Below are 144,179 nucleotides of genomic sequence, written 5' to 3'. Positions count from 1 at the left end.
ATGAAAATTATATTTAAATTGGAAATTACTGTGGATAGACTGGGTAGTTTCATAAAGTAACTAATAAAAGCCCTACATTTACAGAGATTAACCTGAAAGGAAGTGGTTCTTACTGTATATTGACATAATATATCTGTGTTTTCTTTTCACTGATTAATTTTATCAACAATAATATACTGTAATTTAATTAATTTGGACGGTAAAATCTGCTTTGTCTTTTTACAGTTTATTGCATGTAATTTTGTGGTACGGTTATTTACTGTAATTTGACGGTATCCTCTGGAAACTTTGCTTCCAGACTTTACAGTATTTATTTATTTATTTTTTACAGGGTGGCACTTTCAATAAGACTGCTGCTTTATTTTCCCCTTCCATTGCTATAATTAAATTTAGCCCAAAGAACATCAGAACACAAGAAATTTCCTAGATTCCACACAGACACTGAGCGCTGAATACTCAAGGCCAAACAAGAAAAATATTGCCCCCTCAAAATACTTCAAATGCTTTTCAAATGACATTTTATAGGCAAGCAAACAGTTTTCTGCTTGTATATATTGTTACCTAGTTGCACAGCCCTCAACAGATATATGTGTTCAAAGTGAAGAGATAGTCAGCAGTCAGTGAATGTTGTGCATCATTGTTGATGATACATTTATTTACCCTTTAAAATAATAGTTTACCCACAATTTTTTTTATACAATTAGTTCTCTCATAATTTACCCTCATGCCAGCAGATGTGTATAATTTCCTTTCTTCTGCTGAAAACTATCAACTAATATCTCAGCTCTGTATGTCCATACAATAAAAGTGAATGATGGCCAGAGCTTTGAAGCTCCAAAAAGCATATAAAGGCAGCATAAAAGTAATCCAAACAACCCGATGTCTTCAGAAAAAATGTGATAGGTGTGGGTGAGAAACAGATTAATATTTAAATCCTTTTTTTCCTATAAATTCTCCTTCCTACCCAGTAGGTGTCAATATGCTAATACATAATAATATGATAACTAATACAAATAGCCAAAATCAAAGAAGAATGTGAAAGCAAAAGTAGAGATTTTTAGCATATATATATATATATATATATAAAGAAATCTATTTTTGGATTATTTAAAAAATCCCTTTAAATTACATGCAGTCCAAAAGTCTGTAGTTTTATTTTATTTAAACTGGTAAATTAACAAAGTTTATGGATAATGACAAATAAAAAAATATGTATGAATCAAATGTCCATATTAAATTCTTTGTACAAAACTTCCAATACATTTTTTCCATTGAAGCACATAAAATGTATTTTGAAATATTCTCAGATCATTCTGGAATAAAATGGTGTGTAAACTTAATTAACTGTAAAGTTAATTGTTAATGGAATACTCTGGTTAAGTTAAACTCAATCAACAGAATTGCGTATGCAGAATTTGCATAATGTTGATTACTTTCTACTATATACACTTTCTACTTCCTTTTTTTATCTATCAATTTTATAAAAACTATATAGCAAACCATGTTATTATCTAGTATATAATGTTATGGTATTATAATAAAATAATTGTTAATTAGTTGAATGCTATGGTGTCTTATTCCTGCATTCATTGTATTGTCTATAAATAGAAAAAGAGTACATTATTGCACAATGGTACATGGTACTTAAAAACATTCTCTATATATTTTCATTCTCCTGTGGGAGGGATTTTTTTCGACACATCCCTACAGCCCCATTCAAAAGCCCTCCATCACACCTGGCCATCTCATCCGGACATCACATGTCTTGCCTTTACTGAACCTCATCTGGGCTGCCATAGAGACATGGGACATCCTCACAAAAGATACACAGTGACACAAACCAGTGAGGAAAAGGGTCTGTAACAAAGAGACAGGGGGGGGTCCATTTGGCTTGACATACACTGGCAAAATGCAATGGCAAAATATAAAAAAGCTACACAGAACAAAGAAAGCTGGACTCATTAGGAGTTGTATGTATTGCACAAAATCAAACAGCTGAAATGGTTAAAGCTACAGTATGTGCATTGAGGCACATGTTTTATATATACATACATACATATATATACAGTGAGGAAAATAAGTATTTGAACACCCTGCTATTTTGCAAGTTCTCCCACTTGGAAATCATGGAGGGATCTGAAATTGTCATCATAGGTGCATGTCCACTGTGAGAGACATAATCTAAAAAAAAAATCCAGAAATCACAATGTATGATTTTTTAACTATTTATTTGCATGATACAGCTGCAAATAAGTATTTGAACACCTGTCTATCAGCTAGAATTCTGACCCTCAAAGACCTGTTAGTCTGCCTTTAAAATGTCCACCTCCACTCCATTTATTATCCTAAATTAGATGCACCTGTTTGAGGTCGTTAGCTGCATAAAGACACCTGTCCACCCCATACAATCAGTAAGAATCCAACTACTAACATGGCCAAGACCAAAGAGCTGTCCAAAGACACTAGAGACAAAATTGTACACCTCCACAAGGCTGGAAAGGGCTACGGGAAATTGCCAAGCAGCTTGGTGAAAAAAGGTCCACTGTTGGAGCAATCATTAGAAAATGGAAGAAGCTAAACATGACTGTCAATCTCCCTCGGACTGGGGCCCCATGCAAGATCTCACCTCGTGGGGTCTCAATGATCCTAAGAGAGGTGAGAAATCAGCCCAGAACTACACGGGAGGAGCTGGTCAATGACCTGAAAAGAGCTGGGACCACCGTTTCCAAGGTTACTGTTGGTAATACACTAAGACGTCATGGTTTGAAATCATGCATGGCACGGAAGGTTCCCCTGCTTAAACCAGCACATGTCAAGGCCCGTCTTAAGTTTGCCAATGACCATTTGGATGATCCAGAGGAGTCATGGGAGAAAGTTATGTGGTCAGATGAGACCAAAATAGAACTTTTTGGTCATAATTCCACTAACCGTGTTTGGAGGAAGAAGAATGATGAGTACCATCCCAAGAACACCATCCCTACTGTGAAGCATGGGGGTGGTAGCATCATGCTTTGGGGGTGTTTTTCTCCACATGGGACAGGGCTGACTGCACTGTATTAAGGAGAGGATGACCGGGGCCATGTATTGCGAGATTTTGGGGAACAACCTCCTTCCCTCAGTTAGAGCATTGAAGATGGGTCGAGGCTGGGTCTTCCAACATGACAATGACCCGAAGCACACAGCCAGGATAACCAAGGAGTGGCTCTGTAAGAAGCATATCAAGGTTCTGGCGTGGCCTAGCCAGTCTCCAGACCTAAACCCAATAGAGAATCTTTGGAGGGAGCTCAAACTCCGTGTTTCTCAGCGACAGCCCAGAAACCTGACTGATCTAGAGAAGATCTGTGTGGAGGAGTGGGCCAAAATCCCTCCTGCAGTGTGTGCAAACCTGGTGAAAAACTACAGGAAACGTATATGTGTGTGTGTGTGATTTTGTTCAAATAAATGGCAGGTTCCATTGTATATTTTATATTCCATATATATATATATATATATATATATATATATATATATATATATATATATATATATATATATATATATATATATATACACTCACCTAAAGGATTATTAGGAACACCATACTAATACTGTGTTTGACCCCTTTCAGCCTTCAGAACTGCCTTAATTCTACGTGGCATTGATTCAACAAGGTGCTGAAAGCATTCTTTAGAAATGTTGGCCCATATTGATAGGATAGCATCTTGCAGTTGATGGAGATTTGTGGGATGCACATCCAGGGCACGAAGCTCCCGTTCCACCACATCCCAAAGATGCTCTATTGGGTTGATATCTGGTGACTGTGGGGGCCATTTTAGTACAGTGAACTCATTGTCATGTTCAAGAAACCAATTTGAAATGATTCGAGTTTTGTGACATGGTGCATTATCCTGCTGGAAGTAGCCATCAGAGGCCATAAAGGGATGGACATGGTCAGAAACAATGCTAAGGTAGGCCGTGGCATTTAAACAATGTCCAATTGGGACTAAGGGGCCTAAAGTGTGCCAAGAAAACATCCCCCACACCATTACACCACCACCACCAGCCTGCACAGTGGTAACAAGGCATGATGGATCCATGTTCTCATTCTGTTTACGCCAAATTCTGACTCTACCATCTGAATGTCTCAACAGAAATCGAGACTCATCAGACCAGGCAACATTTTTCCAGTCTTCAACTGTCCAATTTTGGTGAGGTCTTGCAAATTGTAGCCTCTTTTTCCTATTTGTAGTGGAGATGAGTGGTACCCGGTGGGGTCTTCTGCTGTTGTAGCCCATCCGCCTCAAGGTTGTGCATGTTGTGGCTTCACAAATGCTTTGCTGCATACCTCGGTTGTAACGAGTGGTTATTTCAGGCAAAGTTGCTCTTCTATCAGCTTGAATCAGTCGGCCCATTCTCCTCTGACCTCTAGCATCAACAAGGCATTTTCAGCCCACAGGACTGCCGCGATACTGGATGTTTTTCCCTTTTCACACCATTCTTTGTAAACCCTAGAAATGGTTGTAGCGTGAAAATCCCAGTAACTGAGCAGATTGTGAAATACTCAGACCGGCCCGTCTGGCACCAACAACCATGCCATGCTCAAAATTGCTTAAATCCCCTTTCTTTCCCATTCTGACATTCAGTTTGGAGTTCAGGAGATTGTCTTGACCAGGACCACACCCCTAAATGCATTGAAGCAACTGCCATGTGATTGGTTGATTAGATAATTGCATTAATGAGAAATTGAACAGGTGTTCCTAATAATCCTTTAGGTGAGTGTACACACGTGTGTGTGTGTGTGTGTGTGTGTGTGTGTGTGTGTGTGTGTGTGTGTGTGATTTTGTTCAAATAAATGGCAGGTTCCATTGTGACAACTTATTCCACCATTGGGACTTGTTGTCACAAAAAGTCAGTGTATGTTCATTGAACATGAATCTTAGCCTCAGTCTCCCCTATTAATTTAATAAGATCCATCTGACACTTTTCATTCCATTTGCATCAAGTGGCCCTCAATGGCCGTCTCACCTCATGCTCTAATTAAACTGATGTTATGAATAGTCTCTTTTCACTCCACCTTGCTAATAGATATACTGTATGTGTATAGACTCCATCTGCAATAGAAACTTCATCAAATGGAGATCATACAGGGTGAAAGCTGGAGAGGAGCCAGCTGTGTTTGCAAAGCACATCGCTCCATTAGTATTTATGTTGGCAAGATAAAGAAAATCTAGAGATTACATTTGCAATTATTTTTACATTCAATGAAAGGATGAAATGGTACATAATTTAAAGAAGGTTAAGCTGTTTTGACAAACTAACTGTAAAGGCACCGGAACAGCATTGTAAAGAGAAAAAGGTAGCCATCCTGATAACCAACTGCAGCATGACTTCACAGAGGATGAATTGATGCTAAGACATGAGATTTTTCATGAGCTACTGTCTGACGCATGGACTCAGGATGGAGTTCACCAAAATTACCTGCCATGAGCTTCCAGCCGAACTGCGATGCTCCTCACTGAATGATACCTATATCAACTTGGTCAAAGGAGGAACAACACTCTCTTGAAAAATAAATAAATAAATAACTACATAGAAAATGAATTGACCATTAACAAAAGCCTTCATTGGCCAAAATCAGAGGACAATGCATCTACTTTTATTTCCTCAGTTAATTTGGAATGACGTCAAGGAATTTAACACTAAAACTTAGTTGTTACAAAATAATTTTGTTTAACCAGCATTGACCCACAACACTTAGTTTACTAATTTTAACCACTAATGGTTCTAAATATAAATAACTAATATTGGCTTTATGTTAATACATTTTCTGTTATAGCATAATTTAATGTACAGCTGCTTTGAAACAACACCTGTTGTGAAAAGCGCTATAAAAATAAATTTGACTTGACTTAAGGTATGTACCAATTCTGAAGGACACCGCTTGAATGTTTTAGAAGAATTACAGTTTGAACATTTCCATGGAAATCTGGGGGATTTTCTTTTCTCTGCTATAGAAAAATTCTGCCTCCCTTCAGCTAGAAAAGATTATGTGCTGATTATGAGTATGTGCTGAGTTTGGGATTTTGAAAAACAAAAAAATGGAAAACGCCACAAGAGCTGAACTGAGTTACGCAGACTGGCGGTGCGAGACGGGCAGACCTCTGTGTGCCTCGTAGCCAGCGCAGCAAGCCGTCGCATGACTACCCCCAACACACTGGCAGGCATGAAGCATTCCCCTGCACCTTGGGGAATGGCTAACTGCTCAGAAGTAGAAGGACTGGCTGGCCCAGCCGTGGTCTTCTCTCTATTGTTCTCCCCAAAAAAAGGAACAAAATCGTTCGGCTGGGGGCTAATATATGCTCCAACCTGGGGGGTGTCCCTCCAAAGAGGACACCGCGGAGACCACACCCGGCCCCAAGAGCGGGGTGGGGGGTATTTAAGTGGAATACAACACATGGTCTTACCGATTAGGAGCGGAAGCACATCATGTGGAGCGGCACCGCGGTAGATCCTACCTGAGGGGGGAGGAGTTACTACAGACACTGTGATCAAGGACAGAGGGCCCTCGGCCCAAGGAAAACGCGGTTTACCGGCGGAAAATACATCACACGGGGTTGCGTAGGGAGACAACCAGCACATGTGGAGCACTTATCTCCTCTCCGAAGACTCGTCGGCTGCTAGGCTAGGGAGGAGGAATTCAAGGGTTCAAACTTCTTGCGAACGCAACTGGGGAAAGAGCACACGTCTTCGCCTCAACGGAGGCGAAAGGCACTATGCGCAAGCGATACACCTGGCCAGCTGACCCGAACTTACCTGTTAACATCACCTGATAACCCACGGGACGAAACTGGATCAACCCTGAGGTTATAAAACCTTGAAAATGTGTTAGGTGTTGCCCAGCCTGCAGCTCTACAGATGTCTGCTAGAGAGGCACCGTGGGACAACGCCAAGAAGCCGCAACACCCCTGGTAGAATGGGCTCGTAGGCCAGCAGGGAGCGGCACGTGCTGGCTGTGGTATGCCATAGTGATGGCATCGACGAGTGGGTCGCTTTCCTTCCACTGTCCACCAAAGCAGACAAAGAGCTGCTCGGAGCTTCTTAAGCTCTGCGTGCGATCCCAGTAGATGCGAAGAGCTTTTATACCCGTATGTCCGGGGGAGTGGCATGCAAATTCCACACGCCAAATTCCATTGGCCTTTTCTCAAGATCAGAGATGTCTGGGCTCCCTAGGAGCGACATCGAGTGAGTGACGGATAGGGAACCAAGATTCTACAGAACAATAACATTCAAGACTTTGTCAAGGCAATAAAACAAAATGGTGTTAAAACAAACTCTTGATTAATACCTTCGTGAGGGTAAATTACAGATAGGGCTACAGTAGTTCCATGTTGGCCTTCATACTGAAGAATGTACAAGAAAACATAAATTTTTTTTACAGGATGACATTCAAAACCATCTTCCTTTTAGCCACTGGAATGGCTAAAAAATGACTTGCTTAAAGGGATAGTTGACCCAAAAATGAAAATTCTCTCACCATTTACTCACACTCATGCCATCCCAGATGTGTATGACTTTCTTCTGCCGAACACAAACAAAGATTAAGCTCTGTAATAATGGAGGCCAGAACTTTGAAGCTCCAAAAAGCACACAAAGACACCATAAAATTAATCCATCCAACTCCAGTGGTTAAAACCATGCCTTCAGAAGCGATATGACAAGTGTGGGTGAGAAACAGACCAATATTCAAGTCCTTTTTTCCTATAAAATTCTCCTCCCAGCCCAGTAGGTGGGAATAAGCATGAAGAATTCAAATTGCCAAAACCCGAATGTGAAATGTAAAAGCGGACATTTACAGAAAAAAAAGGACTTAAATATTGATCGCTTCTGAAGACATGGGCTTAACCAATGGAGTCGGATGGATTACTTTTATTCAGCCTTTATGTGATTTTTGGCATCTGGAATGGCATGAGGGTGACTAAATGATGAGAGAATTTTCCTTTTTGCCTGAAATATTTTTTTAAGAACAGTCTTTTGTTGTGGAACCAAATACAGTTACCAGATCTGAGTCATGCACAGAATTCATTGTGAAGATTTGTTTATTTATCGACTTAATTCAAACTGGAATTCATTTGTTTTGCTGCAAAGTACTCTTGAGAAACAATGTCAGGAAAACTATTTTTACAGCTGATATAATCGAGAGTACTGACAATAAGAAACTCCATTGTACTGGGTACTCTGTATTTTGCATGATTGACCAATATATAGTCTTTAAATTATTCATAAACTCAACAGCATACATTAGAACTCAATATAATAATCGAATAATGACATTATTTTGTATCTAACAAATAACTTGTTTTATTCATGTCATTATTAAGTTACTGTAATTATAAGTCACTTCATACATTTTTGCCATTTTTGTTTCTCCGCTGGATCATAATTCCTCATTTTGACACATTTCCCACAGCTATCCATAACCATGAATATTTCTGTAATTTTTGTAGAAGTGTGCACTGTTTCTCTTTGGTGCTTTGCTGTAGGAAGTCTGATCTTCTGTGCCAGGGAACCCATGAGAGACTCCTATCAGACATTTACCACCAATGAGAGAAATGCCTGCAATGCTCTCCAAATACTGTTACACCCACCTGCTGCTCACTCCAGGTTAGGACACATGCAGTTGTGGAATTCTTGAGCTTCTTGTTAGTCAAAACCTATGAACTGATAGACAGCCTGTGGCTGTATGGAGCCGTGACAGCAACTGTGAAGACCCAAATGAATATTGAGATAATTAATAGAATTATCACTTGGATGTCAGAACAATGATGTAAAAGATTTCATACAAAGAGAGGCATTTCTTTCCAAAAAGGCATTCATACAGGTCTTCATGAAGGTGTTAACATATAATCATTATGTCTGTATGTATTAATGTATGTATGTATGTATGTATATAACTTAAGATAATATTTATTTTTCCCAAGTAAAGGGAATTATAAATGTTGGTGAGATAGATTGAGTCTTCATTTCACTAAAGTCCTTCATAAGTTTTAGGTTGATTTTCTTTTATGTTCACTTAAAATAATAGTAGCTCTTTGTTTTACATTGACATTACATTTATATTTTTTCAACAGACACACTGGCCCAAAGCAACAGATGATCATAAATCAGTTCATTTAAAATTGATCATTAAAACATTTCATATCTGTGCATTCAGCTCTAAATACTGTAAAATAATGTAACTGTGAGCGGTTTAAATTTTTCATCATCACCATTGCGAGAAGAATATTGAAAGACATAATGGACTTTCACATTTCTTGCACTACACTGCCCCTTTGTGGATTGATAAAACCCACCACCAAAACTGTTAGTCATGCAAGATGTATGATGATGCATAAGGCCTTATGGAGAGTAATGCTATTAAATAGAAAACCAGAAAAAGATGGTAAGTTGGCCAAAATGAAAGTAATCCAACATGCTTAACATGCAACTTTTTGATGCCAAAGACCCCCAAATATGCCAATTACCTTGCAAATATGACATATAAAATATGACAGCAGCTATGTATTTTCATGTTTAAAGACTAATTTATACTGTGTAAGAAAAATATTAAGCATGATATTAAGACATGTTTTTGTTGTTTTTTTTGTAAAAATTATATAATACAGTATATTGTCATTGTACAAAGCTAAAATTAATTGTTCTATTATATCTAAAATATTAACTTTGTATTGAGTTAAAAGCTTTTTTATTATATGTATTTCAACCCCTATTAGAGTAAAGTTACAAATAGAAAAAAAGTCTCTAGAAGGAAGAATGAAACAATAATGATGTCAAATTTGGAAAATGGTTAGTTTTTTCTTTTCTTCTTTTTCTCCTGTTTTTTAGTTGTACATTTTTTCTTTTTGAATTAAACAACAATCATGACAAATTCGGAAAACATTTATTTAATTTCTTTTTACAAAATAATTTTTCTCTGACATTTTCCACGGACCTCCTAGCATCCTCTTGCGGCCCCCTTGAGGTCCCCGGACCCCAGTTATAAAACCCCTTTCCAAGATCGTGTAAGCATATGTATGCAGAAGTATGATTTTAAAAGGAATACAAAATATGCATTTCAACATCTGTGTCAAAAGTTTCTATTAGACGTTGGATATTGGTACTTAAAAGCCTATATTAACAAAAACCCTGTTGGCCAAATGTAATCAAAAGCCTCCTCTGCAAACTGCACACACTGATAAAGTTCCCTCATGGATGTGTTGCTACAGATTGCAACCTCCCAACCCTAAAATCTCAAGTGTTGAGGAAACACTTCCTCGAACTGCAGAGTTGATCTTACGGATAGATTTGTCAACCTTATCTGTGTGAATACAATCAGTAGAGCAGTTTGCTACTTGTTATTGATGATCTATGTGTGATTACAAAAATCACAAAGTTATTATGAATCTTACAGCTCTTAATCTGTTCTCCAAAATCAAAGCCCTTAAGTCTTTAAATGTTCGCCCGGATTTATGTTTTCAAACACCTTCAATGTAACATGGTATTTAAATAGCACTACCAAAAAACACGACTGTACCACTTTTTTGTGTGTATGCATTTTAAACCATGTGGGATATAATGTTCGCACAAAATCAGTCTGTAGATTTGTTTTACAATGAGCAAGAAAGGGGTCAGAACATCACACAAGAAACAGCTGAGAACTAAGATTTTAAATATGCTGTAAGAAGAGTGCCGATCGTAAAAGCAAACGTGGTAAATTTGATTGTCAGGATTCGGGTAAGCACACATTATTGCACTAAAGCCATCTCGGTCTCTCTCTCACTTCTCTTAAGCGGCCATTATGACCCCGGATCTGTTGATCTTTGTTCTGGCAGAGGTGCATATGGAGTCTCCCTGCCTAATGCAAAGTTCTGGTTAAACATTCTCCCAAAGTTTGCGTTCTGCCTTCTGTTGTTTTTACACTGAAGCCGTGGCAATTGTTGGAGGCATTATTGACTTTGTAATTAAACTATTTTACCATCAGGATTTTGTAATCATTACATTTCAAGCCATCTGTTCCAGTCCAAGGGCTGAAATGGATTTTCCCCTCGAGTAGATAAAGGCCAGCACAATGTGGCCGATTTTATCATTAATTGTCAGGTCTTTACACACAGTAAAGACAAATGCTGAAATCCTTATTTAACCCTTGGTGAGTTTACATACAAACATACAATATATTATGACACGTTTCAATGATATTATTTCTGCACAGAAAGGCGGCTGTTAATCTAATGTTACTGATTATGGATTTATTAGCCCCATCTGCTCAAAGACTAACAAAGCTTAATTTAAAGAACCCAGGGGTGAATAAACCTTAACAATGAACAGCTTGTGGTCTGCACACCTCTACTGGTCCTGGTTTTAGTCAACAGCTTTATCAGACTGTCTCTTAACCTCATGAACAATAGAGAAATAAACAAATCTCATGTAGATAACACCCGACTTTTAACTGCAACATCAACAATTGTGTATGTGTAATCTCCAGCAGTGCTATGAAGGACCATGTTTATCTATTAGAGAGTCATTCATTCAGTTTATCCAGCACTGAATACCAAGAAAAGACTAAGTTAACTAATGATAGAAAATTTCCCATCCTTAAAGTCAGCTCCAATTATTGTTTTCTGTCCTTCTGTCACTTTTTAATAATTGTTTTGTTTTGTTTTGTTGGTAAGACTTTATAATAAGGTTCCATTCATTAACATTAGTTAATGCATTAGGTATCATAAACAATTAACAATATATTGTTTACAGATTTTATTAACATTAACTATGATTAATAAATGCCGTAAAAGTATTGTTCATTATTAGTTCATGTTAACTAATGGTAACAAATAGAACCTTATTGTAAAGTGTTAGGCTACTGTTTTTTTATAACAACATTACAAAAATGCTTTGTGAATGAATGCATGCATATATATATATAGAGAGAGAGAGAGAGAGAGAGAGAGAGAGAGAGAGAGAGAGAGTTAATTCAATAAAAAAAACGTTGACCTCCAAAGTGCAAAGAACGGAAATTTAAATATTTATATATGTTAGAGAATAAGAACGCAAAATGACATGAACGGTAATTTACATTAAAATATAAAAACTTAAATAAAAGATCATTAATTATTGGACAGTTAGAAATCATGATCTTGGGGTCTAGCACTTAAAGCAAATGTAAAAAAAAAAAAACAATATATACACAATACCAGTTAGCAATCTACAGTGTTTCGCAACAAAATATTTCTGTTTAATTTAAAGACATACATATGAGGTCAAACACGTCTCACCTGCAGTGAGTATAGCATTCAATAGAAGTTGAATGAGAGATAAGGGGTGTTTTAGCAACAGTCAGGGTGGCCCACCAGCTGACCCCATGAACACAGTGTATATGGGTGGCAGGGAGGACACCATTTCTCGCACCTCTGTGGTCACCTGGTGAGGAACCAGTGTGTTCTGGGAGTGATATGGAGCAGCAGTTCCATACATGCAGGGTGCAGGGACAGAGCAGGAATGAGCTATGTTGGATCCTGTTACATAATAAAGAAAACAACATATCAAAACTCAGAATCTTTTCCTTTTACTGCTCAAGGAACGAACTGCAATTTTGAGAGACATATGTGTCAAATAAGAGATATGAAAACCATAAAGGCTCCATGCAAAGCTCTTAGAAACCCGATTAAAACATCCACGACATTCCAGGGCCCAGACTGCGACTAAAATAATTGATTGATCGAAAATTATTTAAAATATAGTAATTCATAATAATTATAATAATTATAATTAATTATAATAATTTCATTGGCAACAGTCGGGTTGTGTGCGTTCATATGAGGTTTCGTCACATATCATCTTGTGAGTTATTGGATACATCTTTAGAGCGAGCACCAGCGTGTCTCGCGCCTCTTTTCACTCGTTATGTTGTGATGACCATAGACATAATTTATTATGACGTCGGTGATGACGACTGACGAGTAGGGCTGTGAATCGACTTAAGAAAGAATCGATTCCGAGGCGTTAGAAATCGAGAATCGACTCGAAACTTGAGTTAATTCCTTCCAGGGAAACCGGTTGATATTTCCTCGACCACTGCAATACTACACATTTTAGAAGCCTAACAGCACTAATACAATTTACAAAATGATAATAAATAACTACATCTTAACGAGTCAAATGCGCTCAGTTTGTTCATCTGTATGATGTAATCACACAAGCCCTTCAACACTGCTTTCCAGACCTGGGTAGTCTGACGATATTTAACTTTGGATGGATTAAACAATTAATCAAGTAACATGCCAAATTTATGACAGTACATTGTTATACATTAATAAATTACCCGATGTTACAACACAAAATCTGTAATGAGGAGATGGCAGAGTTAGCGTCCCAGTTCACATTAATAAATATGTATGTTAAAGTCACAAATAATCAATGTGCTGAACTTTTAAAAGCGAGAATCTAATGCTTCTCTACTCGATCTCGACATTTCTACAGTGTTTTAAAACATTTTGTATATATTATTTTTTTTAATTAGCCTACATTTAACACAATTTTACATCAAAATTATATATATATTCATTCAAAAACAAAAATGTTAAATACACGTTACATTTTTGTTTTATAAAATATATATAAATAAATAAAAAATGAAACTTTAAATTTAACTTTAGAATGGACCTATTAATAGTAAATGTCATTCATGATATTATAAATAGTGCAAAGAACGCTTTGTAGTGAGCTATTTATTACGAGATTTAACTTTGAGTCGATTCACAAATTTCTGAAATCCAACAGCCCTAATGAGGAGCTTGCTGCAAGGCACACATCAACAAACCAAGCGCGAGACAGTCGTGAACAAACAACTGGGAGCACATAACTTTCAAAATAAGAGTCCCATGTGTATTTCGGGCTTCTTTATAATTAAAAGTCCCGTATTGTGTACCACTTTTTTTTTTTCCTTTTTATGCTAATTATTGATTGGGATTGGAGAGGCAAAATAAACTGCATCTGGGATTTCATTCAATTTAAACTCTTTTTGTCTCTGTGTCCATCTGGTAACAGTAAAAATAGACTAAGGCAATATTTTAAAACAATTTTATATATATATATATATACACACACACACACACACACACACACACACACAGCCAAAAGTTTGGAATAATGTACAGATTATGGAAAGAAATTGGTACTTTTATTCACCAAATTGTCATTCAACTGATCACAATGTATAGTCGGGACATTAATAATGAGAAACATTAAGTACATTAAGTACTTTGTATGAAATCTTCAGTTTTTTGACAATTTCAAGCATTGTATAGACTTCCTCAAAAATTCCTCAAAATAACGATTGACTGATGAGTTTCTAGAGAAAGCGGTTTCTTTTTTGCAATTTTTGAACTATTATTGACCTTAAGACATGCCAGTCTATTGCACACTGTGGCAACTCAAAAACAATCACAAAGAAAAGTTAAGCTTCATTTCACTAACTAAAATAGCTTTCAACTGTGTTTGATATAATGGCGAGTGATTTTCTAGTACCAAATTAGCAATTTAACATGATTACTCAAGGATAAGGTGTTGGAGTGATGGCTGATGGAAATGGGGTCTGTCTAGATTTGATCAAAAATGTCATTTTTCAAATAGTGATGGTGCTGTTTTTTTTACATCAATAAGGTCCTGACTATACTTTGTGATCAGTTGAATGCAACTTTGGTGAATTAAAGTTCCAATTTCCTTCCAAACTAGCAAAATCTGTACATTATTCCAAACTTTGGCTTTGGAAAATTATAATTTTATTAAATATTGTATATTAGGGGAGTAAAAGTCACTTTTAAATCAGTTGTTTTTTTATAGTCTCTGCATGGATATTGTTTTTCATAATAGTTTTTGTTTTTTAAAACCATAATCACATCTGGTAATAAGGAGCATGGTTTTACCTGTGATCACCATGTTCTTACTAATACCACAGTTAAACACTGGATAGTATGCAACAACTGTGGAAAACTTTCATAAGGGCAAGTACAAAGTAGAATTTAACAAGAGCTTCAAAGTCTGGAACCCTGTGAATTAAGGATGAAGCTATGAGTTTTTTCCTCTGTAAATATGTTCAGTTCTAATGAAATTTAATGGAAAACGTTATTTCAACAATTAAGATCCTGATGAAAAAGAAATATCAGTTAAGAAGTCCTACTGTCATAGCCTTAGATGACTGTTTTCAGATTTTATTGTTGTTAACATCAGTAAATTTACATCTGCCTCTCAGCTGAATGCTTCGCAGTCAAAATGTTCTCAAATGATTTGAGAATGTTCTAAAGAGCATCTTGTGTGTTACAATGGATGCAAGGAAATTTGACCTCTTTGTTTTACATTTTTCAAAGCTTTCCTGTTTATTTCCAGGTTTGAATGAGATTTTCAATGCCAGATTTTCTAAATGGACTCAGGCATTTTAACTTCCAATGTATAGGGATTTTCTCCTAACCTGTAGTGTGTGTGCCCAGTGATGACAGTTCAGTGTAGTAGGGTCTGGCTATCTTCCTGCTTGTGTCGTCCAGGATGTTGAGAGGGTCGTGCACGTCAGTATATGCGGAGACGGAGCGAATGCTGCTTACGCTGCTGATCACTGAAACATGCTGGTCAAGAAATGTGCCCATCCTCTGAGCATCCACATACCCACTACTGCTGTAATAGCCTGGCCAGAAGATAGAGGAACATTAAATATTTCAAAAACAATATCAGCATATTTACTCATTTTTATCTGTCTGAGCAGCATATGAACATGAGATATATATATATATTTATTTTTTTATTTATTTTATTTTTTTATTCTGCTTTTTGTTCACATTTTTGATAAGAAAAATGGAGACTTGAACTAAATTTTCCCACATAAGCAACAAAGCTTAACATACAATGTACATGTGCTACTTCCCAGGCCATGTTTTACTAGGCATATTTCTTATTTTTATTATATATTTTTTTTGGCTTTTTTGCCAATTTTTACTGCTAGGATAGATGACAGACAACAGAAAACGATATGGAGGGGAACATTTAGGCTGCAGTGTTCAATATTTTCAATGTTAAAATACTTGTATCCCAGTTTAATATGCAGAGACAACTATAAGGAAGCCATTTCTAGACTGATTTCTACAAAAAAATTTAACAGTGTTGCTTTGATGCGTTATCAGAACATTGTTCTGTTTGTTTGAACATCCCGAACAGCCTCTATTGATCAATGGCATAAATTTGGGGCGGGTCTATCAGTTTGTTTGACAAATGGAAGGTGTGGGAAGTTTTCGGGAAACTTTGAAAACAATAATCATTTTAGCAAATCCATTTGGTGACGCAAATGGCACAGAAATGAAACACTTCGGCTATAATTGACCAATAATCCTAGCTTTTCTCACCACTGTGTCCTGTACTGGTGCAAACTGGACCAGAACACCCTTCTCCATTGGTGGCACTTCCTCCAAAGCTGTACCCTGCAGAATCCTGTATCTGTACACCCTCAACGTCCATCACAGGGTCACCTGTGGCTGTATATGCAGTCGATGAAACCCTGGAACTATAGGGAGACACCGTACAGCTGCCACTGAAGCAATCTTTGGCCAGCTGGTGCCCAGAGAAGGACGTGTAGCGCCCGCTCTCCACCCGAGCTTGATAGGCTGATGTTGGAGTGTGTGTCTGTGGTCTAAACATGGGCTGGTAAAAAGAGGGGTTAGGGTAGGAGCCAGAACTGGCATTGGGCAGGCTCTGGTACATTGTATCAGGGAAAGCCTGGCAAGACACTTGGGCCTGGATGGAGCAGCTGCTCTGGGGCCTCACAGCCATCGGACCCTGGTTGATCACACTGCTATGGTTGATCATAGCAGGAGATATCGGAGGGGTCATAAGGGGCGCACTGTTCTGCGAGTAATCCATTTCTCCTGGAAAATATAAAAGCGTCATGAGCAATAATTATGACAATAAGCATTTTTTGAGCTCATACACCCGCTTGCGGGATTACAGTCGTTTCAAACATACTTTAGTTTTAAAATACACCATCCTTCAACAACAGCCTCTTAATTCACAAAACAATAAATGCTGAATTGGGCTTAAAGGTATAGTTCACCCAAAAATGAAAATTATCTCATGATTTACATGATGCCATCCCAGATGTGCATGACTATCTTTCTTCTGCAGAACACAAATTAAGATTTTTAGAAGAATATATTTAATCTCTGTAGGTCCTCACAATGCAAGTGAATGATGACCAGAACTCAGAAGGTTCAAAAAGGGCCATGAAGGCAGCATAAAAGTAAATAATATGACTCCAGTGATTAAATCCATATCATGTGAAGTGATATGACAGATGTGGGTGAGAAACGGATCAATATTAAGTCTTATTTTTTTTTTTACTGTCAGTCTACACTTTCACATTTAGCCAGACACTGGTAGAGGCTGGTCAATGGTAGAGATTTATAGTAAAAGAGGACTAAAATATGTATCCGTTTCTCACCCACACCTATCATATTGCTTCTGAAGACATGGATTTAACCACTGGAGTCATATTATTTACTTTTATGCTGCCTTCACGAGTTGTGGTCATCATTCACTTGCATTGTGAGGACCTACAGAGCTGAAATATTCTGTATATATAAAAAAATACACACACACACACACTCACACACACACACACACACACACACTCTCTCACACACTCTCTCACTCACACACACACACACACACACACACACACACACACACACTCACACACACACACGAGGGTGAGTAAATGACAAGAGAAATTTAATTTTTTGGGGTACACTATCCCTTTAACATTGTTAAAAACATCAGGATCCTTCAGAAGGATGTTCAGAGCAGAAGGTGCTACACGCAGCCAGGAATGAGCATGGTTTGATGGAATTTCTTTCATTTTACTCTTATATTAGGAAAACTTACAAATATCTGGCATTCTCCTAATTACTTCAAAATGCCTGGGCAGCCGAATTCCTGGTCAGCCAACAGGCATCACTGAAGTGTAAATGTAGACAGTAATGTTATATGGTCATGTTTTATCTGTGTGCAACTTTGTAACATGAAAGATGCAGAAGTACAAAATTAGTTGTTTTTGTGGCACAGTTTCGATAAATGCTTTTGTACCAAGGAGCAAGTTTTGAGTTCTGAAAGTTACAGTTTGTTTTCATAGTACATCAAACTCAAGATCTCAAAAGATGAAAAAAAAAAAAGATTCCTCATGAAATAACTCCTTTAAAACATGAAAATATAAAAACAATCCTGTTTGTAAGTACCAGATAAAGTGAAGCTGTCCGAATCGGTACCTTGGTACACAACAGTATTAGCCCCAAGTCCTTGCTGTGTAGCCGTGAGCGACAGGAAATCATGTTCTGGGGCGTTCTCGTCCTTGACAGTTGAATCATTCAGTGCCACACAAGATTTATTCCGATTGGCCAAAAAACAGGAACTCGGTGAGGCTGTGAATGCAGCTTTACTGGCATCTGTCAAAATTGAAACATCACAGTTAACTGGGTCAAAAATGTTCAAGTATTAAATAACATAATGATGAGATAAATTGGGAAATGATTAGGATACCTGCATTCCTCATATATTTCTCCAGGAGGTTCTGAAGGTCCTGCTCTTTGTCGTTGTTGAATTGTGTTTCAATTGCTAGTAGTATGTACTCATCCAATAGCATCCGAATGAGGTGGAACGAGCCTAAAATTAACATTAAACCAGGTTTATTCATTTCAAAAAATGTTGCAAAGACAATTTCCAAAACTTTAATGGTAGCAAAAATTATCCGACTACATCTCTGTTTTAGTTCCCCAAAAATGAAAATCCTCTCATCATTTACATACATTCATGCCATCCCAGAAGTTTATGAGTTTCTTTTTTCTGCAGAACACAAACAAAGATTTCTAGAAGAATATCTTATCTCTGTATGTCCATACAATGTAAGTGAATGGTGATGAAAACTTTGAAGCTCCAAAAAGCACATAAAAGGCAGCATAAAAATAATCTCTGGTGGTTTAATCCCTGTCTTCTGAAGAAATCCAATTGTTTTGGGTGAGAAGAAACTTTTTTTCACTGTACATCTCCCAAATGCAGTCTCTAGGCATGATCATGATTTCAAGCTAGATTACACGTCCTAGTGCACCACGCTTGCGCAGAGAGCTAGATGGCACTAGGAAGTGTAATCAAGCTTGAAATCATGGATGCAAAGGAGAAAGCTGTTGTCAAAGTTATATTTTAGTCTGTTTTCACCCAAAATGTATTGGATTGGTACAGAAGATATGGATTAAATCACTCGAGTCTTATGGATTGCTTTTATGTGTTTTTTGTAGCTTCTGGCCACCATTCACTTGCATTGAATAGACCTACAGAGCTGAGATATTCTTTTAAAAATCTTAGTTTGTGTTCTGCAGAAAGAAGAAAGACATAAACATCTGGGATGGCATGATTTTTAGGAAATTATGAGAATCACCTATCCATTTAAGATGCACACAAACGCTGTTATAAAAGAATACTAAAGGGTTTTCACACTTTTTGACCAATGAATTTCCATTAATTTAATTTAAATTTAATTTGTGATTACTGGATAAGTATCTATAAAAATGTTTGGATTTACACCGATTTGTTAAAAAAAAATTTAGACTGATTTGTTAACCAATTTGATAGTTTAGAAAGCTTTACTCACAATTCGAACATCACTTTGGCTTGTGGGCAAGTTTTACTCAACACAATATATTGCCGATGAAATATTTTAGAGCAGAGTATAACTTGAAAAATGTATATTCTCTACAGAAATTCCCATGGATTTTAAGATTTTATTCATCTCCATTTTTTTTTCAGGCCTGGAAAATACAGCTGCGATTTTTTTCTTAATCTCTATTTTAAATCATTATTTGATCTAAAGTTAAGACTATGTATTAAAAATACAATATAACTGTATTTAATTCAGTGGAGTGGTGGTGGCGAAGTGGGCTAAAGCACATACCTGTTAATCAGAAGCTTGCTGGTTCAATCCCCACTGCACTATTGTGTCCTTGAGCAAGGCACATAACTTGGTGCTTAACTTAAGGCACTTTTAGGGCACTGGGTTACTGACTAGAAGGTCGGGGGTTCAAGCCCCAACACTGCCAAGATACCACTGTTGGGCCCTTGGGCTAGGCCCTTAACCCTACCTGTGCCATATCATGGCTGACCCTGCACTCTATGTGAAAAAAATAATTTCACTGTATATATGTGTGTGACAATAGATCAATTATTATTAACTCCAGGTTGCTCCGGGGGATTGTCCCTGTAATAATCCATCCATCCATCTTCAACCGCTTATCCGAAGTCGGGTTACGGGGACAGCTGCTCCAGCAGGGGGCCCCAAACTTCCCTATCCCAAGCAAAATTAACCAGCTCTGACTGGGGGACCCCGAGGCGTTCCCAGGCCAGTGTGGAGATGAAATCTCTCCACCTAATCCTGGGTCTTCCCCGAGGCCTCCTCCCAGCTGGACGTGCCTGAAACACCTCCCTAGGGAGGCGGCCAGGGGGCATCCTTACCAGATGCCCAAACCACCTCAACTGACTCCTTTCAACGCAAAGGAGCAGCGGCTCTACTCCGAGCTCCTCACGGATGACTGAGCTCCTCACCCTATCTCTAAGGGAGAAGCCCGCCACCCTTATGAGGAAGCCCATTTCAGCCGCTTGTACTCGTGACCTAGTTCTTTCGGTCATGACCCAGCCTTCATGACCATAGGTGAGGGTAGTAACAAAAATTGACCGGTAGATCGAGAGCTTTGCCTTTCGGCTCAGCTCTCTTTTCGTGACAACGATGCGATAGAGCTCGTGCAATACCGCCCCCGTTGCCCCGATTCTCCGGCCAACCTCCCGCTCCATTGTCCCCTCACTCGTGAACAAGACCCCGAGGTATTTGAACTGCTTCACTTGGGGCAATACCTCCTCCCCTACCTGGAGTACCTGCTGAGAACCATGGCCTCAGATTTAGAGGTTATATACTCAGATTTAACACACAGGTGCTAATCCTCATCCCAGCTGCTTCACACTCGACTGCCAAGCGATCCAGTGAGAGCTGAAGGTCACGGACCGATGATGACATGACGACAACATCATCTGCAAAAAGCAGTGATGAGATCCCCAGCCCACCGAACCGCACACCTTCCCCACCCCGACTACGCCTCGATATCCTGTCCATGAATATCACAAACAGGATTGGTGACAAAGCGCAGCCTTGGCGGAGACCAACCCCCACATGGAATGAACTCGACTTTGTGCCGAGGAACCGGACACAGCTCTCGCTTTGGACGTACAGGGATTGGATCGCCCTAAGAAGGGATCCCCCCACCCCGTACTCCCGCAGCACCTCCCACAGTCTCTCCCGGGGGACCCGGTCATACGCCTTCTCCAGATCCACAAAACACATGTAGACCTGATGGGCATACTCCCAGGCCCCCTCCAGGATCCTTGCGAGAGTAAAGATCTGGTCCGTCGTTCCACGGCCAGGACGAAAACCGCATTGTTCCTCTTCAATCCGAGGTTCGACAATCGGCCGAACCCGCCTCTCCAGCACCTTGGAGTAAACTTTAATAAGTGCACTGTAATTCGCTTTGGATAAAAGCATCTGCCAAATGAATAAATGTAAATGTAATTCAAAGATGATATTTGGACGGCACTTGCATGCACTGTGGTGAGTCCGTGTGACAGCAATGAAACATTTGTAGTATATAATTCCGTCTAAAAAATTACATTTTAAAATAGTAAAATATTAGATAAATTATAGTGCAAGTACATTTTTCACTGAAACATTTTCAATAAGTAGCAAGCTATGATTAGATTCCAACCATAGCCTTAAATTCCTAAGAGTTTCACCTCAACTCTTCTAGGGTCAAATGGTTGGCCTTGTAGGTAATACTGTTTGGCTTTGGGAACATCTGTAGGGTCATCAGATGCTAGGAGCACTGGGAAAGGTCACTCTCTAATCAGGGCACACGCGACGCAAGATAAAGGTTTGTTTGAACAGTCTGGGTGAATACACTTTATAGCTCACTCTCAACAGTGACTCTCTGGTTAAACAGTGCAAAACAAATTGTACAGATTTGATTTTTGGAAAGGGAACAATCATGCTCTAATCATATCTACAGAATTCAAAAAGCAAAAAAGGTTTTTACGAATGGGTCCATGAAGTTACACCATAAATAAATTCATACAAATATGACATAAAAATATACAAATAATGCAAAAACGTGTTACTAAATCTGAATGTCTAGAGCAGTTGAAAGCGAAAGAAAGAGTGTGCCATGTAGGAAGGCAGTCTGAAGGCTCACCAAAGCTGGTAGCATTGTTTAAGGTGAGATTGTGCATCACTCGTGCTCCAAAGAAACTCCATTTAAGAAGAAAATCCTGAGCTCGCTTTTTAACCGACCGACCATTTTGCTTGCTGGGCTGAAAGAAAGATTATATGTAAATTCAACATAACACTCATGGCTAGATTGCTGATATTGTACCCAAAACCCCCAAAATCCATAGCGAGTTTGCTGGTCTTATCTGGTCTCCTGGCCTGGTCTGTTTTCTAGTTTTAGAGGGATTTGGAGCACTTTAAGCTGGTCAGAGTTGAAGACCAGCTAGCCGACCAGCTAAACCAGCTGATTACCAGCTTGGCCAGGCTAGGAGATGAGCTAGACCATCTTAAACCAACTAAGACCAGAAGACCAACATATGGTGGTTTAAGATGGCATGCTGGTGTTGCTTCTGAATCAGCAACATTTTCGCAGTCAAAAAGCTTCAACAGCTTGGTTTTGCTATTGAATAGCACCACTATTAGCACGAGAATAAACTAGACTAGACCAGCATGGAAATTGCTATTGGTCTTTTTAGCAGTGTCTTCAGATAAAGCTCTTGCAATGCAACAAACCTTAATAACTTTCTGCTCCACAACAGAGTCTAGCCATTCAATAAAAGACTCTACTGTGGCATTTTTCCTCAGGAGGTCTTTCAGCTCTTGAAAAACTGAAATGGAGTCATCTAGTAAAAGAAAAGTAAAGGAAATCTATTTTGAGGCAGATTTTATTATCAGAATGTATAAAAGTTTACCAAGCACAAAAGACTACAAAGCCACCAATAACTCACATTCAGTGTAGAAGTCTGAATCTTGGTCATTTGTGATTGAAAGGAGCGCTTGAGAACCAATACTGTTCAAATCCACTTTATCGATATCATTCACCATAGAGGTCACCACATTCTGGTCAAAAAGGGCAGGTCTTGCGATCTAAAACAACATGAAACCATTAAGAACACATCACTATAAAAAAAGAAAACAAAAGCAAGAATGATCAAAACAGTTCTACCTGTGCAAGATGTAAGAATGAAGTCTGTCTCTTTAAGGAGGACACAAATCGTCGAGCTATGGGCAATTTCTTATTTGAGAGAATGTCTGGTAGATTCTCCAACGAGGACACCATCCATTGTTCCCAGTGCTTGGCAAAATTCCGAATATCTGCCAAAAGACTGGAGATATTTTCCTAAACTCATTTAAAAACACTTGAATTTGACACTTACACAGTATTCAATGTTTTATTTTCAATCAAAGCAATAGTTCAGCCAAAAACGAGAAATATGTGGCATGCATGCTCACGCAAGAACTTGATTGTAGAGCTAAACAATGCAAATTCTCATGTGAAAACTGCAGCCATTATGAAAGAGCTTCTCTCATGCACTCATAAACGTGCAACAGAGGTCAAGATTTTCACTGAAAACTAAAGTCATGACTTTATAAAACTTGGAATACGATGCAGCACAAATCACATTAACTGCTTTTATGATACTTTTGGGTCACTATCCACTGCTATTGTATTGAAAAGATGGAACGAATGAAGGTGCGTAAACAATGATAGAATTTTAATTTCAAAGTATTTTCTAGTAATTTGTTGATAAAAATGGTTAACGAGTATAATGTAAACAGTTCAACATACAAACCTCTCTGGCATATCTTGCATTGTAGCAGGGATGAGAACGTCAGTCAGAACCTATGAAAAACAATTAAGCCTGTTTGTGATAACCTTATACAACTGAATGCTTCTACACTGATATACTGCATTTAAATATATATATATATATAGATAGATAGATAGATAGTATATTAGAGGTCGACCGATAGTGGATTTTGCAGATACTGATAACTAAGGTGGGGTAAAAGGCAGATAACTGATTAATCGTCCAATATTTTTTTTTTTAAAGATTAAATATATTAGACCTTCCATACAATGAAGGGCACAGACACTGAATAAAATGCCAAAAGCAGTTTATTGCACGACCAAAATCCCAATAATAACGAGAACGATTAATATTTGGTGCATAATGCAGAACTTTTAACATTAAACCTCAAGCCTACAATACAACTGGGTCTATTATTTTGAAATTAAAGAGACTCATCCAATTAAAGTGCAAGAAGACTTTATATTCACCAGATGAAAGGTTTTGTACAGTTTTTGTATACATGTAGCTTTGTATAAATAGTTCTAATATATATATATATATATATATATATATATATATATATATATATATATATATATCTATATATATATACTCTATATTTCACCAGATGAGGTTTATTAATTAAGGAATAAAAAAAAAAAAATAGCTTGCAGATAACCAATAATTCTAAAAAGTGACACAAATTAATCGGTAAAACCGATATATTGGTCTACCTCTAATATATATATATATATATATATATATATATATATATATATATATATATATATATATATATATATATATACACACACACACACACACACACACATACACACACACACACGGTTCATTGACGCTCACCTTGTAAAGTATAGAGTCACACACACAGAAAATGTCCACAATAACTGGATTTTCCAAAAGTGGAAGGAGATGTTCAGGCATCCCCTGCCAGAAGTGAAGCAGGAAGTTCTGGATCTGGAACACAAGAAACGTTGGTACAGTTAAAGTGTATTGTTATAGAATATAATAATATAGGACAACAAATTCATTAAAATAGTACCTCCTCAAAGTTGACATTGATGGCGTTGTCCAGAATGCATTGACAATGAGTTTTGTACATCATAATCAATGTGTCAACCTACCAAATAAAAAGTATAAAAGAGTTTGAGGTATGTACAGTCAGGGTTGGGGAGTAACGGAATGCATGTAATGGGATTAACGTATTTAAACACAAAATATAAGTAACTGTATTCCACTACAGTTACAATTTAAATCATTGGTAATTATAATACAGTTACATTCAAAAAGTATTTTGATTACTGAAGAGATTACTTTGCATTTATTTAGTCCCTTCAGATGGAAACATTTATACATATAAATGATGATCCAAAGTGCATTTGAACAGCGGTGAAACACTTTCTATTGATGTGTTACATTCATACGAGCAGACAGAGAAGTACGTTTGACGTAAGTTTGGAGCAGAAGAAATAGAAATAAATCTTGTGTAAATTGTCATCTTTACTCCAAGCTAAAATGCTATTTCTAGCCATATTACAAGCACATGTTACCAGACACGATCACATTTTTGATCAAGAAAATTCACATTGGATCATAATTTCTTTTTTTCCTAGTAAGATCTTTGATAATAGGGCAAAAATCATATTCTTGATCATTTTTGTATTGTTTTCCTGTAAAAATATCTAAAAATCAATCAATTGGATTGATCTTGTTTTAGAAACAACATTGCATGAGATATTTAGGTTTTTCAGAGAATGTATTTTTAACATGTGTATTTTGTCTTACTGTACTGGCAGAGTTTTTATAGTCAAAACAAGTGAAATAAAAAAAATCTACCAGTGCTGAAGAAGTATTCCAAAGTATTTACAATACGTTACTGACCTTGAGTAATCTAACTGAATATGATACAAATTACATTTACATGTATGCATTTGGCAGATGCTTTTATCCAAAGTGACTTACAGTGCACTTATTACAGGGACAATCCCCCCGGAGCAACCTGGAGTTAAGTGCCTTACTCAAGGACACAATGGTGGTGGCTGTGGTGTTTGAACCAGCAACCTTCTGATTAACAGTTATGTGCTTTGGCCCACTACACCACCATAATTTGACATGCTGTTAAATTAAATTTAACAGCATGTATTCTGTAATCTGTAGTAGAATACATTTCAAAAGTAACCCTCCCTACCATATGTACAGTAAATAGGAAAACATTCATACATACAGTTTTTTTGGAAATTGTCTTCATGGAAATAAACAAACCTTTTCTTTTGAAACAGACTCCTGTAGCACTAGATGTTGCGCACATGGAAATTCAGGTAAAAGCGTTCCTGTTTTAGAACTAAGGGAGTATTTCCTGGTGAATCCTCCCTGTAAACAACAAAGAGCATGCATATTACACAATTATTTGGCGATTTATAATAATAACAACATCGCAATGTTTTCTGAATGTAATAAAGAGTTGGTCTAGTTTCCTGTCTGATCTCATAAACATCAGGTGACTGCGGCAACATTTTTGCAAAACGAAATTACGTGCTTCATTGCATGTTTGGCTGCAGTTTCCCAGTGAAATGTCCAGTGGGGGGCGCCAAAAGCAAGTAATTTTATAATAATCAGATGTGGTTTTTAAGATTAATATTAGATGGAGTTCTAAATGCAAATGAGAGTTTAAGCAAATGCGAAATTAAAAGCAGGTTTTCTGAAGCAACTATGTCACTATGACACTTTTGTCTCAAGTATCAGTTTGCATACTTGGCTGGGCTCAAACCTGGTTTTCGGAGTTCAAAGTCCAACACTCTATCAAGTGAGCTATGGCGCAAGCTCATCACATTAAAATAAGTGTGTAAATATAGGTGGGTCTGTAAAACAAGCATTAAAATGTGTAATTTTTTAAATTATGTGTTTTTGTAAAATTGTTTTGTAGCCATAGCATAGCACAGTGTGAGTAAATGTGTGAAAATAAGTGTTTATAAAGTTGTAATCAGCCATTGTTCTCGCAATTTGTGTGAAAGTGAATAATACACACAGTTGTTGCAGCGCACTTAGGTGTTAATTTCACCAGGGAATGGCACTGAAATGTAGAGCGCGGCATGTAAATTTCAGTTTGCAAACATTTTGTTACAGTAATGTTCATTCTGTATAAGATTAGAGACTAGGTTGGCATTTTCCTACTTTGCAAACATACATTAGTATTTAATCACAAAAAAGTTCAAATAATAGTTTCTAACAAATGTTTCCAATATTACAATCCAAATTTATATGAAAAACCATAATTGATTTCTATAGTAAAATCGCAAACCTCATTTTTTAGCTTGCTTCCAGAGAATCTGTAGAAAACACATAAGTGAGATTTTTAATATGATGAAACATTTTTGCACTAAAAATAAAGCATCAAAATACAATGCATGTCTTAGCATCACATGCATTTTATATGGGATATACTGTACATTTTCAAAATACTCAATGACTTCTAAAGGGATGTAACACTGAAATGAGAGATCAGAGAATGGAGTGAAATCAGGAAGGTCAGCGCATACCGTGTCAAACCTTTTCCCGAGTACACAGAGTGATAATACGCACTGCTCTCCTTAATCCCAATTCCGTAATAATGATACCTGGAAGATATTCGTAAGCCAATGTTACCAAAAACTGAGAGGTTCAGATGTAGTCATACATAGCAAGTAATAGAAGGATGAAAGCAAATTCAATTTAGTAATTTGACTTTTTCTTACTTTGAATGGCCTCTGGTTCCAAGCCTTCGTGTCGTAAGCAGAGGAAATTTTTGTCGTATGGTCTGCAATAATGATAAGTTATAACACAATAGTACAACTAATCTACCAGTAAAATGAATAGCTAATTTTATGCACTAAATTGAGATATGATAACATACTTACAGTACTTGTTGAGTTTAGAAGTTGGATATTATCATACTTTTTATAATCACTTAGAATCATCATACTTGAATGCCCTTACTGTCTTACCTTTCCAAATGTGGCAGCACATGCAGGATCTAATTTCTCCTTCCGACAAAAGTCCAAATAATGAGCATAAAGGATACACCGCGGCAGGCAAACACCTTCACAAACAATGTAATTGTCCTCAAGCCTAAGAGAAAGAAAACAAAGTATAAAGTATTGTAATATAATTTGTTTCATACACTCTTGGACATCGTTTGTAATGGCAAGCGAATACCATTGTAAAGTAAGCTGGGTCTGTTTCTTTTTGTCCTTGATGATCTGACTGATGCTTTTCTTTGGCATACTTGGTGTCAGAGAGAAGCTCTTTGAATAATCCAGGTGATCCAAATCATCTTCTGAGGATATGCTTCCATTGCTCTCATCAGCTTCTGTCAAATAAATTAACATGCATAGCTTCCAAATGTCTTGTACAAAACTATTTATAATATAAAATTCATAATGTAAACTGCTAACTAAATAGAATTTAGCAGTAGTATAATCAAAAGCCAGTCTGAAAACAATTTACAACAAATGAAAAAAAAAATGTCCCCACCTGATTTAATTCCAGAATCCTCTTCCTCATCCAGTTTGGTTTTGAAAAACATGCTTTTTCTGAGATCCTCTTGGTCAACAATAATCATTGCATGGAGGTCATCTGCACTTTTGCAAGCTCTCTTTGTCTGTGATGGTTGTAGTTGATGAAACGTGTCATTCTTTGATGGACTGCCTATATTTCTTTTCATCGGCATGTTCAAGGAGAAATTAAAAAGGAAAAACTGGAATGCGAAATTAAAACCACCTACTGAAATTCAAAAATGATCCCTCAAAAAATAGAAAATAAAATGTTAAAACATTCCAAAATCGACACAGCCCATTCTAACGTTTGGCAATGTGACACATATATCCATTCCTGAAATAATAAACATCTTCGAAGCTTCCCAAAGAATCTCCAAAAGCATTTAAACAATTTGACAACTAAGTGTGCTGTTTTTCCTCTTTCTTCATTAGAAACCAATCTTCACCTGCAGCATAATTGAAACACTAAATATAACACTTTGAATATAACATGAATCCTGTAATTGTTCACATTAATCCAAGAAATGATGAAGCGAACACCTTCCAGTCTTAATTAAAGCTCTGCTGTCTCTGAAATGGTGTGTCACAGAGGTGAGTGCCTTAGGGGCATTTATCTTATTTACAGAGGACTGGCAATGGCGTTTAATGATTAACCAAGAGGGATATCATCTCCTTGAAATCTGGTGCTGGTTTTGCTGCTTGGGTATTGAGTGAATCAAGCCAACCGCCACAATGTTTTTTGCATTTCAATCACATGCATTCAAACACTACATTTGGCCGTTTCTTTGCATTTTGTTCAAAACAGTGTAGACTTTACAACTAGGCAAGGCAAGTCAAGTCAAGTCTAGGTTTATTTATACAGCACATTTCATACACAGTGGTAATTCAAATTGCTTTACTTGGCAATAATAAAGAAAATAAAAGATAAGCAAATTATGATCTGCTTTTCTGGATCGAATTGAACACTTAAGTTTACAACTCCAAGGGTCACTGTTACTTGGTTGCTGTGTCTCTTTAATGGAAATATACCCTGAAAAAAACCCATCAATCAGGTTCAAAATATTTTTGATCACGAAATATAAAACATAAAGGATCAGTAAGCTATAAAGAGGTGCGCACCCAAAACCATGGCTGCTACTCCAGGATCCAACTAATGGGAACGAGATCCGCGGGATTACAAAGATTCTATACTTTCTTATACCAAAAAGCGTCGCATTTATGGGACTGATCATGCCCAATCAGTTAACAGATTAGGATATATTAGAACTAGATAATTCACAACCATTGAAATGTTTTGCTATTTATTTTATGTATTCACGCAATTAGCATTTCAAGGGATAGTTCATCCAAAAATGAAATTGTCATCATTTATTGACACTCATTTTGTTCCAAACCCATTCATTTTTCTTCTTCCATGGAACACAAAGATGTAAGGCAGATTGTCATCCACAGTCACCATTCACTTTCTGTGCATAATTTTTTCCAATGAAAGAGAATGGTGACCGAGTCTAACATTCTGCCTAACATCTCCCTTTTTGTTTTACAGAAGAAATTCAAACCGATTTGGAACAACATGGGAGGGAGTAAATTATGAATTACATTTTTCAGTGAACAATCCCAAACTTGTTGTATTGCATATTATTATCAAGCTACTTTTTGAAATAAGTTTTATAATTAATTGATATAATTGATCATTTTACCAGTAATGACAAAGCACCATTTTTAGCTGACGTTACTCCAAAAAACACCGTTACCCAATGTACTGATAGGGACTACAATACCCACAATGCATGGGCAGTGGGGGGGTGATAGGGGACAAAAGAGTTGTTCGGATGAGAGACGGACATGTGTGACGGGTCTTCTTGAATATGATAACAGCTGAAATGATACACCCAAAGGCCGGTCCATGTGTGCACTACTGTCTTGAAAGATGAAATCACACTTAATCTTCTCTAAAGGGAAATGGGTGGTCCATACACAACAAAAAGACGTGTAGCCTACATCAGAGTCTGTATTTAGAGAAACCGACTCCTCTCAGGTCCTCAAATGGCAATTTCATTAAACGGTACACTCTAAACACTTCTAATTTGCAACAGTAGATAATGGATGCATTTTTTTTTATTTTTAGTTTGTTGTGTAAAACAATTTGATCTTAAAGTCTGCGAGAAGCGCCCAACAAGCCAATCACACCTATGGAAAATTCCTCAGAAAGCGTGGAATGAAAATCTTAAAGGGATAGTTCACCCAAAAATGAAAATGCTCTCATCATACCAGATGTGTATGACTTTCTTACTTCTGCTGAACAAAAATTAAGATTTTTAGAAGACTATCTCAGCTCTGTAGGTCCATAAAATGCAGGTGAATGGGTACCAAAATTTGGAAGTTCCAAAATCGCATGAAGGCGGCATAAAAGTAATCCAGACATCTCTTGCGGTTAAATCCATGTCTTCAGAATCTATACGATATGTGTGGGTGAGAAACAGATCAATATTTAAGATGTTTTTTTTCTACTATCAATCTCTACTTTCACTTTTACATCATCATTCTTTTGTTTTCGTCAATTCACACTCTTTGTGCATATTGTCACCTACTGGGCAGGGAGGAGAATTTATAGGAAAAAAAGGACTTCAATATAGATCTGTATCTGAAGACAGGGATTTAAACACTGGAGTCTTATGAATCACTTATATGTTGAATGCATGTCCTTTTTAGAGTTTTAAAATGTTGGTACCCATTCACTTGCATTGTGAGGACCTACAAAAAAATCTTTGTTTGTGTTCTGCAGAAAAAGAAAGCCATACACATTTGGGATGGCATGAGGGTGAGTAAATAAAGAGAGGATTTTTGGGTGAACTATCCTTTTAATTAACCAACAGCTGGAATGAATATCTGCAAAGTTGCCATAGTTGTTTGAGGAGCAGCCTACAGCATTTCGTTGATTTCTCACAATCTTGGTCAAATAATAATAATTTAAATTCCTCCCAAAAACATTTTTCAAGAAGGATTTGAAGCTTTTGAATACTAGATGAGTCTTGACATAGCTATTTCTTGCTGGTTTAGAACTTGTTGACTGATCGGTCACTTGATAATTAATTCTTCACTGTCAATAAATGTATAATATAATTGAAAATTAAATGGCAGACTGTGGCACAGTGTTGCTTCTGTGCTCAACAGGTTCATTTATATGTGAATCCTGTGCTGCGGAGTTGAGGTAGAGGCTTTTTGTGCATCAATCTAATGCACAATACAAACTCATGATGCATGACTTTCAATTTGTCACTTGGACACTCACCATATTTGTAATATGTGTCTTTTAATTTGTTTGTATTTATATATTATATACTACGGAAGAGGATTAGGGCCAAGCAATAATAAAAAAAAAATAAAGCCATCTCGAGATTAAAGTCATTATAATGCGAGATTAAACTCATTAATTATCGAGAATAAAGTCGTTGTGTTTCGAGAAAAAACTCGTTAAGTTTAATCTCGCATTATAATGACTTTATTCTCGATATTTAATGAGTTTATTCTCAAGATTGTATTTCGACTTTTTTCTCGAAATTTAACGAGTTTAATCTCGCATTATAATGACTTTATTCTCGATATTTAATGAGTTTATTCTCAAGATTGTATTTCGACTTTTTTCTCGAAATTTAACGAGTTTAATCTCGCATTATAATGACTTTATTCTCGATATTTAATGAGTTTATTCTCAAAATTGTATTTCGACTTTTTTCTCGAAATTTAACGAGTTTAATCTCGCATTATAATGACTTTAATCTCGATATTTAATGAGTTTATTCTCAAGATTGTATTTCGACTTTTTTCTCGAAATTTAACGAGTTTAATCTCGCATTATAATGACTTTATTCTCGATATTTAATGAGTTTATTCTCAAGATTGTATTTCGACTTTTTCTCGAAATTTAACGAGTTTAATCTCGCATTATAATGACTTTATTCTCGATATTTAATGAGTTTATTCTCAAGATTGTATTTCGACTTTTTCTCGAAATTTAACGAGTTTAATCTCGCATTATAATGACTTTATTCTCGATATTTAATGAGTTTATTCTCAAGATTGTATTTCGACTTTTTCTCGAAATTTAACGAGTTTAATCTCGCATTATAATGACTTTAATCTCGATATTTAATGAGTTTATTCTCAAGATTGTATTTCGACTTTTTCTCGAAATTTAACGAGTTTAATCTCGCATTATAATGACTTTAATCTCGATATTTAATGAGTTTATTCTCAAGATTGTATTTCGACTTTTTTCTCGAAATTTAACGAGTTTAATCTCGCATTATAATGACTTTATTCTCGATATTTAATGAGTTTATTCTCAAGATTGTATTTCGACTTTTTCTCGAAATTTAACGAGTTTAATCTCGCATTATAATGACTTTATTCTCGATATTTAATGAGTTTATTCTCAAGATTGTATTTCGACTTTTTCTCGAAATTTAATCGAGTTTAATCTCGCATTATAATTACTTTATTCTCGATATTTAATGAGTTTATTCTCAAGATTGTATTTCGACCTTTTTCTCGAAATTTAACGAGTTTAATCTCGCATTATAATGACTTTATTCTCGATATTTAATGACTTTATTCTCAAAATTGTATTTCGACTTTTTTCTCGAAATTTAACGAGTTTAATCTCGCATTATAATGACTTTAATCTCGATATTTAATGAGTTTTTTCTCAAGATTGTATTTCGACTTTTTCTCGAAATTTAACGAGTTTAATCTCGCATTATAATGACTTTATTCTCGATATTTAATGAGTTTATTCTCAAGATTGTATTTCGACTTTTTCTCGAAATTTAACGAGTTTAATCTCGCATTATAATGACTTTATTCTCGATATTTAATGAGTTTATTCTCAAGATTGTATTTCGACTTTTTTCTCGAAATTTAACGAGTTTAATCTCGCATTATAATGACTTTATTCTCGATATTTAATGAGTTTATTCTCAAGATTGTATTTCGACTTTTTCTCGAAATTTAACGAGTTTAATCTCGCATTATAATGACTTTAATCTCGATATTTAATGAGTTTATTCTCAAGATTGTATTTCGACTTTTTCTCGAAATTTAACGAGTTTAATCTCGCATTATAATGACTTTATTCTCGATATTTAATGAGTTTATTCTCAAGATTGTATTTCGACTTTTTCTCGAAATTTAACGAGTTTAATCTCGCATTATAATGACTTTATTCTCGATATTTAATGAGTTTATTCTCAAGATTGTATTTCGACTTTTTTCTCGAAATTTAACGAGTTTAATCTCGCATTATAATGACTTTATTCTCGATATTTAATGAGTTTATTCTCAAGATTGTATTTCGACTTTTTTCTCGAAATTTAACGAGTTTAATCTCGCATTATAATTACTTTATTCTCGATATTTAATGAGTTTATTCTCAAGATTGTATTTCGACCTTTTTCTCGAAATTTAACGAGTTTAATCTCGCATTATAATGACTTTATTCTCGATATTTAATGACTTTATTCTCAAAATTGTATTTCGACTTTTTTCTCGAAATTTAACGAGTTTAATCTCGCATTATAATGACTTTAATCTCGATATTTAATGAGTTTTTTCTCAAGATTGTATTTCGACTTTTTTCTCGAAATTTAACGAGTTTAATCTCGCATTATAATGACTTTATTCTCGATATTTAATGAGTTTATTCTCAAGATTGTATTTCGACTTTTTTCTCGAAATTTAACGAGTTTAATCTCGCATTATAATGACTTTATTCTCGATATTTAATGAGTTTATTCTCAAGATTGTATTTCGACTTTTTCTCGAAATTTAACGAGTTTAATCTCGCATTATAATGACTTTATTCTCGATATTTAATGAGTTTATTCTCAAGATTGTATTTCGACTTTTTCTCGAAATTTAACGAGTTTAATCTCGCATTATAATGACTTTATTCTCGATATTTAATGAGTTTATTCTCAAGATTGTATTTCGACTTTTTTCTCGAAATTTAACGAGTTTAATCTCGCATTATAATGACTTTAATCTCGATATTTAATGAGTTTATTCTCAAGATTGTATTTCGACTTTTTTCTCGAAATTTAACGAGTTTAATCTCGCATTATAATGACTTTATTCTCGATATTTAATGAGTTTATTCTCAAGATTGTATTTCGACTTTTTCTCGAAATTTAACGAGTTTAATCTCGCATTATAATGACTTTATTCTCGATATTTAATGAGTTTATTCTCAAGATTGTATTTCGACTTTTTCTCGAAATTTAACGAGTTTAATCTCGCATTATAATGACTTTATTCTCGATATTTAATGAGTTTATTCTCAAGATTGTATTTCGACCTTTTTCTCGAAATTTAACGAGTTTAATCTCGCATTATAATGACTTTATTCTCGATATTTAATGAGTTTATTCTCAAGATTGTTTTTCGACTTTTTTCTCGAAATTTAACGAGTTTAATCTCGCATTATAATGACTTTAATCTCGATATTTAATGAGTTTATTCTCAAGATTGTATTTCGACTTTTTTCTCGAAATTTAACGAGTTTAATCTCGCATTATAATGACTTTATTCTCGATATTTAATGACTTTATTCTCAAGATTGTATTTCGACTTTTTTCTCGAAATTTAACGAGTTTAATCTCGCATTATAATGACTTTAATCTCGATATTTAATGAGTTTATTCTCAAGATTGTATTTCGACTTTTTTCTCGAAATTTAACGAGTTTAATCTCACATATAATGACTTTATTCTCGATATTTAATGACTTTATTCTCAAGATTGTATTTCGACTTTTTTCTCGAAATTTAACGAGTTTAATCTCGCATTATAATGACTTTATTCTCGAGATGGTTTTATTTTTTTATTATTGCTTGGCCCTAATCCTCTTCCGTAATATACAAATATTGTTGTTTACAGTGCATTCCCTGTGTTAACTGTAGTTTGCTCTGACTACGGATCTAGTAAAAAAATTTTTTTTTGCTCAACAGCTAAACTAAACCTCAAAAGGAGCGCACATAAAAACGTACTGTGGCGGTGCCATTTTGCAGTGATGTAATTGGCGATTCCTTTCCATTTTTTAATATGACTTTTTCTGATTGGTTCACACACGCGCCATCCAGTTCCAGCAGCACTCACGTGCAACGCAGCACGAGGAAAACATGCGCATGTAGAGATCCCTGTCATAGGTAAATAAAAAAAACTAATTATAACTGATAAAAGACAAATTATTCCCTGTAGAAAGTGCCTAATTTCGTCGGTATTCATTTTTAAAGAATCACCATAGAATATTAATCATATTTACTTTACTTTTATGAAATTGAACATGAAGTTGTATAGAAGACAGCAGGCGCGCGGTTCAATTTAGCGCCAATTAAATGTATTTCGACAAGTGTCATTCGTAGAATATTGCAGAAACAATGCAAACATTATGGCATGCGATTCAATTCAAAGCTAATAAACCGATGGGAATTGTGCATGATGATTGTAAGCATCACCGCTGCATTTGAACGAGTGAAGTTGTTGCAACAGTCATGTCCCTCTTGTAAGATGGTGACATAGTTGTGCAACTAGATAATTAATCAGGTGGTATGTTGTATTATTTCAGGTACTTCTGCCCATGCATTAACGTGCCAATCATGCCCAATTTTAAATCATTGGAGTGACCAGTAGACGACCTGCTACATCATCGGACTGTGGCAGACATGTTCTCGGTGCATTGGTGCAGGACTGCATGATTAGGTTGGATTTATGCAGATTGAAGTAAAATGGAGAGGTAAGGCTGTACTTCTGGATCAGTTATGTTTAACGAGTTTCGTGATTTTGACTATTGTTTCTGTCATGTGCATAAGTAACTTTAATGCATATGGTAGAGCTACTAGGCCTATGTAATTTGGTGCTTTTCAAGGGTGGTGAAGTACAGACAGTTTGTCATGGTGTTGTTATTTACAAAAGCCGCTCAGACAGCTACTCAAAAGGTGAAAATATGTAAGCTCAAAACTAAATCTTGTAACGCTGTCAGTCACATACATCGCCATTTGTTGCGAAGTCCCGCCCATTTTGTTGATAAACCAATTATCACAAAGTATGAGGAGCTGTGTAGGCCAACACTTGTAAAAAATAATATATTGATATAAAAAATAGTGAAATGAATTAATATGCATGATTGAAATGAGCTTACAAATATTGGGAAATATATTGATAAACATTAGATAGTCAGAGGACAGGCCTTCCGACAAGCCATCAGATCGCTGTTAGAGGCTGTGGCTAAAACGAAAGGATCCCAACTGGGCTGCAAAATGACCAAGAGGGGTAAAGCGGAGGGGGCGCACCTGGGATGCCAGATGTCGCTGTTGAGCCTTTTGGAGGTGTGGTGGGCTTATCAAAGAAACACCAAGGAAGGAGTGGTGGTGGTGTAGTGGCTAAAGCACAGGGCTGTTAATCAGAAGGTCACTGGTTTGAACCCCATGGCCACCAACATTGTGCCCTTGAGCAAGGCACTTAACTCCATGTTGTCCGGGTGATTGTCCCTGTAATAATTGCACTGTAGGTCGCTTTGGATAAAAGCGTCTGCCAAATGCATAAATGTAAATGTAAGGAGGGTGCCCACCTGATGACCCCAATGACGTTAGTACCCCTACTACCCCCTACTCTTACTACTAGATCCGTAGTCAGAGCAAACTACAGTTAACACAGGGAATGCACTGTAAACAACAATATTTGTATATAACCTACCCCCACCCAAGATATCAAGGAAGTGTCAATTATTCTAACTGTACGTTCACACCAGAAGCGGCGAGAGCTCTGGCTGCCCTGCCTTCGACGCTCGTGGACGCTCTGACGTAGTTGAAATAAGCGGCAACGTTTGTTCAGAATGCTTTGTTTTGTGAACTATATTTAAAGGGGCCGCAATTTAAACATCCAGACATGTCGACCATTTACTTTTTGCCAACCGATCACAAGTAGCGTATATCCTCATGAACTCTTTAAAATGTGAAAATAAGAAATCGATCGATGGCAGAAAGTAGGCCTAATTAAAATTATAGTTGTTTGTTATCAAAATAAAATACATTTGTAATAATAACTGTGGTCTTGGTCATATATTACAGGAAACCCGTCACGGCAATAATTCGCTTCTACATTTTATCTTCGAACGTAATGTTTGGTGGGAACCAAAGTTTACACGGTTGTGTTCTCGACTTCGCTAGAGCGGAGCACTTCTATATTCCAAGAGGTTGCCGCTGAACCGCGTCACAGCTCATTACCATAATGTTGACTGCACTTGAACTTCCATCTGACGCTCCACGCCGCCTAAGACTTCGCCGCAGCGCCGCGCTTCTGACTGACGCTTCGTGGACGCTCTGGACGTAGTTGAAATAAGCGCAACGCTTGTTCAGAATGCTTTGTTTTGTGAACTATATTTAAAGGGGCCATAATTTAAACATCCAGACATGTCGACCATTTACTTTTTGCCAACCGATCACAAGTAGCGTATATCCTCATGAACTCTTTAAAATGTGAAAATAAGAAATCGATCGATGGCAGAAAGTAGGCCTAATTAAAATTATAGTTGTTTGTTATCAAAATAAAATACATTTGTAATAATAACTGTGGTCTTGGTCATATATTACAGGGAAACCCGTCACGGCAATAATTCGTTTCTACATTTTATCTTCGGAACGAATGTTTGGTGGGAACCAAAGTTTACACGGTTGTGTTCTCGACTTCGCTAGAGCGGAGCACTTCTATATTCCAAGAGGTTGCCGCCGAACCGCGTCACAGCTCATTACCATAATATTGACTGCACTTGAACTTCCATCTGACGCCCACGCCGCCCAAGACTCGCTGCGCCGCTTCTCGCCGCAGAGAGACGCTGGCTGTCATTGAAAATGAATGACTTGCGGTCGATTTGACGCTCTCGCCGCCTCTGGTGTGAACGTACGGTAAGGGATTGTAATATCAAGTCCTATAAACTCAACATTCATTTATATGCATTATTAAAAAGCTTCTTACAAAGATTAATTAAATGCTAGTTAACAGTGGTGATTTCTCAGGGCCAGCAAAGCCTTCTCAGCTGGTGTGACATGCCTAATAAATAAATATTATTCATCCTTTCATTCTCATTGACCTTTTGCCTAATGTATTATCATTCACTTTCCACTCCTAATTAATCTACAAATGAATAGCAAAAAACAAAAAAGTTTATCTAATCAGAATGTATTCCTCGATGCTTACAAGCAACTGTTTTACAGTTACAAGCATGCCGAAGCTGCGCATGAGTCTGTGCTCCACCTCGTCAAGCCTTCAGAATTTCCACAGAATGCCTCAACAATACAAGTTAATAAGCATCAAAAGTCAGATTGTCAGATTCATCAGCCAATCAGATTGATTTATTTGTTCTTGTGGGTGTGGTCTTTAGGATATGTTCCAATCCAGGGGCAAGTTCAGCCCTGACAAAGTGTGCGTTGAGCACCCTGTTGTGTTACACAAGCGTCGCAACCATGGCAGCTGACAAGGCCATTATTTGTGTTCTTTTATTACTGCAAATAGCTAAATTGCATCACAGGCAAATGGTTTTATATTATTATACATAGAAATGGCTGGAGAGATAAAATAACTTTCTCTTTATAGCAATAATAAATGTATTTTCTTTTCTCCAGTACCGACAGCAGAACCGATAACGTCCGAGCTTACCAAAGCCAGTCCTTCAATAGCCTATAGTGCGTTGGTATCTTTATTACTTATTTATCTGCATTGAGTGACAACCCTCTCAAATATAGGACACACAAACAGAACAAATAAAAGTCTCAGATTCACTGGCTGTAATTGCAAAATTCTTGCTTACTTATTGAGACATGATAGCAACCCTTCTGCTGTGATAATGCAACTTCAACTACGCTATCAATATCCAAAGTAGCCGAACGTCATGTCGCCTATCACGTTTGTCGCATTTTCTTGAAGTTGGCAGTAACATATCAAAGGTTTTTAATTAAATGTAAAGGAGTTATACAAATTTAATCCTTACCGTTTTCTCCAAGGAACAACCTCCTTAGGCACTGGATGAGGTCTGCTCACTCTGCTTGAAAATGACTCTAGGGGCAGCGTGCGTCGAACACGTGTTCCACAACAACACTAGGCTGCCCACAGATGCGCCTGCCTAATAATCGGCTTGATATACTTGGATATTGGCCGATGCCGATTATGTTAAAAAATGCAAAAAAATTGGCCGATTAATCGGTCGACCTCTAGGCCTAGACTTAAAATGCATGGCCCGCAGCTGCTAGTTATATAACATTTTTATTAGTTAATGTTTATATAACATTGATATAAACAACCACCCAGAACACCCTAGCAACACCCTAGTGACCACCCAGAACACAATAGCAACCACCTAGCAGACACTTATCAATGTCCTTGTGACCACCCAGTACACTATAGCAATGCCTTAGCGAACACCCTAGCAACCAATTAGCAACATCCTAGAAACCACACAGAACAGCCTAGCAACTGCCTAGCAACTACCTAACAATTTATAGGGCTCCAAAAATAATTGCTTGCGACAATAATTTAAAATCTATTTGCCATTAGTGACATTCCGATTGTGTGCATTCATATGCGGTTTTGCCAGATATCATCTTGTGAGTTATTGAATATATTTTTAGAAAGCACACATCCAGTGTGTCTAGCGTCTTCACCCATTCTGTTTCTGACAAGCTCGCTGCATCGCACGCAACAACAAACCCAGTGCGAGAGAGCCATGAACAAATTACTCTTTTGAACCGGATCTTCACCTTTAAAAGAACTGAAGGTTTGAACTCAGGAGCTCAGGTTAGCAATTTGAATCAGATTCACTTTATCAGTGAATCAGCCGTCAGTGAGCTCACAACTGGGAGCACAGGACTTTCAAAATAAGAGTCCCGTTTGTATTTCTGGCTTCTTTATAATTAAATGTCCTGTATTGTGTACCACTTTGTTTCTTCTGGTAATTATTGATTGGGATTATTGATTAGGCACAATAAACTGCATCTGGGATTTCATTCAATTTGCACTCTTGTAGTCTCTGTGTCTGGGGCCATCTGGTAACAGTAAAGAAAGGCAATATATTAAAACAATTAAAAGTTTTTGTTTTGATTTAAGTTTTATCAAAATGTTATATATCGTCCCATCCCTACTCGATAAGTTTTTTTTCTGCTTGCCCTGACATCATTCTCACTAGCCCTACCACAGATATGATAAATAGCACAAAAAATATAATTTCTTTAATTTTAATAATTTCTTATTAAAAGAAAAATAACTATTACAACTCCATGTCAGATATAAATTGATAAACACACTTTAGCTGGAAAACGATACAGCATGTTCCGTGAAAAATTTCTGATTTGTTGTACAGTACTTTCAACCTTGTCCAACTGATGATTCAAAGACTATCACAAGTCACTGTTTAATTTCAACAAATCATTATCTATGCCATCCAGCTACATAACACTACCTTGTTTAGTTGTTGGTTGTTTTATTTTAAGCCGTAAAACACATATGTATGGATGATAATGATCATTAGTAGATAATGGAGGAGCGTGGTCAACCTGGTTTGTGATGTAACGTACTTTGACCAACTGTGTGAAAACATGATAATTTGTAATTGGTCACAGTTTCAAAGGGAATGTTTCCAAAGTTGAATTAGAAAATGTAAAGTACAGTTGTGCTCATAAGATAAGGTGAGCACCTCTTGAGAAATCTGTACAATGTTTAGCATTTTTTTATGTTTTTAAATGGTTTTTTAGCACTGCTTTGCAGATATTTTAAGTGTATTTCACAATACAAAATTATAACTGATAACTGTTTAGAACATCATGAACTATCCCTTGAATATGTTGTTTCCTCCTCGAGCGTCAATGACTGCTTGCAGCATTTTGTGATATTTGTGTATGTGTCCCTCAGCTGTTCTTAGTAGCAATAGCAAAAAAGTAGATCCTAATATCATTGAGCCATTGTGTGGAAAAACTCAAACATGCAGAGCATGCAATGGAAACTAAAGAACCTACAGTAACTGGAGGCTTACTGTCAAGAACAGATTCACTGCTCAGAACAAACGATGGACTTATGCGCAAGCTTATCAAAATCCTACAAATAGTAATTGATCCTTGAGGGGGGAAAAAACAAGATATTTAGAACCAAGGGTATGCAAACATTTGAGCAGGTTCATTCAGTTATTATTTTGCCTTTTGTATTAAATGAAAATATCCGGTAGAGCTGAAATAGCTGTAGGGCAATACTAAATAAAATGCTTAAATCTTTATGATTCTTTTATTTTTTTATAGAATGATAAACATCTTGCTGATTTTGCGAATGGGTCTGTACACCTATGAGCAGGACTTTATATTATCATGACTTCAAAGTGTTGTTTAATTTTCATTTTAGGCCAAAAGATGAGTCAAAACTCCCTGCTCCATGTGCACTGTGGCCCGTGGAGCTGAAGCTGACTCACGTTGACTGCAGTCCTGAGGACACACTGGTTCACTTTCAGGGTCAATATATGACCATCTGTGAATTAGACTATGACATTCTACAAGTTGAAATTCAGAATGCTGTGAAAACTCAAGCTTCCTTTCAAGTTGGAGAACTTTGTCTGGTAAATGATGCCCAGTCTGGTCGCTGGTACAGAGGAAGAGTCCAAAACCGACAGGGAGATTCGTTTCATGTGTTTTTGCAAGACCATGGGGATATATTGACAGTTGGGTCCAGCCACTTATCCCCTATATCTGAAACTCTGCTAATGCTCCCACCAAAGGTTGTCTGCGGTTTCTTTGCCAATACTGTGCCAGTCCAGGAGCAATGGAGCAGTTCAGCAGAGAATTATTTGCTGTCCTTGATAGGCAGCCAGATCAAAGGATATATCCACGCACTTCTGCCTTACCAAGTCCTCATACTTGAGGTGCCAGAGATTAATAGGGACTTACTGAAACTAAGGCAAGGGAGACACATGGATACCAGTACATTTCTGTTTCTGGTTGAGATGCTTATAGAGGTACCCGTACAGCAAATCAAAGAGTCTGTCCCTGATTTGTTGATTGACAAGCAAGCAAGACAAGAATATTGCTTCAAATCTTCAAGCCTGATAGGATTTGAAGAGATTCTTTCACTTAATGGCCCAAAGCTGAAAGTTGGTCAGAAGATACAAGTTGCTGTAACGGCAGCTGTAAACCCTGGCTTATTTTACTGTCGCTTATCATCCATGGGAAAAGACCTTCAAGAAATGTCAGACAAATTGGCTCTTGCATGTGAGCCGGGAAGTGGTTACTTGAGCAATAAACCACTTGAAAATCTTGGATTACTCTGTGCAGTGAAAGGGAAGGATGAAAAATGGCACAGAGGTTTTGTGCAATGCCTACCTGTCAACTCTCAAGTCCGAGTTGTGTTTGTTGACAGTGGATATTGTGAGTCAGTGAAACTTGAAAACATCCTTCAGCTACCATTAGAATTCCTCTCGACGCCAATCATGGCTTTCCCATGTTCACTTTCATGCTTGGCTGAACAAGTTGATACAGTTAAAAACCAGCAACTAGAGGCTCTCAAGAGTGCATTGCTGGGAAAGTCTATTGAGGTTGGAATAAATGACATTTGCAAAGATCAGAACTTCTACTTGGTCACTTTGAGCAATGTTGAGAAGCATTCAGAGAAGCAAGTTGAAGATTTTGGTAAATCGTTTGAAAGTGATGTTTTTGAGTGCAAGCCTAATGTTCCTCATGACATACTTTCGAAGTGGTACAATACAGACTCGAAAAAGATCCAAAAGTCTGATTCTGTTCCACTGGAAGCAATCAAGGAGGGCTCAACACTTGAGGGCTATGTCTTGCATGTGCAGAATCCAAAACATTTCTGGATACGAACGAAAGAACAAAATAAAAACTTTGAAAGCATGATGAAGGAAATGACTGAATACTTCAGCACAGTGCAGCTGCATGAGGAGGTTTTTGAAGACCCAGTACCTGGTGCACTTTGCTGTGCGATGTACGAAAAAGACATGCATTTCTACAGGGCTCTCATAGTAGACACTTTGGAAAAAGGTGCTGAGGTGTTTTTCATTGACTTCGGGAACACTGAAAAGGTGCCAGCCATGTTAATCAAGAAACTTCCCAAGAAGTTTGCCATTGAACCAGAATTTGTCTTCAATTGTGCTTTGGCTCATGTTGCTCCGTTTCAGGATATTTGGCCAACTGCATCATCTGATTTTTTCAGGCAAGTCACATCAAACAAAACTCTGTTAGTTCACATCATTCACAAGAAAAATGATAAATACATTGTTGAACTATTTGAAAAAGGATCTGAAAATAATAATAGCATTGCAACAATCATGACCACAGCAAATATGGCAGAGTATTGGAGATACAACCCGGCACTAGTATCTATTGAATTGGAGAAGCAATGTAAAGACAAGGGGGGAAATGCTATGAAGATGAACAAAATGAGAAGGGGCCCTCATGTGGTGAGCATTTGTAAACGCACATCTTTAAAGCCAAATCTTACACAGAAGAAGCCAGAGTGTGTGCGAGAGAATAGCACTGAACCAAGTACTCCCAATAAGGCACCAAAACCAAAGGTCGTTGTTCCTGAGCATTTCAAAGCAATCCATTTTAAACCTGGTTCTGAAGTGAGTGTCGCTTTGCTCGCACATAAATTCTCCATCTGATTTTTGGTGCCAAAACAAGGGCTTGAATGTCTATTTGAACAAACTGATGGAAGAGATGCAGATGTTCTACCAAACGTACACCGTTATACTTGAGGCACCCGCAGTATGCTGTGCTGTGAAATCTCCCCACGATAACAGGTGGCACCGAGCATGCATATTAGGAGAAGATAATGAGGAATTTCATGTGATTCTGGTTGATTATGGAATATTGATCAAGGATAGGATGCAGAACTTTCGAACTCTTGCGCCACAGTTCTTTGAACTTCACGAACAAGCTTTCAGATGCAGTTTAAACCTGATTGAACCTGCCAAAGAAAGTTCATGGAGCACAGAAGCATGCGATTTGTTCAGGAATCTTATGTATGAGGATTCACCCAGTTTGTTATGCAAAATTAATTCCCAGATTTATGAGCAAGGAAAAGGCCTCTTCAATGTGGTTGACATTCATACACCCTCTCAGCAGGCCTCTGTATTCCTTGTTGAGAAAGGAGTTGCTGTGATACAGACTCCGAAGCAACTACATTCATCAACTTATCCTCGCTCCTTCGTTTACTCTTCATTCGGCATACATTCTGGAAGCGAAGAATTGGTGCATGTTACTAATGTTTCCAGTCCGTGGGAAATCTATTTTCAGCTAGATAAAAATACTGAGATCATTGATAAGATGATTGAGAGAGTTGCTGAAGAAAGTCAGCTCTTGATTACGACTTCTGACTTAGACAAAGGTAACGTTTGCCTTGCCAAATACTTTTGTGATAACCAATGGTACAGAGCTCAGACACAACCCGTCCAGTCTCATCAACATGTGAGTGTGTTCTTTGTAGATTATGGGAATAAACAAGTTTCAGAAAAGAATAATGTCATGCCAATTCCCAGAAGGGCTATTGATTTGCTAATGACGCCCATGCAAGCTCTGAGATGCAGTCTTTCAAATGTTCCTGAGTTTGAGCTTTTACCAGAAGTCAATGGATGGCTTGAGACAGCCATTCTCAACAAGTCATTTCAGGCCAAGTTTGTGACAAAGGACAACAGTGGACATTTCATCTGTGATCTTTATGATGGAAGTGTGCACATCAATGAGAAAGTCAGGGAGCTCATGGTAACTCATGATTTAAAAGACAGTGATCCATCAGACAGCAAGCCTTCTTTGGAATCCAACAAAGAAAAAGCAAATGGCAGCAGTGTGTCCAGAATAGTGAATTCCAAAGAGAACAACCGTAGTAAAATCAAACAGGGTAGTAAGCAAACTTCGAAACCTGTTAAACCTCCACAACGCAAAGGACCAATTAAACTGACATCATGCTCTCCTAAAGTGGTGCATTCAAAGGTAGACTTGCCAAAGCTTGGTGATCTTCCTGCTATAAAAATTAAACCTGGTTCTAGAGGCGTGGGCTTCATCTCTCATTGCAATTCTATTAGAAGTTTCTTTGTTCAAATGAAAGATGATGAACCAAGGATCCTTCAAATGGGTGAGGAAATAAATGACACTGGCTTCAAAGAGAGTATGAAAAATGTGGTGTCAGAAGTAAAAGTTGGGGACCTTGTCGCAGCAGAGTATGAAGAAGACTTGGCCTTGTACAGAGCTGTTGTCACCACTGTGTCAAGCTGTGGCCATCTAACCGTTGAGTTTGTTGACTACGGTAATACGGCAACTGTTGACAGAAAGAATGTTCACATGCTAGTCAGTATATTTTTGTCTCAGCCCAGATTAAGCATTCCCTGTACGCTTGCAACACCTCACTCTTTTGGAAATGAAGAAACCTTTATCAAAGAAGCCATTGGTAAGCCATTGATGGTTACATTTATTCACAAGCTTGAAAATTCATGGGAAGTGAACATTCGGATTCTTGAGTGCGGTGACACAAACGAGGACTCAAGAAGATATGATGTTGATCAGCAGATAGATCTTGCTGGAACATTAAAATGTCAAGACAAATGTGCAACAGGGCACCAGGATAAAAGCAAGATGTATTATTCTTCCACACACAAGACTAAAGAGTTGAACTTCCAGGAAAAGATAAGTGAACTCGAAAACAAGTCAAACATCCAGAAAAGCAAGAGTGAATCATCATCAAAATGTCAGAACAAAAAGAAAGCATCCACTTCCTTGCCGACACATGGTAAACCCAGGGGATTTTGCAAAAGGAGCTACAAGAAGAATCAAATTGGCTCAAAGTCAGAGGCCTTAGTTAACTTCAAACTACCATGTGACCCAAGCATTTCAGTGACCAAAAACTCAGGAAACTCTGAAACACAGGAATATGCTTCAACCTTCAATCCAAATGCCCTTGAAACCTCTATAAATTCACCAAGCAGTGCTAAGCTACCTCAGCAGGATGGAAAAGAAAATGAATCTGTGAAAAATCTTGATGTGTTGCTTGTTCTTGATGACCACTCTCCTGTATCAAATAGTTCTTCAGAGAGCAGTTTGGACCTCGAAACTCAGATACAGACCCTAGTCCATGCACCTGTTCAAATGAACTTTGAATATAAAGGATATGCAGCGGCAGTCACCACCCCGGCTGAGTTTTACATTATTCTTGAGGACCTGCTTTTGATCTTAGAAACTGTCTCAAGCATTCTTGAGAATCTTCCAGAAGTGCTGGTGCCATTACCAGAGGGTTGTTTAATTCCTGGTGCAAGCTGTTTGGTGAAATCAGCAGAGAAGAAAAAGTGGTGCAGAGCTGAGATAGTGCAGTGCGATTTTACATCTGTGCTCATAAACTTGGTCGACTATGGACAATATGTTGTTGTATCTCAAAAGGATATTTGTCAATTACAAAAACTTCCAGAGGAACTCTCTAGATTGCCTAAAGTCACCTACCATTGTTTGCTCAGAGGAGTTAAACCAAGCGGTCAGGATTGGTCTGATAATGCCAACGTTTTCTTCCAGTACTTAATGTGTCAGAGGAACCTTAAGATACGCTTCCGACAGTTTGTTTCTGAAACACAGTGGGAGGTTGATATCATCACAGGAAACCAAAATCTTGCCAAAGAGTTGGTAGACGCTGGTCATGCCACTTACATTGATAATATGCTTGGAATCAGATTTCAGCAAGAGCTGGGCCATAATTGGGAGTCGCAAGAAGCCATTACAAGCATTGTGAATGATTTGACAGAAGTTTTATCCATGAAAACTGACCAAGCTTCTTCTGTCCTTGGAAATTCACAAGAGGTCCTTTCAAAGATGAATGTGTCAAATGAATCCATGTTTGTTCAAAAATCATCTCAAGATTCTGAAGTGGAACAAGACGCTATAAACCCTTGGAACAGAAGTGATGATCTTGGACTTAAGCTTGGTCCAGCATCAGGTAACAAACAATGTAAGTACAACTTTTAACAATTTACACTTTTTCCTTCTTTGTTGTCTAAAGTACGTACACTAACAATCAAAAGTTTGAATACAGCTACTCATTATTATACTTTTTTTTTTACATTGTAAAGTAATAGTTAATTTGTTAACAAACAGAAATAAACAGAATTTTGAGAATTATGCAGCGACCAAAAAAACCTCATATAAATAAAATTTTCAACCTGATCTCATAGGAGGATTGTGATTAAACATGTGTTTGCAAAACCTACAGAAAATCGAACAGCTATGGTGCTACAGTTTCCATTTAAAATTTCCACTGCGTGGCACCAAAATATTTGTATTGCAATAGTTAATTAAAAATGAAAAATTCCGGAGCCTGGGTATCTCGGCGAGTAAAGACGCTGACTACCACACCTGGAGCCAAGTGTTCGAATCCAGGGTGTGCTGAGTGACTCCAGTCAGGTCTCCTAAACAACCAAATTGGCCCGATTGCTAGGGAGGGTAGAGTCACATATGGTAACCTCCTCATGGTCACTACAATGTGGTATGTTCTCTGTGGGGCGTGTGGTGAGTTGTGCGTGGATGCCGCTGAGAATAGCGTGAATCCTCCATTCACGCTATGTCTCCGCTGTAACATGCTTAACAATTGATAAGATGCACGGATTGACGGTCGCAGATGCGGAGGCAACTGAGATTCATCCTTCCCCACCCGGATTGAGGCAAGTCACTACGCCACCACAAGGACTTCGAACGCATTGGAAATTGGGCATCCAAATGAAAAAAGATAAAGTCAGAGCCACGGCCTGTCAGTGTCACAGCCTTTTGCCTTTTGTCTGATTTTCCTATTAGGTTCAAATCATCCATTACAAAAATGAAATATTCAATTAAAGTTTTAGATTTTCAATCAAATCATTTTATTTAATAGCATAAAAACTAAATGTAAAACAAGTTTTATTCATTTAATTTTGGGAAATATTACACAATTCAGTTTGATGCGAATGTACGAAATTGAAATGGGTAAACCTTAAAACAAATAGGCTAAAAAAAAATTGTTTTGTGTATGTGTATCTAAATATAAAAAGATTATCTTGTAATATTGAATAATTGTGATTTTAACCATGATTTTGAGATAAAGTACATATTAACTAATTTTAAGCTTGAACTATTTCTACAACATGGCATTCAATTTGTTTTGTTTAAGTTAATTGCTTTACTAAGCTATTGTTGTTTTTAATTTCTTAGGTGTGATGATGTGAGAACTCTCATGCTTTGTGAGTATAAAAAAAATTCAGTAGCCATTTTGATTACAGCATAATTTTACTCAAAATGTAACCATATTTAGATTAACTTATTTTGCCTTTGGTCTATTTCAGTTTCCAAGTTAAGCTTGGCACAGCTTTCCAGGAATCGTTTGTCACTTTTGGAATGGCTGGATTGACAATTGTTTTTTTTTTTACCTTGCAGTTGTGTGACTCTATTCGAAGAATTGTGTTCTGTTGAAATTTAGTTTTTGTTTGATGGAATATGTGATGTTTTTTCAAATTGGTCTCATTAGTCTACAAATGACAAAATTTTCAAACACTATTGTCACCAAATATCTTAAAATCTTGAGATTTTAAAATCTCTGTCACAAATGAGAACATAGAAGGTGTTGCATAATTTTGATGATAGGTTGATTTTGATGATAGGATCTAGTTTTATGTCCAAAGAGTGGACTTCCAGCTTTTCACACATCTGTAAACTGACAAAAGTTTACATTTATGGAAAACACTTTGACATTAGTTTGAATGTGCTGTAAAAAAAAAAGAAAATTGGTTTTGTGAGTATGTTTAGACTCAGTTCAGTTAGACCATGCAATAAAGAGCTATTACAAAGTGTTGAGAAATAAATGTTTTAAAAAAAAAAAAGAAGTTGTCAGAAGTGGGATTCGAACCCACGCCTCCAGAGGAGACTGCGACCTGAACGCAGCGCCTTAGACCGCTCGGCCATCCTGACAGTTAGTAAACATATGTTACATAAGAACTATGTCCCATACATATACAATGCAATTTTATTGTTGCATTCTCGTGTGTGGACTGTGTATTAGATCTTAACGGAATATGCTCAGCATTTTCCGTGACGATGACTCATTGGCAAATAGACTAGGACATAACTTTATTATGATACTGTAAATCAGTCTTCCTGCAGGGGGCGCATGACGGCTCAGGTAGTCAAATCCATTGAGCACCATTCAGAAGGTGTTTTTTTTGTGTCTTTCGATACACGATAAAAATTAACAATAAAAGATTATGCACTTAAAATTATAATAGTTTAAATCTATTATTTTCAAGAAGTGGTGCCTATCACATAAATAAAAGTATACCCCAGCAGTTACTAAAAAGTGATTAATACAAAGCGAGTATAGTTTGATCAGAAACACCAGTGATTGGCCCATGAGCACAAGCGATGATAAAAGTAACAGGTATCACGCAACGAAGGGCTTCAGCTCGAAAGACTTATTTAATTTCTCTTGATGTGAGTTTTTCATTATTCATTTCCGTTCTGTAAATATTTTAAGACCACCAACATTCTGGATAATTTCTACTGAATTATTCCTAATGTCTATTTGAAGTTTGATAATAGCCTATAGACATTGTTCTTAGTTTTACAGGCTGTAAATAAGAAAAGTAACATTTTACAGTTGTATTCGCTAAATCTTGCTTGGCAAAATATTGTATACATGAGTGTAAATGTAACCTTTATTTAGACCTAATTCGTTGGAGCGCCATGCTTAATTTTTACGGTAATGGAAACGAGCCGTGATGGCTCATCAAATGTTCAAAACGAATGTTTTCTGTACTTGTTGTCTCGTATATATATTTTCAATGCTCCGTCATCTGAATGATGAACACCATTTTAAACAATACTAGAGTCTATTGAATCGCAAGTATATCCCTCAAAGCCTCCTTTTCATTTTGGTCAAAAAAACTACACTGAATAAGTGACATTTTTATTTCTTCTTTGAATGGGATAGCTGTGAAAACGATCTACTAAGTTAAGTTTTCCCTCTTGCTTATAGTTTATTTTGTATCTTTATTCTGCTCTTAAAAGTATCCAAATAAAAAGCGTGATCTGAACAATACTTTACAGCTGATTAATAAAGCGGAATTAAAATAGTAATATATGCGGTTCCCTATGCCGCCCATTTCGTAACATTTACCACGTGACCTGCACCTCACGTCGTCTCGTCATGTGACTATGAGTGGTTCCTGTTAGTACACGGTCAGTAAAGTGAAAGGATTGCCGTATCATGTCGGACTGTGCGCACTAATTTATTTCTTGACATAAAATATGAGTCGTTTGCGTGTTTATAGATCAGCACTCCTTCGCCGAGTCTCTGCTAGTGTTGTATCTACTTTGATATTGCTTCAGTGTGTATCATCAGCAGTGGGGTCGGATGACAGTCCATGGTACCAGGATCTGTGCAGGTGAGAACAATAAATAAACAAATCCTTAAGACTGATCGTTGCTGCCAAACCCTGATTTATGTCTTGGAAACACTTATTTAGAAATAAATGCATGTGTTTAAATATGATGCAGGAAGCTGATTATTGCATTGTCATTTTGAGAAGTTGATTTGGCTCTTTAGCATTTAGGCTAGCTTGGCAGGTTTAACACACTATTAGATTATTTCAGTATTATTTCATTTAAAGGGTTAGTATTCGAATTCTGTCATCATTTACCAACCTTTGCGTTGTTCCAAACTTGTTTAACTTTCTTCCATGGTACACTAAATGAGATGTTAGGCAGAGTCATGGCCTCAGTCACTTCACTTTCTTTGTATGAAAAAATACATGCAAAGTGAATGGTGACTTAAGTTAGAAACATGTTTGGATAGAAAACGAGGTTAAGTAATGACATGATGTTCATTTTTGGGCGAAGTGTCTTTTGAAAGTAGTCATAAATCTAAACATCTGTAGATGGAGCTGACTGGATGACGTCACAGTCATCCCAGTGCCATGCAGCTGTAATGCATTCTGATCATGCAAATCTGGTTTTAAATGAGATTTTGTGTATCTTGTTGTGTGTGTATGCAGTTACAAATGGGAGGCCATTGACCAGGACAGCAATGTGAGATACACGCTAAAGCTCTGTGATTCATCACCAGACACAGACTGTGGGAAAGACAGTGCTGTCTGTGCACAAAACCTTAAGAGTAACCGTAATCAGTCAGTGGGTAAGTGCAATACATCAGTGTGCCAAGGAAACATAATGGATAACCAAAAGCATTTATAACAGGCCTAAAGTGTATTTTTAGTGTGCATTGCTTAAAAAATATTTTGCCTTTCCTTAGTGATATCATCTGTAAAAGTAGTCCTGATTTCACCATTTAAGATTTGTAAATACATTTGTAACTGTCTCTGCATGAGCTATTCTAACAAATCTCATATTTCATACCAAAATCCAAAGAAATATTAAAGAAATGAAAGTAAATGAAAGCTTGATTATGGCTACTAAGATTTTTTTAATTATGATAATATTTTTTATGATAATTAAAGAACATCTCCTACCCAAATACTGTAATGTGAAGAAATTATATGTTGTGAAATATCTGGCGGTTTGTTGTAATACTTTTAATTTGTGTTCATTTTAATTAAATAAACTGTATAATAGCTGTTTTTACTAGGAATAGTTCACCATTTACTCACTCTCATGCCATCCCAGAGGTGTGTGACTTTATTTCTTTTGCAGAACACACACAAAGATTTTTAGAAGAATATTACAGCTCTGAAGGTCCATACAATGCAATTGAATGGTTATATAAACTTTGAAGCTCCAAAAAGCATGTAAAATCAAGTAATTTAATTTTATTTGTTTAGCGCTTTTAACAACACATGCCTTTTCAAAGCAGCTTTACAGCAAATCATGCATTAACAAAAATAAACTTATATCTATAATGTCTTGCAGGGATCATTGTGTATTTTGATTCAATATGATTGTAAAATCTGTGTAGAATTACATAATTCAATTATAATTGTATTTAAATAAATAAATAAAAGTAAAAAAAAACTTCAGCTGTTAAATTCAAGTCTTTTGAAGCGAGATCCAACCGATATTGGGTTAGGAGAAAAGCTAATTATAACTCCTTTTTCGCTATAAATCTCAATTGTGCTCAAGCTTAAAATTATAATCGTGCTTAGAGACTGCAATGGCCAGATGTGTAGTGATAAAATTAAATAAAAAAAATTAAAAAATTGTAAACCTATCAGTTGCATTTTTATATGTTCTCCCCCGAAAACCGATTGGATTGCTTGAGAAAATTATGGATTCAATCGTATGGATTACTTTTATACAGCCTTTATTTGCTTTTTGGATCTTCAAAGTTCTGGTCACCATTCACTTGCATTGTATGGACCATCAGAGCTGAGATATTCTCATAGACAAATTCATTTGTGTTCTGCAAAAGAAAGAGAGCCATACTGGGATAGCATGAGGGTGAGTAAGTGATGAGAGAGTTGTCATATTTGGGTGAACTTTTCCGTAATACAATAAAATAATATCTAGTTACAGTATACAGTACCATACAGTGAAACACCATTAAATATTATGAGAACTCAAAAGATAAACATCTGAATATATTACAGTCATGGGAATGTGGGTGAAATGTGTGCTTAATCATGAAAATAATGTCTCAATGCAATATATCTATATGGTACTAGAATAGGTTTGCAAAATGCTATTTTTATTTGTTTTTTATTTTGGAGTAAAATGTGTACTCTGCTTGTTTTTATAAGATTCATCCTTATAACCATTTAAATGTCACGTGGTTGATGTGGTTTCTTGTTGCTTTCTATTGAATCAAGCCTGTTAGATAAACACTCAGTTGAACAGAGATAATATATTTACATGTTAAACATTAACTGTAGGGCCATATTCTTTAATTGTGCACAAATTGCACATCACCTTGAGCTACTAAGCTTGAGTTCTTTGACAGGGCAGACAGAGTGCTTGTTGGTTTTGCCTTATCCAACAAGTCAGGTGATCTCCATATGAACCTAACAATTGAATACTTATACCAATAGTAAATACTTATACCAATAGTACATTCTTTTTAAATTCTTTTATCCCCTTTTCTCCCAATTTGGAATGCCCAAATCCCGCTACTTAGTAGGTCCTCGTGGTGGTGCGGTTACTCACCTCAACCCGGGTGGCAGAGGAAAAGTCTCAGTTGCCTCCGCTTCTGAGACAATCAATCCGTGCATCTTATCGCGTGGTTCGTTGTGCATGACACCACTGAGACTCTGCATGTGGAGGTTCATACTACTCTCCGTGACCCACGCACAACTTACCACGCGCCCCATTGGGAAGGAGAACCACTAAATACGTCCATGAGGACCTAGCTCCCTAGCTACCAGGCTAATTTGGTTGCTTAGGAGACCTGGTTGGATTCACTCAGCACACCCTGGATTTGAACCTGCAACTCCAGGGGTGGTAGTCAACATCAAAACTCGCTGAGCTACCCATGCCCCACCAATATATCTGAGTGTAATTCTACTAGCCCAATTTTACAAGCTTATTTGTTGTCAGAACAAACACCAGAGGTTTTTGGGCTATGCTACTTCAGCATGTGATTCATACAAGAGCGTGTTTGTGTCCTGAGTTCAGCTGTTTTCTTGTGCTTCAGAGAATTCTATAGTTAGATTTATTTTGTGTGCATACTCACTTACTTAGTATATTTTATCTTGTATTCCTACATCCTTATCTTTGTTTGGTGGTAAGTAGGTCACAGTTATCAAGCATCAGGTGCTGTACTTGAGCATGACATTAAGAAAAATGCCTCTGTGTTATAGCTGACTTGACAGTATTTCAGTAACTGGCAGTAATCTGTGGTGTTTGCAACAATTAACTCAAGCTTTAAAAACTGTTGTATACTGAACCGAGCTGTTGTATGACAGACTTGGGCTATGTTTGTAATATTATACTACTTTACTACTTGTATTATTTCTGCAGTATGCACATTTTCTGAAAGCATGGAATACCTGTATGACCTACCTGTACTATATTTTCAATCAAGTGAGGTAAACAAGCACACTGTGCAGAATACACTATGCCAGTGCTCTTGAAATTTTTGAGGTGATCTTCATGACACATTTGATCTGATTTTCTGTCTTTGATTTGAACATTTTTACTAAAACTGTTGATTTCTCATGTATATTTAGTATGATTATTTAAAATTTCACATCAACCATCAGAATGTTTATATAATATATATATATATATATATATATATATATATATACATCACACACACACACACACACACACACACACACACACACAGTTGATGTCAGAAATTTACATACACTTAGGTTGAAGTCATTAAAACTGATTTTTTTAAGCAATCCATAGATGTCTTATTAGCAAACTATAGTTTTGGCAAGTCATTTAGGACATCTACTTTGTGCATGACAACAATTGTTTACAGACAGATTGTTTCACTTTTAATTGACTATATTACAATTCGAGTGGGTCAGAAGTTTACATATACTAAGTTAACTGTGCTTTTAAGCAGCTTGGACAATTCCAGAAAATTATGTCAAGTCTTTAGGCTATTAGACAATTAGCTCCTGATAGGCTAATTGGAGTCAATTGGAGGTGTACCTGTGGATGTATTTTAAGGCCTACCATCAAACTCGGTGTCTCTTTGCTTGACATCATGGGAAAATCAAAAGAAATCAGGCCAAAAAAATTGTGGACCTCCACAAGTCTGGTTCATCCTTGGGAGCAATTTCCAAATGCCTGAAGGTACCACATTCATCTGTACAAAGATTAGTACGCAAGTGTAAACACCATAGGACCATGCAGTCATCATACCTCTCAAGAAGAAGATGCATTCTGTCTCCTAGAGATGAACATAGTTTGGTGCAAAAAGAGCAAATTAATCCCAGAACAACAGCCAAGGACCTTCTGAAGATGCTGGAGGAAACAGGTAGACAAGTATCTATAATCCACAGTAAAACAAGACCTATAGGGACATAACCAGAAAGGCTGCTCAGCAAGGTAGAAGCCACCGGTCCAAAACTGCCATAAAAAAGCCAGAAGTGCACATAGGGACAAAGATCTTACTTTTTGGAGAAATTTGAAATGATAATGTAACAAGTTTTACTGTTTGGCCATAATGACCATCATTATGTTTGGAGGAAAAAGGGTGAGGCTTGCAAGCTGAAGAACACCATCCCAACTGTGGAGTATGGGGGTGGCAGCATCATGTTGTGGGGGTGCTTTGCCGCAGGAGTGACTTGTGCACTTGACAAAATAGATGGCATCATGAGGAAAGAAAATTTATATATTGAAGCAACATGTCAAGGCATCAGCCAGGAAGTTAAAGTTCTGTCGCAAATGGGTCTTCCAAATGGAAAATGACCCCAAGCATACCTCCAAAGTTGTGGCACGGCTTAAGGACAACAAAGTCAAGGTATTGGATTGGCCATCATAAAGCCTTGAACTGAAAAAGTGTGTGCGCGCAAGGAGGCCTACAGGCCTGACTCAGTTACACCAGTTCTGTCTAGAGGAATTGGTCAAAATTCCAGCAACTTATTGTGAGAAGCTTGTGGAAGGCTACCCAAAACTTTTGACCAAAGTTAAACTATTTAAAGCCCATACTACGAAATACTAACAAAGAGTATTTAAACTTCTGACCCCCTGGGAATGTGATGAAAGAAATGAATGCTGAAATAATTAACTCTCTCTACTATTACTCTGATATTTCACATTCTTAAAATAAAGTAGTTACCCTAACTGACCTAAGACAGGGAATGTTGTGTAAAAACTGAGTTTCAGTGTATTTAGCTAATGTGTATGTAAACTTCTGACTTCAACTGTATATAGATTGAATTACCTTAATTTGGGGGCATTTCTCACCAAATATTGTTAGCCAATGATTTGCAGTTTAATGAATCAGCATGTCATGTAAATAATTTGATTAAAATAATTTATTTGGGTGACACAATTTGATAAAAAATACTAAATAACCATTTTTATTTGTTTAATACAACATAATAAAGACACATGTAAGCACTGTAGCATACTACTGTTATCAACATTCATTGTTATACTGTGCATGATGTTTCACATATTATTTTTAAAGGAATATTTGTGTTCAGTACAAGTTAAACTCAATCAACAGCGTTTATTGCATGATGTAGATTACCACAAAAAAAATTTAATCGAGTTTACATTGAGGCACTTACAATGGAAGTGAATGAGGGCCAATTTTGGAGGGTTAAAGGCTGTTTTTACAGCCGTTTTTGGTTTTACATCGTTACGTCATCATGGCAACAAAGTTGTAAATTTGAATTCAGCTATTTTTTTTTTAAGAAAAGGAGGGGTAAGTACAAAAATAGTTTTTTTGTGTTACTCAATATTGTGCCACAAATGCTGTTGATTTGAGCCTAACTAGTATTGAACCTGGAATATTCCTTGCCACCATATATCCTGCACAGTAATCATTACCCTAGTATTTCATTCTGAACATTTGAAAGTTTCGCACGTGGCATGTTGAATGTTCTCATGGTTTTGTGTTCCAGCCATAGTTTGTCTGGCATGTTTATGGAACCATTTGGCATGCCATCCCATTTTGTAGGTCATCTTCTCATGCAGTATGTTCTCATGGGTTAAAGGCACTAGACATGAACGTTCAGCCTGTACAGATCACACACTGCAATATTTTAACCTTGTTGTGTTCCACTGAGACATACGAATAAACTTGTTGTGCTGGTGAACTTTGGTTCTGTCTGTGTTATGAAACAAGATTCTGTTATTATAGCATATTATGGCTTCTTGTTCATGTGCTGTGCTGTTCAACATAAAAAGTGTATTGACAAATGACTGTTTCTAAGTGAATGTTCAAGTGCAGAAAGTTTGGATCCGTTTACAGCTTTAAATTTCAGCAGCATTTAAGCCTAAGGTTTTCTGATATTGCATTATGTTACCAGCTTGATGCTAAACAATTCCAATATTAAAGAAGCTTCGGTGATTTTTCACTTTGCAGGCAGATTCTGTTTTGCATGTGGGCTGTTGACATGATTTGCTATTTTACTGGCCTCGTAGATAAAAGGCCAACATTTTATTTCTCAAATATTTCAATAATTTGATTGGATATTTATTATTATAATTTTTTTTTTTGCAGTTACATTTTTGGAAGTTAAATGTGGAAATTGTCCTGTAGAGTCACTCCTCGTGAACTGTGACATACAGGAACATCAAAATGAACAGTGTAGGTAGAAATCCCATTTAAATATAGGCTATTGGAGTCTATTTTCATGAATGACTGGTCATGAATTTACATATTGCCTGAAACATAAAAAAAAAAAAAAAAACTATACCTTGTGTTTTGGCTTTGCTATGCATAATTTAATTTAAGCCGACGGACCACTGTACAACATAACTTTTGAGTCATGTCAGCAGCCATATCACCCTGCAGTACCTGGATGGGAGACCTCCTGGGAAAAGTAAGGTTTCTGCTGTTATTGGTATTAGGGAGGCTAGTAGGGGGTGCTCACTCTGTGGTCTGTGTTGGTCCTAATGTTCCTGTATATCGATGATTTTTTTAAAAAGAGTACATCTCTACTTGCATCTGATATGCCATTTTGAACAGTTCAGCGATTTATAGAGAAACAGCACACTGTTAACCATGATGACCTTCTACGAGGACAATGAGCCTTACATACCTGCTCTGTGCATTATCACTTAGAGAACCAAGTGGTACATCCAAAAGCTGGAACATATTGCTTTCAGAGGCTGTATTTGGAGTTAGAATGAAAAAAGGTGCATTTCAAACTGTTCTGATACCAGTGCAGTCAGAGAACACAGTAGGTTAAGTTATTCACTAATTAGGGAGCATGGAAGCATCCTATAACTTTCCTATGCAGCCAAAAATGTGGTCAAAAGTTCAGTTTCAGGCTGCAGATGATGTTTGCACCTCTCAACAATCAGTACTTAGATTCAGAATTTATAATGTATAATTTTAGCAGTGATTGGACAATGCTGGCCATTACTTTGTTAGCATGATTATGCTAATTTCTGATTGGTAAAATCTTCAGCACTGGCTATCACTTGTTTGGTTGACAGTGCAAAGAGAGAACATTGAGATTTTGTTGCCAAAGTAGAAAAAAATAAATAAATCCTTTATGACTACTGTGAATAAGGTCCATATGTGCTTGGACCCGATGATTGCTGCTTGCGACTATATTATCATTTGTAATGTTTATGCACTTCTGTTGTTAAATTAATTTGCCACACCTCAAGACCTTTTATAATGAGCTAGTGAAAGGAGATTAAAATGGTGAAAAACTAAAAGAAACTGTGACCTGTAACCGTAAATGTTAACCTAAAATCTTGATGTTAGGTACTAAAAAAGTTCATGTCCATGTTGTGGTTTAAACAGAGTGTTTTGTTTTTCTCTGTAGGGGAACTCTCCTTGCGGAAAGTCTCACCTTCTGTGCTCGATTTCAACAGCTCGAAGAAATGCGATGGCAAGAGCACCAACATTCAGAGCAGCATCACATTTCAATGCGGCAAAACAATGGTATGCTTTCTCCTGCCAGAGATGCCTGAGAACACATTCTGACATTTGCAAGGCTGCTTGTTTCCTTCCAGCCTCGCATTGATGGAAAAATAGTATAATATTGAAACAAATAGAGTCAATTTGGCGGTTTAGCTGCCCACTTCCTTTCCAATTGAAAGGGTAGAAGTTTCGGTTTGTACTGAGATGTGTTTTTGATAGATGTATGAATTACTTTTGCTTAGCCACATGACTCACGGTAAAGGCAGGCCAGAGTATTAATGGATAGATTGGTCACACTTTAAAATATAGTGAATAGCCAAAATACAGTTTGATTGGACATATACAGCATTTGATGTTACAACAAAAGTTTTCACCTCCCATGTTGATAAGCCTTTTGCAAGTATGCAGGATTATGTGATCAGTTACATTTCATTATTTGCATTGTTGCATCGTTCTTTTTCCCTGCTATCCGCTGTGACTCAGTTTAGGTCATGGCCCAGCAGAACCTCAAAGTATTATGCAACTAAGGAACTGAAACAACAATTTCCCCTCTGCTCTATGCATTAAGATGAAATAGTTCTCTAATTGTAACACCAGCTCGTGTGTGTGTGTAAGGCACATGCAGACAGGAAGTTAAGACTGCTAGAAGTAAAGTTGTTAAAGAAAATGTAGCTTGCTTGTAAATCTACTGATTTTATGTTTGAAACCCCAAGTTACATGCTTATTATGATCAATTTAGCACACCATTAATGATCTGCTTTTTTTGTTTTGAATAAAGGGCACGCCAGAGTTCGTCACCGTCTCTGAGTGTGTGCATTACTTTGAATGGAGGACGTATGCCGCCTGCAGAAGAGATCAATTCAAACCGCATAAAGAGGTGAGTGAAGCTGACGAGACAATGACATTTCAGTCTGAACATTGAGGAGGGGGCAAGTGTGAATGTGCGACTGTGTATGTGTGGGCTTTATGAATTGGTCATAGTGTGATAAAGGCATTAGTGAGCTCCTTTTTAGCAACATGTTTTGACAGTGTGATGCTCTAAATAGACAACAGAATAATGCATAATCTGCAAAAGAAAATATGAATCTGCTTACAGCGGAAGTCTTATTTTAACTATTTATTCAGTACATATGTGCAATTAAGCAACTTTTTAATTAACTAGATATGTTCTTTAGTATTATATTTGTGAATTTATCCAATATACTAATGTAGTTTTTTATTAATGACTTTATCATTTCAAGGACCCCCAAAAGGTTGATTTCTTTGCAAGAAACCCCAATTCCCCAAAAAAATTATAAAATTGAAAGGCATCGATTATTTTCACAAACACCTATTTATAATGTGATAATACATTTTTGTTCAACTTTTTGTTAAAAAGTTCATATGACTTGTGCATTTTATTCAAAGCCACTTGACGTGTGATAGCTCTGTAAATCACAAAATGCTGTGTTTAATAAGTAAATATATAGTATGTGCAACACCAGCATGTTATTGTGCGTTCACATACAACGCAAAGAAAATTTTCACCATTTTCAGTTAAAATAAAATCTATTTGTAGTTCAGGATGAAAACAGGATGAAACCGTAATTTTGTAAAATTTGGTAAAGGATATATATATATATATATATATATATATTATTACACACATTGTTTACACATTTTATTCTTGTACACTTTGTGACCCCAGTTTAAAAACCTGTTCTATTACATTTGTATAAAAAGTATTAATTTTATTTTACATAGTTTTTTATTCTTATTTTAATACCTTTTTATATCTAAAGATGGAAATGTAATTTAAACGGATATTTCCGACTCAATTCTGATTAGATGAGCCAAGTTTGAAGCTGTTGTAAAATGACAATTAATGTTCACTTGTACATTTACATTTATGCATTTGGCAGACGCTTTTATCCAAAGTGACTTACAGTGCACTCATTACAGGGACAATCCCCCCGGAGCAACCTGGAGTTAAGTGCCTTGCTCAAGGACAAAATGGTGGTGGCTGTGGGGATCGAACCAGCAACCTTCTGATTAACAGTTCTGTGCTTTAGCCCACTACACCACCACCACTGTGTGTACAACCCACACATTCTATATTAATTTGCCAAGTTGCTACATTGTTTGCCAATTGCAAACAGCTCACACTTAGGATATTGCCACCATTTTATTAAAACAATAAGCTACTCAAGTCTTTTCATTACAGTGATTTTACCTCGAGTAAGGGGTGTTGGGCACGACTTTGAGACTTCAACTTTTGTGGCTTATTGCTTTTGAAAACGTACTTTCTTTTTTTGTGTTTTTAAAGGTCCCGTGCTATGTCTTTGACACGGATGGAAAGAAACACGACCTGAACCCACTGATTAAACTCACGGATGGTTACCTGGTTGATGACCCAGATGACGACATTGATTTCTACATTAATATATGCAGAAGTCTAAGTGAGGAGTTGTTTATCATTTATGCATAGCAGTGTAAGGACACAGAATTATACAGCTTCTGCGGCCTGCTCTTGTCAATGGTTTGCTCCTAGTCAACAAACACCTGACTTATTTGCTTAAATGCTGTTTGCTTAAAAACGACCTGCAAAGTGTCTAATCAGGTTTTTATTTAAGTTAAACAAACAAAACATCTGAAAGTGCAGTATGTGTTTTACATGTACAGATAACTGATTTTCAATTGGCCATCTTTTTTTTCTTAAAACCCATTTGTGGTAACCTTCTCTGTTTAGACCGAGCTGGAAGTCTCTGTCCAGAGGGATCTGCTGCCTGTCTCACCTCTGGCAAAGGTTCCTTTGACATGGGTCAGCCCGTCAACCAGCTCGAGCTTCTCTCCAATGACAAGTTTGTGCTCACTCTCACATCACCCACCCTCATGTCGTTCCAAACTCATGACTGACTTTCTTCCGTGGAACACAAAACAATAATTTTTAAAGAATAGCCTGACAGCTCTTTTTTTTATATAATGAAAGTGATATTTTAATTATTTGTACATAACAACTTAAATTGAGTTTGTTCCGCATACAAAGCTATAGTTTGTCTTCAGAACACTACAAATATAGTGCATGAATTGTATGGTCTATTTTTATGACACTTATGATTCAGCTTTTTTGGAGCTGCGGACAGCCCAAGTCCCCATTCAGTGTCAGTATATTAAAGGAATGTTCTTGAGCGCAATACTAGTTAACCCTTACAAAAATTGAGATTTCACTGCAAATTTGCAGTAAATTTGCCACAAAAACTGCACAGATCATTTTCACATGCAAAAGAGCTTTGCGGCAAATTGTCTGTTGTTGCCAAAGGTTTGCCGGAGGTTCACCACTACCGGTAAAGACCTGCAAACTTCTGGTAAACATTTGTGGCGAATCATAAGCTCATTTACATGTGAAAATAACGAGTGGCAAATTTTTTGCTTTTGTTTTTTTAAAGAAAGGAGGGACTAGTCAAATTAAATTGTAACTCAACATTATGCCACAAATGCTGTCAACTGAACGTAACTCGCAGGGCTCTAAAATAAGGACTGACCGATGGCCCAGGGCCATTGTGAGAGAGATTCGGGCCAGTTGCGAGAACTGTCACTTGTCCGATCGGGCCAGTGCTGCACTTATAACGTTAGAGCTTTTTTGACATCAAGTGTGAGGGCACAAAAATTACATGGAACAAACACAGTCTTGTAACTGGGCACTCGAGAGAGGAGTGAGCGCACGCAAATTTCAGAGCGGGATTGCACATCTTACTCAACATTTTAATTATCCCCGCACATTCCATGTTCAAAATGTGGAAAGAGAGATTTGTCAACATCATTTATCAGAAGATCTACTGATTTTCAGCGAAGATGGGGCTCTAAGGGCTCTTAATACCACCTCGCTCCTCACAGCGTTTCAGACCGAGCTGATGGAGGAGATGGGATGGCAAATTGACACGAGGCTGCGGATGCGGTATTGTGGAAGGTGATCGATGATTGCGGATCTCAACCTGCACACATCAAAAGGAGTCGTCCAGAGCTGTGGCCCTTTGGCTGGGTTTATCGAGTTTGTATGAGAGAGAGAAGACGGACTTCCTGAACGGCCTGGTGGAACTGAAAGCCCTTTACGAGGCTACGATTTCTACGATGTGGCAGCAGTGCGATTCAAGGAAGAAAGTCGGGAAGGCGTACAAAAGGCATAAAGCTGTAATTTACAGCTGTCTTGCAAATCGTAAATGTGATACCATTGTGGGGCAATTTGTCTTAAAAAAAACATAATCTATATAAACTATTTGTAGCTTCGGACACAATTTTTTTAAAGCCGTGCTGGTAAAAACAGCTACTTTTCATTTTTGTGTTGGGGCCAGTGAAACACTTGGCAGGGCATGTAAAAATCTGAACCACTGGCCCGACTGGGCCAGTAGAAAAATCCTTACTGTTGAGCCCTGACTTGTATTGAACCCAGAATATTCCTTAAAAAAAGAATGACCAGGATAGTCTTTAAAATGTCGCCTTTTTGTGTAACAGCTTTGTGGGATTAGAATGACCGTAAATTATGACAGAATTGTCATTTTTAGGTGAGCTATTAGTCAACTATTTAATGCTTCATCCAAAGCAAAAGGTGGAATTCTAGTGTCTTTCTCAAGGGCTTAAAGGAGATAAATGGAGATTTTGGAATGGTTCATTCATTGCCCCATGCATGAGAGCTTCCCATTGTTGTTTTCTTCTTTCTTTCAGACTAAGGCTACGGTATGAAAAAGTTAAAGAAAGCCCAGAATTCTGTGATGGTCACAGTCCAGCAGTGACAATTACATTCATTTGTCCATCTATAAGACAAGCGGTAAAAGGACACTTACCTATTCAACTCCAATATTGTTGTTATATTCAATTTAAGTCATAATATAGAGAGGCCATGGGGTACTAACAGGTTCTTCTGTTCTGTGCCACTTGCATGGTTTTAATGATTCCTATGTTTAAATGGTTCCTCAGGGCAGTAACCCAAAGATGATAAGCAACTCAAACTGTCGTTATGAGATCGAGTGGGTGACCGAGTACGCCTGCCACAGAGACTACTTGGAGAGTCACGAGTGCAAACTGACCAGCGCTCAGCACGATATCTCCATTGACCTCACTCACCTGACCCGTGGAAGTAAGTCACTCTCTGTTAGCGTAGAACATTTGGCAACCTGCTTAGCTGTTGCAATTGGGATTTAATTAGACAGATTAAAGGATAGATTGATTCAATATTGATTCAATATTTAGAACATGCTGTAAATTCAGCAGAACATTAATTCAATCAAGTCATATTGTATCCAGAAATGTAGAATACATAAGGCGTTCCTTCAAAGTACAGTTAGCTATGGTTCTTAATTCATGTGAAAAGTGAAATAAAGTAGCCTGTTATCAATGAAGAAATGCAAACATTTTTGCGTGATTTTTTTTTTTCAGTTGCAGAAGGAGCATACATGGCTGAGGCTAAAAATGGCAAGGACACCTATGTGTTTTATATGAATGTGTGTGGGGAGACCAAGGCTGGTGGGTGTGATGATGGCAAGGGTTACGTATCCACCTGCCAAGTCAAAGACACTAGCGATGTGAAGAAGATTGCTGGCAAATTCCAGAACCAAACACTGAGGTAAACCCTTGAAGAAAATTTTTGTCTGTAATGGAGTAATAAAGGAGTTCATAAAGTCCTTATTTTTGCAATTATGATCGATTAGGTTAGAGGTAGAGTACAAGAAAACTCTTTGCTTCCGTTTATTCAGGTATTCTGATGGGGATCTCACACTGATCTACCCAGACGGCAGCAGATGCAGTACTGGATTTCAACGCATGACCATCATTAACTTTGAGTGCAACTCAACCGCTGGTGAGTGACTCAATGACTTCTAGTGACTCAGGAAGTCAAGTGCCAATATGACCACAAGGCCTGATTGAGGAAGTTTAAGTGAATGAGAACCGAGAGGATGGAACTGCCACTACTTGGAGACCTAGACAGCCTCATGTTGTGTGGGGGGTTGGGTTTACATTTCACCTGTAATTAAACCGGTTTTGTGATTTTTAGGTAATGGCCAGCCGGTGTTCACAGGAGAGTCTGACTGCACTTATTACTTTGACTGGGAAACAGCATACGCATGTATTAAAGAGAAGGAAGATCTGCTGTGTCGAGTCACAGACCACAAAAAGCGATATGACCTCTCACCCCTAACACGCTTCCAAGGTAGTGATGGGCACGAGTGCTTTGAGGACTGGATTGTGACACCAATGATTATGAAAACATATTATGTGGTTTGATTGATTTATTTATTTTGACTTAAGAATCCTGTCAATATATTATAATGCCAAGAATCTATATTTTTTGTAACAATTTTCACATTACATTGATTGGTCACACACAGAGCAAGTGTGTGATTGTTATTGTCAAGCGAGGGATCATTTCCCCCAAGAGCTTCCTCATTGCTTTAGCAAATCTTTTTTTTTCTTTCTTTTTTTTTCTTATTTGTATTTTATTGTTTTTTAATACATTGTAGTAACATTAACTGGAACATACTCCTAACACAATCTATATTTAAAAAAAAAAAAAGTAAATAAAGTCATAATTTAATAACTAAATAAAAAATAAAAATGGATAGTTTTATGTGTGCATACAGTATGTGTTCCTACAAAAATCTATATACAGATATGCACTTGCACTTAATGTGTGTGTGTGTGTATGTGTGTATATAATTTTATTTAAAATACCTTACTTGCGTTTGCCTCAAATTTTTTCCATACTTGCAAGTACTTCCATGTAGGCCAACATGATTTATCCACTCTCTTTATTTTCCAAATAACTCTTAACCTATGGTTTGTTAGTTTATTACTTCTTTTCTGCCATGTCTCTTACAACAAATATTCTTGGTTTCTTGTCCTTTATGTTCTAAATTCCACATTACATATTTCAGCTATTGCTGTTTCACAATCTATTGGCATTTAAATAAAATAAACATAAATCCGATCAAATAAAATGAATTCTTCCATGATGAAAAGAATCACAAAACATCTGCTGTTCTTCCTCTAGAGTATCCCCAAAAAGTGAATCTATCACCACTTTAAGTGACTAATTGTGCTTTTTTTTTCTCAGAATCGAATGGATCTCAAAACTGGGAGGCTGTGGACGCCATGGCAAAAGAGTCTGATAAGAAGAGATTTTACATCAATGTTTGTCATAAAATTATCCAAAAGGGGATGGCCAGCTCTTGTCCGGAGGATGCAGCAATATGTGCAGTGGGTCAGTGCATCGCTTCAGAATTTTACCTAGACATATAAATCTTTCTTTAAAAATCTGAGATTTAAAATCGAATTTAAATTTGGAAATAAACTGAAACAAAGTATTTCTGTCTTGTCTTGTACAATAACATATTAAAACATCCTTAAAACAAGATTAAGCTAAATTGAATGATTTCAGTTTTTTTCTTACCACATTTTCAAACAGTTGTTTTAAGTATAAATCTAACCAGATTTAGTTATGTTTTGTTAAAGCATGAAAAAACTATTGCCAATGAGGTTAGAGAAATAAATGTGTATATATAAGTTTTCTGTCTTAATAGTTTATGCTATATTTCTTCTCAAATTAATGGATCTTATTTTAAGAATGTTTAGATGTTTTTACTGGAAAATAAGACAAATATTTTTTAAATTATGTTCATTTCAATTCATCACTCAAACTGTGGTTCTAATACAAATATTTGATCAAACAAGACAAATGCAAAATAGAAGCATTTACAGACTTTTGGTCCCCACATTATATATTTTTCAGTTGTATCTTATTCAGGACTAACCCAAATTTTCCTCTCCTCTCCTAGGAAATGAAAAAAAAATGAGTTTGGGAAAATTCCTCTCTTCTCCACAAAAAGCATCTGAAGGTGATGACATCCGACTCATATACACGGATGGAGATGTATGCCGTGGGAAGATGAAGGTTCAGACCATCATCACTCTAAAGTGTAAGCCTGGAGACATTGAGAGTGCTCCGATCTTGAGGAGCACGTCCAGTGACGGCTGCACCTATGAGTTTGAATGGCTCACCGCTTTCGCATGTGTCCTCTCCAAAACTGAAGGAGACGACTGCAAGGTTGAAGACTCTCAAGCAGGTACATATCTATAGATTATTAAGCATCTATGCTGTAAATCTGCCTGTTTTTAATTTTGGGAGGTGTTGTAGCGTAGTTGTTAAAGATCTAGGCTTTTAACCGAAATGCTATATGTTCAAACCTCACAAAAGATGATCTATGATATATCAACATTGTGGAAATGAGCTAGGCATTTGATATTGAGTCTGTAATAAGTGTCCAGTTAGTGCTTTGGTTAAATGAGTCTACTGCATGACTACTTAAAGGGGTCATGACATGCATTTTTGTATTATTTTAATATGTTCCTTGAGGTTCACATAATAATAGTAAAACCTTAATGACTACTTGCTGAAGTTGCGGTGATTTTAGGCATGCAAAATGACTTCGTACCCCATAATGAATAGCAGAAACAGGATATGATGTCAGGCTTTATGGTTTCTGTTTTAAATAAATAATAAATTATAACTAATAATGAAATAAAAAATTTAAAATAACTGTTTTAAGATTAAGCCATCTAATGACATACAACTTTAAAATTTTTACATGTGACATTTACATCCTCTATAATTCGAATGTCTTTTCGAGTCTATAGTGATTTGCAAGTTAAAGTTCACCATATGTGAACTTAAGTCATCTTTGGTGTTTTTTTAAGCGCTTCCTCACAGTTTTCCCATTTCTTTTCAGGGGTTTCATTTGATCTGTCCCCCTTACGGAAACCTAATGGGGGCTACTATAACATGTCCAGTGGAAATTATGATTACTTCATTAATGTATGTGGCAACATTAAATCTGCAAAGTGTCCAGAGACTGCAGGGGCATGTCAGGTTCACCAGAGGCAAGTTCACTCTCTATATTTAACACTGTCTTAACCAGGTGCAATGCAACAAGTAAAAAGTGCAACATGACAGGATCCCACAGTGCCGTCAAAGGTCTGAGACCACTAGTTATAGGAATAGTTCTCCCAAAAGAGAAAATTCTTTCATCATTTTCTCACCCTCATGCCATCCCAGATGTGTATGACTTTCTTTCGTCTGCTGAACACAAAGGAAGATTTTAAGGAGAATACCTCAGCTCTGTAGGTCCATACAATGCAAGTCAGCAGGGTCCAAAACGTTGAAGCTCAAAAAGCATAGAAAATAAGTTTAGTCACTTTTTCCTGTTGCGCCTTGGTTGGACACAGTGTAATATTCTTTGCGACGTTATACACATTTTTTTAAAGGGAAAGTTCACCCAAAAATGAAAATTCTGTCATTATTTACTCGCCCCATTTTATTCCAAAACCGTATGACCTTGTTTCGTCTGTTGAAAAAAGTTTATGTTAGGTAGAATATTAGCCACAATCACCATACTCTTCCACTACATATTCTTCCCATACAATGAAAATCAATGGACTTTCATTGTAAGGGAAATGTTGGCAACAACATTTTTGGGTGAACTATCCCTTTAACTTCTGGTGCTTAAAGTTTATTTTTTTTCTGCATTTTTTTTAGTGGGACAAGTTCTTGGAATCTCGGTCAGTTCAACTCCAGGCTGTCTTACTATGATGGCATGATCCAGTTGACTTACAGGAACGGCTCGCAGTACAACAACAAGCAGCATGTGCCGCGTTCCACACACATTTCCTTCCTCTGCGACAGGGAGGCCGGTCTAGGCAAACCAGAGTTTCAGGTACACACCTGCTTCTTTATTGTGCTAAAATGATAGTTCACCCAAAAATAAAAATTCTCTCATTATTTATTCACCCTCATACCATCCCAGATGTGTATGACTTTCTTTCTTCTGCAGAACACAAATGCTGGTATTTAGAAGAATATCTCAGCTCTGTTGGTCCTCAAAATAAAAGTGAATGGTGATCAGAACTCCGAAAGTCCAAAAAGGACATAAAGGCAGCATAAATGTAATCTGTAGGACTCCAGGGGTTAAATCTATATCTTCAGAAGCAATATAATAGGTGTGGGTGAGAAACAAATCAATATCTAAGTCCTTTTTTACTTTAAATCTCCACCTTTGAGCATCCCCAACCAGTAGGTTGTAAATTTACATTAAAAAAGGATTTCAATATTGATCTGTTTCTCACCCACACTTATCATATCGCTTCAGAAAATATGGATTTAACCACTAGAGTCTTATGGATTACTTTTATTCTGCTTTTATATGCTTTTTGGAGCTTCAAAGTTCTAGCCACCATTCACTTGCATTGTGAGGATTGACAGAGCTGCGATATACTAATACAAATCTTCATTTGTGCTCTGCCGATGAAAGAGAGTCATACACATCTAGAATGATGTGAGAATTTTCATTTTTGGGTGAAATCTCCCTTTAGTAAATATTTTTAGCCTCACCTCAAGTAATGCTATTTCAGTATAAAGGGTTTGTATTTTAAGCATTTTTATTGTTATGACCACAAGATTATTTTTACGGTATAGATTTTACCCCAAAATGAAACTTGTCTCATTATTTACTCACCCTCATGATATCCCAGGTGTGTATGATGTTTCTTCTACACCAGAACACATTTGAAGAAAATTAGAAAAATATCTCCGCTCAGTTGGTCCTTAAAATGCAAGTGGATGGTGATTCAACTTTTAAAGCTCCAAACATCACAGTCAGCATAAATGTCATCAATACAACTCCAGTTGTTAAATTAATGCTTTCTAAAGCTTTACGATCACTTTTGGTGCGAAAAAAGATCAATATTTAAGTAATTTTTAAACTCTAAATCATCGCTTCTGGTAAAGAGAGAGAAAATGTTAGTCACTATTCACTTTCATTGTATAGTAAAACAAATGACCAAGCAAGTGAATGGTGAATGAGGCTTACTACTGCCTAACATATCCTTTTGAGTTCCACATAAGAAAGAAAGTCAAAGAAAGTTGGAACAACGTGAGGGTAAATCGCATAATAAAAGAGTAAATGATGACAGAAATTCTGGTGAACTGTCCCTTTAAGTCTTGACTTTAAACCAAAAATGTCTTTCATTTATAAACTTTCTTCCTGTAGGATGAGGACGAGCACACTTACAACTTCAAGTGGTACACGTCCTACGCCTGTCCAGCGAGACCACATGAGTGTGTCGTGACGGATCCCGAGACTCTGCAACAGTATGACCTGTCCAGGTTAGCTTGCCTTTCTCAAAAGACACAAATGTCCTAGTGAATTGTTGCAATTCTTGCAAGGCTGCACTGTATATTCTGGTTATGGCGCCTTTTTTGGCATGGTACCATGATACTACCATTGTATTCTTAGAAGTACTTTGGAGTACCATGTAAATGCTATGTTATACGTATGACTATTGTAATCATTTTATTCAATTACCGTTGTTTTACTTTCTCACTCTGTAACAGACATTATACAAAATCTTGTTTAAAGATTGTAAAACCTTGTTTCTCCCTCCTCTGCAGTTTGTCTATATATAATGGTGGCCAGAACTGGCAGTCCATGCAGACCTCTGAACCCAGCAGCCCCAAGAAGTACTACATAAATGTGTGCCGGCCACTCAAACCCGTGCCTGGCTGTGACCGGCGAGCTTCAGTCTGTGAGATGAAATTCGAGACTGACAAGGTCAGTTCACTGGCTGTACTCTCTCTCTCTCTCTCTCTCTCTCTCTCTCTCTCTCTCTCTCACGCACGCGCACATACACACACACACACTCCTATTCAGTATTGTTTAAAGCACAATGGAAAAGTATGATAATGACGTTTGCTGGAATTTAACAAGAAAAAAGCAACATGAACTAAAATAGTGAGACAGGAAATTAAATTCTGAGTTTAAGACTTTACACAGTAGGACTGCGTAAAAGTATGGATTTTCCCATGCATCACAATCTTCATTTGAACTATCTTATTATCAATAACTAATTCCCAAGTTCAGCCTTTTTTTCTATATGGACAACTATCTATTAGCCACTGGCTGTTAAATGTTCAGATTTCACTCACCAGTGGTTAAGTAGCCTAGTGGTGAAAGGTTTAGCATCTTTTACTGCCTGTTGAGAGTTAAAGATTGATTTGATCGTGTAATGTGTGTCCAAAAACGAGATCCACGCGTTCCATTTGTCATTTAAAAGTGTCTCTTTTAATAACTATTCTGTCTTTTATAGTGTAATTACGAATAATACAGATGAGGAAAAGACCCCATTCGAGTCTTCTCTCGTTCTTATGCGCTCATTTACAGACGCTCTTTACAGAACTGCCAGTTTTCTTAAAGAGACAGTACCAATTTTAAGCATGCGGTTTACAAACCAATATAAATACTTATAAATAGTGTAAGTGATGTGTTAAACAACACCGTGAACATGTAACAAAATATAATATAAACTATACCCTATCATATTTATTGATGGGTTACATGGATTTGTACTTTTTTTTTATTTTTTATTTAAAGCTAAAATGTGACCAAAATGATAAAAAAAAAACAAATAAAATATATTTGGTAAAATGAACATATCTGTAATGTAGCTAGTTAGAAGGTCCCCTGCATACTTAGCATTAGCTGGGAGATAATTGTTTTCATATGTACTGGTAAGCAAAATGGATATTATAACTGAAATATTACCCACATGAGTCGATATCGAAATCAGAATCAAATGGAATTGAGAGCTTGTGAATCGGAATCAAATTGGGAAATCTGTATTAATACCCAGCCATATTTCACAGTGACATCAGTATGCATTGACAAAATGCATAGACATCGTCAACACCTTTGGGCTGAGAAATAACAAGCTTTTTTTTTCCCCTAGACTCTCAATACATGCTTCTTTTTCAGAAGCCATGAGAAAAGCTCTGTGGTGTTTAAACAAGTGTGTGTAGCTCTGTTCAAAAACCTGGTGACTTTCCTTCTGAGGGACTTTTCAGACCAGAAAAAAAGGTTAAGCAGAACACACAACCTGATACGACATCTAAAAAAAAAAGCACTCCTGCTTGAGACTCTGAAAGAACATGGAGATGCGGTAACATGGTCAAATATGTCCTTAAGTGTATATTCACATAGAAAAACTATGGAAAAAAAGCACAATGGACATAAACACGTATTCGGTGTGAATGGCCCTTAAGACAGCATCAACTACCGGTAACTGAGATGGAATGTCATAAGTGAGCGATTTGTAGCACACTTTGGTAAGACTTTACATTATAAAGGCATTATAAATACATTTTAACCTCCTGAGACCCAAGCGTGACTGCTGTGTGGATTTTCCAATTCTAAAGCACAAATAAAAAATACAATATATACGTATTATGTACTAATTATATACAAATAAAAATATTTTGACCTGATTTTACTTTTGTTACAATGTATTTTTCTACTTCAGCAACAAAATCTCAATGTTCTCACTTTGCACTGTAAAACAAACAAGTGATAGCCAATGCTGAAGCATTTAACCAATCAGAAATTGGCATCATTAATTCTGATTCAAGTAATGCCAGCATCGTCCAATCACTGCCAACCATGTTAAAATAAAACTATACATTATAAATTCTGAATCTGTACTGATTACGATTGTACCATGTCTGCCAACCACGTTGAGTGTTGCTAACATCATCTGCGTCTTTTGACATGATGTTAGGAGTGAATGCACTTTGCTGCATAGGAAGGCTATATGATGCTTCCTTGCTCCCTTTTTAGTGAATGACTTAATCTCCATTGTGCTGTCTGTCTGCACACCTCTCTGATCAGTTTGAAGTGCAGCTTATTTTCATCATAACTCCATATAAAGCCTCTGAAAGCAACATTTTTCAGCTTTTGAATATTCCCATTGATTCTCACTGTGATAATGTACAGTAAATATAGGATTTCTAAGGGGAAAAATAGCCCTAAAGTCCATGTCAGTGGTCATTGTGTTTAACAGCATGCCGTTTTGCGATATACCTCTCAAATTTTATAAAATGGCATTTCTGATGAAACTAGAGACTCTAAACGTATAAAATAAAAAAACTATTAGTTTTCTTACCAGATGTTGTTTTGTTGGTGTTTCTCCTAAAGACAATCTCCGCTGATATCTCCCCTATGCTGTTTTATCACATGACTCAGTGTTTGAAAGTTTACCCCTTTACTGACAGCCCAGAGTATCCTGAACTGAGATCAGTTGATTCAAATTAAATTAAATTATGCATAACATATAGCAAAGACAAAACACAGTCCACCCAGAAGAATGTGGGATCACACGAGGATTATGCATTTAGAATGTCTCAATAACATCAACTTCTCATAAATAATTATATTTGTTATAATACCTTATAAGTTATATTACTTAACCTGTTCATAGTTACACTTTAAATAGTATAATGCGTTGTGACACAATCGGCATCAAATTTTATCCGCAGAAGTTGTAATGTATACAATTCTGGGCAAAAGTTTTAGGCACTTGTAAAACAATTTTGCATCTAACAATAACATCATACAAAGTCCAGTAAACATCAAAAAAATCGAAATCAATATTTGGTGTGAACCTTTGCCTCAAAACATCACTAATTCTCCTAGCTACACCTGGACAACAACTTTTCTTGGTTGTTGGCAGATAGGATGTTCCAAGCTTCTTGGAGAACTTGCCACACTTTTTCTATCTATTTAGGCTGTCTCAGCTGCTTCTGTCTCTTCATGTAATCCCACATATATTGGGGCTGTCAATCGATTCTATTACAAATTACATTATTTACATGATATGGCGATTAATTAATCGTATATATAAATATTTTCTGAGAAAGCCCCTCAAATAACCATAATTCAATATAATGCTAAAAATAAAATATTCATGTTTATATTGAAATATTTTTAGATATAATATATATTATGAAAATATATATTTCAGATCATTAAAATGCATCACATTATTGTGGCAGACGTGTAAAGCAGTGAAAAGACAAAAAAGTGGCTTTAGAAGGCAACATATTTATTTCCATATTATTGAACATAATGCAGTTGAATTTGTCAATCTGTCAGAGATATATTTATTATACAGGCTTTTCTAAGGACTCGTCAATGTACACTATGCGTCATACAGATGCTTTTAGAGTGCTGTGGTTGTGTCGCTTCATAAACTCAGCGATTTTAGGCCACGGTGTCACATTAAACCGATTCAAATTTGGAATTGCTCTCCATCAGCTGTGTTTGAATGCAAGCAATGTCTTCTTATGAATAGCCATAACATAACATTTTAACAGACAATACATAAGTATAGTTTATATAATGAAAGTTATTTAAAAATGCATAGAACAATTTACATTTTGAGAGATTAAGAAATGTCACAATTTTGCCCAACAGGTTGTAATTTAGGTGGAACATCTGCCATAAGCTAATGAAAAAGCTTGACATGTAATTCATTAGTTCGTGCATCATGAACTAACAGTGAACAATTCTATGTTTGAATTGTTGCTAACATTAATAAAGGTTAATCAATGTTGTAAAATATATCAATTGTTTACTGTTTGTTCATGATACTTAATGCATTAGCTTATGTTAATGAATGGACCCTTATTGTAAAGTGTTACCAAATATTTATAAGACATTGTTTTTGTCACGTTACATTTACATTTATGCATTTGGCAGACGCTTTTATCTAAAGCGACTTACAGTGCACTTATTTTGGGGAAAATCCCCCCGGAGCAACCTGAAGTTAAGTGCCTTACTAAAGGACACAATGGTGGTGGCTGTAGGGATCGAACCAACGACATTCTGATTACCAGTTCTGTGCTTTAGCCCACTACACCACCACCATATATGTGCTGTATATGTGGTTATAATTATTTATGAAAAATCATGTATAATAAAGTGTATTATAAGGCACTACAAATGTGTTATAATGGATTTATAATGCTTTTACAATGCATTATAAATAGCAACTCAAATAACGCTCCTCACATGGGAGACTTGAATCGTAATTGATTCCAATAGTGTTTGATGTTAGCATGTTGCTAAGCCAATGATTCCATTAAATGGCTTTATTTAAGAACAGTAGAAATCACTAGATGGTCTCCACCATATGTGTGTTTGTGTTACTTGAGCAGGAAGGACTGTCTGAGAAGGTGGAGGTTAGTAACTTGGGTGTTGCGAAGAAAGCTCCAGTGATAGAGGAGGAGGGACAGCTCATGTTGGAGTACACAGACGGGTCAGTGTGTGAAGCAGATGGAGAGATGACCACATACGCAACACGCATTCACTTTGTATGCTCCGCAAGGACAGGGGTGAGGGGCAATCTTGATCTTTTACCATTTTTTTGTAAAGCAACAATGCTCCAGTAATGAGGGGCAACAGCATTGTAGTTTCAATAAATGAATAACAATAATCACAAAAAAAAATTCTGCTAAGTAATATAGTTCTATAGTCTAACTTACAGCATTTAATGTAAAGTTCAAATTATGTGTATATTTGCTGTTTTCGGCTATCAAACGTGGCTCATCCAATTGTTTTCTTACAATAAGGCATTATTAACTGACTTGGATGTGATTTAAAATATAATGTAGTACTCTTATCTTTAATGGCATGATACCACTGTAAAACTGTGGATAAAATAGCATATTAGCTAACTTGGTATGTTGCAACCGTATGCTACTGCAAAAGCAATAAAGCAATACCTATGATTGCATTATCTCTTCAGAGTAAAGGGAATGTTTTCGCAATTACATTTTTAGTCATTTTTGGCTTGTTATCCTTTTTTTTACCTATAGCCATCTGGCCCTCGCTTTTTGGGGAAGCAGAAATGTATCGTCGAATTTGTTTGGGACACAGAAGCAGCCTGTGCCATCTCAACTGTTGAAGACACCAACCAGGTCAAGCTTTGTTTGGCATTGCATTTTTGTATTTTATGTTTGCTTATGTGACTACTCAGTACATTTATTAACTAAATTTTGTTTCTCATTTCACTTATTTGATTTACTTTTTTAACGGACAGACCTGCTCAGTGAAACATCCCAATACCGGCTTCGAATTCAACCTGAAGCCACTGGCCTCTGAGAAGGGATACCGAGTCAATTCTCATGGAAAAGACTTTGTCGTATGAAACGCTTCTTTCAGATCTTTCAAATGCTCTAAATTTCCTCCTCAGTTTCTTTTCACCTCCTAAAATTTGAATTGCGTCGTACTGAAACCAAAACATGAAACTGAAAGTCACAAAACCTTCCTGTCTGCTGTAGGTGAATATTTGTGACTCTGTAAAAGACTGTGGAAGTGTTGGTGGGAAAGCTATGACCGGCTGTGAGCTGGAAAATGGTAAACCTGTGAGTCAGGTTGGAGTGGAACGATCTCTCCAGTTCTCAACAGATGGCACTCTTACTCTAACATACAAAGGAGCATTGGATAAACCGACAGGTGTGTTACGAGTGCAAAAGATGCATGTTAGCAAAATCCATTGAATACCATTTCTGTTTAGTTTTTAGAAATACTTTGCGTTCAGATAAAAATACTGCTGTCAATAGCTTAGAAAATTCTGTCATAATTTACTCAACCTCACGTCGTTCCAATCCCATATTACTTGGCATGGAATGTGGATCTATGCAATGAGGGCATATTGTGACCCAGAGGTTTTCAAGCTCCAGTAAAGAAAAAAAAAAGTTCACCCAAAAATGAAAATGTACTCACCATCATGCCATCCCAGATGTGTACAACTTTCTTTCTTCTGCTGAACACAAGCAAACATTTTTAGAGAACAGCTCTGTTAGTCCATTTAGTGCAAGTGAATGGTTGCCATAACTTTGAAGCAGAAAAAAAGCACATAAAGGCAGCATAAAAGTAATCCATAAGACTCCAGTGGTTTAATCCATGTATTCTAAAGTGATATGATAGGTGTGGTTGAGAAACTAATCAATATTTAAGTCTCTTTTTACTACAGATTCTCCTATAGTGAGAATGTGGAAGTGAAAGTAGAGATTTAAATATTTATCTGTTTCTCACCCGCATATCATATCACTTATTGAAGACATGGATTTAACCTCTGGAGTCATATTGGATTACTTTAATCCTGCATTTATGTGCTTTTTTCCTGCATTTATGAGCTTCCGCCACCATTCAACTTTGTTTGTGTTCAGCAGAAGAAAGTAAGTCATACACTTCATATCTGGTTAAATGTCAATGTGAGTGAATGATGAGAAAATAGACATTATTGTGCGATCTGTCCATGTAGCTCTCATGCTAAATTTAAGTTGTTATTAGCTAAAAATCCTCTGAAGTAGCTCTCAATTTGAATCAGTTCATGCTTAGACATCAAAGCTGGCATGACATTTATTGATGAGGCAATTATTTAAATATGTATTTGCATGTACAGTTTGGGTCTGTTTGTCAAACAAAAAACTTTTTTGTGCTTTTTGGAGCTAGACAGCCCCTGGTCACAATATGCTTTTCTTGTATTGTAAAGAGCAGTTTGGAGATTCTTAAAAATATCTTATTTTGTGTTCCACAGAATAAAGACAGTCATACAGTTTGTGAACAACATGGGGGAGAGTAAATGATGACAGAATATCCTTTTATAATGGTTATAGTACGTCACTTTAAAACTGTTTCCTCTCTGCTCTAGGCACTGAAAACACCTTCATCATTAATTTTGTGTGTGATCAAAATGCCATCACACCCTCCCTGAAGCTTATTCAAGAAGAACTGGGCACGAGTACCCATGTAACCCACAGCGTGTTCTTTGAGATGTCCACTGCACTAGCCTGCGAGCCCGCCCCTGTGGATTGCCAAGTCTCCGGTAAGCTCTCCCACACACCAAGAATCCTTTTCACAGACTGTGATGACATATTTTCACCGTAATTTAGCAAGGTATATCTAGCTAAATTAACTTAATGTTTTTATTTTACATTTTAAGCATAATTTACATTACATTTACCATATATTGCTTAACTTTTTTTAACAATACCCATTTATTTAATTGCTTTTGATGTAAAAAAGTGCCAAAATAAAAATATTTGCTGTGGTCTCCCATTCACTGCTATTGAAGTTTACCCAGCTATAGTTTATTTCTACGTTCCAAACCTAGAAATATGAAAAGAGTCCAATCACTTGAAAAAATAACTGCTCTTTTGAAGGCTGCAAAATTGTTGATACCTAATGACTTGTCTTGTATTTCCAGATTTACAAGGTAGAGAGTATGACTTGGGTGACCTCAGCCTGGACGGGAAATACTACGTTCCTCTGGACACATCTGATCAGGCCCAGTCTCAGAAGTTTTACATCAATGTGTGCAAACCCCTGCCTCACGTCCAGGGCTGCCCTGGTTAGTGACTACGGATATGTAGACTAGTTCTTTGAAGTCTTACCATACTACCTCTTCAAAACTGTAAAGAAAAAATACATTCTGCGTTTGTGGACTATGCATGTGTGCTCAAACCTAGTTTAAGAGGAAATTATGCAATTTGTGGGAATGACGCAGTACGCAGTGAAGCAGGTGGAGAAGCTAGAGAACAATATGTGGCTATTTTTTGGTCAAATTTTATTCTTAAATGTACAAAAAACAAATTAAAGCTGCACATCTTTAAGAAAGTCAGAAGGTGGAAGGTCACAATAGGTTCCTCCCACTCGGGTCAAAATTAACCCGTTAGCACAATGGAAGGAAGAATAATATTTTTTTATTGCTTTTTATTTTGTATGTTTTAATGGTCTTGACAAAGTAGCAGTAGCTATATTTCCATCCAAGTTGTGAATCTGATTTATGCGATAAACCATAATCTCTCAAAAACAATGTGCGAATAAACCCGTGTTTCCATCCCATGTGTTCAAAAGAACAAAATTGTCACTTCTAGAGAAATTGTAGCCACTGTGAATCTTTTATTAATAATATACTCATGGTTTAGAGCACACAGAACACTGTTCTGGGAGCATAATATGTGTGCGTTCATCCACCCTTATGAGTTTATCATGCGGATCTAAAATATATTTTTCAAAAGTAGGGCTGAAACAATGAATCGCCATTATCATCAACGTCAACAACAAAAAAAACTTTCATCAAAAAAACGTAGTTGTCGAATAGTCGTTTGATCTCATTTAACGTAACATAAGATCACATTAAACTCTATAGAAGACGCGCAGGAGAGCAGCACTGCAGTTCACGTCTGTCTGAGGAAAAGAAAACACAACTCACAGTCCAGAAGTACTCTAAACTTTCCAAACAGATTCAAGTGATGTTGATTGCAAAGTATGAGGGAATTATAATGCAAAAATACAAAATAATTAAATACAGAAGCACTCTCGTTATGGAATAAGTGGAGCCAGAGCTCTTTAAAGGGAAAACCCCAACGTTACATCTTAAATTCAGTTATATTTAATGCGTTATAGCTTTATTAAAGTTCAAATAATACACGTGGCTGAGGCACACACTGTCGCAGGGTCACGCGTTCCTCGAGCATGCACGCTTGATGCAGCTAGATTATAACGTGATGGCTCGCGACTTATTGAATCATAATATGGCACTATGCATTTTTTTTTTCGTGAAGAACACCTAGCAATATGCAGCTTTTTTAATAAGAGAGAGTTTGTTTTTTTGAGATTTAAAGATGGATTGAAGTGAACAGAAAGGTGAGAGAGTCTTTGCCCCATTATACACCGAAACAAAACAGGTTTTTGATTTGTTTTTGTTTTGGCTTGATTTGCAATATTAATTTCTAAAACTCATTTATAACAATGTACATCTTCTTTAGCAGCTATACTGCAGAATAAAACATTATTATCTGAGAATGTTGAATATAATATTAAAATACAAATATTTTAAAATATCTAAAAATCCTGAGAAGCAGCATATAAGATATTTAGACTTGCTTTTAGAGCATAGATCTTGAATATAAGTATATCTTGTCTTTACTGCACTCGCAGAAGTATAACCAAATGAAAAATACATTTCTTAATGTGCATTTTTGGAGATTTTATTAGCATCTTGGTGTTTCTATCCAGCTGTTCTAAGCACTTTATGGTATTTATAACATATTCTTTATCTGTCCCGGGTCAAGAATAACCCTAAGAAAATAGGAAGGTTAAGCTGCTTTGGATAGAAGTTTCTGCTGAATGACTACTCACTATTAGACTTGTGTTGTCAACAGCTGGTGCCATAGGAGCATGTGGCCAGATCAATGGCAGAGGGATGAACCTGGGATACGTGCAGTCTAGTCTGCAGAATGCGGCGGATGGCTCAATCAGTATTGTATATCTGAATGGGGATAAGTGTGGCACAGGGCGTTACTCCACCCGAATCATCTTCCAGTGTGACGACAGTCCTGTAAGCAAGTGTACATTGTCCCTCTTAAAGGAATATTCCACACAAAAAAGGAAACTTCTGTCATTTCTTCAATAACAAAATCGATTTCAAACCCATATCACTTCCTAACTTTATTTCTTCCCATGGAATATAAAGTAGATATTTTGCAGATTTTTGTTTTTAAGAATCTTCAGCCAGTTTTTTTTCTATACAATGAAAACATACAGCAACCAGGGCCTGTCAAGCTCCAAAAAGTACCACCAGAAAAGTAACATATTACAAGTTTTCTAAAGATGCTCAGTTGAGAATGGCGACTTAAATATTGGTGTGTTCCTCACACAAAGCTATTGTATGTCTCCAAAAAGGCTTTGAATAAAGAGCATGGGTCATATGGACAACGTTTTGGGTTATTTATGTGGTACTTTTAGGAGCTTGACAGTTTGTTGTCATTGTATGCTTTGATTGTGTGTAAAGAAGCCGCATGGACCTTCTGCTAAACTTCTCCCGATTTGTTTCACTGAAGAAAGAAAGTGATACTGGTTTGGAACAGCAGGGGTTTAAATAAATTATGATGTTTTGAGTAAACTAGCCCTTTAAATGCAAATTCATGTGCAATGGAGGTGCATCATATTGCATCACTTTATAAAACACTTTTTTTCTTTCCTTTGTTAAAAGGGTGCACCCAATTTTGATCGCCAAGACGGATGTGAATATGTTTTCATCTGGAGAACCTCAGAAGCCTGCCCAATCAAAAGAGTGCAGGGTAGGACAAACATTCAATCAGATCACAGGACCATGAAACAAGTCTTCCTCTTTTGTCTCTGATTCAATATAACTCCATTCCCTCACAGGTGAAAATTGTAAAGTCAAGGATCCCAAGAGTGGCTATGAGTATAATCTTTCCCCATTGTCTGGAAAGGACTATGAAGTGAAGGGTTTGCATTTTGAGTATCACTTTGCAGTGTGCGGACCAATCACAACTTCAGTCTGCCCTCACGGTCCCCGCAACATGGTTTCCTCCTGTCAGGTAGAGGTCCAAAGTCACAGGATTGCAGGTGAGTTTATTTATTTTGTAGAGTAATAAAGATCAATTCAATTCAATTCAATGCCCAGTCTCATTATATAAATCGGTTGTCTCATCGGTAGATCTTTAGATCTTTGACTACATGGAATAAGGACTGGTGCACATTGCAGCTTATTCTGGCAAAGAACCAGATACATAGACAGGAAGAGGCAATGGCTGTCCATGATGGAATTTTCCAGAGAGGCAAATATATAAATTAGGGCTGCAAAAACCTTTCGATTAAAATCGATAATTATTGATAATGGAAATCATCGACAAGCGATTTTTTATTGTCGTTTAGTTGGATATTTGCAGGAAGCATGGAGAAGTCCCGTCAGTGATCTCACTTCACAGCCAAGTGAAAAATGTGTTTGAAACTCGTTTGAAAAACAACGGAGACGAGTTGACCCAAGTTGTCCAGTGAAATGTTATCATGTTATGTGCTTGTTTTTAAAGGGTTTTCTCCTGCTTATGTGAGCACCGGGATGAGTATGTTCAGCGCGAGAATGAATTTGCACAGGGTTTACAGATAATTGTACTGTATTAAACCGTGTATAATGCTGAATATAATGTATAATAATACTAACGCCCGTTTCACACATACTCCGTGTGCAGTGCGTATGCGGTACGTATGCGGTGCGTATACGGTACAGGAGCAGCACGCGCTATAGTGCTTTCACATATGCTGCGTTTGCAGTGCGCTACTGATCCGCAGTTTCTGTGTGCCACAAAATCAAAAATGTGTAAGGAATTTTGATTTTAAACCCAAACGTTAAATTTGAGATTGTTTAAGACATTGAAACAGTATGAAAATTCATTTTAATCATTGTGATTCTTTGTTTTACATGTAGTTCGAGTTGAAGAAAAGCTATCGCATATCTGTTGCTAAGAAGGAGAAGAATGAGACGCATTTGCGTTCACTCTGTCTTTTTTTAGGGTAAAAAATCATATAGGATGGCATTTTGCAACTTTTGGGACTATAATCATTCTTTTTTGTTTTTCTTGACCCTGTAATTTAGTAACTGTAGAACACATTAACTGTAATTATGCGTATATGATGAAATGATTACAGTTTCTTGTCAATCTATGTCTATTTTAATGTGAACAATGCGCTGCCACTTTAATTCAGTGCGGTGCAGCACAGCAAAAATAGACTCTGTGCGTAAACGATCGCTGCACTGCTTTATACGCACCGCAACTGGAACGGCTCGACGGACTGCATCCGCGTGCAGTGTAAAAGCTCTAACCTGTTAACATGGGTACGGAAAAAAATACGCACCGCATACGCACTGCAAACGGAGTATGTGTGAAACGGGCGTAAGGGTCCTGATGTTTGAAAGTCTTCCTGATAATGCCACATGTGATGTCTGATTTCACTAGTAAATGTATACTATTGTAAACATTATTTTACTGGACAAACATACACAATTAAAACTATAATATTAAAGTACTTAAATGTATGTAATCAGTGACAGTGTACAAGCATATGTCTCTAACATAATTATGTATTTTTCAGCTGGGCATAATTATTAATATTTCCTATTCTCGTGTCACTATTGCCTTCTGCTGGGCTGATTTATTTATTTATTTTTTATTTTTTATTTTTTTGTCTCACTCCATAGCCTATGGATCATTTTACTCTTTAATGGTGAGCATTTGTTTGTTAAGTTTTACTAGTAAAGAAGCCGTTTCGCATATGTCCTAAAAGTATTATTAGTAATAATACACTCAAACTTAACTTTTGATGATTCAGGCTTTGTTCAAAGTTTTGGGAGTATAGAATCGTGAATTCTGTAATTTAAATAAATCCAAATCCTTACGCCCTTTATCATTTAGTTTTTAAAAAAATCATATTTAATAAAATACAGGAAATTAAATGTCATTTTATCCGATTAATCGTAGAAATAATTGAAGATTAATCGATTATCAAAATAATATTTTGTTGCAGCCCTAATATAAATCAGTATTGTAAGATCAAACCAGTAAAATATTGCAGTTGGTTTTATTACATGTTTTTTGCTTGTAATTATGCTCCCGTTCCCAAAAGATCTCTCTCTAATGTATTTAAATTGTTTTTATTACTATTGTTGTGTTATAATCTTTCCGATCACCAACTGAACACTCAACACACAGTGCCAGTTACAGACTACGATCAATGAAAACATTTATAAATGAATTGAGGGCCCCATTCTATGTAGTAACATCTACTCCCCTAATACAGTATGTGTAGATTAAAGGGGTCATGACATGAGAAACCAAATTTGCCTTGATCTTTTGGTATATAAGAGGTCTTTGCATCATTAAAACGTCCTGCAAGTTTAATATTTTAAGACGTCCTCCCCATTCTAAACGAATCATTTATTTAATCAAGCTCAAAATACAGCTCGTTCTGGATTCATGGTTAGAAGTGACGTGTCGGTTAGAAGTGACGTAACAGCGTTTGCATATGACCGCCTCCAGCACAAGATAACTACGCTTTAAGCGCAAGACAACTACGCTCATTTCGTATCGCCGTGCGCCTCACAAGTGTTCAGTCGATGGATAGCGAGCTCTGACAGAGACTACTTGTGCACAGGAAAATTACGATGCCACACAGATGTGCTGTTCCTGGCTGTGGTCAAACAAAACCTCTGAATAAGCTGCCGAAAGATCCAGACGTCAGGGAAAAATGGATGCAGTTTATTTTTTGCGGACGTCCCAGTCACAGCAAGGTTTACTTAAGCGTTTGTTCTGTACATTTTAAGGATGACTGTTTTGAGAACAAATCTCAATATGATGCTGGCTTTGCCAGAAAACTGTTGCTGAAAGATAAGTCCGTGCCGACTATTCTGGGAACAACGACGACGCAAACTGTAAGTAATCTATTTTAAACTTTAAACTACTTTTTAAAGCGCAATTTCATTCATTATGAATAATCACAGTGTTTTTACTTAGTTTACTTGCATATTGTTCTGGCTGGGGCGTCAATAATTGATACATAGGCACTGACGTTAGCCAATCATAACAGTGGGCGTTAACACTGAAGTCTTAAATGGAAAACGCCCCCAAAACAGACTGTTTGAATCAGAGGATGAGAAACAGGGTGGGAAAAGGTCATAAATCACTAGATTTTAAAAGTTTTTCTTAAAAAAAGTATATTAATACTATAATTGCACCTAAGGGAACATAATAATACAATAAAAAAACCATGTCATGACCCCTTTAACTCCATACTCCACTGCTTCATTGCATCAAATTCAGACACTTCACATGTTTTTAGATCTTCCAATCACTTTTATTCCATTGATATTTTGGCATATTTTGTCTGCAACTTTCTCTTCACCTGTCGCATTATCCAGAATTAATCTTGATTAAGCAGAAACGTGAGACTGAAAGCTAGAAACAGTTACTTCTGATAATGATTGGTTAAAAATGTTCCGCCTTTTTTGGATGCTGTTTGAACTGAACCAGATGACGTTGCGTCACTCAAATACACATTTTGATTTGTGAGTTGACTAATGAAAGGAGGATTTATCCCGTCAGCCTGCTCTGGCATTCATACCGATTTAAACTCACCTGCCTATCGTCCATGAAAGAACATTTTTAAAATACATGGTAGGTAAATTGATTAAAACAGCTGTTAATTTTTTTATTTTGTTGTTACGTTGTTATTTTTTTTTATACATTTTTGAGGAGGCTCAGACTCTTCTGATGAGCCGACACTGGGAAGAGACCATCTGACTTGCATGTAAAGCAACCAAACACAATTTATTCTGTTTTTTACAAGCCATTTAGAGGTGGTTTTATCTTAAAGAAATTATACCACAATAATAGACCGCCATGAAAATAATATTCAAGTTAATGGCACTGCGAACAGTTGTACAGCAAATGCTGTACAGGGATCCCGCGGATCCTTAAATAGTCTTAAAAAGTCTTGAATTCAGTTTTCCCAATTTTAAGGTCATAAAAAGATGTAAGTATCTTCAACGAAAGCCTTGATTTTTATTTTAAGAGGTCTTTGATTTGGAGCTGGAAAGACATGAATCGTGATATGACCTTATGTGATTATCAATCTTCAAAAGTATACAATTTAATTAAGTACGTACATGCGCTGCGTCCTTCAGAGTGAAATTGTGGCACTGTATTTTCTCCAAGCACGCGGGGGCTTGTGAGTGTTTTCAGCTGTTGCAGAGCATTTCACAATCATTAGGTCATATTGGAAATGTATGACAAGCGATCACTAATGATCATCTGTTTATGATGATGGTATAGCGCTGATGAAATATGACAATGTTTACTTTAAATTGTTTATATTGTAATACACTGTAGATCATTGTAGGATGATCTCCATTGTAGGAATATGTATCAGAGGCTAAGACTAGCCAACAGTCGTGTTTTAAGTTTATATCTTTCCTATGATCCATTGCAGGGATAGCCAATCAAAACCTCACGTTTGATGACGGGATTATCATGATCAACTACACACATGGAGAAACCTGTCACAAGATCTACGAGCGATCCACGGCCATTCTCTTCTCCTGTGACCACAGCAAGAATCCTGTGAGTTCATTTCTGCCTATGAATGATAAACTAGAATAAGTAAATTAGTTTCATGGATTCATTTATCTCATATATTGTTCATCAGGGTAAGCCAGTGTTTATTCAGGAGACCGCCGACTGCACATATCTGTTTGAATGGCACACAGTTTTGGCTTGCCCTTCGTTCAAAACCACAACCTGTTCCTACAAGTGAGCACAAGTTTGTTCACTCATAAACACAATACATGCTTTTCTACATCTTGAGTATATCTAAACTTTATTATTGAAATCCTTCTTTTCTGGCAGTGACGGAAATGGCCACTCCTATGATCTTTCCTCATTAGCCTTGCACAAATCTAATTGGATGGTCATGCCAGAAACAGCCAATCAGAACCAGCGGTACTACATTAATGTCTGCAAGTCTCTGGTACCACAAACCGGTGGGTGATAGCTTTGAATTTGTATGATTGTTGAATGGTGGTGTGTGTTCTTCTCTTTCGTATCTACACAAATACTAAGCATATTTTATTAATGGAAAAAAAAACTGAATAAATTTGTGTAAAATCGATGACGATAGTTTTTTTTCATTTCAAAGCTTTTTGCACTTAAGTTTTCATTATCATTGCTGCATTGCGGTTTTGATGGTGGCAATATTGTAACTGGTGTTCAATTTGTCTCAGGTTTGTGGAGCTGTCCATCCAGCGCTTCTGCTTGTTTGAAGGATGGAGATGAGTATGTGAGTCTGGGGGAGGCTGAGACCGGGCCAAAGTGGGATAAAAACATCTTGATCCTGAAGTACACAAATGGACAGGCCTGTCCTGATGGCAAGAGAAACAGAAGCACCATCATCAGCTTCAGCTGCGACCCTGATAAAGTGGTGTGTGATCATCTATACGTTTCTTTTATACTCTCAGAGAACAAAAATCTCACTGAAAACCATGACCAGCGATATAGAGCCAAACCAGCAACCGTGATACACTAGAAAACTACTGACTTGTATGAAATTAATGAAAGTCCCCAAAGGGGAAATGGAGTCTGCAAACAGTTTGAGGCCATTAACCTCCTGAGACTCAAGCATAACTGCTGTGTGCATTTTCCATTTCTCTTTTTGATTTGTAACTAGTAGCACCTATTAAACAGGCAAAAAAATATTTATTTTCTAGACCAAATAGTTTTTCTAAAAATTATTGGCAACAAATGTGGACAGCAGGACTAAGCTGTGAAATTTTAAGTAATACAAAGCTATAGAAAGCTTTTTTTTTATCATATTGTTTGTTTCCATGAGTGTTGGGTTTTTGAGATGTTACATCAGAACTGAGCATAAATAGTTGTAATTCAAATTAATAGCCAGCATCATCCAGTCACTGCCAACCATGTTAAAATAAAATAGTACATTTATAAATTTGTTTATAATGTTGAGTGGTCCAAACATCATCTGCAACCTGAAACTGAACTTTTGTTCAGATGTTGTGTGAATGCTGCATAGGAAAGCTTTAGGATGCTCCCTTGCTCCCTGACTCCCTATTTAGTGAATTACTTAACCTCCAGAGTGCGGTTTGTCTGCACTGCGCTCAGAACATTTCAAATTGCACCTTATTTTCATCCTAACTCCATATAAATCCCTGAAAGCAACATTTTCCCACTTTTGGGTGAACCCATTGATTCTCAATGTGATAATGCACTGTAAATACAGGATTTCTAAGGCAAAAATAGCGCTATATTCCACATCAGTGGTCATTGTGTTTAGCATGGCATTTCGAGTTAAAACTCTCAAATGTTTTAAATGACATATCGGATGAAACTAAAGACAGGAAACAGGTTTTAATGTAAAAAAAAATATTGTTTCATACCAGATGTTGTTTTGTTTGCTTTTCTCACAAAGACTAACTCCGCTGTTATCGCCGCCATGTTTTGTCACTTGACTCAAAAGTTTAACCCTTTACTGAGAGCAGAGTCTTCTGAACTGAGATCAGTCGGTTTAAATTCATTGAAATTTTGGATTGCGTTTAGCGAAGCCAAAATACAACTTTCACGCATATGTACGACGAGGGTGAAGAGGTCCTTAGTTTGTCAAAATAAATACGGTGGAAATAAAATATAGTGGAACTAGATTTTATACTGGATTTGAATGGATCATAAAAATTGGAACATGTTATGCTTAAGAAAATTGTCCCCCATTCACTTTCATTGTAAGTAACTCACTGTAACCCATATTTTTGGGGTTTTGTAAAGAAAAGGAGGGGCAAGACAAAATGTATTTTTGTGATGATCAATATTATGCCACAAATGCTGTCGATTGAGCTTTACTTAAATGTCTTGAACCTGGAATGCACCTTAACTTTTTCTGTGTTAAAACACTTTCTTCTATCTCAGCTTAATATGCAGAGACTATATAAATATATACTATAAGCACATTTGCTCAAAAACTGTATACACCGCATCTATGTAGCGCTATAAAAATTCCTGTTTTTGTTTAGAGCGACCTGCTTAGACCCGACCCAACAACATTAATTAACCAATGATGTGAGTTTGGGGCGGGGCTATCTGACTGTTTGAACAACAGCAGATGAGGAGTGTTTTTAAAAACATTATTTACTTTTGCAATTCTGGTCAGTGGTGCCAAAATTACATACTTCAGCAACAATCCTGACAAACTTGAGCAAATACTGTGATTATTTCTTCCTTAAATACTTGTATCAACCTGGTTGATACTTGACTTTGTTTCCAGGCAACAACAAAAAAATACCCTGACGTGCCATAACAACCGAAAGTTGCATGAAGTCAGCTGATCTAATCGATTAGATCTTGCCAGATTGTGTGTAGTTGATCATGATAATCCCATCATCAAACGTGAGGTTTTGATCGGTGGAAATGTTCCCATAACCAGTCTTTGTTATGTTAGTATAAAAGAAAAGTCTATACACAATAAGACAAGAAACATATATTAAGCAAGTAATTAGGGTAAATATTGTTGATTTTAAGATATTTTGGAATAGGCACGGCAAGTTTTTTTTATATACTGTAACACATTTTATACTCAATGGTAATTCAAAGGGCTTTACATTGACAATAACCTCTTAACCTCATCGGAGCTGCCAGCGGGTTGTAGGCTGGACCAGAAGAGTGCGCTAAGTTTACACTTAAATTGTAAAAGTTCCCGGATACAAAGGTCACTCATGTGAAACCATTTGAAAGCTTATAATCTGAACTTTTCAGAGAATACCAACACTTTTGCATTTGTTGCATACAAACTAAACCCTTAAAACCTCCTTGTCGCAAAAGAGCGCCACCTAGAGATGATGTAAAAACAGTATGAATACAAACGTTTTTTACAAAGCTACTTAAATAGGCAAGTCATATATCAAATTAAAGCTCTCATTCTCAGGAATGTAATTGTAATGCCTATGTTGTTGCCCTAACACCAGATTTTGAATGATTATCAATAGAGTCTTGAAGTGAAATATGATCTCTGTAAGATAACAAAGCTGCCCATGTCTTATGATTATTTAACTTTTTCTGGAATTTTTGCAATTAGTCTACTGTATGTGTGTAAGGTGAAGCATAAGACCCCTTTATTAACCTTTTTACTTGTGTGAAATTCCCCTCACAAATCTGCTTTCATACACATACACACACACACACATAAGCACTAAAATATGTTTTGATCTGTATAGTGGGAATAATGACAGTGTGTGTGTGTGTCTGTCTGTAGGACTCTGAGCCCACTCTTATCACGGCAATAGAGAACTGTGTCTATAGCTTTGTGTGGTTCACTTCTGCAGCCTGTCCTCTCAACAGCACTGAACACGGCGACTGCAAAGTTACAAATCCAGCTACGGGTGAGTCAATCGCCCTGAATACATAATAACACACATAACCAGTCAAACCATGAACAGCTGAGTCATCTTAGATGCTTCCTGTCTGCTCCGGTAGGCACATTACCAGTCAAAAGTTGGATTGATGTTTCTCAAGACCTTAAAAAAACTTTTGATCTAAAGGCTTTTGCTTAAATGCTTGAAATTTGTTTTGTAGACAATCTAAAATGTGCCTATATGTACATTTCTTACAAAACTAAAATTTAAATACAGTTGTTTTTAAATGGATGAGTCGGACTGGATAGAATGAAGACCAGCTAACAGGAGTCCAGCATACATGGGATCTCAGTTTATTATCTTAGGTTGCACCTCATGAAGTTACTTGTGAGAGCTGAAATCTAGTGAAATAGTGGCTGCTTAGAAGAATCTAAAATTTAAGAGGGTTTTGATTTGTTCCAAAAAATTTCGTCACTGTATTATTGTCATACTTTCATTTTTGTTATTGTATTTTTCTAATGGCTTTACTCTTATAGACTTTATAATAAAGACTATTACTTCTTAGAGAATGTGCATCTGTGTCCAAACATTTGATTGGTTGAGTAAATGTTAATTAATTGCAATTGCATTAATTTAACACGTGTGAAGGTTTGATATCACACAGTTGCTTAAATTTGCAAGCACAGAGTAATTCCTGAATAACAGCAAAGCATTACACATACATTGTGTCTAATGAAAGTAATGGCATTTGTTTGGGTTTTTAATTGATCTGAGATGCCCTGTTCATCCCACAGGTCATCTTTTTGATCTGAACATCCTCAGACGGGCTGGAGGATATACGGCCTATGATCCAGTGGACCATAGGAAAATGTTCAGACTGAATGTGTGTGGAGAAATGGCCAATGTTGGATGTGCCCCAGGAACAGGTTAAACAGAAATAAATCAACCTGTTCAGTGTATAATTTTTTGAAAGTTTGATTATACAACCTCGGTTTCATGCTGTTTCAAACCCGTATGTATGGAGGACCAAACCTGCAAATATAATACATAAATAAATAAATGTAATAATAAGAAAATAAATAAAGGAATAAATGTCTTGATTAAACAAAAATACTAATTTTTTATAAAACAAATTCCTGAATACAATTTTTACATATATTTTTTTATTTTTATGCGTTCATTTATTTTTATGTTTATTTATTCTCACATGTATTTATTTCCATATTTAAATATTCACACATTTATTTATTTTTGTATTTATTCTTACATTTCTGTCTCTTGTATGATAATTATGTGGGCTTGTCCTGCTTACCATTGGCTTTTTATAGATTGAAGCGTGTGCTCCATTACTGTTGACTTGTTTTGATGTGATGTCAGGTCATAGCCATATCTTGTGTAAACTATAGCTGATGAAAAATGCATATATGCATGCATACATACATACATATATAGAGAGCGAGCGAGAGCGAGAGGGTTGCGCAACTTAGCGAATGAAGTCAATAACCAGGCATCAAATGACTTTTATTTAGAGTAGCGATGCTTATTGATCTTTTAGGAGAGCTGTATGCCGGTATGAATGTCAAAGCACATGCTGGATTGTTTCCCTGCATATTCAAAATCTGTGCGAGTCAGAGGGTGCTAAGGTGGGACGTCCATTTATTTGCTTCCGATAAGTACTATTGAGCGCTCAACCAATGATGCACTGGAGCTATGCATGGACCGCCTCCCTCATTTCCATGTTGCACACAGAAAAGTATAAATAAATATATATGGGAATATATAAATATATATGTGGGAATAAATAAATATACAAATAAATGAACACATAAAAACAATTCAAAATAAATAAATAAAAGTTGAAAAGAATAAAAATAAATACAGAAAATGATAAAGGAAAAAAGCCAGTTTAATTAAAATAAATTATATATTTTTATATCAAGACATTTATTCCTATATTTATTTTCTTATTACATTTATTTATTTATTATTTTTGCAGGTTTGGGCCTCCATACATATGAAGTTAATTCTTTTGTGGAACACAAAACGAAGTGTAAGTCGCAATATTAGTTTCAGTCACTATACACCGTATATATTGTATAGAAAAAAAAGATGCATTGAAAGTGAATGATGACAGTTCATAACATTCTGCCTAACATCCTTTTGTGTTCCATGGAAGTCATACAGGTTTGGGAGAACATGATGTGCATAAATTAATTGAATTAACTATCCCTTTAAACTTGCAAGTCAAAGGAACCCTTGTTAAAGCGTTAATTCACCCAAAAAATTCTCTCTTCATTTACTCACCCTCATGCCATCCCAGATGTGTAAGACTTAATTCCTTCTGCTGAACACAATCAAAGATTTTTAGAAGATCACATCTCTGTAGGTCCATACAATGCAAGTAAATGGGTGCCAAAATTTTGAAGCTCCAAAATCCGCATAAGTGCTCCAGATGATGCCAGCTGGTGGTTAAATCCATATTTTCTGAAGCGATTTGATAGGTGTGGGTAAGAAACAGGTCCTTTCTTTACTATAAATTCTACTGCCTGCTCAGTCAACTTTAATTTCACTTTCTCATTCTCCTAATTTGGTGTTTCACATTCTTCGTGCATATCACCTCCTACTGGGCAGGGAGGAGAATTTGTCAAACAATTATTTAATTATTGATCCTTTTCTCACCCACACCCATCATATCATGTCTCAACACATATATTTTGCCACTGGAGTAATATGGATTAATTTTTATGCTCCATTTATGGTGATTTTGGATCTTTAAGTTTTTGCCACCCATTTACTTGCATTGTATGTACCTACAGAAATGTAATATTCATCTAAATATCTTAATTTGTGTTCTGCATAAGAAAGTCATACACATCTGGGATGACATGAGGGTGAGTAAATTATGAGAGAATTAAATTTTTTGGGTGAACTATCCCTTTATCCCAAGTTTTATTTTTGCCGCAGGAGTGTGCATCAAGAACTCTCAGATGACCATCAGTGGTGGAACAGCCTCAAAAAAGCTGGTCTATAAGGACCAGGTGGTGGAGCTCACCTATGAGGGCGGAGACGCATGTGTCGCAAACCCCTCCCTCAAACACAAGAGCATTTTCAGCTTTGTCTGCAAGTCTGAGGGAGGAGGTACAGATGAACCAGTGTTGGTGTACTCTGATGAAACCACATGCACTCATTTCTTCTCCTGGCACACCCCTCTGGTCTGCGAAAAACTGGTAATTGTGGGAAATTGAGCCTTTATAGCTTTCAAAAGGCTTTTGTTTTATGTTTACATAGGGATAGTTCTTTCACAATTCTTAAATGATCAATCGTGATTAACGTGCACTTCAAAATCCAATAATAAACCAGAGCAGCTCCTATCTGGAAGAGCGTGTGCTGACCATGCACATCAGAGCACTTAAGAATCAGAGACTCGCTACAAACTCCCGCAAAAATATAAACAAACAAATATAAACTTTGATAGTGAATGCAAAGTGCTCCAGTTTCACTTTAATTTAATGATCTTGCAATGGAAAATGTTCCTGGTCATATCGGGTTCATACACGGCATTTTAATGACACAGAAGGAGCCACATACTTACTCTTTTTCTGTGGCATGATGAAGTGATGAAACAAACTCTCAAAGGTTTTTCTATTAGAAAAGGAGTTCTATAAGTTGCACGAATGTCCCGATCTAAGGGGGGGGGGCTAAAACTGCACCCGGCTGATGCACACTTTGTCGCAGGGATGCTCCTCCCTCGAGTGTGCACGCTTGCTGCAGCTAGATTATAACGTGATGGATCACGACATATTGAATCATAATATATGTCACTGTGCATTTCTTATCGTGAAGAAAATTGGCAATACGCAGCTTTTTTGATACTTGTTTTTTTGTTAGTTAAAGATGGACTCTTTTAAAACAACATACATTTTATAGCAACTATACTGCAGAATAAAACATTATTATCTGAGAATTTTGAATATAATATTAAAAATACAAATATTTTGAAATATCTAAAAATCCTTTAAAAAAAGATGCATTCCCCTGAGAAACAACATTTAAGATATTTATACTTGCTTTTAGAGAATAGATCTTGAATATAAGTATATTTTGTCTTTACTGCACTCACAGAAGTATGACCAAGTAAGAAAATACAATTATATATAAGATACATTTTCTTAAAGCAAGTCTAAATATAAGTCTAAATAAGTTTCTTGATTAAATGTCTTGTTTTAAGGATTTTTAGACATTTTTAAATGGGGAAAAAAAGAAAAAAAAACACTTGATAACAATATAATTTTTTTGCAGTGAATTTCTTAACTTAAGTAAACTTATAAAAAGTATTTTTCCCCCTTTAATTACGGGTAATAAAAATAAGGTAATGTCATTTAAGAGGTATTTTTAAAAGATAATTTTTTTCTTCTTCATTGTTAGTAATCATGTTTAATACAGTCTTTTATTGTCGGGACACAAGCAGAATAATCGGTTAAGAGCTAATGATTAATCATTGCAATAATCAGCAAATATTCAAATAATCGTTCTAATAATCATTAGATTAATTGCTTATCAATATAATCCTTATTTTCGCAGCCCTATTATCCATAAAGATTTCCCAATTTGACATGATTCCGATTCACAAGCTTTCGATTCTGATTAATTTGGTTATCCATTTTGCTTACAGATGAAACCAATTTGACTATTCTCAGTACCTATTTTGATACCAAAAAGAAAATGCTAATTTGAGTAAACATCAAGGTGTCATTATTCAAGACCGGTAAACTGGCCTTCCTAAAGTAAAGAACAAAGAAACAAACAACATAACAAGCAATAGATGCTTATTCACATGAAGAAAACACTGCTTTGTTTTAAGTATTCAATTAAACTTTCAGAAATTGACAAAAGTAATGAGATGAAACCTAAAATTACTTTTTATTTTATTTACTATATGATTATAATATGTTAAAGGGGTATTTCATTCAAAAATCTAAATTCCATAAATTATATAAATAATTTAGATTAAAAAGGTAGCATGAAAGTAATCCATACGACTCCAGTATTGAAATAAGGAAATAAAAAGTGATTGGAAGATTCTTGTTATTTGTATAGCTCCTTTTTCTACTATCATTTCCTTTTGACCTGTTAACGATATAAATCAGTGATTGTCAAGCGATCAACCTTTTGATTGTGATTGACGTAATGAGCACCCATGGCATAGCTTGATCTTGTACTTTTTAAGAATCAATATTTGGATTGATCGAATGAAGATCATGAATTTTTTTCTTACCCAGCAAGAGGAAGAACCTCAATAGTCTAATAAGGTAAACTGTTAAAAATGGCAGTAACATGACAGAGGACTTCTCAAAAGCAAGGATCGCAAAATGCCTAAATGCCACTTCATTTTATGAGTTTGATCACTGAGGAGCTACGTAAAAGTTGTTTTACAAATTTTACAAATTTAGAAAGAATTACCATCTGAAAGGGGCTAAGTCTTTCAACAATATGAATCTCACAACTAATTCACTCTTTCTTCTTTGCAGGTTAAGTGCTCCGTTTGGAATGGTACCAAACAGATTGACCTGGGTCCTCTGATCCATCTCACAGGTTACTATACAGCTATAGATGAGGATGTGGACAAGGAAAAGTCTCCTAACTTCTATATCAACATCTGCCAGCCCCTTAACCCCATCCCAGGGGTCAACTGCCCTCCAGGTGCTGCCGTGTGCATGGAGCCCGTTGATGGGGACCCGATTGTAAGTAGACGCCAGATCACCCTGAACACCTGCATAAACAATTTACAGTATATTGAACATTGACTTGCACCTTGCTTAATGTTAAAAGTGAAAATTTCTGAGCAACGGCAAATGGAATTGCACAAAATAATTATTATTTCCAGACAGGTTTCCCTTCCCTTTCATCCTACGCATTACTTATTCACTCATTTACGCACTCTTGTCATTCCAAACCCTTATTACATTTTTTCTTCCATTGAACACAAAAGGAATGTCAGAGCTGATTACATAGTGCTGGTCAGAGGTGCTTTCGAGCTCCAAAATTGACAAAAACTGCACCATAGTAAAGACAGAATGTTAATTTTTGTGGTAGTGGATTGATCAGCAGTGGGAATCCAGAAGGTCTATAGTGACATGTCCAAACTTCACTAGAGTATACACTGATGGGTCAAAACAGTATGACCTCTCAGAGGTGAAGTGAATAACATTGATCATCTCATAACAAGACCACATATCAAGGTCTGGGTAGATTAGATGGTAAGCGAACAATCTGTTCTCATAGTCAACATGTTGGATGCAGGAGAATTAGGCAGGATTAAAGACCTGAGGGACTTTGACAAGGGCCAAGACGACTGGGTCAGAGCATCTCTGAAACGGCAAGGTTTGTGGGGTGCTCCCGGTCAGCAGTGGTGAGTACAAACGGACAGCGGTCCGAGGAGGGACAAACCGACGGCAGGGCGTTGTGCGCCAAGGCTCGTCGATGCGTGAGGGCAACGAAGGCTGTCCTGTTTGGTCCGAACGACAGAAGGTCTCCTGTGGCACAAGTCACAGAAAATTTTAATGATGAATGTTACAGGAGGAATGTGTCACAACACCCAGTGCATCGCACACTGCTGCGTATGAGGATGCGTAGCCGCAGACCGATCAGAGGGATGACCCCTGTCCACCGTTTAAAGAGCCTACAATGGGCGAGTGAGTGTAGGAACTGGACCTTGTAGCAGTGGATGAAGGTTGCCTGGTCCAGTCCCGTTTTCTTTTACATCACGTGGACAGCTGTGTATGTGTGCAGCATTTACCTGGGGAGGTGATGGCATCAGGATGCATTGTGGGAAGACGACAAGCCGGTGGGGGGAGTGTGATGCTCTGGGCAATGTTCTGCTGAGAAACCTTGGGTCCGTTTATTCATGTGGACGTCAATTTGACATGTGCCACCTACCTAAACATCGTGGCAGACCAGGTACACAGTGCATACTTTGTTTCGGAAGTGGTTTGAGGAGCATGATGAAGATTTCAAGGTGTTGCCCTGGCCTCCAAATTCCCCAGTTCTCAATCCGATTGAGCATCTGTGGCATGTGCTGGACCAACAAGTCCGATCCACTGCGGCTCCTCCTTGGAACTTACAGGACTTGAAGGATCTGCCGCTAATATAGTCTTGGTGCCAGATACCAGAGGACAACTTTAGGGGTCTTGTGGAGTCCATGCCTCAGCAGGTCGGCGCTGTTTTGGTGGCACCCGGAGGACCAAATTCATATTAGGAATGTGGTCATAATGTTTTTGCTCATCATTGTAATTTCTGTTGTTGCTTGTTTTGTTTTTGCTGCTGTGTAGGACATCGGACGTATCACCACACCTCCGCGGTATAACTTGGACAGTAACGAGGTGGAGATCACCTTCGGCAGCATGACCATCTGCTCCTCCAATCGCACTTCCAACTACACCTCCAAGATCATCTTTACTTGCCAGAAAGGTGCAGACTTGGTAAGAGTTTGGTCCAAACGTTTTGTGACTATCTAAAAATGGTATAGCGCAATGGTTATAATCTAGGCTGGTAACATAATGGTTGTAGGTTCCAGGGCTGTGCGGAAACAATTGAAATATTGCAATTATTTTGCTCACAATTTTAATTATATAAATCTGTGTGTTTATTTAATTGTGCATTCATGTCATGTCCTACAGTTCAATAAGGAAGCAGGTCGAATAAGTGCAAACTTTGATATCACCTTAGTGTGGTCAGAGGAGCGAGAGAGGTTGAAAATAGGGGTGTAAAAATGCATCGATGCATCGCGGTACATAGATCTGTCAAAGAGGTTTTGATGCATCAATTACAGAATTTAAGATTCAAGTATCATTGCTATAATTACTTTAATACCCAATGTGATCATCTCATATTACACAAGCCTACTCGCATTACACAAGCCTACTCATAACAGACACATAGCAGAGCATGCAAGATTGAATGGAAAGGAAGTGCTCTTTGAAATTAAGAAAGTTTATGCTGCCGATTTTATCTGCATGCACATGACAGTTCATCTGTAATTATTGGAGCAATAAATGTTAATGTTGCATGATTTGCAAATCAGTTCCACTTATTTCATGGTTTACAATCTGTTTGAGTGTGCATCAAGTAATTATGTTGTATCAGACATTTTTTATTCATATATATTAAGCTTGCACAATATCTATATGCATGTCTAAATAACTTATTCAAATCTTTAATGCATATGATGTAATGCACTTTTTTGTCAATATATGCAGCCACACGTAAAGTATAAGCCAATCCTCCTTGGTCCTAAATGCATCTGTGACTCTAGTGCTTAAGTATGGTGCATTTCTGTGTTGTCTAAATTAGAAATGTTCAGTAAAAACTTTGAATTGTATTCATTGTGTATTGTACTGCAGGGTACTTGGTGATCCCTAGCCCCAGTAAGTTTTAAAGTGTATTTGTCTTTTCTGCTGTACGTGTGTGTTAATCTTTGTTCTACGTACAGGGTTCTCCTCATATGATCCGGGCACAGGACTGCATGTATATGTTTGAGTGGGCGACTCCTGTGGTGTGTCCAGAGACCATTATATCACAGGGCTGCAACCTAACCGTTTCCCAGCTGCGCTACACCTTTGACCTCTCAGTGCTGTCAGGGGTCGTTCAGGTAATGACCTCTTACACACAAGGATACAAATATCTGTGTGACTAAAATTCAGTTGACACTTTCACATATGAAACTCGTTAAATTGCTGTAAAATTGGAAAGTTACCATATCCGCAGTGTTGGGTAGATTACCTCTGATATGTAATCAGATACTGCTTAGAAATTAAATTTATAATCTTTAAGATTATATTTAATATAATCAAATCTGGTTACTTTCAGATTACAAATTGCAAATTTTAAGTGCATGAAATACCAATTTCATTTACCCCAAATCAAGATATATAATATAAACTGAACTAATTGTAATCTGATTACACACCATTTATAATGTAATATAAATACAAGTAATCTTATTATGTAATCCAGATTACATATAGCCCATTATTGCTCAACACTGCATATCTGTTATTCACACAAACAACTTTCTTTGTTTTATACTCCACATTATGCATTCACTCATAACTGCCACCGAAATGTTTTCGTAACATTTTTATTTAATTTGCCTACATTTTTACTTTTAACTAGCTGTGGAAATATTAGACTACTTTGTTTTTGTTTTTTTAAATGACAGCATGATTTTTTTTCGGGTGAACTAACCCTGTTTAAGGCCCTGGCATACTTCTAAGAAATCTAATAACAAACTGGTTGTGACATCATTTAGAACATAATCTGGCCAAAAAAATTTGAGTTCATTTTATTGGTTCGTAACAGTTTTCCAGCACAAACTTTCAAGAAAACTTTGTACCAGCTGCTAAAAACCTTCTTACTGCCATTGATTTACGACATCGGTATGTGTGACCTGGAGCTCCACCTGCTTGCATTGTTCAGACAAAATAAACTCACTGGTCAGTAATTAGCGAACTGGTGCAAACTTTCCTACATCTGTACAATAGTTTGCATAGAGACATATTCCAAAAACATGTAATGATTTTTGTTTGATTAGTGTAGAATAGGATTAAAATCTATTCAAATGCTCTTAAGTGCCCATTCCCTCTGTTGTTTGATATGCCTATCATCATTCTTTTGTCTGTATTCTACCCATTAACACTCTTTTATGCACCCATCTTTGCAGTAGTAACAGTGCCATCATTAATTACAACAACAGAGTGTTACTGGTGTATATTATGGCCATGCATAGCTCGTTAGGGTATTAGCGACTTGAACGCAGAATGTAAACATGACAAAAACAGCTTCTTTATATATAAATAATAATGTCACATTATTTAAGGTTTTACATGTAGTCTTGTGCTTCCTCGTATTTAAATAATCCCCTAAACGTCTCCCCCAGCCGTTTGGCCAGTGTCTGAACGTTCTCAAACTGTATACTGTTGCTCAGCTCTGAGCAAAGAACGAAGAACTTCGCCATGAGTATGTCTGGGCCTATGAACTCCAGTCTTTTGGAATTCAAAGAAATACCAAAGCTGTTTTATTACTCCATTAGTGTTGACATTTCACATATTACTTCGGTGCATATCATTTATAGCTGTTCATAGTCATCATTGTGCGATTTGAGGGGAATGTACCACATGCTGTTCTGCAGCTCAGTTTCATGTGTTTTGTAGGTTCCTGGAAGCTCTGGCTCCTATAAGATCAATGTGTGTGGCACTGTGGCGGACACCACATGTAAAGACAGTGCTGTATGTCTGATTTCCACTGGCTCATCAGCTTCATATGGGAACAGCAGGATTATGAACCTTGACTACAAGAGAGAAGAGCAGACTGTGATGATGCAGTATAGTGGAGGAGATACATGCCCTCCAGGTCAGGCAAACACATTGAATAGTTCCAAAAGCCTAGTGAGTTGCCTACCTAGGCAGCATTTCAAGGCATCATAAGCATGCTTCCAACATGAACGATCCAAATGTTAGACATGTAATTATGGAAATTGTGAAATGCGCTGCCTTATAAGTTGTGTGGCACTTTTAAGACTTACTCTCAACTCCTTTAGGTAAAACCCTAAGTGGCTAACATCTGTATTTATTATCTTTCAGTGACGGATAAAGATGAAGTGTGTGCTTTCCCCTTTAACTTCTTGAGCAAGTCTTATACTGATTGCACAACTGAAGGCAGGACTGACGGCAGGAAGTGGTGTGCCACTACAAGCGATTACGACAAAGATAAGAAATGGGGCTTCTGCTCTAATGGTACGAACTTATGACAGCCTTAATACTCATGAAAACAATTCTTTTGCATTGACATAAATTGACAATGACAGATTTAAAGCAAAGGCATATGAGAATAATCAAAACAATAAAAACAAGTATATATTTCATATTTTATAAAGTCTAGTCATTATAAATTTTAGCTGTGTTGCTTGTTTCTATACAATATTTTCTTGTTTAAACAGATTTAGTTGGACAAATGTTGCTAACTGTAAATTAAATACTATTTTAGGCATTACATTTTTTTGGTGTGGATTCCTCAACATTGTGATATTTGCATATTTAAAAAAAGATTCACTGTTCTGGCCCTTTGCCTGCTTGCCTTCCATTGTAAGTGCATGACTTTTAACAGGTTCCCACTATTTTTTCAAAACGAGGGACAAGTCAGAATTATTTTTCATCTCATTTCATGTTTGTTTTTAAATAATTCACAGCTCAAAGAGGGAAAAGACAGTCGACCATTTTGTTCTCATGTGACCGAACAGCTGGTCGCGGGAGACCTCAGCTAATGACCGAAACCCTAAGTTGCTCTGCCACCTTCCAGTGGCGAACAAACATGGTGTGCCCACCCAAAAAGATGGAGTGCAAGCTGGCAGGCCGACACCAGACATATGACCTGCGCACTCTCTCCTCTCTCACACTGCCCTGGCAATTCAGCCATAATCATGATTTGTGAGTTTTACACCTGTTGTTCTATTCATGTTGTTGTGGACTAATTTGAATCTGGATGGGAATATTTTGTTGGGATGTACGATTTATCAGTGACCATGTCGGTAATGTCCAGTATCAGTAGGGTATTTTTGGAATTATCCGTGTTGTTTGATTATTGGATTGATGGGTTTGATTTGTTTTTTTTGTTGTTTTTTTAACTCTATATATTCTTGTGTTAGGTAATTAAAGTGGCGGACTGATATGGATACTGCAACAATATCAAATGGTTATCGCCCAATAACAATAATCTTAAAATGGCCAACTATTGGCCCGGACGATTTATCAATCTACCACTAATTTCTATGGTACACAAAAATATTTTGATGCACATGAATGTTTTCTGTATAATGTATATAAATTGTACCCATTACAATACAGTACATTACAATATTGGCAAACATATCAGCTATCGGCCATAAGGAAAATATTGGTTGCCAGTAACGATCCAATCTTCACATTTTGGAACTGACACAAGGAAGGTGGAATGACCACTTCTGTTTATCCTCCAAGCGGACATGCTTATCAGCAAATACAGATAATCTGAAATCTGGGCAAATATCGGCCTGGCAGATCTACACACATTTCTACTTAATACTAATATGCTGAATCACATCAAAGTTTTAATTTGTTTAATTTGTATGAATGGTACCAATTTACAATACTGGCAAACATATTGGTTATCAGCTATAAGAAAATATCAGTTGCCAGTATCGACCAAAATCTTTAACTTCTTGGAGCACTCACTGTTTTGTATCGTTTGACTCTATTCATGTCAGTGGAACTCGTCACACTTGGGCACAATGCATTAAATTGTTATATAACACTGGTGCAATATTGCACATACACAAGTTCTTAATGTGTGAAACTCACCTTTGCCCCTGACAGGTGGTACTTTAATCTGTGCCAGGTGATCCATGGAGGCCTGACAAGATGCCCAGAGGAAGCCGCCGTTTGTCGCAAACATGCCAGTGGGAAGACAGAGACTCTTGGCCGTGTGCACACGCAGACCATGGAGTTAATCGGTAAGTGTTTTTAAATCTTCTGTTACGTAAATACTGTTTTATTGGTTAACGTCAAATCGTCGTGTTTCCCATCCAGATGGAAAGATCCTGGTCAATTATTCCATGGGCGACGATGTGTGCAAAAACCAGCGGCCAGCCAAAACTATCATACAGCTCACGTGTGGAAGCACAGTGGGGCATCCGAAATTACTGCGGTGAGTCAGATCACTGGAAATTGGCCACATTTAAACTGGACAGGAAATAATGGAGAAAACAGGATTGGGAATTGTTCCTATAGCTTAACTGTTATAGCATGGCAATAGCAACACCAAGGTCATTGGTTTGATTCCTAAGGAACACATACTGACAAATGTTTACTTTGAATGCAATGTAAGTCGCTTTGTCACTGTGTCAGACTGGGCTACAGTTTAAGATTTAATCCATACTCAACAACACATCAAATTCATGTTATAGAGATTCTTTTCATCATATTGTACACTATGTATTATTATACAGTGGCTGCTTTAAAAAAAGTTAATGATATGGTAGTTATTGGTTGCAACATTATACATTTGTGTAACTGTATTCTTAACTAACTGTGTTAGTGTTTAACATTTGTGTTAAATATGTTAATTTAAGACTAGTTTACTAGTCCTTACTCAACCATTCAGAAAAACAATTATTAACATTTATAAGTATGATTCAAGTAAGTTTTATTTGCATAGCGCTTTTCACAACACATATCGTATCAAAGCAGCTTTACAGAAAAATATGCTGTAACAGAAAATTAAACTGTAATGTCGGTAATGTCTTAAAAGTCTTCATTGTGTTCTTTGTACACAGTGTATATACAGTTTTACACACACACACACACATATGGCTAAAAGCATGAATGTAATACAAATATTATTCATTAATGTGTAATACAAGTCATAGTTTAAATTATGAGTCCAATGAGATGCTGTTATGTCATTTTACAGTATTTGTTCAGGCTTATCAGCAGTACTGTGTAAGGACAGATGTTCCCAAGGTCATGGAAATATCAGGACATTTTAAAATGGGGATTTTGAGGCCTGGAAACTGAGATAAAGTTGTTTAAAACCTATTAAACATCTTTATGTAGTGTACATTTGTATTTAATTATTTTTATTAAGTTTTTGTTTTCTTCATTTTATACTGTTTTGTGCTATGTAAAATGGCACAGCTATATAAAAATAAAGTTTATTATAAAAACTTTTTTTTTTCTTTTATTATTATTGTTAATTCTTTTATTTATAATGCTTTTCAGCGTTCTACGCAAATATTTGCTTTTCAGTACAACCATCACACATACGACTACTGTGTGTGTTGCTCTCTCTCCCCTATGGCAGTCTGGACTGACCCTCTTATCCCTCTCACTGCGAACACAAACAGCTATTAGAGATAATTTCCCACAGGTGTCAATCCTTACCATTCTCATTCTCCCGGCCTCGCTCTCCACTGACATCGCTCGGCCATTCCACATCACCACAAATTATTATTATTAATAATAAATTATAGTCTAGGACATTTCTGAAGTGAATATAAATTTGTATTAATATGCTCTACTCTAAAACATTTTATTGCTATAATTGCCCTTCAAGATTCAAGCGACTTTATTGGTCAAGAAGTGTTCAAGCCCTGTACAAAGTAACATTTTAATATTCTGTGTGTGTGTGTTTTAGGGAGGATAAAGCAGCATGTGAGTTTTGGGTGGAGTGGGAGACTCGATCTGCTTGTGCTGTGAAACAGGAGGAAGTGGAGATGGTCAATGGAACCATCAAAGTACCAGAGACGGGAGCCACTGTTAGTTTGGGAGCACTTTACTACCGGTGTGTATCTCTCTCTTAATGTCACTTTCCACACTTTAACAACTTTCAGCCATTAACACAAGGCAGTGTTGGAGTTGCCTGGGGTTGGGGAGTAGGCCTCGCAAGGCTTAAGGGCACAATGGGGATTCCATGCGTAGAAGCATAAGATAAGTATTTCATTATGTGGGAGGTGAGACAAATTGGGACCTTGTGTTTCTGTTCTTTTCAGTTTCCACAATGCAACAGGAGATATCCGTCCTAATGGAGACCGTTATATTTACCACATCCAGCTGTCAGGTATCACTGACAGCTCCATATCTAAGTGCCTGGGCGCCAATATCTGTCAGGTCAAGATTAATGACAGTTATCGCAGAAAAATCGGCTCCTCCAGCAAAGCCAAGTACTATATCAAAGGTGAGAGGAAATCTTTAAGGGATTGCATTGAGAATTACACTGAATGATCAGTGCTCGATTTCTTTTCTATCTGTACCATGATGACACTTGTATGGAAACCCAATTTCTACACCAAAAATATTGTTTCTGTTGAATTTTCTAAGTCCTTTTTGGAGTTTCTTTCACATACACGTGTTGTGGAGCTTTCTGTTCTATTTCATTGCACTCCATCTAGCCGTTTTTTAACATGAAAATACATCCTGTTTGAACATGCCTCCTTAGGCAGTTGTTGAAATAATACAATTCGTTTTTATTATATTTTTAGGTTAGGTTACTTGTTTTAAAAATTTCACATGCTGATAAACCTCTGTTCAACAATGTTTACTTTGTAGAGAAAATGCTTTTATTTTTATTTCAATCATTATGTAACTATTCTTTGATGTGTCTGGGGTTTGTATGTTTTTAGGTGCAAACCTCGATGTACTGGTACCATCTGAATCAGTATGTGGGCGTGACAAAACCAAAACAGTGTCCTCGACCATCCTGTTCCACTGCAGCCCTACGGCAGGAGAGGGCATCCCAGAATTCCTGCTGGAGACGGATGGCTGCCAATATCTGTTTGTATGGCACACCTCTGCCGTCTGTAACTTTTCGTGAGTATCACTAAAGACTAAGAGTAACTTTCCACTTTCATTCACCAGTTTTGCCACATAGAGATGTAAGTGATGTAAGTTTGAATCAAGTCAATGTGTTGGATTTCACACAGTTCGGCCAGCATTATGGACCAGAACATTAATGATGGAGGGGAGGAGCAATCTGGCTTGTCTGGACGGAGTCAAGCTTTAGGGGTGGTGCTTAGTCTGCTGCTGATTGTGCTCTCAATCTGTTTGCTTGTTCTGCTGCTTCACAAACGAGACAGGAGGTAAAAGAAAATCAACTTCTACAGATATTGTGCCCATTGCAGATGCATTAAAGGTGCACCAAGTAAATATTTAAAAAAAATTCACAAGCCGATTTGACAATGGTCTTGAATTTAATACTGCTGTTGAGGCAGAAAACACACAAAATGTTTTGGTTACCAATACCATTGTAGACATATCATATTCGCAGGCAGATTAAGGTAGAAGTATTCAGCTGGTTATGTGAGCCCCCTATGTAAAATGAATCCGCTTTTATTAGGCTTCTGATTTTTATGTAGTTTTAATGTTATATTGTGAGAGAACTTTAAATATTACAAACTTTTGTCAAAAGTACTATTTATTTCTATAGGTAAAATTTTTAATGTGGAAAACATTACTTGGTACACCTTTTTATTTATTATTATTATTTTTTTTTTTTAAATGTATTTATTTATAAAAAATTACAATTAAAACAAGATATATTTTAGAGGTGCTTTGTTTACATGATGTGTTATGTATTTTTAGGCAACTTGTCATACAGAAAGTGTCCAGCTGCTGCAAGAAAGGAAATCCAGTATCTTACAAATACTCCAGGGTAAGATTTTATCATGTTTTACAAAGTTTCTAAATAAAAACGAATGAAAGGTTTCGTTCACACTGCGCACACATCTAGACAAATTACTCCTATACTGTTCAGATTTCCCAAAATATAATTTGTAACCAATCGTGATTGGGGGGGATTTATTTTTTTTTATTTTTTTTTAAACTACATTGATCTGAAATAGATTAAAAAAAAATAAGATCAGAATTTTGACCTTAAGATAAACTGCTGATTTGGTCTGTTCAAACGGATTTTTTTTGTCTTCCCAAAATATGATTTCTACGGAAGAGGATTAGGGCCAAGCAATAATAAAAAAAAAATAAAGCCATCTCGAGATTAAAGTCATTATAATGCGAGATTAAACTCATTAAATATCGAGAATAAAGTCGTGTTTCGAGAAAAAACTATTTAAGTTTAATCTCGCATTATAATGACTTTATTCTCGATATTTAATGAGTTTATTCTCAAGATTGTATTTCGACTTTTTTCTCGAAATATAACGAGTTTAATCTCACATTATAATGACTTTAATCTCGATATTTAATGAGTTTATTCTCAAGATTGTATTTCGACTTTTTTCTCGAAATTTAACGAGTTTAATCTCGCATTATAATGACTTTAATCTCGATATTTAATGAGTTTATTCTCAAGATTGTATTTCGACTTTTTTCTCGAAATATAACGAGTTTAATCTCGCATTATAATGACTTTAATCTCGATATTTAATGAGTTTATTCTCAAGAATTTATTTAGACTTTTTTCTCGAAATTTAACGAGTTTAATCTCGCATTATAATGACTTTAATCTCGATATTTAATGAGTTTATTCTCAAGATTGTATTTCGACTTTTTTCTCGAAATTTAACGAGTTTAATCTCGCATTATAATGACTTTATTCTCGAGATGGTTTTATTTTTTTTATTATTGCTTGGCCCTAATCCTCTTCCGTAGATTTCAAACCACATACAAGTATAATTAAAAAATTGTTGTGCTGTTTCAACCAAAAAGAAAAAGCAAAACTTTTGGATACACCAAATAATCAGATTTTTGGAATTAAAAATTAGAATTTGGAATAAACTGCTGGTCGGACTGTTTAGGCTGAAACGCATTTTCCAAAATCTGATTTAAAACCAAATATAAATGTGGTTTGAATCAGGATTGTAAGAATTGTATTTCATGTGGGTTTATTTATTTTTCTGTTTAGACTGAAAAAGCAAAACCGATTTCTGGATATGTAAAAAAATATATATATTTTTGGTCCGAACTCGATTTTAAGATGAAAGACTGATCTGACTGTTTAGGCAGAAATACATTTTCCAAAATCATACAATTGTATCTTGGATCAAGGTTGTTAAAATTGTAATTTTTTTTTTTTTCAGTTTAGACCAAAAAAAACGTAATATTTTTTTTTTATGGATCTGCCAAAAAAATCTGATTTTTGGTGCCTGTCTAATCAACGCTGTGTGTACAACAGAAAGGTTAACTCTCCACCATCTTTCTCTCTTTGTAGGTGAACACCGATGAAGACGGATGTGAAGACGAGATGGAATGGTTGATGGAAGAGACTGGGACTCCCACACGGGAGCCGCACGAGAACGGTCATATCACCACCAAGCCCGTCAGTGCCGATGCTCTGTGCACCTTCTCTCTGGACGAGCAGGACAGCGAGGATGAATTGCTCACTTTGCCAAGGGTCCGAATGTCCCACCCTTCATCATCACGGCTGCAGTCAGCCTTTCTGAAAGCTGAGAGCGATGAGGATCTGGTGGGGCTTCTGGAGGACACAAGGAGCCAGAACAAGACCAAATACAGCGATAGAAACCAGAGGAAACCACAGCCAGACCCAGACGACAGTGACGAAGACCTACTCAAAGTCTGAGGGCACCGGGCAGCCCAGAGAAACTTTTGAATGTGTCTTCCACCATGTTCCAAATGTTTAGTTGCTTCATTTCAGTTTTTCTAAAGGGAAATCTATTTATCTGTGAGCTGTTTACCTTACAGCATTCCGATTCGTTGATTTGTCTACTAAATATTTAACGCCGTCCTGACAAAACATTTGATTGTTTATTCATTTTGTGTGTTTGTTTGCCATTGGTTGAGATGAATTATGTACAGAGATGTTATTATGTGAATTCATTTGGTGTCCTAAAAACTTTATAGTTTTTCTATATAAAAACTATATAGATTTTCTATTGTTATTTAAAGATTTTGGGTACGGTTTTTCTTTTTTTTTTTTTTTTTTTTTTCACTGGGAACAGTTATTAAAAAAAAAAAAAAAAATTATAATGATTTTGACAGTTACATTGAAGGAATTTCTTATCTTCAATCTGAAGCAGTATTTAGCATATCTTGAGCCATGTAGCACCAAGAGGAGATTTGATTAGCTTTGCCAAGTTCACATTTAAACCATAAATCTACATCACTTGCTTCGCATTTGCATTCTGCATCGACGTTCATATAAACCTTAAAGGGACATTTTTACCCTAAAATGTAAATTCAGTCGTTATTTTCTCACCTTCATGTCATTTAAAACCTGTATGACCAACTTTCTTAAAAAGAGAAAAAAAGTAGAATGTCTATGCTGCTCTTTATCATTAAATGAAAGCGATTGGTTACCACGTCCCTAGTCCCGTTGACATTTTGGAAAACGGCTCCATTCCCATTTGGAATGACATAAGGGTGAATAAATGATGACAGAATTTATCCCTTTAACATCTGTGTGTTGTTTAAATGAATATTTTTTGCAATGCTTTTGCCCTTTTTTCTGCCAAAAATAAGCATGATCTACTTATCCTAATAGAACACAGACAGCATACAGAGTTTTAGTGCCATGACAGAATGGCATCCCATGTATGACCGCTGCAGGCTTTCAATTTAATTGCACTTTCTCAGCAAAATCGGAATAATTGCTTAGAGATAACACAATCTCAATGTGGTGTTTATTTTGGTTATTGTTCAGTTGCTTTATTCCTCTTTGTTTTAAAATACTTTTTGCACATAAGTAGTGCCTAGTCTGTAAAAAGCCTTATATCCGTATAGTTGAGCTCACAAAAAAGAAAAACGCTTGCAAGGCACTTTATTCATTAGCATGAATCGTTGTCATCGTTGATGCTTTACAAATTTTGAATGGCACCAATGAACCATTTGCCGCCTCAAAAACATCTGCAAATGTTTTTGTCTTTTTTTTTGAGAGATGCATACATTTGCTCAACCATGTTGCAAGAGTTGCAGTCAGCGGCCTCTGAGGTTGCCAGTTTTCCAGAAATGATTTGCCAAAATGTTCTTCTCACGTGGGCAGTTGAGATACAACTGTACATCAGTTCTGTATCATTCAGTATTTTTTTCTCTCTCTCTCTCTCTCCGGCTCAACATACAGTACATTGAATTAGTTTGTTGTCTTATCAATTCTGAAAATGTATTTCTCACCTATATGGTAGCCAAATAAATCCAGAACAGTTCTGTATGTTTGTCCGTAACTCACTGCACCTGAGAAGGCACTTTCAAGCCGAGGTTCAGTACAGCACACCTGTGTCATTAAAAAAAGCTTGTTTAGTACTTTGCACTTTGGTGGATGTTTTTGTTCCGTCTTTAAGGCAGAAGGTGGACAGTAGGCTTGAATGCTATTGGTCATTACAGGTTTTCCATTTGCTTATTAAAATTGTCTGAATATGCTGTATGGATTATCATATGCTACAAGTCTTTGAAGAGAAGGTCCCTGGATCCTTAACTGATGTGTTTTTTTTCTGATTGAGACTGGCTCTTCTGAGACTACTATTTGTCATGTTTTACTGCGTTTTGTTTGGGTATTTAATTTGTTTATGCGGAGATATGAGATTATCTAAATAAAATGATCAGCTCCTCAGCATGCATTCTTACTAAGAGTTATTGTAGTTTGATGACTTGTTAGTGGTCTTAATATATGAAGAAATGATCATTTAACAACCAGGGTTATTATAGTATACATTTTATTTTGTGTTCATTGTATTAATTTTTGTTTAGTTTTAATTTTTCAGTGTTTTTAAATTTTAGAATCTAATCCATAAACCATTTTTATTCTTAAACTCATTGTTTTTCAAAGAATGCGGCAATCTTAAGCTTTTCCGAAACGTTCCGTTTTCGGTGGTGAAAACACCATCCTAGTGCAGATGAGAGGCATTAACGTAGCAAAATTAACGTGTTTTTAAAAGAAAATGTATTAGTGTGTATGTGTGCTTTATTTGTTTGTGTATTTAATTTTTGCTTTAGGGCTTTGGGCATTTTCATGTTCATTGAAGGCAGATTGTAAAGGTTTAAAATGTCCTAATTTACTGTTAATCAAAAACTAAAATTAATTTGTTGTTTTTATTTAGTCATTATTTAGATTTGGGGTCATGAAAATTTATTTTATTTTACACTCAAAAAAATTAAGATTTATACCTTTCAATTTCATAACAAAATCTATCAAATTGAATTGAGTAATCTTTAATAAACTAAAACATAAAAAAATAAATGTTTTTAAACATTACATAATTCAATGGTAGTTGAGTGGTAGAAAAAAATCAGTTTTTTTTTTTTTTTTCATTTAGCTTTTGTTAATGATATAGCATATTTAAAGCAATTTAAACATAGTCACAGCTAACTAACCTGCAGTTAATTGTTGTGCATGTTGCTGGTGGTGTACATGTGGTGGTGCTATGATGCTAAAGATTCTTGATTCAAACCCCAAAAAGTTGCGGAGCTCCCCTATAACAATTGTACAATTGAGCAAAGCACTAAACTACAAGATTTTTCAAGTTATTTTTTGTGAAACATGGTCATTTATTCCATTGCAACATTGCCAACACTAAAAAAAATCTATAAGTCTCGACAGACACCTTCGGGTTTTGTTAAATGTGTAATGGTTTAGTTGTACGTGTCTTTGGCATTGTATCAATGCTACCTAACTGTTCAAAAATAATACTGGGACCAATATATAAACTCTGTGACATCTGAGGTCTCTTCTATTAAAATGTAACTTGGTGGCCCATGTGCTGCCTCAACGCATCATTGGTTAGTCCCAGTACGAGTTTATCAAAGGTCACCCTCCTCTCTGGACTTTAGATCATCGAGGTGTGGGTAAATACTCTGTCCCAGAACTTTGCAGGAACTCCAAAGCTGCTCACACCTTTGGGTCCTCCACCGTCACACATATTATACTACGACCATGGCAACTTTTGATGACATCTTGGAGGAGGCTGGCAAGTTTGGTCGGTGCCAGAAGCGAATTGCTGCCATTTTCTGTTTTGTCTCCATGCCTTTTGCGTTTGTCTATGTGGGGATTGTGTTCCAGGGGTTCACCCCTGAGCATTGGTGCCGTGACCCAGGTGTCAGTGAGATCCGGGGGCGTTGTGGATGGGGTCTTCAAGACACACGTATGATGACTGTACCCCTGGTGAATAGTTCTGCTGGTTTGGTTTACAGCCAGTGTGAGAGATATGACATAAACTGGAATGCCACTGTTTTCACCTGTGAAAATCCCGAAAACAACATCAGCCAGACCCAGCACTCTGCAATGACCGTGACAGCTTGTACGGATGGTTGGGAGTATGATTATAATGGGAAACAGTCTTTTGTCACTGAGGTGAGTGGTAGATTCACAAAACAGGCACTTTCCTATGTCGATAATTGTATCAAATGCGTTTATACTAAATAGAATAAGATGCTACTGGCTGATATAAGACCTGTGTGTTACAGTTTCACCTAGTGTGTGCAGACGCCTGGTATGTTGACATGTTCCAGGCTACACTCAATGTTGGCTTCTTAGTGGGAAGCTTTGCAATTGGATACCTGGCAGACAAGTATGGCAGACACTTACTACAGGGTCTCACTCTCTAATGTAATTTTTAACCTTTTCATTATCACTTGGATGCCTTGTGTCCACATTTCAAGAACTCCCCTTTATTATCCACAATCAAAATTCAGTAAAAAAACAAGTTTCACACTAACTTTATCAACCAGGGTACAGTTTGTTAACAAAAAAAAGCAATGCTTCTTGCTGCTGGGAAGAAGAATAAAAAACATCTTATACCAACCTAAGCTGGTCTGCTGGTCATAGTTGGTCTCATGGCCCGGCCAAATGTTGGAAAGCTGGTCTCTCAGCCTAAACAGCGGACAAATGCCCAAAACCCCTCTTAAACCAGCCAAGAGACCAGCCTCACCATGTTTGGTGACCAGCAAACTAGCTTTTGCCTGGCTTAAGCTGTTTTTCCAAAATCCCTAAACCAAGACCAAAATTAGCATTGTAACTTCTCCTATAGAAGGACTGGGGAACCTTTTTCCCATTAAGGCCTGTTCGAGTATTTCTGATTGTGGTTTGAAATTAACGTATGCATTCTGTTATACAAAATGTTAACTTTGAATCATTATTTAAAAAAAAAAAAAAAATCTTTACAGTTTTGCTTTTATGTTTTTTCAAATGGCCTGGCGAGCCTAGTAAAATGGCCTTGCGGGCCCTAAATGGCCCTGAGGCCAGACGTTACTCCACTCCTTTCCTAGAGCTTTCAAGCTACATCCACCAAATTTGGCACATACCTTCAGACTGTTATATCTCATGTTCATTTGTCTTTTCTAGCTGATTGTACTTACAACTTTCCAGAAATGCACAATTGTAAATGGTGATTGTCAAATGTTACTTATCTCATTTTCCTTTGGCATACACAAAATGAATGTTTCAATAGCCATATGTCTGATTCACCTTTTGTATTTGTTCTTTTAGAGTTGGTAGAAAGAAGAGTTTCCTAATGACAAACATCTTCATTGTAGTAACAGGAATTCTGGTTGCCACATCCCCTAATTACACTGCCCTGCTGGTGTTCAGAGCTCTGTTTGGCTTTGGAGTGAAGGGTGGCTGGATGGTTGGATATGTACTAAGTAATGAATTTAATTATTTGATAATCAATTTCTATAAGATTTTTTAAGTAGAAGAGCCCCTTATACACCCCAAAGTACCTTTTTGTGAAGCCTGGACTGGTGCGGTCTTCACAGCACTAACTTACAACATTACCAAACAGGGACATGATATTGATATTTATTTATGAAAGAGTCACTTTTATCCAAAGTTACCAAGTTATCTTCCATAATGGCACAGCCTGAGATGCAGTGGTATTGCATTTAATGTTTACTGCAGTATTGAGATTCTTGACAATTTAAATATCTTGCTTTCATGGCTGCAGTCACAGAGATGGTAGGGGTGGAATACAGAAGAATAGTCGGAGTGACCTATCAGATGTTCTTCAGCATCGGCATTCTTATTCTTCCTCCCTTTGCTTACCTCATACCAAACTGGCGCTGGCTACAGGTGGTCTTCACCTTACCTTACCTCTGCTTCCTGTCATACTATTGGTAAGGCCTATACACAGGTGGCACTATGTTCAATACAAATTTAGATTGAGTCCTTAGAAGGAAGTAATTATTTTTTTTTTTATTGATTTACTTTGTACATTGTTTGCCATACAAATATGGGAAGCATTTGAATTTTGCCAATACAGTATGTATTGCCAGGACGTCTTGATTTCGGCCAAAATACAGGACATCCAGACTAATATGGAACAGTTTAACCCTAATCTACACCTTCTAAAATTTAAAGGAATATTCCAAATTAAATACAATTTACAATACAATCCATCTAGAACATGAATATCGCCCAGATATCTATTTGATGTGACTAAAATATTCCATGGAATTAAGGGGTCTCAGACCCCTTGAACAGCCCTTAAGTATTTTATAAACCATATGTAACAAAATTCCTGTGAGTTTCTTCTCAAGAATCCTTTTGAGTAGAAGCTAAATTCATTTTGACTGATTTACAGCAAGTTAAATATTTTCTTTAAATGAATTTCTTTTTGAATAATCTTTTGTTTTGTTTAAATACACTATGATTTCAGGTTTATTCCCGAATCACCAAGATGGCTCCTCTCCCAAAACAACAAAACAAAAGCACTAGAGATCACAGAAGCAATAGCCAAAGAGAACAAGAAAACACTTTCCAAGAACATTAAAGTAGGCTTGAAAAAAACACATTGATGGTGTTTCTGTTGAGCATAAAATGAGTGCTTCACATTAACACCCAAATTCATTCATTTAGAATCTCACGGATGATAATGAGGCCTCTGCCTTAACAGCTTCTTTCTTGGACCTCTTCAAGACTCCCAACATGAGAAAATACACGTTCATCCTAAGTTTCAACTGGTAAGTCAATCCTCAAACCACACACATTTTACGTGCATTGGGATGACCATAAATCCATAAGCTACTTTGTATCTCGGGACCCTCACAGGTTTACCAGTGCTGTGGTATACCAGGGGCTCATTATGAGGCTGGGAATCCTTGGAGGAAATGTGTATGTGGACTTCTTCATATCTGGAATTGTGGAATTCCCTGCAGCTTTCCTCATTCTTTTAACTATTGAGCGAATTGGCCGACGACTTCCATTCGCATGTGCGAATATTGTGGCGGGGGCTGCTTGCTTAATCACAGCTTTTATACCAGACAGTAAGTACTGTGTCAGAAATGTAATTTGTGTATTAATGGTCACTGTTTGTACCCTTGGAATAAATCTTCAGGAGCTATTTTTTATTTATTTTTTTACATTTATGAGAGCTTTTCCCCTCTATATTAAACACACAGCATGCCATCCATTTGTCAAACACTTCAAACCCATACTAAGCTAGTTAGGCCCAGAATAAAATCTAAAAATATATACATTTAAGCAGTTAGCCACGACACGAAGCTTCTCATACTTGGTGTAAAACTGCGGCAACTACAATGTGGTAAAATACATCAATGTTCAATAAAGAGTAAAAATTTTCCCTAAATTATAATCGGAATTAACAATTCTTCCGCCAAGTAAAAAAGTGAATTATCCTTACTGAAGGAATTTGCGGTTGCCAAGCAACTTAATCAATATACAGTAAAAATCTGCACCCGGTGTGACTGAATGTGGCTTTTTCAATCCGAATTTAGAGTCGCAACTATCTGTTATATACATACGTTACATATAAGATAAAACAAACCTGAAGAATTCACTACAAGGGTTTTTTTTCCTTCTTTTTTTTTCTGCCATATTTAAACATTTGGGGCATTTTGTCAATTCACCTGGCATTTTTGCCCCAAGCCCTTGTGCTTAAAGGGATAGTTCACCCAAAAATGAAAATTCTCTCATCATTTACTCACCCTCATGCCATCACAGATGTGTATGAATTTCTTCTGCAGAACACAAACAAAGGTTTTTAGAAGAATAACTCAGCTCTATAAGTCCATACAATGCAAGTGAATGGTGATCAGACCTTTGTAGCTCCATAAATCATATAAAGGAAACATAAAAAGAATCCATAAGACTCCAGTGTTTAAACCCATGTCTTCAGAAGCTATAAAATAGGTGTGGGTGAAAAACGTCAAAATGTAAGTCCTTTTTTTACTCTAAATCTCCACTTTCACTTTTACATCTGAAAGTTAAAGCAAAGATTTAGAGTAAACAAGGACTTAAATATTTAGCAATTTTTTTACCCACACCCAGGGGTGGACTGGCCATCAGGAGCACCGGGTGTTATCCCGGTGGGCCTCTTGATAATTTGGGCTTGCCCACCGATGCGCAATTACTGGCCCGTCCTAAAGACGATATAGTCGGCTACTCTGGGACCCATAACAGAGCGAGAATGCATTAAACATACTCATGTCAAAAAAATACAATGGTTTTTATTTTGACATCATGTAATGACTTTTATTTTGTAATCACTTCTGTATAAGCGTATGTACGCTGTATCGCACATAGAGACTTCATCATTTCACATACAAATCACAATAATGGTTCTTTTTGGAGCTACAAAGGTCTGATCACCATTCACTTGCATTGTATTGACCCACAGAGCTGAGATATTTTTCTAAAAATCTTTGAGTCCTGCTGATGAAAGAAAGTCATACACATCTGGGATGGCATGAGGGTGAGTAAATGATGAGAGAAAATTCATTTTTGGGTGAACTATCCCTATAACCATGGAAATATTTGTATATTTTCTTCTATGCATGTGATCTACAGGTATGTTCTGGGTTAAAACCGCTGTTGCTTGTATTGGGCGACTTGGTATCACTATGGCTTTTGAAATGGTAGTGTTTGTGAATACGGAACTATATCCCACTGTTATCAGGTAAGTTATACGGCAAAGTAACCCTGTTTATCCTTCATTGCACATTTTACTAAACATAATTTATACGCTTTACTACGCAAAAGATTGTTTTTGGTCAGGTTTGTCAGAAATCTATTTTATATTTTTATCGCTGCAGAAATCTGGGCGTGTCAGCCTGTTCCACATTGTGTGACATTGGAGGGATTGTAGCTCCATTCCTGCTCTACAGGCTTGCTGTCATATGGCTAGAATTACCCCTCATAATTTTCGGTACATGCAAAACTTTCTTTGAAATCCAATTGAATTTGTAATACTTGTGTTGTCAGATGGGCAACCCAAAGTGATTTAGCCAAGTAGCCTGGGCCATTGTTGTCCTGGTGAATGATGCCCCTAACCATAAACATGTCATGTTATGAGATGGTAATCAAGAGATGAGGTCGGTGAAGTGAATGTTTATTTTCACAGGTGCTCTTGCATTTGTGGCTGGTGGACTGGTTCTGCTGTTACCTGAAACCAAAGGTGTACCTCTTCCAGAAACTATTGATGACATTGAATGTCCAGACAGGTAAGGCTTTTCTGCCTGCACATATTCACCATGGTAATATTTTTCATCTTGAATCTTTTTTTTCACAAATGTAAAATGTTTCACACACAGAAACAAAGGAAACCATCTGAAGAGTCAACAACTTGAAAATTTGCTCCCCACTGATGTGACATCAAACAAAGAAGTTACAAGTGTCTGATTTTTATAGTTTTTGATTAATAGACAGAACATCAGCAAGCATCCTTTTTCATTTAAGGATTTAACAAAAATATCAGAATTGAAATACATTTTTTATTTTCAATATGTAAACATTTTAAACAAATGTTTTTAAATTAGCCATTTGATTTTACCATTCAACTTTTTTTTTTTAAAGTTGATAATTGTATATTTTTGTTTAAAAAAAAATCTATTAAAGATCAAAAATTAAATCAAAGGACTTTTGATTTAAAGATAATACGTCTCCATAAAAATATCTGTTTTAAAATGTTGTTTTAAATTATTGTTTGGTCATTTACAATGTTTTGAACTAGTGGTTGATGAATAAAATACAGTACAGATTTATATGCAGTAAATAGAGTATATAAATACACCTATCAGCCACAACAATACTATTGTGCCTAATATTGTGTAGGTCCCCCTGGTGCTGCCAAAACAGCGGCAACCTGCATCCCAGATTAGCATTCTGAGATTATATTGTTCTCACCACTATTGTACAAAGCCGTTATCTTGAGTTACCGTAGACTTTGTCAGTTTGAACTAGTCTGGCCATTCTCTGTTGACCTCTCTCATCAACAAGGCATTTCCATCCGCAGAACTGAGGCTCACTGGATGTTTTTTATTTTTGGCACCATTCTGAGTAAATTCTACATACTGTTGTGCGTGAAAATATCAGAAGATCAGCAGTTGCAGAAATACTCAAACCAGCCCATCTGGCACCAACAATCATGCCACGATCCAAATCACTAAGATCACAATTTTTCCCCATTCTGATGGTTGATGTGAACATTAACTGAAGCTCCTGACCCGTATCTGCATGATTTTATGTACTGCACTGCTGCCACACTATTGGCTGATTAGATAATCGCATGGATGATTGTTGGTGCCAGATGGGCTGGTTTGAGTATTTCTGTAACTGCTGATTTCCTGGAATTTTCACATACAAAAGTCTCTAGAATTTACTCTGAATGGTGCCAAAATCAAAAAACGTCCAGTGTGCGTCAGTTCTGTGGATGGAAATACCTTGTTGACGAGAGAGATCAACAGAGAATGGTCAGACTGGATCGAACTGACAAAGTCTACAGTAACTCTGATAACCACTCTGTACAATTGTTGTCAAAAGAATATCCTCTCAGAATGCTATTCTGAGATGCAGGTTGGCACTGTTTTGGCAGCACAAGGGGGACCTATACAATATTAGGCAGGTGGTTATGTTGTTGTGGCTGATTGTGTATGTGATACAAGTTTGGAACAACATGAGGGTTAGTAAATGATGACAGATTTTTTTTAATGTCATTCTTATCAGCTGTACATTTATTGCACATAATGCAAGCATATGCTTGTGTTTAGGTTGAACCATTCTCAATTTTCCTTCATGCTTCGTTCAATCCAGTCAACAAACTTGGAGACGCGTACATACACTCCTGGTTTCATGGCATTAGCACATCCAAGACCCCATGATGTCACTCCCTGAAGAATGTATGTGTTCTGTGAGAAGCAAACAAGAGGACCACCGCTGTCACCCTAAACGAGAGAGAACAAAATGCACATTTGTATAACAACTGCATGTGAAGTCTGACATCAATGCAAATAGAATAAGGATCACAATTGTATAACCAGTTAGTAGCTCAGTTTCAAACCCTAGTGAGGTGCCTCAATGTTTACACCAGGGTGTCAAGTTTTGGCTGGTGAGTTTCTAAGGTTTGCCCTGTTGGAAGATGCCATACATAGTAATGCTGGCAAAAAGCATGTTTCTCCAGAATCCCTTACCTGACAAGTGTCAGTTCCACCTTCAATGTTTCCTGCACACATCTCATGGTCCTTCACACGGCCTCTCAAATATGATGGACTGTTGCAAATTTTATTTTCAATAACTGGGAAGCCGGTTTCTTTCAGAACACCTTCACCTCTGGTTCCTGAGAAACAGAAAAGTGTAAAGCTATAATTGTCAACTCTTAAGTCAGAAATGCTATAAAACAGTAACGATGGTTTAGAGAGAGTAAATATTTGGGGGGCATGTTAAAGTGACCTACCCTTTGTCATCCCCCAGCCTGTGACATAGCATTCAGTTTTGCTTGGCACAATATAGTCCTTTTCTGGTAGGCAAGCAGGCAAAATCTTATCGTTTATAATTGCTGGCCTAAAATGAGACACACTCGTTGTTGTGAGTTTGCCCTTATAAATGTCATTCTAAATATGATTATGTTGTTAATATGTATTGGACCATTTAGAAAGCTGGAATTGTATTTCATCTTCCACAATACAGAATTTGGAAGTGTTTCTGCGCTTCTAGTTTGGTGAACAAAACTGAATTAGAAACAAACAGGTTCAAACAAGTTTCCAGAACATGTCCCTATCTGCCATCTGTCAAACAAACAGATAGTCCCACTCTACACTCACGCCATTGGCATAGCCTGTGTTGGGTTGTTTGGGATGCTCAAACAAGCATTGCAATATTTTGATTGCACCACACTCAGCAGATTAAGCTGGGATAGGAGTATACATTACACACACTTCACCTTTAATAAATATATTTTTTAGGTTATAAGTGGGTTATTTCAGTTGCATTGCAAGTACAAGACATTAACAAGGGACAGCAGAAGCTGAGTGCCTCTCTAACCTTTCCAATTTGAGAAGAGCAATGTCAGCCCCGCCTGGTCTCTTTATAATCTTAGAAATGTCTCGTTCCTGTTTGGATGTTTCACTCGCACTTTCTGTGTGGATTCCAAGGATTATCTTGTAGAAAGATGGCCTCTGAGACCTGTGAAATGATAGGTACACATTCAAAGCGATTGTTCACACAAAAATGAACTTTCTTTACTTTTAACATTGTTATTTACTTTGGAAGCAATCTTAACCGTACATGTCAAGCAAGTTTTTGCCGTTCTAATCCACTCAAAAAAATACAAATAAAACATTAACTCACCTCTCAAGGCAATGCGCTGCGGTCAGGACCCACTGTGGATCAATTAGTGTTCCACCACAGAAATGAACTTTGCTAGAGCTACAGTATAATAGAAATGAACAGGTAATAACTGTTGAAAACCATTTGTCAGCAGACAATTACAATAATTATATATTTATTTCTCCCCAATTTGGAAAGCCCAATTCCCAATGCACTCTAAGTCCTTATGGTGGTGTAGTGACTTGCCTCAATCCGGGTGGCGGAGGACGAATCTCAGTTGCCTCCGCATCTGAGACCATCAATCCGTGCATCTTATCATGTGGCTTGTTGAGCGTGTTACTGTGGAGGCATAGCGTCTGTGGAGGCTTTACACTATTCTCCGCGGCATCCACGCACAACTCACCACACACCCCACCGAGAGTGAGAACCACATTATAGTGACCACGAGGTGGTTACCCCATGTGACTACCCTCCCTAGCAACAGGGCCAATATGGTTGCTTAAGAGACCTGGCTGAAGTCACTCAGCACACCCTGGATTCAAACAACTCTAGGGGTGATATTCTGTGTCTGAGCTACCCAGGATCCCGATAATTATTGTTTTTAATGATAAAGAGTTTATTATAGTATAGGGGAGACCAGGGCTAGTTGACAAACTGGATGTTACAGTGAATGATGAGTTCTTGGAATACATGTTGACCTTTTGTGACATGCCCCAATAGTGGTTCAACCTTCTACCCACAGTGTATAGTTGACCCTTGGTTAAATGTATTACATTGCCCTCCTAGATTTTCTTACGGGCAAAACAACCAAGCCTAATCAGATGAAGATAGAACCTTTTGCCTACCCCAAAGGCCAAAATATCCCCCTAAAGATCACATTCTAGTACCAGCCTTGACCCTAAACCTACCCCTAATAAATATAATAAGTCTTCCTCTGCCATCCTATGTTTCGGAAATCCATGTCACGGTCTCCCCTAGAATTCTGCTCCTTATCTTACATGCCTCTTGCAGAATTTTCAAGATGTTTAAATATTTAACTTTCCACAGTGGTAGAACATTCATGTGTCTAAATATCTGTTTAGTTTTTTATGGTTTATTTCTCTTATTATTGTTCTTTTGTTTTAGACATAGCACACATATTACAGACTCCACAAGTGTCTGCAGATTGATAGTGTATTAAATAACTGTAAATGAGCATACATTATGAGGCAGAGGAGGGAAGTTTATATACCTGGTCCTAAGACTGATCTGCCATGGCCAGGAGTGTGGCTTGGAAACGCATCCCCCAACAATCCGGCCGAAGCATCGTTTAGGTTTTATCAATGGCTTCCCACATTTCGTACTCTCTGATTAGGAGGGAAATGCATTTAATGTATCTTATTATACATCAAGTAAATTTGATACTTGAGCCTAGATAATAATGATTAGATAATTGCACATGGAATTTCTTCGCCAATGGAATAAAGCATTTCCAAGAGGAATATTAAGAATCTTTACCACAGTCTGGGATCTGACAGTAATCCCACTTCTTATTTTGATCTGTTGTATAGCACCAAGGTCCGTTCACATCCTCATCTGGATTTCTGCATTGCTTATACAGTAAAACCATGTTAAACTGTTATTTCCTTTAAAATTTGGCTCTCATCTTATGATTCAACTTAATATTCTACCTAGACCTACATTAGAGTCCAGGCCCTTGTCTGGATGTGTCTCAGGGGTAAATCTTGAATGGTGGTGGGGGGTCATAGAACTCCATGCTTGGCAGGTCACTCCCATTATGGTCGTAGATGTGGGGCCCCTGTAATCTGCTCCATTACCAACCTTACAATCTTAAAAAACAAACAAAACACATTGCAACTCACACCCTGCCTTGGGCAATACTGTGGCACTTTTGGCATTTGATATCATTGACTTGATGTAGGTTAAACCTTGTCTTGAAGAAGTGGATTGCTCTGTTTGTGGAGGTGCAGCTGCTGCAGTTTGGGTAGTAGACTGAGTGCTGGGTTTGCCTTCACATCGGTCAATGTTGCAATACTCCCACCGAACAGAGGGGTCAGTGGTGTAGCACCAAGGGGCTCGGTCACCATCTGGGTTCCTGCACAGGTTCCTCCTCAGATCTCTGCATGGTGGGGGAAAAACATAAATTAAGGAGCCAGAGGGAAAATCAGTGGAGAAAAAGGTGCAACAATGCAAGTCCAGTGGTTTTTAGTCTGGGGCAGATGTATTTACAGTTTTCTTGACTAACAAGTGGGCGGTGCCATGATGATTCTCATTCCTGCTGGACTGTGTTCTGGTTCTGGTCTACATAAAAAGTGATGTAAAAACTACTGAATTTAGCATTTCAACCATTTTAACTTTTAGCCTCAACTTGTGCAGTGAACACAAACTCTCAAAATAGTCAATTATATTATTGTAACTAACCTCAGGCCATCGCTTCATGTCATCTACCCACTCAGGTGAGGCACTTCCAAAAGACACTATGGAGCCTTTTTTGTTTTGTTTATATTTGCAATTTTACCAAATGTAATAGATTAAACAACACATTATCTGCTAAAAATATTAATTGATGAAAGATGAAAACACTGCAAACTAAAACAGGCTTCCATTATGAATCATTAAACACTTTTGCGTTCAGATAAATGTGGATAGTTATGCAGAAGTGGAAGCAAGAGAATTCCCAAGATCTCAAATCCCATGCACTTGCACACATTAGCATTTCTTATATATTGGATCAGTAACCTGTGCAAGCGTAACGGTGGCCAGCTGATAGATAGCTGTGCAATGTGTAGGAGGCGGTAGCCTTTAGCCTCCTTGTTAGCGCACCAGCCTCCCATTCCGGAAACGCTGGTTCGAGTCCCATACGGAGCAGGTAGAATAGGAGCGTCACAATGGTGCCGTGACCCAGATGGGAGTGAGGTTTAGGGGGTGAGTGTAATGGGTCTGATAGATAGCTGTGCATTGTGTATAAACCTCACTCTCCTGATCTCAAGAGGTGCACTAGCGACTGACGCTAGAGGCTGTAGCCTTTAGCCTCCTTGTTAGCGCACCCGCCTCCCATGCCAGTTCGAGTCCCGTGCAGAGTGGGTAGAAAAGGAGTGTCACACAAGCAAAAACGGATCACGTTCACCTTAGCTTAATACATGAAGATGATGAAGATGTTCTGAAGAGCGAGTACTGCAACTTTTTTAATTGCACTTACAAAAATGGAGAGTTTATGGCAAATTTGCCTCAAACTGTAAATTGTTGCCGCAAGTTTGCCATTTTTTCCGCTTCACGTAGAGGATGATGAGGAATGTAGTTTTGTTGCAAATGCTTGTAGCTGCATAAACCAGTTAAACGAGTCCCATTGTCAAGTTTTATTATTATAATTCAAAACAGTACAAAAACTACAAACAAACTAAACTGCAAGGGGAGTGTCGCTGTCCTTTTCTGCATATCGGAGCCTATTTTGAAGCCCTCTTCAGCAGTCGTGGCCCATTCGGCAAAACTTGGCGGCCCGTTTCAGCTTATCGCCGCCAGTTCGGCCATTTCGAGGCCGGCCCAAATGAAAATGTCCCATTTCTCCCTCTGGCCAGTCCGCCCCTGGCTCACGTGCTGATTGTCGATGCAGCCTTGTGATAGCAAAATGCTTTTTTCTTTTTTTTTAACAGCCTTAAGTTAACATTTGAGGTATGACTGTGTATAGCCTAATTTATGTTCTAGAACAAAACTGAAAAATCTTTTCAAATAATTTTAACCAGTATTTACTATCTAAAACTGGCATAATAAAAACCAATAGCTTGAAAATGCTAATTGTCTTCTCGGGTATTCTTACTACAACCTGAACACCTTTATTAAAGCAACACGTAATGTGTGAAGTCGGACCGCATTTCTGACGGCATGTACCTGCTGTTATTTGAACGACAGACACATTAACATAATTTGTTTATCAGCTGATATACTCTTATTTAAATACTGAAATCAAATGTGTTAGGTACAACAACTTCATAATTCCTTTCCAAGGCATTATAACCCAATTGTCTGACTATACCACAGGTCTTAACATACCAACCACTACCTCATTTCCAATTATGAATGGCAATGAAAGATGACCAAGCCAATGAGAGTAAGTTATGGACCACCTTGTTTTGCAGGCTACAGCCAGTTGTGACCAGTGTTCACTCAAACAAACCAGTTAAATGTGATACTACACAGTGACAGTCCAAGCGAGAACCAATGAAGTTTGTGCCAATCTTCTCCTAATATGGCAATTCAGAGCTCACATTTTTAATAATGAGAATGCGTGGAGGATATGATTTTGAGTGAAAACCCGATTTTATGTCGTCCACGTTCCACACAAATCTATCAAATGACTTCAGAAGACTTTGAATACAGTGCGCCAATCATATATGGACTACTTATATGGTGATGTTATGTGTGTGTAGTGCAAGTCATGGTTTAAAAATAGTGAACTAAGTAAGTTTTAAGGGCCATTGTTTAAACAAGAATAACATGTAGGCTCACTGACAAAATATTAAAAGTTTAGCCTAAAATCTTAATAAAATGGTTTGTTATTCATAAAAAAATTACAGTCCTACAGTTGAAAGATGTTGTATCCAACATAACTTTGCTGCTAATATTATAGACTTCTGCATCAGCTAAATCATGGAATATTGCATGCCAAATGTCAGTACGTCCTAAGGTGTCAGTTTGGTGATAGAATGTGGTTGTAAGTTCAATCTTTGTGTGAACGTAACAGTATTAAGCCTAGCACAAAAAAAAAAAAGAAGGACTGACAGCTGTATTTTGCTGCTGTGTGAACGTGGCCTGTGTCAATGCAGAAGTTCTTACGCTTTGAGGAAGTCCTGAGGTGTTTTGGAATGTTTATGAGGTTCCATGGATGTCCAGAACTGGCATTTCTTTCCACTTATGGTCTCTGACATGGCTCCACGGTAAGAGCTTCCATCACCTTCATAACATTCATCCCCTTCAGGGATGACTGGCACCTCTGGGAATCACATACATCGATCAGCCACAACATTAAAACCACCTGCCTAATTTTGTGTTGGTCCCCCTTGTGTCCGCCAAAACAGCGCCAACCAACTTCTCAGAATGCTAATCTATTCTTCTCACCACAATTATACAGAGTGGTTATCTGAGTTACCGTACACTTTGTCAGTTCGAACCAGTCTGGCCATTCTCTGTTGACCTCTCTCGTCAACAAGAAATTTCCTCAAAAATAACTGACGCTCACTGGATGTTTTTTGTTTTTGGCAACCTTCGGAGTCAATTCTAGAGACTGTCTCAGGAGATCAGCAGTTACAGAAATACTCAAACCAGCCCATCTGGCACCAACAATCATGCCACAGTCCAAATCACTGAGATGACATTTTCTCCCCATTCTGATGGCTATTGTGAACGTTAACTGAAGCTCCTGACCCGTATCTGCATGATTTTATGTACTGCACTGCTGCCGCACGATTGGCTGATTAGATAACCGCATGGATGATTGTTGGTGCCAGGCAGGCTGGTTTGAGTATTTCTGTAACTGCTGATTTCCTGGAATTTTCACACACAACAGTCTCTAGAGTTTACTCCGAATGGTGCCAAAAACAAAAAACATCCAGTGAGCAGCAGTTCTGTGGATGTACATTTCTTGTTGATGAGAGAGGTCAACAGAGAATGGCCAGACTGGTTCGAACTGACAGTCTGCCGTAACTCGGATATCTGATATGTACAATTGTGGTGAGAAGACTTCAATCTCAGAATGCTAATCTGAGATGTAGGTTGGCGCTGTTTTGGTGGCACAAGAGGGACCTATACAATATTAGGCAGGTGGTTTTAATGTTGTGGCTGATCTGTGTATTTATGTTACATACACTACTATCATTAATCAGTCCTAGCAGCACATGAACTAAATAATGATAAAGGAAAACAGAATCGATTTTATGTGATACTTATTTTGAGTCATGTAACAACTCCTTCAAAACACACCAGGTCCAGGTTGATCTCCACAGCTGGGGACAGTGCAGTACTCCCAGTGGGTCTCAGGGTCTGTGGTATAACACCAGGGTCTTCTCTCCTTATCAGGATTCCTGCAGTAATTCCCTTCAAGACCCCTAGAATGGAAACAAACTATAGTTGCATTCTCTGTGCAGACAAATAGCAGTCACTAGCATTCAGTACATGTCTGGGATACTCAAGTATTGTTTCATTGTGTGATCTTGAAGAATAGCCTAATATATATGAGCTAAAGCTTTAAGATGATGATGAGTTATTCACAGTATGTGGGCTGTCCATTTGTTTCTTCTAGTTCAGTGTTTTTTTAAACTGTGGTGTGCATGTACATGACTCTGGAACTTTACAAGACTAAAAAAATATAGATATGTTTTGGTATTTTTATTTGTCCATGTTTTATTAATAATTTTGTGTATACTGCATATACAATTTGAATATAGCTTTGTACGTCTAAGCCTGCACACCACATTTATTCCACATGCTACAATGAGTCAGACAAATAACTAAAGTTATCAACAGAAATGGTACTCTGGTAGGATCCTTCCAGAGATCTGCAAAAGAGCCAATCATGGGACTGATGAGGGTCTTATAGCAGCAGGAACTACAGGAATATTGATATGAATGGCATTATTAATTGTCTCAACATTGTGTTCAAAGATACATCAATATGATTAAAGCAAAAAAAAAAAAAGCTATTATTGGGATCATCGTTGACATGGTGGTACTTTCAGGGCTCCAGATTGTGACTGAAATGGTTGCAAATGCAGAATCAAAAATAAATAATTGCAACAATATTTTTGAAAATATTGTAAGATTGTAAAGATTTCTAAATAATATAAAATTATAGGTTTCCAATTCTGTAACCCCAGTCCTCTGAAACATCGAGTGGAGAGATCCACCTATGGGTGTCCCTCCCATAGGTGGATCTCGAACACAAGATGACGAAGGAGAACCATAATTTAAAATCTAGTCGCCATTGGCGACATTTGGGTTGAGTCCATTCAGATGCGATTTCGTCAGATATCATCTTGTGAGTTACTGAATGCATATTTAGTGTATCTTGTGCTGCATTTAACCCTTTCTGACTGTTGAGATGAGCTCACTGCATGCAACAGCAAACACCGCATGAGCCATTATGTCTGATTCCTGAACAAAATACTCTTTTGAACTTGGGGGCCGAGTTAGGAATGGCATACTACCATACTACTCTTACTATTTCTGCCATAGGCAAATGTGGCAGAAGTAGTAAGAGCAGCATGGATAGTAACTTGGCCCCTGAGTTCCATCCAGCTTTTGACACTTAGGACAATTGAGGGACTCATACACAACTATTACACAAGGTGCAAACATTCAATGATGATTAAGATGGCAACACACTACTATATACATTCTATATGTACATATATTTTATGTATATGTATGTATTTGATCTCTTATATTTGTGTAAATTCTGAAAGGGGTGTGAAAACTTGTAAGGAAAAAGGGGAATGCAAACGTATGTGCTCAACTACGTATACAGTATTAAATCTGCGATTGATGGGTTATCAGCTGTCTTCATTTTCTCCGGATTTCTGTCTCGTTTCTGAACAACAATGTAAATCGAGCAATTCGATTTGGCAACTAAAAACAGCAATTTCAGTTTAGAAGCCATTGGCTACAAAGTCGTTCTTTTTTATTATTATTCTGGTGCCCGAGTTTGTTCTGATTTGTTCAAACCTGCTGCTTTGATGCTTACTTGCATGGGTAGTTCTTTGGTGTTCTGGAATGTTTGTGAGGAAACTGAGATGTCCAGTTCTGGCAAGTTTTCCCTGATTCTGTCACAGAAATAGTGCCTCTGTAGGAGCTACCTTCTCCAGTCACACAATTAAGCTCTGGTACAATTGTGGGTACTTCAGTTGCTACACGAAAAGATGAGAAATGAATGATTAAATAATTATTTGACACATAACTTAAGTGTTCCAGTCAAACGGGAATGTAGCTTACTGCATCGAGGAATGGGGCAGTGTTCCCAGTGTTTTGCTGAGGATGTGGTGAAGCACCAGGGCCTGGGCTCTCCATCAGGGTTCCTGCAATAGTTCTCCTCCAAGTACTTCTCAGGAAGACTACAAAAACACACCATATTCAAAATGCACATAATAAGCAATATCTTGTTCATGCTGTTAGTCACTTATAAAGGCTCACACTGAAGGGATGTATCCATGGTTGTGAGGTTTCTGAGAGTCCCAGCGTTGGCAGGTCAATCCACTCTCAGTGGTGGAGATCTTGCCTCTGTAGTTTTCTCCACTGCATTGAATGCACTCTTCTGCAGATATTTAGGAGGAGATTTAACCTTGTGCGACCCTGCGCTCTCATGCGAGTACATTGATGTTTTGTCTATGCTATGCGCTATGCATATTTTCATTTCATTTATACAGTCAGATCTCAGTTCAGGACATTCTGGGCTGTCATCAAAGGGGTAAACTTTCAACAAATCAAGTCATGTGACAAAACAACATGGAGCCCATCTCAGCGCAGTTCGTTTTTTGGAGAAGCGCCAACAAAACTAGCCTTTCTCTGGTAAGAAACCTCATTATGTTTTCACATTGAAACATTGAAATTCAAAAGACTAGTGTCTCTAGTTTAATCCGATATGTAATCTTGAAAATGTCATCGATTTATTGTGAATCAGCTCGTTGTACTGTACTGTTAATGTGATGTTTCACACACAACAAGGCAAAGGGAAAACAGCACTAGCTGTGAAACGGTCCTGATTAATGTTCATGGCAGTAGCATCTCAGTCTCTGCTGGGCATAGGCATCTCAGTAATAATGTGAGTAACAAGATGTGGTTAATGCAGACTTCTTTATTAAATATCGACCGATTGAATGACATTAACAATAGTAGCACTTGCAGAGTCCAGAAATACTCTTTCTCCACTTTCCCTTCATTTCTTGCCCTCGTGAGTAAGCGTCTGCACCCCTTATTAAAGTTCAAGCAGCAACAAGTTAAAAATGAACTATTAATACACTGCCTGGCCAACAAAAATGATGCTGTTTGGATTTAAATAATGGTTATGATCTGGGGTTGCTGACTACCTAAATGTACTGAATGAAGATGTTATCCCATCAATGGATTTTTTCTACTCTGATGGCACGGGCATATTTCAGGACAACAATGCCAAGATTCTTTGGACTCAAATTGTGAAAGAGCGGTTCAGGGAGCATAAAGAACCCTTTTCACACATGAATTGGCCACCACAGAGTTCTGACCTTAACCCCATGTGCTGGAGAAAACTTTATGGAGTGGTTCGACTCTCCTGTCATCAATAATGTCTTTAGCTTTGATTACGGCACGTATTCGTCATGGCATTGTTTCGACAACCTTATGCAATGTCGCAACATTTATTTCCATCAAGAGTTGCATTGATTTTGGCCGAGATCTTGTTTTGATGACGGGAGAGTCAAACCACTCTGTAAAATCTTCTCCAGCACATCCCAAACATCCAACTAAATGAAAAGGCAGGGAAGGCATTTATAAATATAATAAATCTTTTTTTTTTTTTTTTAATGTCAACAAAAACTGGGCAGCATAATATTACTCAGAAGAGGTCAATTCAACTAATAGTGACAGTGTGCAGAAAGCTTAAATATAGCCAGTTATGACCTGATAAAAAGGTGAAATGATCGGGATCAGTACTGCTGATCAGGTGACAAAAAAGATCGGTGATTGGTATCAGCGGTAAAAATCCTGATTGGAGCATCCCTAGTTGGCAGTGATTGGACAATGCTGGCCATTACTTTGAATCAGAATTAATTATGCTCATTTCTGATTGGCAAAATGCTTCAGCACTGGCTGTCACTTGTTTGTTTGACTGTGCAAAGAGAGAACATTGAGATTTTTAGGAAAACTATTTGCTTAGAACTAGATTTTATTTATTTGGACTGAAATCCAAGACAGCAGCTTGTTAAGCCTGTTGATGTTTGTCACTCTGTTCATGCTAACTGATTTAGCACTTTGTGCATTTTACGTCTCATTTTTGTAAACAGCAAATTTATTAGGAAGTTTGTTTGACACCAATGTTTATTTTTATGATTTTGAAATCAAATTCAACACTGCATCCACTACGTTCCACTGCATCGAACTCAAGCCTTCCAACTTAAGCTTGTTTGTGTCCTGATGAGATGCTGCACACACTATGACATCAACGCTTCCGAACTTGGGCACGTTTGTGAACCAAACTTTGATGATACAGTCATTGTGACTTCGAGCTCAAATCTAGGAATTGGATTTGTTTTGTGGACCAAGTCTTGCCGTTGTTTTCGGCTGCAGCTTAGAACCAGGGCCGAGTGTGTGCTTGGTTGCTGCCGGTTTTGTGGCATTTCGGTGGATCGCGTGGGAGCCTTCTGGGATTTTGCTGTTTCCGGCTGCTAGCAATGCTTTAACAAGCATTTCATTGCCTCCGGGTCTCCATTTGAATCATGCAATTTTACTTGTTCAAACTCTCTTTCCATGCAGAAAGAAGTTTAGAGAAAGAAGAAATTTAAAGATGGAGTTTTTAGTTTTTAACAGATAATGAGTTCTGATGTCCACAAAGCACTCAAATCGCTTGTCATAAATAAATCACCAGGCCCCGACCATGTAGAACCTGTGTTTTTAAAACTGGCAGCTGATATTATTTCATCTCCCTTAACTTATCTCTTTAATCTTTCATTAAACACTAACGTTATCCCAGAAATTTGGAAATCAGCTTGAAAGGGGGAGATCCTTCTATATTACAGTATATAAATATAGACCAATCTCAAAGCTTTGTGTTCTATCAAAAATCTACAGTCTTATCAGTGAACAGCTGACATAATCTTAATACAAACAAAGTTTTAATCAAATAATTATTCAGGGTTTCGCAAAAACATGGTACCACAACAGCCGTTTTGAAAGTTTTAAACGACAATGTGGAATCTGCGCATCCCTTTTTATTGATTTAACAAAGGCTTTCAACACAGTGGATCAGGAAACACAGTTGTATAGACTTAAAAGTGTTGGTTTATCCAACCTTGTTACATTTTGGTTTAAAAATGATTTAAGTGTAGAACACAGTGTGTACAGATAGAAGATAAACAATCTGAATAATTAGAGACTGCTAAGGGTGTCCCCCAAGGATCTGTGTTGGGGCTCCTTTTATTTTCTATTTATATAACAGTCTCGATCACAACATTCAAAATGTAAACTTCCATTTTTATGCTGATGACACTGTTATGTATTGCAGTGCTTCCTCAAAGCAGCAAGCCTTGCATAAACAACAATCAGCTGTTGATGTCATTCAGCTTTACAATTTAAACCCTGTTTTGAATAATGATAAAACCAAACATTTGTTATTTGCAAGTTTAAAGAAAATAGTAAATAATCTCACTTTTCTTCAGTCCTTAAAATGCAATGTGATTGAGTCAGTGAAAGTGTACAAATATCTTGGCATTACTATTGATGGTACATTATCTCACATTACTCAGCTAAAGAAAAAAACAAGCTTTGTTTTGCATTTAATGTAAGAACGAAACTTGTCTCTGGTACTTTTTTACCAGTACTTGATTATGGGGATGTTGTGTATCAATTTGCTCCATCTTATCTTCTTTCTTCTCTGGATGCTGTGTATCATGGTGCTTTAAGATTCATATTGAATTGCAAACCCTCAACACATCATTGCACATTGTATAATAGTGTAACTTGGCCTTCTTTGTCCACTACAAGAGAAATGCATTGGTTTTGAACTATTTACAAGGCTGTTCGGGGGTTTTTGCCTTTGTATCTCTGCAGTTTGATTCAAAGGAACAGGGTTGGGAAATATCCCCTTCGCTCCCAGAATTGTTATACTCTTTCTGTTCCCCATGCTCGAATTGAACTAGATAAAAAGTCAGCACCGTCTGACTGGAATTCTCTCCAAGTGAAAATGAAATTACAAAACTTGGTGTCTATGGAACATTTTAAATCTATCATTTAGCAACTGAATCAATGATTAGTAAATGTTTTTAGTGTTTTAAATGCCAGTTCCCTGTTTGTAGTTTTGTTTTTAATTAGGTTGAGAATGTTTTTATTTACTTGCTGCCCATCTTGGCCAGGACATTCCTGTAAAACAGTTTTTAATCTCGGAGAGGATATCCTGGTTAAATAATGTTTATATAGCTATAATTTATTTATTTTGCATATTGATCTAGGCCTGCCATTCATATCCCAAGGATTTACAAGTGGCTTCTTCCCTACTAGTTACAACTGGAATCTGCACACAGCAGTAACACTCTGTTCTCAGGAAGTTAATGCTGCACTACAGAAGATTTTTATGGTTAGAAATTAACAAAATGCCATTATTGATTGAGTACATAAAAGCAGTGTTCAAAACAATGTCCTCAACGTATCCTGATTCACTACAGTAAGCCTACAAAAACTTTTATTTTGAGCTGTCGTGTTAGATTTGGCACGAAATCGCAGGCTTATGTTGTTCATGCTTGCTTCATTATGTCATGTCTGTAAATACAGAAAACAAGTATCAGCTTTCAAGTATTCCGGCTGGGGAAACTACGCTGTTCTGTGATTCTCAAAAGCATTGCAAGCTTTTGTTGATCATAGCGACCATTGGCACACTGCTTTTGGGAAACACAGCCAATGGTCCTGGAGGAACGTTGTCTTGTTTCACTGTGCTATCACTTATTATCCTTTTAGCAGATTGTCTGTTTAAAAGTTTGTTTAAAAGACAAGTATTCAGTCAGGCAAGTTACTACAAGGTAGTGCCCCATGAAATGTATATTTATAGTAATGGAATTAATTTGTTTAGTGTATAGGCCTATCTATCTATTATAACTTTACTGCTAAATAAAGGATTGATTCAGTGCATTATATTAAGTTTTATATTGCATATTTCTACATATTATTTTCATGTTTTAATAACGTATATTTCACCCCAATCATTATTAAATCCTTGTTTAGGTTTTTAGTTTACAGTGTTATTGTGTGCAGTGCATAGACGTACTACTGCTGTTGTTGTATTATGGTTTTTTGCAGTACTAACCCTGCTTTGGAGCAAGGCTTCATATCCCAAGGTTAAATGCATTGCTAAAAATTCAAAATTAGTTTTGGATGCAAACTTTCAAAATTACAATTATGAATCATTGCTTAACCCCAGAGTTATAAAATATTTAAACTCTGCCTATGCATATTAGCCAGATGCATATACATTTAGGCATGTGAAAAGCCTAAATGTGATTTACAGTTGAAAACAATGACTTTATTGTATGTACCTGTGCAGTCTTGGATACTGCAGTGCTCCCATCTTTTCTCTGGATCTGTGGTATAGCACCAGGGACCCCCATTGTTTCCATCTGGGTTTCGACAAAAGTTGGATTCCAGGTCAGCTTTTGGATGTGTTTGTGTTGTTATGCTGTGGGAAGTTTGTATTGAGGTCAGTTAGCTGTTGGATCAAGTATTGTTTCTGTATTTATTCAATCTGGTTTTTAGAGTATTATAGACAAAAAAGTGAGATTAGTAAATGAGGACATTTACTTTGGCTTATGGGGAAAAGTTCTCTCCCATCGCTGACATCTTTTTCCTGATTGTGTCCTAGATTTTGTCCCTCTGTAGTCTGTGCCAATGCCATTCACACATTCCAGTAAGTACTCTGTGTAAATACATCATTACAAGAACACAGAATTTAAAATTCACCTCCACATTTATGATTCCAACATTAATGATTATTTTAAATTTCCAAAACACATACTAGAAGTTAATTTATCAAAATGCCTCTTAAGAAAACATTCATTAGACATAGAGAGCCACGCAAAACAAAAATATTTCTCAAAGCTGATAAGAGACAGTCCTCAATGCATTTGCAAAAGCAGTCCCTCATTGGATGAAATATTTTTTGGATAATCCTCTTCACTTTGTTTACTGACATGGACCAAACTGTGCTTTGATAAATATGTGAAGATTATATATTAACTCGGGGACAGAGAGACTTTTGAGAGGAAACATAGCATGTCCATTTTCTTATGATTCATTATATACTATTTAAACCAATTGAAACAAAATGAGTGCATGCTGGAAAGATTTTAGGGAAGTGTTCAATGTCATATGATATTAAACTTAAATCTCTCAAATCTAATTAAATTGATTGAGCTGTAGAGACTTACCCTTTTTCTGATACAGTGAAGCACTCATTCTTCGCAGTACTTGATCATTCTTAGAGTTGGCGGGAATTGTTGTACATTCCTGATCCTTTTCAATGTACATAAAGGACCTGCAAAGCACAATATACATTACTGTATTTACAGTCTATATAGAGAGTATGGACAATAAAAAAAAAAAAAATATATATATATATTTATTAGGGCTGTCGATTTAACACGTTAATTCAGTGCGATTAATTTTACAAAAAATAATGCGTTTAAAAAATGTACTGAATTAATCGTGATGCCGCCGGACCATAATAAGGAAGATTCCTGAGAAATGCAATCTTGTACTACCACATTGACGGGTCCTTAAACAAGCCCTCATAATAAATCTCCAACTGATTGACAAATTCACTTGTGAACATTTTATAAACACCTTAAATATTTAAAGATAACTATGTATAATTATATATTGATATAAATATGTATAATCATTATATATTGAATTATTGTTATATGAAGGGCTTTCTCATCAAATATTTGTATATGCGATTAATCGCGATTAATTAATCAGGACATCGTGTAATTAATTCGATAGAAAATTGTAATCGATTGACAGCGCTAATAAATATATATATATACCAGTCTACATACTGGAAATACTATTTGACCTAGTGAATTATGAGAAATATATATCTATATATAATTTTAACAAGAGCAAATCACCATCTGGCATAGCACTTTATTATCAGATCAGTTAACACTACTAATCCATTTGTAAAAGAAATGTGCTACCCAATATAACTTCAAACAACAGTTTTAGGTGTGGTTTAAACTGCACCTGCATGTAAAGGAAGTTTCTTTGTTACACCTGGTGGCACATTCTTCCACTGATTTCACAGTATACTGCATTTTGGGCAATTTCACTATCCAGGCCCAATCAGTTTTAGTATATGCATCCAGAACATCTGTGGACCCTGAAGGTAATTGCAAAAGTTCAAGCTACTCAAATTACACAAATTACACAAATTGCTAAACCGTAGGTCTAGCACTCTTTGGTTACAAACCATTTTTGATCAAGAACAAATGTATCCATGTTGATCAAGACAGTTGTCTGGACTGTTGAGTCATAAGTTCTGGGGATTTTGCTATCTACCTAGATCACTAAAACCAAAAAAGCTCCACTGTCCAAAAAATTGTCCCATGTAACATTCAGGGGGATTTTTAAAAATAGGAACCCAGCTCTCCATCTATATACATACTAAGCAACTGGGCATATCACATTAAGGAATTTTATCAATTATGTATCAAAAGACTGGGATAGGAATCGGAAGCACACCTGGGAATTTGCTGGGAAGAAAAAAAAAAAACACTTTTTACCTTGAAAAAACTTCCTCTTACCTGTGCTTTTGGTGTGGCCCTTCAGGATACCTGGAGGTAACAATATGAATCATTTTGATCACATCCAGATACAATTAGTGTTATTAATTATAGGTTGGTTTTGGTCAGTTCTTTTAATTCTTAATTATTTAAAGCATAGCAGAAATAAACTAATTACTAAAGCATTTCTTTAACAATTAATCGTCTTACCTGAAAAGAGGAAAAGACAAAGTAAAAGAGCTTCTTTGTAAACCTCCATGTTGGAGCAATGGCAAGCAGAGCGGACAAGTACTTCAGGAGGTTTTGAATCCTTTAAACATGACAGTTGAATAAATATTATAGTGCATCAGTAAATCATTGTCGCAACAAGGACATGGACCAGGTCATGTTTGTCAATCAATGTGTTCTGAACCCTCATTACGGTTTCTGATCACATGATTTATCAGATCTAGACAATTGTTTGGGTTAGTATCAGAAGCATCTTGCCCATTCATTAGCCAAGTGCATTTTGAATGCAACTTCCAAAAAATTAACTAAACACAGTTTTCATAAATACTGGTGTGACTTCCTCGGTTGTACTTCAAATAAGGCATATAAAGTAAATGGGTAATAAAATATGAATGAACAGAGAGACAGAAATAATCATTCATTTTAAAGCAATTTTAATGCATTTAAATACATCAGTGTAACAAATCAACACGTTAGTGAGAGGCCAATAGTCATCATAAACTAGTCCCATATGAGTCAAGTAATCCATCTAAAATGATTTTACGATGCTTTAAGATTTGAGCTCACTTGAAAATACACGAGATGAGAAATAAAATTGCTTTCAAGTAGGGATTTTAATGATTAATTGATCATTGATTAATTGTCAAATTCAGGTACTGGTGCCACCATCTGTAGAACTTCCAGTATTTTTTCGGTATTTCTTAAACAGTCTCCTTTTTTACATAAGTATCATAGAATAAAAAGTCTGATTAGGATACGAGGACATATACTTTGGCAAATGGGGGTATGTTTTCGTCCAGTGCTGGCATGTTCTTCCTGATTTTGCCCCACAATATTTTGTGCCAATGCCATTCACACATACCAGTATGTACACTGTATGAAGAAGTGTAGAAAATAAATATTTACTAATTGATTTAAACCAGTTTAAATGAAATATTTAAAATGATTTTTGAGGACATATTTAAATATTAAAGATACATTTATTGAAAATACATTGTTTTGTAAACAGTACACTACAGTAAGTTTGTTATGCTTTCTACACTGACTAATGAAATTAAGGTCATATTTCACTAACGCCATTGGTCAAATGAAACCTCAAGCGCTGCCACTGAACTCTGGTATAAATGTATCAAATGTATTGCTTGGAAATATGATTAATACTAATACAATATTTGGTCCAGTGGTCCAATACAGCCCATGCTTTGTTAACAATTTTGCATATTGTTGGGCCTATGTACTGTGATAAACTACATTTTGATATATGGGATGGAAAAAAGCTTTTGAAAGGACAAGAAAAACATACCATGTCCATTCTCCTCTCTTTCTCCTTCTGATTAATAATTAGTACATGTTGAAAACATTTTAGGGAGGGGTCTTTAAGGTCATCTTATATTAAACTTTTAAATCTATCTTAGGCAATTGACTTGGCCAAAAAGACTTTCTCTCCAGTACTTTGTCAGTCTTAGAGTTGACAGGTAATGTGACACATCTACGAAACCTGTCCTTGTATCTAAAAGACCTGCAAAGTACACATATACATTACATAGTATTTCAATAATAGACTAGATCAAATTAGTCTTGTGTTCATATGCAGCTTCCCAGCCGTCCTCTGCTCTACAGTCATGAATGTTTGATATTTATATTTCATGGTGCTGCTGTGCTTGAGTAAACAGTTTGATACATTTGAATGCAACTTGCTGGGTGTGTGTTGTACAAAATGTAAATATAGTTTTTTATTGTTGTGGAGCTGGTTAATCCTCTTCTGATTGAGTTTCAAATGGCTGTATTCGAAGGGCTGCATGATGTTAGCCGGTCATAACAGTGGCTGTTAAAATTGAGGTTTTGAAGTGGATGCTGAGGAACCTAGCATTTCAGACAGAGGGTCAGGAACAGTGTGGAAAATTATCGTTATCGTTATGACCATTTTGGTGCCAAAAAAAAAAACTTAATTAAAATAATAAGTGTATCTAAATGTAAAATGTAATTTTATTAAAAAAGCTTGGGAAGAGCAAGTAGGAAACCGATGGAGTGCGTACTCCAGGTAGGGAATGAGGTTTTGCCCCAAGTGAAGGAGTTCAAGTACCTCGGGGTCTTGTTCACGAGTGAGGGGACAATGGAGCGGGAGGTTGGCCGGAGAATCGGGGCAGCGGGGGCGGTATTGCACGAGCTCTATCACACCGTTGTCACGAAAAGAGAGCTGAGCCGGAAGGCAAAGCTCTCGATCTACCGGTCAATTTTTGTTCCTACCCTCACCTATGGTCATGAAGGCTGGGTCATGACCAAAAGAACTAGGTCACGAGTACAAGCGGCCGAAATGGGCTTCCTCATAAGGGTGGCGGGCTTCTCCCTTAGAGATAGGTTGAGGAGCTCAGTCATCCGTGAGGAGCTCAGAGTAGAGCCGCTGCTCCTTTGCGTTGAAAGGAGTCAGTTGAGGTGGTTTGGGCATCTGGTAAGGATGTCCCCTGGCCGCATCCCTAGGGAGGTGTTTCAGTCACGTCAAGCTGCGAGGAGGCTTCGGGGAAGACCCAGGATTAGGTGGAGAGATTACATCTCCACACTGGCCTGGGAACGCCTCGGGGTCCCTCAGTCAGAGCTGGTTAATGTGGCTCGGGATAGGGAAGTTTGGGGCCCCCTGCTGGAGCAGCTGCCCCCGCGACCCGACTTTGGATAAGCGGTTGAAGATGGATGGATGGATGGATGGATGGAAAGAGCATGTTCATTTAATCCAACCAATCACACAGCCAGAGTAAGAGTATATAAACAGCTGCTTACCTCTACGTTGCATTGAGAGTTTCCAGCATCTCACCACCTCCCCATCTCCTCCTATCTATTCCATCAATACTCAGGTCAAGTCTCGAGCCCCTCGCCCCAGACAGTGAGCCACACATCTTTACACTATCCTTAATACAGGATTACATTAACTGCGAACTACTAAAATTCAATCAAAAAAAATATGTCATGACCCCTATAAACCTACTTATTGTTGCAAGTCATAGGCTTAAACAAACAAAATAAAATGGCTTATTATAGAGTATTAAATAAAGAGCAGGTCTACAGGCTTAACAGGAATACCCATATACAGTACACAGCTGAGTGCCAACAGATAAACAAATGAAGCTACATCACGAGTGGTCTTGTATAGTGATGGATTTGCGGCGCAATATGGCCTTTTACTGTACAGTGTGATTATAATGGGAGTGATTTGCTTTTGTTGTGTCACGCTGCTCTTGTCTGGTTTAGACAGGATGTTAATTGAAAAGTTTGGCTGGTGTTTTATCAAAGAGATATTACTATTCAATGGCTGTACATAATAAGTTATGTCCTCTTCCTCCCCATTCCACTGAATAATGATGTTTAAAATGAGCAGAGTGTTTGTGTTGGCTGTCACTAAATGAAAGAATTCTACAAGACTACATAAGGTTACACCAGCATTACGTAAATAAGATTTCAAGATGATCAAGTTTGTAATAATTATCAATAGCTCACTCCTGCTAACCATTGCATAACTTTATTTTCTGTATAGCGCAGCAGTTTCTGCAGAAAAACGCTGACAGTACAAAAGCACAAGTGTTGTTTGCAGCCATAGTTGTCGTGACGTATTGCTTCATCGCTGCTCACGCTGCTTCAGCATACTTAAATTTACATTTATGCATTTGGCAGACTTACACTTATTACAGGGACAATCCCCCCAAGCAACCTGGAGTTAAGTGTCTTGCTCAAGGACACAATGGTGGTGGTCGTGGGGATCGAACCAGCGACCTTCTGATTAACAGTTATGTGCTTTAGCCCACTACGCCACCACCACTCCTATAATGTGCATACATTGCATACTGTGTGCAACAGGCATCAGAGCAAATAACCATCTGCCATAGCTCCTTTAGATCAGATAAGACAATACCAGAAATGGTAAACATGTATGAGCTGATGCAAAATGTTTGATGGGTGAGTCGACATAATATGGCCAATTCTTGGTCCTGAATCTTACGAAAACAACATGACGACTTTCTATATGATCATGTTTAATACAAATAATATTAAACAGTTTTAGGTGTTGTGTGAACAGCACCTGTATGTAAAGGCTGTCTCTCTGTTGCACTTGGGGGCTGTAACGAATGGCTGCTGCTGGTATAGGCAATGACGATGATGATGAAATGAGAACCCAAGTGCTATTTATTAAAAAAAACTTTAAATCCAGAACCTAACTATAAATGTTAACTAAACTAGACATAAACATGAACATGACTTGACATGGCAAGACATAAACGTGGCTTGACAAAAACAGCTACACTCATATTCAATACTTGACAATGGCAAACATGACATTGGGAGAACAAGACAATCAAGTTAACCCATGAAAAGACAGAACTGATCACAAGATAATTAAACAATAAACCAATGTACACAAGACACATGGAGGGAAACAGGAATCGCATGACTGGGAAAACATACAGTATCACATGAACAGGAACTAAACTTTTCAAAATAAAAGACATGAAATACATGCACACATTAATTTAATGTTACAGTGGCACAATCTTCTGCTGTATTCACATGATAAAACATGTTGTTTCCTTCCATTATGCAGACCCCATCAGTTTTTACATACGCAGCCAGAACACCTATGGAATGTAAAAACCATCAGAAAAGAGGTGAGCTGAGTTTCAAGTCAAACAATTTAGCAGAGGAATTTGTTACAAACATGCAACCAGCTGTTGGTTGCTCAAGAAAGCTGTCTGGACAATGGAGATAAAAGTTGATTGTGATATCTCATTAAATCCATCACCAATAGCCCCACTTTCTTGAACAAAGAACCCATGTAACTTATAGATGGATCTCTAAAATATCAACATTTGCATGTAAACACTCAGGCTAAGCAAACGGCCATAACACATTATGAAACTTGATCAACAAAACTCTGTATCAAAGACTGTAATAGGACTAGGAAGAACACTTGCTATGAAAAGGTACTGTAGTTCACCCAAGTAGTTCAGTCATCAGTCGTTGTCCTACAAGGACAGTGACCACATCATGTTGTGTTTTTCAGATATTTTGTGGGTATTGAACCCACCATTACTGTAATGTATCTGATCACATGGTTTACCAGATTTAGACTTTACATTTGTTTAGTGCCACATCTGCCAAGTGGATTTTGATCTTTCAGGGGATTTTTTTTACCTGACCCTTTGTTTTAAATGATTGATGTTGGTTTAGCCTCACAAGAATGCACTGAGAGGGAAAATTATAAAATAGGGCAAAAACAGAAATACAGAGAGAATAATTCACTAGAGATTTCTTCTCCCAATGTTCCATTTCAATTAATATATTTATACATTATACTGTATACTGTATAGCAGGGGTGCCCACAATTTTTTGCATGATGATCTACTTTTAAATGGCCAACTCAATAAGATCTACCAACTAAAATAGTTGCTTGTTGGGACTACTGCATGTATAACTACATGGAATTAATCTTGTAATTAATAAAAAAATATATATATGTAATAATGTTCAATGTTGAAATCATTCAGTTTTGACACTAAACCCAAAACACCTACAGCACAATAGATTACAATAGCCAGGGCATTTACCTTATTCTGATGACTCGTACTGAATGGAATCAGACAGTAGTTGCTGGTAGCTAGTCTCAAACACTGCTAGAATCGCAATTTCGCGCTCTGTTCTCAGAAACCCTTGGAAGGCCTGAACCTAGTTGTCATGGCAACTGAATAAACAAAAATCTTGCCTGGTCAAAATTTACTTGTCAAGTGCAAGTCATTTAAATTTCGTGTGATCTACCAGCATTGCCTTTGCGATCGGCTGGTAGATTGCGATCGACGTATTGGGCACCCCTGGTGTATAGTATACATACACTGCACTGTATATTCCCACCAGTGTCACAAATCAACAAGTTAACTATCAACTGAGAGGCCAAGAGCCATCTTTTATTTATTTAGATTTTTATCACCTTTTCTCCCAATTTGGAATGCCTAATTCCCACTACTTAGTCCTCATGGTGGTGCTGTTACTCACCTCAATCCAGGTGGCAGAGGACAAGTCTCAGTTGTCTCCGCTTCTGAAACCGTCAATCCGCGCATCTTATCATGTGGCTTGTCGTGCATGACACCGTGGAGATTCCGCATGTGGAGGCTCATGCTACTCTCCGCGATCCACACACAACTTACCACCTGCCACATTGAGAGCGAGAACCACTAATCACAACCATAAGGAGGTTACCCCATGTGACTCTACCCTCCCTAACAAACGGGCCAATTTGGTTGCTTAGGAGACCTGTCTGGAGTCACTCAGCACACACTGGGTTCTAACTCACGTCAATACTCGCTGAGCTACCCAGGTCCCCAAGAGCCATCTTAATCTTAAGTATCTATCATTTATCTTCTGACGTTATTTGCACACGCAAATACAAGTTAAGATCAATCGACAGCATTTGTGGCATAATGTTGATTACCACAAAATGTAGTATAGGCTCATCCCTCCTTTTCTTAAAAAAAGCAAAAATCAAGGTAAAGTGAAACACTTACACTCAAAGTGATCAATTAATTTAAAATGTAATATAATCCAATTACAATTTTTATCCAAATACTTTTTTGTAATCTTATTATGTAATCCAGATTACATGTAATCCATTTCTACCCAGCATTGCATATTCACCCTTGTTTATAAGTATGCAAGGAGGTGTATGAATCAAATGCATGCATAAGAAATCCTGATTCATTTTAGTGAACCTGTTTGTTCGGATGATTGAGACGTCCAAAGAAAAAAAGGAAAACAAGCTGAGCTACCAGCAACCTCAGAAAAGTGAATCTGACCCCAGTTTCCCATCTCAGTCATTGAACCAGGAGGCATTTGAAGGAGAGAAGATCTCTGACTTTGGCAGTGGTATCAACCAACCTGCCCAACAGTTCATGTCTCGAAGATTTCCCCAAGAGTTTAGTCACAACACTTTTGAAATCTCCCTTTTAATTGGTTAATTTTGTATTGTTTACTACAGAGTTTGAATGTACCCTTTAGTATAAACCAGGGTTAGTTGTTTTGCTCCAGTATATATTTCTCAGAGTGGCTTTGTTTTTGATAGTCAAAAGTTAGTATTTGCTAAAGTATGGCTCAGGAGAAAGATGCATCTCATTAAACACATGTTGACCTTTCGTGACATCGTGCCCCAATACCAGGCAACTAGAGAAGACCCACTGCTAGAGAAAACCCACATTTGTGTAATTGGCTTTTGACTCAATACTGTATAGTTACTGAAATACTATAGCCCTTGTGACAGTTTCTCCTCTTGCCTAACTCTTTATTCAGTTTTAAAGTTGTGTGTAGTGAAGCCATAAATCCAATGCCTTGGCACCACCTTCAGAGGGCATTGTTACATTAAGACATCACAGGTACCTAGAAATGTGAAAAGAATGGATTTAATGGTCCTGGTGTTCACTGTAAAATAATACCATTTATTTTACTCTTATTCTTCTAATTCCATTTTATTCTTCCACCAAAAAGATCCCATTTTTGCACAATTTTGTTTGAGGGCATGGGAAACATTTCTCATGAAAACAATGTTGAGAAACTTGAACAGAATAATGTGGACGTGGTCTAAATTATGAAATATCAGACCCACCACTTGCATTTAGTATTTCTGCCAATTTATATAGTCACATTAAACAGAAAATACTTCAAAAGCTCTTTCTGATTATTTATAAAGAGGCCTGATCTATTGTTTAACACCACAGATAGTTGACTCTTCAGGTGTAATTCACACTAATTTTGTGATATACTGTATTTTATTATTGATAAATAATCAAGATAAACAGTATTGAGGAGAAATAGAGATTTTAAGAATTCTATTCTAGATATACAGATCTAGATTTTTATATCTAATCAGTTTGCTATTTTATTGAGTCCAAGCCAAAACGAACGGTTCTTTACAGTTCCTTCAGGCGAAACAGTTGCAGAAGTTTTTACAGGAGCAGAACACACTGCTCGCTCTCATCAGTCCAGGTGACTCCACACACTTGCATACAGTACACATCATGAAAACCAGGAGCTGGAAAGAAAACATTATTAATGCCATCCAAATGGCAATGTGTTTTGGTTATAAATGCTATTTGGTAATGAATCATTAAAAAACATTATATAATCTGTAACAGTTCATTAATGTTTATTGAAATAGTAAGAAATATGAGATAATGCGCTTGTTAAGGTTTACTAATTAACTATCATTAAATAACAATCTGTTTGGCATTATGTAATGTGAATTCAAATACTTACAAATTTTATTAAACTTTAATTTAAATATGGCCTTGCACTTCTTAACATCTACAAATGCTTTTAATATATATATATGTGATTAACATGCATTATTCATAAATGAGTTCATGCACTTATTGTATAATTTTGTTTCCTGAAATGATTAGTACTTTTCACCACTTGCATGATATATGGCACAACTGAGTCCTATTTTATTATAAATCTGTTACAGATGCAATAAACCGTTTTTCGCTCAATGTGGGCTGTTCTTTTTGTTAGTTGTTGTTGTTGATGTCTAAAGCAAGTATAAAACGAAATTTAACAAATCATCCCTTGCAAAAATGTTGTTACATTAGTCTTTATAAAAATTTACAATGGATGAATATTTTAAAATTTACACTGGGAACTGCAAAAATATGAAC

At 36.9% G+C, this 144,179-nt stretch overlaps 5 protein-coding genes and 1 non-coding gene across 6 annotated transcripts; 3 read left to right on the top strand and 3 right to left on the bottom strand.

Annotated features, from left to right (window-relative positions):
- Nucleotides 1-12,277: 12,277 nt before the first annotated feature.
- rfx6 (regulatory factor X, 6) lies at nucleotides 12,278-28,777 on the bottom strand. Its single transcript, XM_052098135.1, has 19 exons — nucleotides 28,504-28,777; nucleotides 28,186-28,339; nucleotides 27,975-28,098; nucleotides 27,726-27,787; nucleotides 27,531-27,608; nucleotides 27,293-27,320; nucleotides 26,257-26,364; nucleotides 25,037-25,114; nucleotides 24,838-24,951; nucleotides 23,974-24,023; nucleotides 23,346-23,505; nucleotides 23,128-23,266; nucleotides 22,913-23,022; nucleotides 22,326-22,443; nucleotides 18,583-18,705; nucleotides 18,282-18,488; nucleotides 16,398-16,916; nucleotides 15,476-15,685; nucleotides 12,278-12,524 (listed from the first exon to the last, which is right to left on the bottom strand). Exons 1-19 carry the CDS (start codon nucleotides 28,697-28,699, stop codon nucleotides 12,346-12,348), a joined length of 2,757 nt encoding a protein of 918 aa, XP_051954095.1. The 5' UTR covers nucleotides 28,700-28,777; the 3' UTR covers nucleotides 12,278-12,345.
- A 7,532-nt stretch (nucleotides 28,778-36,309) lies between these two features.
- Nucleotides 36,310-48,797, top strand: tdrd15 (tudor domain containing 15). Its single transcript, XM_052098530.1, is given in 4 exon segments — nucleotides 36,310-36,317; nucleotides 41,960-44,198; nucleotides 44,200-47,539; nucleotides 48,784-48,797. Coding segments are annotated over 4 exon segments (5,601 nt in total).
- Nucleotides 48,798-49,453: 656 nt separating this feature from the next.
- On the bottom strand, nucleotides 49,454-49,536 carry trnal-cag (transfer RNA leucine (anticodon CAG)). Its single transcript has one exon. It is a non-coding gene; the product is annotated as a tRNA-Leu (tRNA).
- Nucleotides 49,537-50,813: 1,277 nt separating this feature from the next.
- On the top strand, nucleotides 50,814-109,952 carry igf2r (insulin-like growth factor 2 receptor). Its single transcript, XM_052098957.1, has 47 exons — nucleotides 50,814-51,008; nucleotides 51,618-51,757; nucleotides 58,989-59,107; nucleotides 59,865-59,963; nucleotides 61,392-61,524; nucleotides 61,815-61,926; nucleotides 63,785-63,887; nucleotides 64,037-64,196; nucleotides 64,496-64,682; nucleotides 64,813-64,916; nucleotides 65,112-65,267; nucleotides 66,171-66,317; nucleotides 66,892-67,179; nucleotides 67,843-67,993; nucleotides 68,649-68,826; nucleotides 70,159-70,274; nucleotides 70,560-70,719; nucleotides 75,156-75,332; nucleotides 75,816-75,917; nucleotides 76,040-76,141; nucleotides 76,281-76,455; nucleotides 77,657-77,830; nucleotides 78,212-78,355; nucleotides 80,172-80,347; nucleotides 81,002-81,089; nucleotides 81,178-81,381; nucleotides 85,798-85,928; nucleotides 86,014-86,117; nucleotides 86,214-86,347; nucleotides 86,588-86,784; nucleotides 89,620-89,746; nucleotides 90,514-90,645; nucleotides 92,684-92,946; nucleotides 95,248-95,460; nucleotides 97,048-97,197; nucleotides 98,208-98,366; nucleotides 99,928-100,126; nucleotides 100,357-100,509; nucleotides 100,962-101,199; nucleotides 102,124-102,260; nucleotides 102,337-102,454; nucleotides 103,943-104,089; nucleotides 104,298-104,482; nucleotides 104,928-105,114; nucleotides 105,228-105,383; nucleotides 105,886-105,955; nucleotides 107,471-109,952. Exons 1-47 carry the CDS (start codon nucleotides 50,872-50,874, stop codon nucleotides 107,837-107,839), a joined length of 7,401 nt encoding a protein of 2,466 aa, XP_051954917.1. The 5' UTR covers nucleotides 50,814-50,871; the 3' UTR covers nucleotides 107,840-109,952.
- Nucleotides 109,953-111,052: 1,100 nt separating this feature from the next.
- On the top strand, nucleotides 111,053-117,330 carry slc22a2 (solute carrier family 22 member 2). Its single transcript, XM_052098880.1, has 11 exons — nucleotides 111,053-111,559; nucleotides 111,673-111,776; nucleotides 112,694-112,848; nucleotides 113,151-113,319; nucleotides 113,862-113,976; nucleotides 114,062-114,165; nucleotides 114,254-114,468; nucleotides 116,012-116,120; nucleotides 116,257-116,369; nucleotides 116,565-116,664; nucleotides 116,755-117,330. The coding sequence occupies exons 1-11, from the start codon at nucleotides 111,143-111,145 to the stop codon at nucleotides 116,840-116,842; spliced, it is 1,689 nt and encodes a 562-aa protein (XP_051954840.1). The 5' UTR covers nucleotides 111,053-111,142; the 3' UTR covers nucleotides 116,843-117,330.
- A 704-nt stretch (nucleotides 117,331-118,034) lies between these two features.
- On the bottom strand, nucleotides 118,035-135,599 carry plg (plasminogen). Its single transcript, XM_052098875.1, has 20 exons — nucleotides 135,481-135,599; nucleotides 135,292-135,321; nucleotides 134,732-134,867; nucleotides 133,912-134,018; nucleotides 133,286-133,400; nucleotides 133,024-133,163; nucleotides 127,943-128,063; nucleotides 127,745-127,863; nucleotides 127,497-127,659; nucleotides 125,738-125,862; nucleotides 124,595-124,751; nucleotides 121,693-121,883; nucleotides 121,445-121,593; nucleotides 121,262-121,355; nucleotides 120,996-121,110; nucleotides 119,786-119,863; nucleotides 119,480-119,620; nucleotides 118,893-118,999; nucleotides 118,630-118,775; nucleotides 118,035-118,383 (listed from the first exon to the last, which is right to left on the bottom strand). Exons 1-20 carry the CDS (start codon nucleotides 135,527-135,529, stop codon nucleotides 118,222-118,224), a joined length of 2,445 nt encoding a protein of 814 aa, XP_051954835.1. The 5' UTR covers nucleotides 135,530-135,599; the 3' UTR covers nucleotides 118,035-118,221.
- Nucleotides 135,600-144,179: the final 8,580 nt, after the last annotated feature.

Source organism: Xyrauchen texanus, chromosome 30 (assembly GCF_025860055.1).
Source record: "Xyrauchen texanus isolate HMW12.3.18 chromosome 30, RBS_HiC_50CHRs, whole genome shotgun sequence".
NCBI classification, from domain to species: domain Eukaryota; kingdom Metazoa; phylum Chordata; class Actinopteri; order Cypriniformes; family Catostomidae; genus Xyrauchen; species Xyrauchen texanus.
Note: the sequence above shows the minus strand (reverse complement) of the source record. Positions and strands in the feature narration are given on the sequence as shown.

What these genes read in the sequence shown, in the direction of transcription:
- rfx6 (XM_052098135.1), bottom strand. Translation starts at nt 28,699, where the DNA reads ATGCCGATGAAAAGAAATATAGGCAGTCCATCAAAGAATGACACGTTT. An exon ending in GAAATATATGAGGAATGCAG is followed by an intron (nt 18,489 to 18,582) that starts GTATCCTAATCA and finishes CAATTTTGACAG; the next exon opens with ATGCCAGTAAAGCTGCATTC. An exon ending in GGACAGCTTCACTTTATCTG is followed by an intron (nt 16,917 to 18,281) that starts GTACTTACAAAC and finishes TATATTTTCCAG; the next exon opens with GAGAAATGGATTACTCGCAG.
- igf2r (XM_052098957.1), top strand. Translation starts at nt 50,872, where the DNA reads ATGAGTCGTTTGCGTGTTTATAGATCAGCACTCCTTCGCCGAGTCTCT. An exon ending in GTCCATCTATAAGACAAGCG is followed by an intron (nt 63,888 to 64,036) that starts GTAAAAGGACAC and finishes ATGGTTCCTCAG; the next exon opens with GGCAGTAACCCAAAGATGAT. An exon ending in GCATGTCAGGTTCACCAGAG is followed by an intron (nt 67,994 to 68,648) that starts GCAAGTTCACTC and finishes CATTTTTTTTAG; the next exon opens with TGGGACAAGTTCTTGGAATC.
- slc22a2 (XM_052098880.1), top strand. Translation starts at nt 111,143, where the DNA reads ATGGCAACTTTTGATGACATCTTGGAGGAGGCTGGCAAGTTTGGTCGG. An exon ending in CTATATCCCACTGTTATCAG is followed by an intron (nt 116,121 to 116,256) that starts GTAAGTTATACG and finishes TTATCGCTGCAG; the next exon opens with AAATCTGGGCGTGTCAGCCT. An exon ending in ATTACCCCTCATAATTTTCG is followed by an intron (nt 116,370 to 116,564) that starts GTACATGCAAAA and finishes TTATTTTCACAG; the next exon opens with GTGCTCTTGCATTTGTGGCT.
- plg (XM_052098875.1), bottom strand. Translation starts at nt 135,529, where the DNA reads ATGGAGGTTTACAAAGAAGCTCTTTTACTTTGTCTTTTCCTCTTTTCA. An exon ending in CATGGATACATCCCTTCAGT is followed by an intron (nt 127,864 to 127,942) that starts GTGAGCCTTTAT and finishes GTGTTTTTGTAG; the next exon opens with TCTTCCTGAGAAGTACTTGG. An exon ending in CAGATCAGTCTTAGGACCAG is followed by an intron (nt 119,864 to 120,995) that starts GTATATAAACTT and finishes ATTATACTGTAG; the next exon opens with CTCTAGCAAAGTTCATTTCT.